General features: G+C 45.3%; 2 protein-coding genes across 3 annotated transcripts in view; one reads left to right on the top strand and one right to left on the bottom strand.

Annotated features, from left to right (window-relative positions):
• Positions 1–48088: 48088 nt before the first annotated feature.
• On the bottom strand, positions 48089–112200 carry BCL2L13 (BCL2 like 13). 2 transcript variants are annotated; one of them, XM_040345337.1, is made up of 8 exons: positions 112093–112200; positions 97322–97450; positions 90550–90707; positions 81934–82038; positions 80426–80582; positions 78742–78811; positions 76737–76880; positions 48089–50871 (listed from the first exon to the last, which is right to left on the bottom strand). In XM_040345337.1, the coding sequence occupies exons 3-8, from the start codon at positions 90668–90670 to the stop codon at positions 50134–50136; spliced, it is 1335 nt and encodes a 444-aa protein (XP_040201271.1). In that variant the 5' UTR covers positions 90671–90707; positions 97322–97450; positions 112093–112200; the 3' UTR covers positions 48089–50133. The 2 variants fall into 2 exon arrangements, with proteins under 2 accessions (XP_040201271.1, XP_040201270.1); XM_040345336.1 differs by lacking the exon at positions 97322–97450.
• A 17814-nt stretch (positions 112201–130014) lies between these two features.
• The window catches only part of ATP6V1E1 (ATPase H+ transporting V1 subunit E1), an 18280-nt gene continuing 12896 nt past the window's right edge, over positions 130015–135398 (top strand). The window contains exon 1 of the mRNA XM_040345335.1: positions 130015–130160. Coding sequence (XP_040201269.1) covers positions 130128–130160 — 33 coding nt within the window. The 5' untranslated portion in view covers positions 130015–130127. The remainder of the gene's footprint in view (positions 130161–135398) is intronic.

Below are 135398 nucleotides of genomic sequence, written 5' to 3'. Positions count from 1 at the left end.
CCGATATATCGGCCAACCGATATATCGGTCGACCTCTAGTGTGGGGGCCATTCAATGTATCAATTTCTTCATCCTCCAGGAACTGGCTGCATGCTCTCACCACATGAGGCCGGGCATTGCCGTGCACCAGGAGGAACCCAGGATCCACTGCACCAGCGTAGGGTCTCACAATGGGTCCAAGGATTTCATTCCGATACCTAATGGCAGTCAGGGTGCCATTGTGTAGCCTGTAGAGGTCTGTGCGTCCCTCCATGGATATGCCTCCCAAGACCATCACTGACCCACCACCAAACCGGTCATGCTGAATGATGTTACAGGCAGCATAAAGTTCTCCGCGGCTTCTCCAGACCCTTTCATGTCTGTCACATATGCTCAGGGTGATCCTGCTCTCATCTGTGAAAAGCAGGGGGCACCAGTGGCAGACCTGCCAATTCTGGTGTTCAATGGAAAATTCCAATCGAGCTCCACAGTGTCCAGCACGTTGGGCCCTCGGGCCACTCTCTCATGAAGTCTGTTTCTGATTGTTTGGTCAGAGACATTCACACCAGTGGTCTGCTGGAGGTCATTTTGTAGGGCTCTGGCAGTGCCCATCCTGTTCCTCCTTGCACAAAGGAGCAGATACCGGTCCTGCTGATTGGTTAAGGAGCTTCTACGGCTTTGTCTAGCTCTCCTAGAGTAAATGCCTGTCTCCTGGAATCTCCTCCATGCTCTTGAGACTGTGCTGGGAGACACAGCAAACCTTCTGGCAATGACACGTATTGATGTGCCATCCTGGAGGAGTTGGACTGCCTGTGCAAACTTTATAGGGTCCAAGTATCGCCTCATGCTACCAGTAGTGACACTGACCCTAGCCAAATGCAAAACTAGTGAAAAACGGTCAGAAAAGATGAGTAGGGGGGAAAAAAAAGCGTCAGACACCTCCACCTGAAAAAACATTCATGTTTTGGAGGTCGTCTCATTGATGCCCATCTAGTGCACCTGTTGTTTATTTTCATTAACAGCAAAGCAGCTGAAACTGAATAACAACCACCTCTGTATACACCCCTCCCCCTCTAATACTTAGCTGACCAGAGCAATATCCCATCAGTTCTGATTCAATAGTGTTTCTTTAATTTTTTTGAGCAGAGTGTGTATATAATGTGTGTGTGTGTGTGTGTGTGTGTGTGTGTGTGTGTGTACACCCCTCCCATTTTTGCAAATATTTTATTCTATCTTTTCATGTGACAACACTGAAGAAATTACACTTTGCTACAATGTAAAGTAGTACAGCTTGTATAACTGTGTACATTTTGCTGTCCTCTAAAAATAACAAAAGTAAGTACACCTCTAAGTGAAAATGTCCAAATTGGGCCCAAAGTGTCAATATTTTGTGTGGCCACCATTATTTTCCAACACTGCCTTAACTCTCTTGGGCATGGAGTTCCCCAGAGCTTCACATGCTGCCACTGGAGTCCTCTTCCACTCCTCCATGATGACATCACAGAGCTGGTAGATGTTAGAGACTTTGCGCTCCTCCACCTTTCATTTGAAGATGCCCCACAGATGCTCAATAGGGTTTGGGTCTGGAGACATGCTTGGCCAGTCCATCACCTTTACCCTCGACTTCTTTAGCAAGACAGTGGTCGTCTTGGAGCTGTGTTTTGGGTTGTTATGTTGGAATACTGCCCTGTTGCCCAGTCTCTGAAGGGAGAGGATCATGCTCTGCTTCAGTATGTCACAGTACATGTTGGCATTCATGGTTCTCTCATTGATCTGTAGCTCCCAAGTATCGGGAGAACTCTTGCAGCCCCAGACCATGACACTCCCACCACCGTGCTTGACTGTAGGCAAGACACACTTGTCTTTTTTCCTCCTCACCTGGTCATCGCCACACACGTTTGACACCATCTGAACCAAATACGTTTATCTTGGTCTCATCAGACCACAGGACGTGTTTCCAGTAATCCATGTCCTTAGCCTCTTGTCTTCAGCAAACTGTTTGCAGGCTTTCTTGTGCATCATCTTTAGAAGAGGCTTCCTTCTGGGACGACAGCCATGCAGACCAATTTAATGCAGTGTGCGGCGTATGGTCTGAGCACCGACAAGCTGACCCCCACCCCTTCAATCTCTGCAGCAATGCTGACAGCACTTATACATCTATTTCCCAAAGACAACCTCTGGATATGACTCTGAGCACATGCACTCAACTTCTTTGGTCGACCATGGCGAGGCCTGTTCTGAGTGGGACATGTCCTGTTAAACCGCTGTATGGTCTTGGCCACCATGCCGCAGCTCAGTTTCAGGGTCTTGACAATCTTCTTACAGCCTAGGCCATCTTTATGTAGAGCAACAATTATTTTTTTCAGATCCTCAAAGTTTTTTGCCATGTTGAACCTCCAGCGACCAGTATGAGAGAGTGAGAGCGATAACACCAAATTTAACACACCTGATCCCCATTCATACCCGAGACCTCGTAACACTAACGAGTCACATGACAACTGGGAGAGAAAATGGCTAATTGGGCCCAATTTGGATACACTTCTGTTACCAGCGGTTTAGACATTAATGGCTGTGTGTTGAGTTATTTTGCATTGCATTCTGATGCTGTTGACTCCCTTGGAACTGCCAGTGCACTAACACGCTGAAACATGTCATATTTTTTAAAAACCACTGTATTGCAGCACTGAGACTGGAACATATACAATTTTTTTTTTATAAGGGGAACTTGGACACGTGCATATTGGCCTGTTACAACACGTGCATCAAAGTAAAACCGTATAAACGGGCCCTTGCTGTTTCGGTTTCTTTTCTGTTATTTATAGTCACCGGCCTCCTTGCTTTCCTAAATATCACCTTAGGTAAAATCATTTTTTGAACTTGTTTCCTTTTTTGTCTGTGTAATAGAAGCGCCAGCTCCTGGGCCCACAGCAGCAGCTGGGCAGGAAGTGTGTTTGGGGTTTCTGCTAGTCGAAGTGTTTTTCACGGTGGGGGGAAGGAGGGGGGTTTACAGACCTCTAGAGACTTCTTCATGTAGTAACAAGCGTTGGGGTATTTCCTCATTTCCCCCCCCTTGCTGATGTCATCCTGACAGTGCGGAGTGTATATATAGACTGACACTTGGACTGTGCGGAGTCTACATAGACAGACATACTGACTGGCTGCAGGTGAGCTGTGTATAGCGTAGCATCACTGTCATCAATACATTTTAGATTGTCTTCATATTTTATGGATTTAATTTTTATGTTTATAATGATTTCTGTTATAAAATGTTTACCTGGAAATGGATATCCATGGTAGATGTGTTTGTAGTCTAATCACTGGGGAGACTGAGGAAATGCCTCCTCCTGCCTGCAGCAGACTAATGACATTTCTGCCTAGACAGTCACCGACTGGACAGCTTTTTACTGATATAAGGTGGATCCTTTTTGGAACATTAAGTTACTGTATATTGTGACATGTCAGGCGTTTATTCATGATCGTGACAGGTTCACTTTAGGTGCATTTACATCACTCAATGCGTTTTAGAAAAGTGACCAAAACAAATGTAATAGGCCCAATATCAAAAATTGCCCATTGATGCACAAAAACGCAATGCATGGAGATGTGTGAATATTAATTGCCCTTGGCTGTATGTATCTGAGCCGCGAGTCCAATCTTTTCCTGCAGCACAGAGCTTATTCCTAGTATGTGTTGGGTGGGGAAGCGGAGGGTTCTATGCTGATCTATTATTGCCTGCTGTCCAAACCTGGACGGATACGGTTCTCTAACTACATGAGATCACACAGAGATTTTTCCAGCACCTATAGAAATCTAAAAAAAAAAAAAAAAACCCACCGGGGATCCAATGCTCCCCCATTCCATCCAAAACCAGGTAAACAAAATATTGGTATTTAGCTAATTTTATTTCAGAATGAAAAAGTCCACTAAAAAAATTGCTGAAGGTTTCATTTATAGAAAATAGGGGAGATGCTGTTTATTGCCAGTTTTGTAAAAGTTCCCGTTTTTGTACAAATCCACTAAACACAGATGTTAAAGAATAAGCAGCTGATCTCCTTTTTATTATGGGTGTCATGCGGTGGGATGATGGAACTGGGAGATTCCAAATTAAAGCAAAGAATTAAAAAATAAAACAGTAAAGTTAGCCCAATTTTTTTTTTTTTATATATGTATTGTTAAAGATGATGTTACGTGAAGTGATACCCAACATGTCACGCTTCAAAAATGCGCCGCTCGTGGAATGGCACAAATGTTTAAAAAAATTAGGGCTGTTACTGATCAAAATTTTTGTGTTCGATTTAATCCGATTTTTTTTTTTTTTTTTTTTTTTTTTAATCGATTAATTATGATGCACATACAGATCCAACTACTTTTAGCGGATCTTCTTGCAGGCCGATTCCCAGTGCAGCTACCAACCACTGGAAAAATGGATGGCAGGATACAAAAAAACACACAAAGGCAGCGCTCGATGGGAATAGCATTAAAACTTATAGTCTTCAAGTAGGTAACAAAATAAATATTGCACTGGAGATAAAATCGATGTAGTTACATAAACTGTAAAAATGGTGCGAGTAATACCAAACGTAGCAAAAGCAGTCATAAAAACATGTAGCTAAGTATGATACTGGTATAAAAATGTGTACAATGATACCACTTCTGAATCCAGATGAGGAGAAGTCAACATCAGTCCGTCGGCATGTAGATGTCCCATGAAGGGAACTATCACAACTCCCAGTGGATGGCTGTAGAATCCCAGGTTGATAGAGGGAAGTGTAACAGCCCCTTGCGTGTGGCAGATAGTAAGGTCCCGCCGGCATGCAGATATGAAGGCACAGCAAAGGAGCCCTTGCAGTGTCATATTCTGCTCCCTATCGCAGAATGCTGCGGAAGTCACGTGGCGGCCAAATGCGCATGCGCAATGCGTTCCAACGGCAAATGCGATGCGTTCCAGGGGATTTACGACACTACCCTTCAGTGAACCATCACAATTTGTCAGGGAAGTGACGAGGAACCATACACAGAGCGGCGGGAGAGAAAGACATACAGATGTAACGAGAACTATACACAGAGCGGGGGGACGGGAGAGAAACAGACATGCAGATGTAATGAGAACCATACTGTATCTGCATGTCTCTTTATCTCTCCCCCCGCTCCGTTTATTGTTCTCATTATATCTGCATGTCTCTTTTTTCCCCGCCCCCACGCTCTTTGTATGGTTCTCATTACATCTGTATGTCTTTCTCTCCGCCCCCCCCCCCCCCCCCCCCGCTCTGTGTATGCTTCCTCGTCACTTCCGTCACAAATTGTGATGGGTTCACCGAACGGTAGTGTCGTGAATCCCCTGGAACGCATCGCATTTGGCGTTGGAACGCATTGCGCATGCGCAGTTTGACGCCACGTGACTTAGGCTGCATTCTGCGATAGGGAGCAAACGGTGACACTACACCCTTCAGATGGACACGGCAAGCCCCGCTGGGGTCCGTGATGTCACCGGATCTCCGACGGAACTCCCTTAAGGCCCAGAAGCCGGCGGAGAGCCGAGTACCAATCAAAATCATTTTGATCGATCAAAAAAATTAAAGATTAATCGATGAATTAATAGTTAATTTCCACAGCCCTAAAAAAAATATATAATTTTTTTTCACTGTCACTTTTATTCCTATTACAAGGAATGTAAACATCCCTTTTAAATAGAAAAGAAAAGCATGACAGGACCTCTTAAATATGAGACTTGGGGTCAAAAAGACCTCAGAGCTCATATTTATACTAAAATGCAATTAAAAAATTTGGCATTTGAAAAAAAAATGTATTTTTGAGGTCCCGTTTTGACGTCGCTTCTGCCCTGCAATAGTATGGAGACGGGGGGGGGGGCGCTGACACCCGCAATCACATAGGGACCAATGTATGTCCCTTTTTCATCCGCAACGGATGGATGAAAATGCGGACATACGGTCCGCACATGTGAAAGGGGCCTAACACATCATGAATTTATAAAAAATATAATATAGCAAAGGGACAGAGAGATGAGCTCATCACTGTGCTCCTTCTCCTTTCACTGTCCAATCACAGGCTAGGGACTGATCCAGAGAAGACCTCTGCTCAAAGGCAGGTGGTTGCCTATTTCTAATGATCAGTTTTGAGGACATCTAGTGGCAGAAAAAATAAATGTTTGCTGCAGAAATCTCTGGATTGAAGGTGAATATTGCAGCAAAACCTGTTTTTGTTATGTTATCTTTACTGGGCTGTTCATTTTTATGTGTTTTTTTTTTTTTTTTTTGGTTGGAGTTCTGCTTTAATCTATTTACCTGTAAAGATATTTGTGTTGCTTTCACCCAGAATTCCCCCGATAGGAAGATGTTTTGTGATCTTCAGCCAGGCAGTTGTGGCCCTGGGGTGGGGAGACCTGGGACACTGCCAGGGAATTTCATCTGCTCCGCATCTTGAAACCAACACTTTCACTTCTGTTGTGTTTTTTTTTTTTTTTTTTTGTTCTCAATGTGAAAAAAAAATGTATAACCAGAACTCCGATCAGCGAGAGATCAGTATATGGATTCAGATGTTGTACCACGGAAATCCGATTTTTCTAATTTCTCTTGTTTTCAGACTTGAAAGTGTAATGTGTGGCCTATTGGTATAGGGCTATAGCCCCAGTGCCAAGCGAATGTTGTTTACCCCGACCATGAAAATGTGTGATCCAGAATAACAGCAATGAGCAAAGGTCCTACTGGGATGATATATGCAAAACATCTCCATGAATCATAAAATAAGGGCAGCCATGTTCATTGTTTGTTTGGATCATTTAGAGAGAACTTTGCAGGAAATATGACTCATTCCCCTACCAGATCTATATTTATCTTCTGTCTGCTGAATGTGCAAAGACACGTCAGAAAGATTCTTTCACTATAAGAAAACAGGCTGTAATACGCAGGTGACACCGCAATGTGCTTGTGTCACTGCTGAAATACTCTGCACTGCTGGAGGACTCTGCTCCTTCCTCCATCTAACCCTCCTCTCCTGAAATACTCTGCTCCTTCCTCCATCTAAGGCCTCGTACAGACGAGAGGATATCCGCTGGAAACGGTCCGCCGGACCGTTTCCAGCGGATAAATCCTCTCGCGGATTTGGATCTGATGGCTATACACACCATCAGATCGAAATCCCCGCGGAATACATCCGCAGTGATGTGGCCGCGACGATGACGCGGTGACGTGCGCGACCCTGGAAGGTAAATACTTCCACGCATGCGTCGAATCATTGCGAGGGATGGGAGCGGACGGACTGATCCGGTCGTCTGTACAGACTCACCGGATCAGTCCGCTGGACTGGATTCCAGCGGATAGATTTCTTAGCATGATAAGAAATTTTTATCCACTGGGAATCCGTCGGCTGGATTTTAATCCGCTGGGAAATGTCCGCTCGGACGTACACACGACCGCATCTATCTGCTGGAACTGATCCGCGGATAAATCCCAGCAGATAGATCCGGTCGTGTGTACGGGGCCTGACCCTCCTCTCCTGAAATATTCTGCTCCTTCTTCCATCTAACTCTCCTCTCCTGACATACTCTGCTCCTTCCTCCATCTAACTCTCCTCTCCCGACATACTCTGCACTGCTGCAGGACTCTGCTTCTTCCTCCATCTAACCCTCCTCTCCTGACATACTCTGCTCCTTCCTCCATCTAACTCTCCTCTCCTAACATACTCTGCTCCTTCCTCCATCTAGCCCTTCTCTCCTGACATACTCTTCTCCTTGATCCATCTAACTCTCCTCTCCTGACATACTCTGCACTGCTGCAGGACTCTGCTCCTTCCTCCTCTCCTGACATACTCTGCTCCTTCCTCCATCTAACCCTCCTCTCCTGACATACTCTGCTCCTTCCTCCATCTAACTCTCCTTTCCTGACATACTCTGCTCATTCCTCCTCTCCAACTCTCCTCTTCTGAAATACTCTGCACTGCTGGAGGACTCTGCTCCTTCCTCCTGTCTTTTTGACCCCAGATGTCTCAATAAGAGGACCTGTCATGCCTATTTATATTACAGGGGATGTTTGTATTCCTTGTAATAGGAATAAGTTATTATTAAAAAAAATATATATATATATAATAAAATTAACCGTTAAAAAAAATAAATTGTAAGAGCTCCGTGCCCGCGTGCAGAAACAAACGCATACGTAAGTCGAGCCCACATATGTAAACGGTATTCAAACCACACATGTGAGGTATCGCCACGATTGTTGGAGCAATAATTCTAGCACTAGAACTCCTCTGTAACTCCAAACCGGTAAACTTCAAATGTTTAAAGTGTTGCCTGTGGAGGTTTTAAAGTACCGTCGTTTGTTGCCATTCCATGAGTGGGAGCAATTTTAAAGCATGACATGTTGGGTATCTATTTACTCTGTGTGAAACTTCAATCAATTTTTACATTTTACTGAATAATTGGGCTAACTTTAGTGTTTGTGTTTTTCTTCTTTTTATTTTTGCGTTTTTAAAAGACCTTTGCGCAAATGCAGCGTGACTTAAAATATTGCAATGATTACCATTTTATTCTCTAGGGTCTCTGCTATATATATATATATATATATATATATATATATATATATATATATATATATATATATATATATATAATATATATATAAAATGTTTGGGGGTTCCAAGTACTTTTTCTAGCAAAAACTACAAATTTTAAACAACATTTTAAAGTTCCAGAAAAGACCTGGTTCGCAAGTGGATACTCATGTATGACCTTATAAGTCATACTTTCTTCCTGGAATAGTCTGCTGTTCCTTGGCCACATGGACATCATGGAACAATAAAAAACATTAAGTTGCAACATAAGAAGGGCAGTGGTGATGAGTATTGTTCATGGAATCCACGATCCCTAATTATATTTCAGCTTATTTCTAACTTTGTCTGTAGAAAAAGGAATCTGGCGTGCACCCGTGTGTTTTTTGGAAGGGACTGAGGGCTCTGAGTCAGGAGGAATCGTTCTTGGTGACCTGTTCGGATTTTACTTTTACCATCTTCCATTATTGTATCTGTTTCCTGCTGTGACCCATTTTTGGAGAGCTCTTCGAGGCACAAAGTCAGATTATTTTTACTTCTTTTTTGATGTCACAAAACCTGAGTGTTTGTTTTTGAGGAAAACTGTAATGTTTTGCAGATTGCAGTGCAGTCTATACAATACTGTATTTTTGTGTTCGGAGTATCAGCTCTGTACTTTGCTCTGTCCCTGCACAGCCCCCCGTAGTCAGGATGACGGTGGAGCGGATTCTCCTCGCCTTTCTAGAGCATCAGAAGGATAAAAACCATGACTACGAGGAAGCGGTGAAGTCTCTGGCGCAAATTGTCGACCATGATGGCTACTTGGAGACAGACGGGGGTTCGACTTTCAAAGACTCTGTAAGGCCGGACAGCGGTAAGTCACATGGAAGGCAGATGAGTCTTTATTTTAGCATGGGTTGGGTGGCACTTTATATATCTTGAAGACTTCAGACGGCCACCATCCATCATTTCCCATGTGATTCATGATGATCTAGCAGGAAGAGTATGTCAAAACAAAGCCTGTGAGGTCCAATCTTATGGAACTTTGAGACTCCACTTTGTTCTTTTTGGTTCTTCACTTTTCACTGAAGCTTTGATTTCATATCTGATTTGTCCACTCAAATCTAAAAACAAAAATGAGAATTGTAACTGGAGTTGCATGTTAAAGCGGAGGTTCACCCTAAAAAACATCTATATACCATTACATCCAGCATACTTCCGACATGTACAGTATGCTGGTATTTTTATTTATTTTTTCGCTGTGCATACATATCTTATAGTTCTTTTTCACCCGGCTTTCGGGTTCTCACTCCCGCGGGGAATAGGCGTTCCTATGAAGAGGCGTAGATGATTGACGTGCGGATAAGGCGCGCTACGCGTTCCAAAAATAGCCGAACTGGGACTCGGCTCTATGCGGCGCCTGCGCACAGACTAGGAGCCGTGTAGAGCTGACTGCACAGGCGCCGTATAGACCCAAGTCCCAGTTCGGCTATTTTTGGAACGCGTGACTCGCCTTATCCGCACGTCAATCATCTACGCCTCTTCATAGGAACGCCTACCCCCGGCGAGAGTGAGAACCCGGAAGCCGGGTGAAAAAGAACTATTAAGACGGTATGTACAGCGGAAAAAAAAAAATACCAGCATACTGTACATGTCGGAAGTATGCTGGATGTAATGGTATATAATTATTTTAGGGGGAACCTCTGCTTTAACTAACATTGAATTTTTGTTCAACTATGTCCTATGCACTTTTAAGTTTGGTCAATAAGGCTTTTTTCACATGGGCGTCTGATTTACTTACAGCATCAATTCCAGTTCACCCCCCCCCCACCAGATAGCATAGATATGAATGGTTGTGTGCCAATCTAATGGGGTATATGTGGGTGCTGACATGGAGAATTTATTTTTTATTTTTTGCATATGCTATACTCATTGTTATCCCAGTACAGGAATGCACAGCCATTCATGTCTATGGGCAGTTGAATTTACACCCATGTTCAAGATTACTTATAATCAATATTTGCTTGAAAGTTTTTTTGATTACTAAAGTTCTGTCTATGGGTCATCTGTGTTTGAAATAATACTATTAGTGTTGCCGCTTCAAGTGTATTCAGTGCCAGGACAAGTTCATCTAGAGCCCTGGGAAAATGTACCAAAATGCGCCCCCTCAAGATGTATGAGCATTATGTGCCAGCAAAAAAAATATATAACTCGAGGACTAATCTGCATGCTTACCCCAAAGCATATAAAAAAATCACTTCTCCTAGCACAAATGCTTTAACCTCTCAAATTTTCCCTCCAAGACAAATCCTCACCTCACATGATACCACAGTGCTCCTGCCCACCCTTGTCTCAGGCCTAAATATTTATACCCAAAAAACATTTTTGTTTGTTTCACATGGGGTTAGGAATAATTGGAACCCCTGTCAGTTTTTTTTAATGTTGTCTGTGTCTCCATGAGGTATAATTCCCTTAATTTCCTATCTAAGAGACAACCGCAGGAAGTGGGAAGAAATCTCCCTTTAGACGGCTGTCACCGGAACAGGTGTCCATGTTAGGGTTGCCACCTCATCCCTTTAAAACAGAACACATATGAATTACACAGGTTCTGTGGCGGATTTAATGCAGGTAAGGCACCAAATGAGTCTAATTACCACCTTAAAGCGGGGGTTCACCCTATCGACGGGAAAAAAAAAAAAATTTTTTCTTTTACCTTTAAATCAGGCATTGTAGCGCGAGCTACAGTATGCCTGTCCCGAATTTTTTCCCCCCATACTCACCTTGTAGTCGTCCATCGAAGATACCGGGGAATGGGCGTGCCTCTGGAGACGGAGGATGATTGACGGCCGGCTCTGGCGCGTCACGCTTCTCCGGAAATAGCCGAAATAGGCTTGGTCTTCACGACGCGTGCGCATAGCCTGTGCGCAGGCGCCGTGAAGAGCCGAGACCTACTCCGGCTGTCTTCGGGGAGAGTGACGTGCCAGGGCCGGCCGTCAATCATCCTCCCTCTCCATAGGCACGCCCATTCCCCGCGGGAGCCGGAATCTACGATGGACGACTACAAGGTGAGTACAGGGTTAAAAAAATCGGGACAGGCATACTGTAGCTCGCGCTACAATGCCTGTCTCGATGGTAAAATCAAGTACGAGAGGGTGAACTACCGCTTTAATTAGCCACATAACCTGTGTAATTCATATGTGTTCTGTTTTAAAGGGATGAGGTGGCAACCCTAGTCCATGTTGTAAGATTTCCCCTCCGTTACAGTTTTGGTGACACCTATTGAGAGGGTGATCAACTGGCAACTTTTGTGACTACCTATAGTGCTCAGAAATGGTCATCACTTCTAAGTTCCCCGAATAAAAGGAATAATGGGCTGACGTGGCTGAATTTTCTTAAAAAAAGCGAGTTGCTTGGCTGTTAAACCAATTCTCTTTAGGGACCACTGACCGAGACCAAGTAAACAGATCCTGTGTGGATTATTCACTCAGCCTTGCTCTTTGTCTGCTTGGTATGACTTGGTGATTTCCCCCCCCCCCCTTTTTATTTTATTTTTTTTTATTTTTTACGGAGGTCAGTAGTGTCTCCATATTTCTTTCAGTTCAGGTTTCCTATGAGTGTGTCTGTCATTGTAGTAATTTTTGCAGTTACATTATGATGCCTCAGAAATTTGCTTGTCTCCCTTACTTCGTGGCGACAAAGATTTAAAAAATATTAAATTATGGGGTAATTTTTTTTTCAGGTCAGCCATTTTACTGTTCTTCTCCCCCCCCCCCTTTTTTTTTTTTTTTTCAGGATCTCATCCAGGTGTGGATGAGGAACTCTGTCGTAGGATTGGTGCTCAGCTGGCAGAACTGGGAGACATTTTTGAGAAGGAAGAGCTGATCAAGCAGGAGTTGGTGGAGAGTCTTGTTAATCAGATCCTGGACAACTCTCTGACAGAAGATGTAAGTATTGACACATGATGCTGCTTGTGTCCCAGAATTCCTTGTTCCTTCCCATACAGAGGGCCAATGTTGGATTTCTCTAGGACAGCCATACCGCCAGCCAGCCTTCTCCCTTAACACCACATTCATTATATAAATTCATTATTTTTTTTCTTGAGAAGGAATTTTGGTTGTAATAGTGTTTCTCAATATCTAATGTCCATGTCTCTAGCTAACGTGGGGCCGATTTAGACTCCGATTCCATATTCCCCGCAGAGCCATTCATAGCCCATTGCAACCTCCATAAACTACCTTAATTTTAACAATGACTTCCATTGCACCCTTCAAAATCTCCGTAAACCATCTATGTGACCATGGAGTACCATCGCACCCTAGAAAACCTCTGTAACGGTAACCACCGTTTACGACCTTCCATCACATCCAAGACAGCTTATCGACACTCCAACCGACAGGACCCGATCCCATTTCATTTGCCCAGAATCAAGACGAGACACAGCTCTGTGCTTGTTCCAAATGTAATAATACTTTAATGGTTTCTTCTCAGCTTTTTATACAGTACAAGGCATTAAAGCAACAATGAGATCTCCACCCCCCTAATCGCACACTAAGGCTAATTACTAAACATTCCTTAATTAACAGCATAACAAAAAAACACCTTCACCCACTGAGTTCCCTAGGCAGACGTTTCGTCTCCGCATACAGCTTGACACCTATTCACACTTCTGAGCATCAACAGGCTGTAGACAGTGTTATCACACATAAACAGTATTTAGCATGCATAATTAGAGTTCTGGGAGCAGACCTGGGTTAACACCTTTACACAAGGACAATGGAATGTCTTCCAGGAGCCCTGACTCAATTAGCATGTCACTAGTCAGGGCTAAGCAAAAATAAAGTCACTATTGACTGGTTGGGCCAACATCTTGCAGTATCTCAAAATCCTGCAATACGAACTATCAGTGATGTCCTATCTCATGTAATACATGAATTATGATTCACTTGCCACCCCATGCCCAAAGGGCACAGAGTGAACTCAGACCCAAGAGTTATCAGTGACGCTGACACAGGAGTATCCTCCATCCTCACAAAGTCTTTAGGTGTCACGGGTCATTCCGTTACAACCTCCATTTGAACATTGATTTCAATCTCGCCCTTCAATCCCTCCTTAAAACCACTTTAATTTCAAAGAGTCCAAAGTTTTTTTTTTTTTTTTTGTGGCAAAGCGAAATTTTGCTTATCTTTACTTATGTAAAAAAAGGATAAAAACTGCCCTTGCTATATCAATAATATAATGGTATAAATGGACTCCTCTAAAGCAGCAATAAATGTGGGATAACAAAGTAAAGTATAAAAAGAAAAGAAAAAATTACGCTAATAAGTCCAAAATAGACTAAATTGATAAGTCCAAAGGGGTTGGGCTAATGTGAAGAACCAATTAAATTCTCTTTAATCCTGTGTCAAATCTTTTATTACAAGACATGCTTACCAGAAAGCAAGATAGTTATGCAAGTGGCTATAGCCCAGCCCAGGCCTTTGGTCAATGCAATAGCACGAACTCCTCCAATGATGGCAAACTCCAGCAGATGGAAAATAGCCTCCACACCATAGGCAGATGGTTAAGGTTAACCCAAAAAAAAGAAAAATATAATATAGCGTGATCCTGCCAAAAATGTTACATGTGCCTCTCCCGAACAGGGCCCTCCTAACTCCTGTCTTGCATTGTATTGTAACTGAACTGTCTCCATTTTATGTCTATATAAATTCTACATAATAGAACTTCCTACGATCGTCTGCTCTCCAGAAAAATCTGACTGACACTGTGAGCCGATCAGGCTGTACTGCACTGAAAAATGCTGACCTGTTTCAGGCACCAGGAGGTAGTAGACAGAAGGGGGCAATTTATAAACTATGGAGCAGCATGACAAAGGACGTGGCGATAGTGAACAGTGGTGGGACCTTCCTGGGTTTTCCCTTTTGTGAGGGGTGTGTGATACACCACAGTGGACAGGGGGGGACTACGATTTTGCTAGTTATACAGCTCACACCTGTGGGTCTCCAGTGTGTATTAAGTGGTGTGGTCTGGAGTTTTGCTTTAAGATGTAGCTTGATTCTTTAGGTTGAATTAATGGTCCCTTACTATTGTGTCACTTCCAGCGGTTTAAGATGGCAGTGGAATCCTCACTGAGTATAATACCAGCCGGAATTGAACATGAAAAGGCTTCGCTGGTGATCGCCATGTTGCTGACCAGCAAGATCGGAAAGAGCATTCCTTCACTGCTGCAGAGTTGCTTTACTACTGCTGTAAGCTTCATTCAGGACAACTACAACGCCTATGTAGAAGGCCTGGCCGAAGAGGTAAGAAACTGCCGCAAATCCTTATTAGTTGCTGTATATTCAAACCATTCCCAGTGGAGTCTTGGCTACAAAGCATGCTGCTACAAGTTACCAAAACCTTCCCTTTTTTTTTTTTTTTTTTTTTTTTTTTCATCTGGTGGTCATTCCTGTCTCATGGTGACATTGTTTTCTCACTGTACTATATCTAATACGAAACTGTTGTCACCCTAGGACAGGCATGTCCAAAGTCCGGCCCGCGGGCCAAATGCCCTGTTGATTTAATATGGCCCCCCTGGGGATTTGGGGGGATATATATATATATATATATATATATAGTATTTCAGTGGGCTTTTACAGAACTGCACCACAGTACTTTCAAATTGGACTTGATTCAAGCACAGCTGTTATCCTATTGATATATAAATCAGCTGAAAGTATTTTGGACAACACTGCTGCTAATGAGAAATGTACTTGGTACAACCAATCCAAACAGTGCAATATAGCCACATAAACGTGTCAATCATATAAAACCTATATTGATTCTAATAAACATCTATCGTAGTGCAATATGTCCACAAAAATATATAACCTATATCAAAGTGTCACATGCATTTTGAATTCCTCATATAATATAAATAGTTTGTGCAACATATAACAAAAATGTAAAAATTGTATCCAAAATGTCCATGAAATTGAAATGTGTTCAAAGTGTCCCAGAATACCATATATACTAAAAAAAAAAACTCACCAGAGGTAATGCGTCAACCAACTAACAGCACATTTACCTCTGGGAGTAACGCTAGGTAAACACAATCAGTGGTGTGTTTTTTTTTTTTTTTTTTTTTACCCAGTGGGATGAACGAGGAAAAAAACAGAGGTGCTTGAGAAGAGTTCACTCATACCCCCTTCAAGCTATTGTGTTCTGACAGGGGGACTGCACCCCTGCCAGAATACATCAGTCACCACTCGCAGCCACTGGACGAGCGTGCTGATTGTCATCCAATCAGCAGATCCTTTTTTTTTTTTTTTTTTTCGGTCATGCCCCTTCGATAGAAGCCGGACGTTTGGCCGGCTTCTGTGGGATATGCTGTCGTACACATGTGCCGAATGTCGGACGGTTTCTGTTGAATCGGCCTAATGCAGCCTATGTTCAGCCCTTGTACAGGGCTATAATTTCTCTTTAAGGCCACCAATCCATACATTCCATTACATTAGGGAAGAAGAGAAAGGGCTCATATAGTTTAAAATCATTAAAACACTTTATTTTTTAAACCAATCACATTTGTATGCGTCTCCACTAACACACAAGTATGAATTATGTAGTCCTAAAACCGCGCTGACTCCGGCCACAATCCCTAGCTGCAGGCACAAACCCAGGGTGTGTGGTGAAGTCACGTCTAAGCCCCACCCTACGTATTTTGTGACTGGCCCTGGAGGACGTTGGGTGACAACACACGTAGCATGGGGCTTGGACATGACGTTACCGCGCAGCCTGGTTTATGCTCGCGGACTCAGCCCAGTTTTACGATTGCATAAATCATACTTGTGTCAGTGGAGATGCTTACTAGTGTGAGTGCTTTGGATTGGTTTAAAAAAAAAACAATTTAATGATTTTACACTATACAAGCTTCTTCCCTTCTTCCTCCATTTAATGGAATGTATGGATTGGCAGCCTTGAGAGTCTCTTAAAGAGGAATTTACTGACGCTGCAGATCGTTACTCCCAGAGGGAAATGCGTTTTTGTTGGGTGGTTTATAACATTCTCAACATTTTACCTCTGGTGAGTTTATTTAGAGAGAGAGAGAGAGAGAGAGAGAGAGAGAGAGTGTGTGTGTGTGTGTGTGTGTGTGTGTGTGTGTGTGTGTGTGTGTGTGTGTGTGTGTGTGTGTGTGTGTGTGTGTGTGTGTGTGTGTGTGTGTGTGTGTGTGTGTGTGTGTGTGTGTGTGTGTGTATAGTGGTGGAAGACACTGCGGTGTGGTGGAAGAAGGGAGATTTTGAAAATAACTTTACGATGATTTATTATATTGGGACACTTTGGACACATTTTAATTGCATGGACATATATTTTTTTTTTTTATATAAATGTTTTATTTTATTTTTTAGATTTGTGATATGTTGTACAAACTATTTATATGAGGAATTCATATGCACATAACAGGTATATTTATGTGGACATATTGCACTATGATATACAGTATGTTTATTAGGATTGATATACAGTATGTTTAGAAGATTGACACATTTCCACTGTGGTTACAATTGATTGTACTAAGTACATTTCTCATTAGCAGCAGTGCTGTCCTTTTTTAGCACCCTTAATGAGGTCAAACCTTAAGAGTTTCAATTTGTATGCAATCTGCAGAAAATCTAAGTGTGTATGGGGCTTAAAGCCTTGTACACACGGTCAGTTTATTGGACGAATTATCATCATTTTTTTTGTTTGATAGTCTGAAATCAAATGTGAAGAGGGTACTAACCATCAGAAATTTTTCGGACAACAGAATTCAACGTCAGAAGTGACGTAATGTGTTGAATTGTTTTTTTGTTTTTTTTTTGTGTGCTTTCATTTCTGAGCATGCCTAGTCTTGCTTTTCAGATGTATTTATTTATTTATTTTTTTGGTCAGAAAACCATACTAATAGTCAGAAAATCGGACGCTGTGGTCACATTAGACAAAAAATTGCAAGCCTGCAAATCAAGTTTTCGTCTGCCAAAAATTCGTAATCGGCTGTCAAAAGCAGCATACTAACGATCGGAAAATCTGCAGATCATTCATCGGACAACATTTATCTTCAGACTTTCTGACTGTGTGTACGGACGGGCCTTTAGGCAGGCCATAGATGATGCAATTTATTTTCTTTCCTGTAATCCCAGGTTTCAGGAAAGAAAATCGCACGATTCCCCCATCAACACAGTCAGTGTTGATGGAAATCCCTCATTGTGTTCTCTCGGTAGGGGGGCGCGGGGAGCTGTCCCTGCCTGGAAAACACAGTAATTGATAGTGCCTATAATCACATGTAACAATCGGACATGCTGGTTGCACCGAAGTCAGTCGATGGATCGACTTGGGTACAATCAGCCTGCCCATAGATGATTCAAATCTCAACCGGTTCAGCAGGATTTAAACCATCTATGGCCGGCTTAAGGCATCACCAGCAGGAGGAATGTGGTCCTGATTCTCCTATAAAGATCTAGTTTTTGTTACCATGAAAGGGATCACCAACAGGAGAAATGAGGCCCTGATTCATTTCCTTTAATTTCTGTTGATATCAATAGAGGTATCCCAAGTAGGAGGAAGGTTATCCTGATTCCGCTACATTAGGTACTTAGACCTTTTTGTGTCTAATTCTGGAGAGATTGCTTACTAAAGAATATATAAAAAATAGAACAAGTCCAGAGACGAGCACCAAAATGGTGAAAGGTCTGGGGGATAAAACATATGAGAGACTTCAAGAACTTAAAGTGGTTGTGAGTATAAAATGTGTATTATTTTAATAATATAAAAAGAAAAACACACCTTGACCATCATTTTAACTAGGGTTGTCCCGATACCAGTATCGGGACCGATACCGAGTATTTGCGGGAGTACTTGTACTCCCGCAAATACCCCCAATGCCTAAATAGGATACTTGCCCCCCCCCCCGCCGCCGCCGCGTTAATCACCACGCGGGGAACATTAGAGTCAGCTTTTGTTTTGAATAGCGGTTTTCCCCGCCGTGCATAGACACTCCCCCTTGCTTGGGATTGGACGGATCTGTCCAATCGTGAGCAAGGGGGAGTGTCTCTATACACAGCGCGGCAGGGAAAACGGCTTATTCAAACAAAAGCTGACTGTAATGTTCCCCGCGCGGTGATTAACGCGGCGGCATGATTTATGTTTGGGGGACATGGCTGCAATATGTTTGGGGGACATGGCTGCAATATGTTTGGGGGACATGGCTGCAATATGTTTGGGGACATGGCTGCATATGTAGGGGGACATGGCTGCATTTGGGGACACATTTAAAAAAAAGTATCGGTATTCGGTATCGGCGAGTACATAAAAAAATGTATCGGTACTTGTACTCCGTCCTAAAAAAGTGGTATCTGGACAACCCTAATTAACCATCTCAATACTGGTCATTTTTACCCTTATCCTGCCCAAGCTGATTTTCAGCGCTGTCAGATTTTGAATGACAAACTACATTTTTTATCATCACACCAATAGAGCTTTCTTTTATTTTTATTTTTTTTTTTTTTTTTCAATTTTCCTTTTTATTTCGTTTCTTTTCCAAGAAAAAAAAGCAAGAAAGTGATACAGGAAACATAAGAAGAGGACTAAGCATAGTCCTATACATCAACATATGTATGGAAATTATATTTATTCTCTCTCTTCAACTCTATTTACTATTCATAATATCTGTATCACTACTAGTTTCAATCCATTCCTCTATAATAGACCAAATACTTTCTACTTCTAAACTAAATTTCAGACTACCCGAGTATTCCATCTCCCACTAAATATCCATTTATTCTTTATCTAAAGTACTAATTCCCTCCTTATTCCCGCAGCACTTCCTTCCTCATTTTATCCCCCCTTTCCTTCCCCCCTTATCCCTACCTCTAGACCCCCTTCTTCCCCCATTCCCCTCCTCCAGCCGTCTATCCTCAGGCCGGAGAGAAGAATTAGGAGAAGAGAAGAGAAAAAAAAAAAAAATTCTTAATAAGACAATACAATACACCCCTCCTCCGCTGTCCTTTTATCCATCTAACACACCACTTTTAGCAGACAGCGGAGAAGGAGAGGACAAAAATAAATAAAATAAAATAAATTAAAATAAATAAATAAAAAAATTATATAAAATAAAAACAAATTTATAAAAAAAAAAAAAAAAAAAAAAAAAGGGCTCCTCCTATAGGGGTCTTAGGAGGTACGGATTTTATGTTACGGCTTCTACGTGGGACTTCTGTTATCCCGTAGTTACCGAAAATAGGAGGAATAAGCCTGCAAAAGCAGGAGTGGCTGAGCTCCTACTACCTCTCCTCACTTTATTTAATTCCTCTTTAAACCCTTTTAAACGTATTTACCCTGTAGCTCCCCCCTTTTCCCTCTTTCTCTCTCCATCCTTCTCTCCTCCTCCCCCCTCTTTCCTCTTCCCCCTCCCCTTCCCTCCCCTTCACTTTCTAATCTCTATTCTAGTATCCCTCCCCCACCTCTAAATTCCTTCACCATCCCCTCTCCCCATCACCCCTTCCTCATAATTATTTCCTTTATATGCACACATCATTAACATATTTAATTTCACTTCATATCCTATATATTTTAACAAATTATATTTGCATTAATAGGAAATCAGACATTTAGAACATAATTGTTATTCATATTCCTCTTATATTCATATGTCAATATTAACTCCTTTATTTATGAATATACCCCTTATTTGTTCAATCTAGTAAAAATCTTCTCCTCTTCCACCTCCCCCTCCCTCCTTCCTATTACATATTCACCTTCCCTTTCTATTCCTTTTATCATTCTTTTAATACAGCTTCTACATATTTCCAGTCCTGAACACCCTAAACCTCCTTATGTGATTTACCTATTCCCCTATATGTGAACTTAATAAGTCGTCCCCTATACTAAAAAAAAAAAAAAAAAAAAAAAAAGGGGCTCGCTTCACCCTTTATTCCTATTGGTTCTCTCATTAAGTGCAAGATCTCATTTTAAACTCTGAATTATGTGACGTGTTATTTACCTATCTGTGTCTATTTTGTTTCCTCCCCCCCCACCCCACCCCCTCCCATTATCTTTATGTCTAATCTTAATCCCCCTTTCTACCCTCCCTCATACCCTTCCTTCCCCAATAAAGAAAACAAGTCTCCCAAGATGTTTTTACGTGTGCACAATGGTGCATATGATCTCCCTTTCTACCCTCCCCCCCCTTCCCTCCTTCCCCCCAAAAAAAAAAAAAAAAAAAAAAAAAAAAATTATCCCCAAAAGTATTCTTACATGTGCACAATGGTACTAGTGATCAGGTGTTTCCCTCAGGTGCAAAAAAAAAAAAAAAAAAAAAAAAAATATTTTTTAAAATCCCTAACGTTTAGGGTGGACTATCCTAATCTATTTATTAATGTATAATGCTGTATAATTTATATTCTATTATATATCCCAATTGACAATTAGTATTTTATCAACATATATTTCAATCATAACTAAAACATTCCGGTGATGGTTCATTACCAGTTTATAAGTATAAATATAAATAAAATTATGGGGGGGGGGGGGAAGAGGGAAAGAAAAAAAAAAAAAAAAGAAGAACCACAATGAAGGTGCATACAGTTCATACAGTCAGTCCATATTTCCCTTTCTCCTCGTATCCCCCTATATAAATTGCTTCTGGGGAATGTTTAAAGTGTGGTGGTGGAGGGGGGACTTCCACATTAAAGGGAAACAACAAAAGAAAAGGGGGCAGGGGGATGGCCTAGAAGATAGGCATATAAAAGAAAAAAAAAAGAAGAAAGGCCAACCATCTAGTCAATTTAGTACCGGGGGGAGCCATAATAGTCCTGTATATTCATCTATTTTGTCTTGGAGAAGGAAAAAAGAGAAAAGAAAGGAAAAAAAAAAAAAAAAAAAAAGATTCACAGTTTTCAGTATCCCCTGCCCAGTCCCTATGATTTATTCCGATTTTCTTCTGTTCCTCTGCGTTGTGATTCTCGATCCTTTGTTGTTTGTAGGCCACCTTTCCGACGTGGTCTGTCCATTGGCCGTAGCCAATCTGGGACCTCCAACTTTTCTATTCCCAAAAATTTGAACATCTCTGGAAGCTCTAACGGTTCAGATAGTAAAAATGAAAGTGGCCCTTTCTTAACAAATAATGCGATCGGGTATCCCCAGCTATAGGTCCCACCTACTGATTTAATTTTTTCCAGGAGTGGGCGTAATTGTGCTCGCCGTTGTAACGTGGCCCATGAAAGGTCTGGAAGAATCTTTATTGCCATTTCTTCAAACTTTATTATCTTTGCCTCCCATGCCTTGCGACTAATTATTTCTTTATGTGCATAATGATGGAAACGACCTATCACATCTCTGGGTCTTGCCGGATCGCTGGGCCGTGGCCCCAGGGCCCTATGTAGTCGATCAAATTCAATCTGTTTCTGTTCCTTTATTAATTCAGCCCCTAGCTGCTGGCATATTGTTTGAACAACTCTATGTAGAGATTCTCCCTCAATTTCTTCCGGTATCCCTCTAAACCGAAGATTTAATCTCCGACTTCTGTCTTCGATCTCTTCGAATTTCAAATGTATAGCCGAGCTCTGTGGTCTATAAGGGGGTTCTTTTTTCCTTATCTCCTCTAGCTCAGTTACCCGATCTTCCAACTTCACCACCCGTATCCCTTCTTCTGAAATTTTATCTGAGAGTGCTTGCATCTCAGATCTAATTAATTGCAATTCTTTCCGATGTCCCTCCTCAAGTCGGGTCACCAATGTTTCCATCTCATCCCTTGTCGGGAGGGCCTGAAGGATCGCCATCTCATCCCTGGTTGGTAATGCCTGTAAAATCGCCATTAAATCTATTCCACCTATACTATTTTCCGCCATGTTCTTATGTTCCCAGCTATTTATCTCCTCCTGCTCTTGCCCCCCTTCCGTGGCCTGTGGTGTAGTAAGGCTCATCCGGGGTGCTGCTCTCGAGATCTCCGGATATTCTGTCCCCCTTGTCTCTAGCACTGAGGCTCTTGCTGTGGCAGTTGCTGCTCTTGTACGTAAGAAATAGTCTTTGATCTCTGGCTGTGTCAAAGGGGTCAGTATTGTTTTTGTTGAATTTTGTTGCTGCTTTTGCTGTGGGATTGCTTCCTTTTTTTTCTTTGCTACATTCATCCCGCTGCTGCCAGCAAGATAAATACTGCTTAGTCCCACCGGTTTTTAAGTCTCTTTTTTAAACTTTATTTAGTCAGTAAAAAAAAAAGTCCTGATGTGATCACCCGTATATTCCAGAACATATACCAGCCCGTATACCAGCCTCTTACTGGCAGCTTAGGAATGTACAGCTTAGGAATGAATTCCCACCTCCAGCCCTTTCAAGCCCGTCTTCTTTTACTTAGATTTATAAGTTCAAAAGTTCAAAGGTTCATAGACTCCTCTACTCCTCTTCACATTTCACATTTCCTTGTAACTTCTTTTTTTTTTTTTTTACCTGGCCTCTTACTGGCAGCTTAGGAATGTACAGCCACTTTGTACTCACCGCACTCTTCCCGTCTCTCTCCCAAGCCTCGAGGTCCCTTGTTCAACCCTGTGGTGCTAACTCACAGCCACAGTCACATCAATAGTCTTGGGGGGGTCCGCTTCCCCCCCCCCCGCTTCTCACACGCAGCACACAGCTGACTTCTCCCTCTCCTCACAGCGCAGCGGTGTGTGTGTATCGGCTCCCTGTCTTCTGTTCTCAGGTTCACTCCCACCTTCTCACACACATCACACGCTGGACGCCGCACGCTCAGCTGTTGAACTGTCTCTACTCACCGGTTGTGAGGAACCAACCAAAACGAGTCAGAAAAAAAAATGATAACCAGGTAAAATTATCTCAGGGCTTCTCAGGACTTTTCAGGGCTTTCAGGCTGCCAGAGATTTCCAATAGTTTTCCGGGCTTCCAGGGCTAAGAAAAGCCTACGAATTTCACTGCTTCAGGTTCAAGTTCTCATTACAGCTCTGCATTAGATCAAGTAAAAAACTTCCAGGTTTGTATAACATTCAATCTATTTAGTATTTAGTGAGGAGAGGTGAGGTATAGCTCAGCTCAGCGTGTGTCTCCTCACTCCACCATTGTTAGGCCACTCCTCCCAGAGCTTTCTTTTAATCACCGCTGTTTGGTCTTTTTTTCGTTTTTTATTTAGCAAAAAAAAAAAACATTTATTTTGTTAAATGAAGGGTGTTGAAGCTCAGGAAGTCCGAATTTTCAGTATGAAGTTAAGATCAAGTAAAGACCACACATTAGCAAGAGAAAAGTTCGAAATTAACCTCCAGAGTATTATTTTACAGAAAGAATAGTGGATGCTTTGAATGCCCTTCAGCAGAGGCTGTAATAACTGTTTTTGCCCCAAAGTCAAACCATATTTTTGCTTCCACAGAGGTGAAGAATTTCGCCATCCAAAGTCGGAGAACTTGAAGATGTGTTGATGACTTGTGCCAACAGATGTGGAGTTCGTTGGAGAAGATCCAAGTTCTATGAAGAGAATTTTCCATTTCAATACTTGACTCTGTGTTGTTTGTTTGTAGCTAGCTGTGTAGATTGTAGAAATATGCTTAAAAAATATAATAATGTGCGTTCTTTGTTTTGTACGTATCACATTGCAAACTGAAACTTATTGTGAAAAGCACAGGGTGGGTCAGCCAGGTTGTGGGACACCAGCAACACTCAGGTGCTTTTTTTTTGTATAGATAAATTATTTAGGGTCCACATTACATTTTGTAGAGCTTTTAATAACAGATGTGTAAATCTATACAAGATTCCCCAACTGTCATGGCAAGAATTTTTTGATTGCCAATTGCTGAATCCCCTCTGAAAATGCCAATCCCCAAGGCTTGAGTCATTCAGTTTAGTAGTCGGAGAATTCACATTTTCAAAGTGAGGTCAGCAACATTTTCATTGTGACTGGTTTCCTTTTAAAAAAGGTGTTCCAATAGGGGAAGGGATTTTTCCAACGCACAGATGACTTCCTGTCCAGAAAATAGACTCCGGGCACCTGGGAGCCCCCTTTAGCCTAAGATGATAAATGGGGCTCTCAAGGGAACATCACAAGTCCGCTATCTCATCTTCTGTTGTGTAACGGGGATTGTCTGTAGCTTTAGTTCACATCAATGAATATTCTTGGTTAAGGTTGGCACTTTTGAATAGCTGGCAGTGTTTTTTGCTTGGTTACAATTCACATTTCATGTATTAGATGTGCTTTTGTATTCACAACATTTTGTTTTTAATCATTCAACTGTTAATAAAAAATGGGGGGAAAAAATGAACTTGAGTTTTCTGAAATGTTTAGCACTTTAAATATTTGAGGAATGTACTTGCCTTCTAGGCCAACCACATCACAGATTTAAATAATCCTCTATCTTCTCTATGATGTTTTTGTTTCTTAAGTAACCTCTTCCCACTGGCTGAACAATAGTGTAGTAGTAGTAAAAACCCTCCATTTTTTTTTTTATCTACCCTGTTTCCCCGAAAATAAGACCGGGTCTTATATTGATTTTGGTCACAAAAAACACACTAGGGCTTATTTTCAGGGTAGGGCTTATTTATTTACGATATGTACATTAGGTTGTTGTTTTAAAAAGAAAATCATGTTTCTTTAAAGCATGATAGACAACACAGTGTTTGTGCGGTGGTCATCTATCCCTCTCTATTTTCCTGTTAAAATCAAAAAATTCTGTGTCCTCCGTCTTCCCCCCTCAGCCCCACCACAACATTTTCAGATCAGGGGTCCTTTTTTAGATCATTCTGAATTGATTGTAAAGTAATCAGTTTTACTACAGTTCAGTCAGTCCCGTTTTTATACCACATAAAATTAAATTTTTAACAACTTTTATGGTACCGTATGCTTCTCTGATATGAGGAAAGAGAATGTGACGTCAGCGCGCTCCGTGCACTACGGTAAAGAGGGAGAGGGCGCAGACGTCAGCGGGAGGACAGGAGGAAAAAGAAGAGCCGCGATTGCCGCTGACGTCAGTGCACTGAAGACAGAGTGGCCTCCGACAAGTGGAGGAAAGAGAACAGCAGCCCGCTCCATGCGCAGAAGAGGAAGGGGCAGCAGACATCATACGGGAGGAGAGGAGGACCTCCGGCGGGTCAGCAGTGGGTGTAAACATGTTTTTTTTTTTTAATACAGCTGCAAACGGAGACACTGGCCAATATTTACAAAAGCATTACAGGGTTTTAATGAGATTTACTAGGGCTTATTTTCGGGGTAGGGCTTATATTGCAGCCCACCCTGATAATCCAGATTTGTCTTATTTTTGGGGTAGGGCTTACTTTCGGGGAAACACAGTATGTAGAGTCATGTGAAAAGGTGGGCAAACATTAGCTCTCTATTTAAACTGTACCTATGGATAAAGGTGATATACTTCAATGAGAACACAAAAAAAATTTGCCTTTTCAATCATGTATTCAACAAAATTATCAATAGATGTAATAGGGTGCTGTGGAAAAAGTAAGTACACCCATGCCCCCTGTAGCAGAAATTACTTCTTGAAGACCTTTTGTATAACTGCCCACCAGTCGCTGACATCAAACTCAGTGAATACTTTGACCACTTCTCCATGTAAAATTATTGAAATTGCAAGATGTTTGTGTGGTTCCTTGCATGAACTGCCTATTTCAAAATATATTGTTGCAGCATATAAATCATACATTTTATATAAGTGCTGTGACTGATTTTTCCCTTGAGGGGATTGTGAGTACACACTAATAATATTGACACACAAGAAAACAAACCTCTTGCAAATTATTGTGTTGTCTTTAGTTTCACCTCTGACCCCTGCAAGTTTAGGTTTCCACAAACTCATTGAACTGTAGTTAACCTAGTAGGTGCCGCAGACCTGAGTCTGTGCCTAATGTGCAACTCCAGGCTATTTTTTTTTCTTAAATGTGCCCCAAGCAGTGTTAAAAAAAAAAAAATAGCTTAAGGTGCAATATTTATTGCCAAAATGATGCCATCCCCTGCAATACCTCTTTTCCGCCACAAGATGTCCTCAGTCTTCCAGCTTAAATGATGCCCAGTGTTGTTTATTCTTGAAGGTGGAGGACGTACTGTAAGTGCAGGCTGTCATAGACTAGTGATGGCGAACCTTGGCACCCCAGATGTTTTGGAACTACATTTCCCATGATGCTCAACTACACTACAGAGTGCATGAACATCATGGGAAATGTAGTTCCAAAACATCTGGGGTGCCAAGGTTCGCCATCATTGTCATAGACCCATCCCTGAAGGGTGCACCAAGAGAAGAGGGCAAGGTGGAAGAGGACCCAAGAGCTAGAAAATGTAAGTGTAAGAAAGGTGATTCTAAATTAAAATAAAAATGATTATACAAGGGGGTTTTGATTTGGGTTGGTGATTGAGGGAGGGAGAGAATGGGTGACCAGAGTTAAGCTTTATGTCAAGGGCTATATGGGACTAGGGAGTATATGCTACAGGTGCAGTATATAGGACACTTGCAGGTACCTCATGATGTCGACCTTTTGAACCATGTTTTTAAACCTTATTCGCGTGACAGTTTCCCATAAAAAAAAACAAAAAAAAAACTTCTCAGTGCCCACTGCACTGAGAAGTTTTTTTTCCCTTTAGCTGACACAATTTCTCAAAGTTGAGCAAAGTACAGCTTTCATCTCTGATTCCAAAACAATTTATTAGTCTGTACGAAGGAGTATTTGCATTATCTGTAACACGAGCAGATGGAAAACTGAAACGTTTTCTAGATTTTTCTTTTAACCACTTGAGATCCGCGCTATAGACGAAATACGTCCGCAGCGCGGCTCTCAAGTGCCAAGTGGCCGTTTAAAAACGGCCTTTTATGTGCATTACCCGCGCGCGCCACTGGGTGGCGCGCAGCGGGTAAAAACTGTCCCGGCGCATCGCCGAAGACCCGATGCGTGTACCTGGCAGCCGCGATGTCCGCCGGGTACAAGCGATCGTCGGTGACACGGCAGGTGACAGCAGGGACGTGGAGCTCTGTGTGTAAACACAGAGCTCCACGTGCTGTCAGAGGAGAGGAGACCGATCTGTGTCTCTTGTACATAGAGACACAGCATCGGTCCCCTCCCCCAGTCACCCCCCTCCCCCCACACAGTTATAACACACCCAGGCTACACAGTTAACCCCTTCCTCACCCCCTAGTGTTAACCCCTTCACTGCCAGTCACATTTATACAGTAATTCGTGCATTTTTATAGCACTGATCGCTGTATAAATGTGAATGGCGCCAAATTTGTGTCAAAAGTGTCCGATACGTCCGCCGCAATATCCCAGTCCCAATAAAAATCGCAGATCGCCGCCATTACTAGTAAAAAAAAAAAATAATAAAAAAAATCATAATTCTGTTCCCCATTTTGTAGGCGCTATAACTTTTGCGCAAACCAGTCGCTTATTGCGATTTTTTTTTACAAAAATACGTCGAAAAATACGTATCGGCCTTAACTGAGAAAAAAAATAGTTTTTTAAAAAAAAATTGGGATATTTATTATAGCAACAAGTAAAAAAAATATATATATTTTTTAAATTGTTGCTCTTTTTTTGTTTATAGCGCAAAAAATAAAAACCGCAGAGGTGATCAAATACCACCAAAAGAAAGCTCTATTTGTGGGGAAAAAAGGACGCCAATTTTGTTTGGGAGCCACGTCGCACGACCGCGCAATTGTCAGTTAAAGCGACGCAGTGCCAGACGCTGAGATTTCGCCTGGGAACGAAGGGGGTTTATGTGCCCAGTAAGCAAGTGGTTAATAGATGCAGTAGTGTAATGGCCTTTTCGGATTATCACTTTTATTACTGCACAGCTAGAACGCTATTAAAATATTTCAGGAACTCTGCTGCCATCTTGTGACAGTTTTGAGAAGCTGCAGGCCTGTCTGTGATGCTCACCTTCTTTTACCATTTTCAGCCAGACCAGCTCTCTAAGGAGAAGGAGATGTATGTGTGTGTGTATGTATATATATATATATATATATATATATATATATATATATATATACACACATACACACACACACACACATATGAAGTGAACTGAGTCTTCCCCTCAGTCTTGCACAGGCTCCTCTCAAAAACTGAAATTGTTTACTCTGATTTCACTGCACAACTGTGAGTTTCTCACAATGTGCATCAGAAAATGCAGCAAGTCAAATACAGCCCACCTAATTTCCTAACGGAGGACACCCAGCACCATCCTACCCTTTCCTCCCCAGTCTGACTGTCCCTGGCTTGTTTCTTTCATTCATTCATTGGAGTCCAGTCCTTTCAATCATGGAGGACCAGTGTCATATGTGGGCATTACCTAGTAAATGCAGCCGGTCTAGGAATGCCCACTCCTCCAGGCTGACATCCACCCATCAAGGCATTTTGATATTTGCATAACTCCTCCCAAAAAACAGCCCACTGCTTGATGTTTTTTTAGAAAGTTATTGTACAGCACCCTGCTGGCCCCTCCCAGCAGCCATGATTTGCCTGCACTGCATGACAATGACATTACTGGATCTAAATAAGATGTCATGAAAAATAGGATTTTTTGTACTCACCGTAAAATCATTTTCTCTGAGTCCATGGACGGACACAGCTCCTTAAATCTTGACAAGTGGGTTATGTTCCTCGTTTACAGGAGAGGACTAGGCAGAAACATGTTAGATAATTAAATACATGTTACATTAACAGAGTTGAACAGCCCCGCCCAGGGGGGGGGCGGTCCCTCCAGACATAACCCTCCTCACTACAGCATGCAGCCTCAGTTCGTAACAAGCAGTACAAACCTAAAAAGGAGGGGTGGGTGCTGTGTCTGGCCATGGAATCAGAGAAAAGGATTTTACAGTGAGTACAAAAAATCCTATTTTCTCTTATTGTCCATGGACGGACACAGCTCCTTAAATCTTGACAAGTGGGACGTCCTCAAGCAGTGTCAAAAACGAGGGTGGGAAATATATCAGTAAAACCAATTTTAACTTCACCCCAAAACAAGCAGAGCTCCTTAACGGAGGAGGTGCAGCTTTTAACAGCCGCCTGCAAAAACTAGCGGCCGAAAGAAGCATCAGAAGATGCACTCACAGCAACCATGTAAATTCCGGAAAAAGCGTGAACGGACGAGCAAGTCGCCGCCTCGCACACCTGTGAGACCGACGCATGATGTCGGAAAAAAAACAGGAAGCACCAATTGCCCTGGTCGAAAGTGCCATGAACAGAAAGGGGGACCCGCCCCTTAAGAACATTGGCATGTATGACAGCCTGCCTGATCCACCGAGAAATGGTGGTCGACGAGACCGCCAGGCCCTTTTGTGGACCAGACACCGACACAAAAGAGAGTCAGATCTCCGAAACGGAGCCGTAGCAGGCTGGTGCACTCACAAAGCGCGTACCACGCCTAAAGTATGAAAGGCAACCTCCGTAGGATGCGCCGGTCAAGGATGGAAGAACAATGTCCTTATTCCGGCGAAAGGCCGAAACCATCTTCGGAAGAAGGAAAGGTCGCGGGCGCACCGCCACCTAATCCTTATGGAGGATCAAGCATGGCAGCTTGCAAGACAAGACCACCAACTCAGAAACCCCTCTAACAGAGGTAAAGGCCACTAAAGGGTCCACCTTCTGAGATAGTGTCAAGAGAAAAATCTCTGATGTTTCCAAAAGGAAGGTTCCTGGGGGGAAGAGATGGGCCAAGAGGGGAAAGTATATGACAAACCCCCTGCACAAAAAAGGGACCCACCAGGGAACGGGCCGCAAAAAGGCCACTGAAAGAGCACAGCCCAGGCTGAAATCTGCCCCCAAATGGTGCTTTAAGCTAATTTTTAGATCCACTCCAAGCTGTAAAAACAGCAGGACCCTGGACACCGAGTACATCCGTGGACGTCACTCCATCTCTTCGCACCAAGAGATGTAGGCCTGCCAGGTGCGACGGTAGATCCTCTGGAAGAAGACTACCGTGCCCTCAGCATTGTTGAGATGACCGAGTCAGACAGACCCCGGTCTCTTAAAGTCTGGCTTTCAATAGCCATGTTGAGCAAGTCAGTGACTTTAGAACAGGAGGAAGTATGGGACCTCGAGACAGAGGGACCTCCCGCCCTGGCAACTGCCAGGGTACCTCTGCTACCAGGCACCCGATATCGGCGTACCAAGGACGCAGAGGCCAATCTGAAGCGATTAGAATCATCGGAATCTCCTTAGCCTCCACTCTGTGGAGCAGCTGACGAAGCAACTACAATGGAGGAACGGCAAAAAGTCGCCGATACAGACCCCACAGGGCCACCAGCGCGACTGACGCGCCTGTACCAGATCACTAGACCTGGCCACTAACTTCGACACCCTTGCGGTGGAGACGAGCGGCCAGGAGATCCAAGCCCTGTAAGGCTCACCTCCTGCAAGCACAAAGACCAGTCACCCTGGTCCAGCATCTGGCGACTCCAGTAGTCCGCCTGATGGTATACCGAAGCCACGGCTGTAGCTTTGTCCTGCTGAAACCAGATCAGACGACCTTACAACCTCCACGAGGAGAAGCATAGCCTGATCGCCTAAAATAGTAGGACAATGAACGGTAGACAGGGTCCACAGCACCTGGCATTCCCAGGCGGTCTCACACCCAGGCACTAGCCAGGCCCGGCCCTGGGTAGCTACCAAGACCAGAGGTGTGGCTGTAGGTCCACGCAAGTCCAGCAACTCAGGGCCGACTGGACCCCCCCCCCCCAGGTGCCCCCACAACCCGTGAGGCTGGCATCCTCGTAAACACTGACCACTGGAAGGAAGAAACAACTTCCCGGACCGAAGAGTCGGGGATCACCATCACCAACTCAGAGAGACTCTGACTAGGTGGCACACTGGAATCTGATGATTTCAGAGACAAGAGATATTTTTACCACATGGACAGTATTTCCCCTGGAAAACCCGAGTGTGGAACTGGGCATAGAGTACCGCCTCAAAGGAGGCTACCCACAGGCCCCGGACCAGCAGGTCCCGGAGAGAAGACCGATTGCGTGATGCCAATACCTTCACCGCAGACTGAAGAGTCTGCAATTTCTCCAGGGGAAGAAGGACCTTCGCCACAGAGGAGTCTGGATCAACCCTAGATACTCAAACGCTGAGTCGGAACCTAGTATGCCCAGGATTTGAACCCTGGGTCGCACACATGGAAGGCGGGCTTGCTGCCAATGAGCTACACCTTCTGGCCTAAATGTTTAACACCCACCCGAATCTTCGGAGGGTCTGAATGGCAATAACACATCCACTAGGTCTGAGACACAAGCTGCTCTCAGAAGAAAGTCGTCCAAGTAGGCAACGAGGCAAAGCCTTGCTGTCCCAACAAAGTTAGGATAAGTGCGAGCTCCTAGCTGAAAACCCATGGTGCTGACGCCAGATCAAAAGAGAGGGCCACAGGCTGACAGAGACCCTCTCTCATCACGAAGCACAGAAAAAACACTGACATGCGCAAAACGGGACATGCATATATGCATCCCTGATGTCCGAGGACGCCAGGACGACCCCCGGATGGAGCGCAGCTACCACCGAACAAATGGATTCCATGCGGAACTACACGATGTTCACAGAGGTATTCAGGGCCTGAGGCCCATAGAAAACCCCAAACCTCTCGTCTTGCAGGAAAGGTAAAATTATCCCGCAGCTTAGCAAGATGGCCCGGGAGAGGAAGACACGAGGAAAGAACTTTGTTCTGTGGATAGGAGGAAACCCTATCTAGTACTCCGAAGAGACCACCTCGCATACCCACTGGTCGGAGAGCAGGGAGATTTCACCGAATTGTGAACCTGCAAGCTGCCCCCCACCTAGACACAGGCAGGAAAGGCTACATACATTGGCAGGATTTGGGTGCCGGCGTGATCGGCTTATGCACCCAGGGACGGATTAGTCCCCCAGCTGGGCCTTCGTCAGCCTGGGAGGGTTGCCCATAAATAATACACACACATAGGGGCTTATTTACTAAAGCTGGAGAGTGCAAAATCAGTCTCACTTCTGCAAAGAAACCAATCGGCTTCTAACCTCAGCTTCTTCAATTAAGCTTTGGCAATAAAACCTGGAAGCTGATTGGTTTCTATGCAGAAGTAAGAGTGATTTTGGTCTTTCCAGCTTTAGTAAATAAACCCCATTGTGTGTATGTATATTATGTAGGTGTATGCACACATGCCATTGTAGGAACACTGAGAAAACCCACACAGACACAGGGAGCGACAATGCAAGCTCCAGGCAGATTGGTGTCAGTGTCCGGATTCAAACCAATGACTCTTTTGCTGCCAAGTAATGGAGTTAACCACTACACCACCGTGTGCATAATAAAACCATTCTGAAACAGAAGCCCTGGATAACAAGGGCGCAGCATTCAATGAAGCATCACAGACCTATATGAGGCCCTGGACCAGCTGGTTCGCTAGCCTAACAACATTGACGAGAGAGTCGGTGCTCCTTCACTGTCTGGTGCAAAATGCTCACTCCGTGAGTGACTGAGACCCCAAAGTAGTGGCCACAATAGGCCGCAAGACAGACCCCAGCATGGTAAACATGGAAAGGGTCAGTACTTCGGATCTTCTATCAGTCAGATCCATACAAGCGGGACCTCCCGCAATAGGGAGAATGGTCACCTATACATGACACCCGTAGGGTCCACCACCGGAGAAGCCCACCTCTTGAAAGGGCTCTCCTCAAAGGGGCACTGAACTGCCTGGCGGTGAGGGACTACAAAAGCCCTCAGCGGCTTTTCTCATTATGCATCTAAGAAATTAAAGCAGGGCACAGAAGGAAAAAACCTACACAGAGCGGTATTTGTGTGATCCAAAAAAGACAGAGCCCTCAGCGGAAACTCAGCTGCACTATCCAGCTTAAGAGAGTCCCTTACAGCAGTAAGAAGCGCACCCATGACAGGGGACATGTGGGAGGAAGCGTTGCTGGCAGTCAACAGCTGTTCGCTCAATGTAGCACAGAAAGTATCTCAGCTATACATTCTGCTGAGGGTTCATTACACCCCAGTAAAACTCTTTAAAATGGGCGGGGTCACAGACCCGATGTGCAACAGGTGCAAGGTTATATCCGGTGATCTGATTCACTTGCTCTGGCGCTGCCCCAAACTCCACAGGTTCTGGAAGGGAGTTGTGGACACACTTAACTCTGTGTTCCAGGTAGCCGTACCCCTGGAGCCGATATACTGCCTGCTTGGAGTATTGGAGGGAGTGGTAACAGAGGAGTTGACTCGAATGGCACTAAATAGGTCACTGTTCCAGGCCAGGAGGGCCATTCTCCTGAATTGGAAGCTGGAGGATTCTCCCACGCTTAAATCATGGGTGATGCATATGGGCAGGATGCTCGTCATGGAGAAGTACATATATCAGCATAGGGGAAATGCAGGCAAATTCGACAGGCTTTGGGATGCTTGGCTGGCCACACCTGGCTTGAGCCATATGGAACTTGTTCAGGGGAGGTTGCTGGGTGGTAATTAGACTTGCTAGTCAAGGGGCGGTGGGATCAGAGGGCATGTTGATGGATGTTACTAGGATGTGCTAGAGGCTGGATGGAGAGACAAATGTGAAGTGTACTATATATGATGAGGCTGTTATGTCATATTGGTTTTCTTTTCCTGTATGTTATGTGAGCAATAAAAACTTTTCTGATTTAAAAAAAAAAAAAAAAAAAAAAAAAAGAAGCGCACCCATAAATGCCTTATCCTGCACCGACCCAGGTACCTGGTCCACGGCTCCATAACAGAGCATTCCCCAGGGGATAACGGGGGGAGGGGGCACTCTTTAAACCCCCAACGTCCGCAGGCCACCCCCACCCTGGCACAAATGTGTCCAAGGCTAACAATAAAGCCTCTGTGGGAATCCCAGGTGCTAACACCTGCTGCTACCACCAGCATGTTGGGGAAGGACCCAGATACTGACTCCAAATATTAAAACATTTACATAGTGTGTATGTATGACATGTAGGGGCAATAAACTGAAGCTCCTAGGGCCCTATTCAGGGCCTCTCACCCACTTGCTGCGCTAACCAGGGGTACCCAGGAGACTCACCTCAGGAGGAGGAGACTGCCCAGCGCTGCCGACCGCTCTCAGCACACGGCGTGTGGAGAGGAAAAGAACAGTGAAGGACTGTGCGGCGTCTGAAGGGACCTGTGTGCGCCGTAGGATACAGCACTATGGGGTCAGGACTGCACAAAGATGGCCGCCGAGCGTTCAGAACGCGGCCACAGGAAAATGTCCGACCGCAATGTAAGATGTGCAATAGCGCGGCTACGACAAAATGGCCGCCAATGGGAGTTTTCAATGTAATTAAAAACCTCCCAAAAAATTGCGCCAGCCAAATTGCGGCAAAACGCTGCATTTAAACAGAAAAAGCCTCCTAGGGCTTTTACAGTGAAAACCCCTCACAGGAAAGTACCCAGTACAACAAGAAAAAACGCCAGATAACACAGCCCCCTCAGGAAGGCTCCCCCCCCCCCCCGGACAGCGGCTTTAGCAATGCAGCAGAGGGAAAGGAGCAGGGAAGAGAAAAAGACCCCCGAACCCCAGCCGTACCAACCCAATGAAGCGGGAGGGACTGTACTTACCCATCCGAGCGAGGACTCACTGATGCATTCCTGACAGAACTACAACCGCAATGGAGGTAGTTGTCGGCCCGGTCCACTGTGAGTGAAACAACACCACAGCCCAGTCATATGTGGACCTCGGAGCAAAGCTCGCTGGCCAACCCAGGAGCCATGGGGTATAGCGTAGCAGACCCAGCCTCTTTGCAAAGGTGTGCCCACGCTCGCTGGTCGGACTGAGTAGACTACAAGGATCATGTAACAAAATGACCCGGGACAAACAGAGACTTTGTAAGGATGAGGGGTACTCCTGTGCCAGCGTCATTAATAACTCTTATGTCTAGGGTCACCTTATGTCCGATAGGGCCATAGGGTGACTGAGAAATTATATCCTAAATTACAGGACAGGTGACATTACTGATAGCTCATATTGCAATTGGAGATATTACAAGTTGTTGGTTAATGTTGACCCAAACCAGGTCAATAGACTCCTAAGATATTCCATTGTGTAAGGCTGTAGAGGTGTTAATTCAGGTCTGCTCCTAAGACCTTTCCAGGTGTGAATACCTTTTGTCGGAGACAGAAAGTCTGTGTAAGATATGGTTTGAGGGGAATGCATTGTGTGATGGTGTTTTGTTTGTTATGCTGTTAATGAAGGAATGTGCAGTGATTAGATCATGATAATTATAGGCCGGCGCCGACATGTCTAGAATGTTTAGTAATTAGCTCAAAGAATGTGATTGAAGCCCCCCACGGTGTGATGTGTGGGTGGGGAGTTGATTGTTCCTTTAATGCCTTGTACTGTATATAAGACTGAAAGAAAACATTAAAGTTGTCTTCATTTTGGAACAAGTACAGAGCTGCGTGTCTCGTCTTGATTCTGGGGAAATGGGATGGATCGGGTCCTGTTGGTTGGAGTGTCGATAAGCTGTCTTGGATGGGAAGGAAGGTCGTAAACGGTGGTGACCGTTACAGTGGTGGCAGCAGTGGGATAATTCCATTGCTTAAAGGACGGCTACAAGGACACAGGACAATGGAGACGCTGTATGAACGGCTGAAGCTCTCTTCCCTCAAAGACTTACTGGAGAGCCGGGGCAGATCGGCCTGCAATCGTAAGAGAATGGACATTATTCCAGAGCTTGTCCAAATGGATAGAGCTGAAAGGCCCAGCATAACAGACAGGAATAAAGTGACAAGTGCTTTTGCGCTAAAATGGATCCTAAATGAGTGAATCCACCAAAAATATATAGTGCAGCAAAACCTAATTATGTTTACATGACATAAAACAGGAATATAAATAAATGGTGATTCTGCGCAACATATCACACTAATGGAATAGTGATATCACATAAGCAAGATAAATGTAAGAGCTGACAAATAATCAGCATATAGTATTAAATGCAAAGAGAATAGTGAGTCCAAATATAAATATATATATACTCAAATAGTGAATAGTGAGTCCAAAATATATAATACTCATAGGGCGAATGTGCAAAAATATATAAAGAATATTGTGCAAAAAAAACGGAATGGAAGTTCAATCCCAATAATAAACACAAATCAGCTGTCAGGGCAGATATTCTGAATGCACTGGATGAAGGTGAGCACCAGCTCTATGGTGTGAGTGCACGGCCATGCGATAGAAGATAAACCAGATCCCTGGCTGAGCTCCCGGGACTCTTACCTCTCAGCCCTCCTAAATGGGCATTGATGTACAGGTCACTCGCAGCCTTCTATGGGTGGTCCCTGATGTTTCCTCTCTTGATCTGATGGATCCTTCCTTAATTGGGACAGATGCTCCTCGAAACCAGATGGATGATGTGGGTTATAAGAGAGAGAGAGAGAGGGGACTCCCATAGTGAGGTAACGTTTGGTGCAGGTAAAATATGTTTATTGAGGAAAAACCTGCACTTACATTAAAAGAAAAATAAAAGTGCAACGAGGAAACAAACAAGCAGCGTTTGAATCGCCAGCTTACGTCACTCCGGGTGTACGTCCTCCAATTCCTAAGCGTTACGACACCACGTGTCTTCGTCTGGGGAGTCCCGGGAGCTCAGCCAGGGATCTGGTTTATCTTCTATCGCATGGCCGTGCACTCACACCATAGTAACTGGTATACCCCAGGGATAGGGGCCAGTTGGCCCAGATCCCCAACAACATGATGGACTGAGCCCAATCACCCTGCCTTCTCTCCAGCGGCTGAAAGGACTCCAGGGAGAAGGGCCAGTCCAGGCCTCTCCCCAGCGGCAGGCAGGTTCTCTGAGAGAGGCAGAGGTTGGCGGGGTGAGTAATGCTCTGTTTGGAGCAATTTATTTGGGTTACGGTATGGATACCAGCATTGAAGGACTGGTACTACTGACTAACCTCGGAGTCAACCCATTTGGGGTCTCCTCCTGTGTCAGTCTCCCACCGAAAGGGGAGAGATGTAACGAAATGACCCGGATCTATATTATCCAGCCTGTCTCTCAGCTGACAGTTAAAAGAAGATTCTTCAAGAAAAGGTAAAATAACATTTCTCCTCATGGTGCTAGGTCCAAAGGGAGCCATACGTCCATCTCCTTTGCTAGGCAGAAGGAAACTGAGTGCTGCATGCTGCAGTGAGGAGGGTTATGTCTGAAGGGACCGCCCCCTGGGTGGGGCTGTACAACTCTGTTAATGTAACATGTACCGTATTTAATTATCTAACATGTTTCTGCCTAGTCCTCTCCTGTAAACAGGGAACATAACCCACTTGTAAAGATTTAAGGAGCTGTGTCCATCCATGGACGATAAGAGAAATAGGTTTTATTTAAACATTCCATTATGTAAATCACTAGTTGCCAGTGAACTGATAATTTGCTGAATACTAAAGTCCCACACCCAGGCCGAATGTTGGTTGAAAAAAAAAAAACGTCTGACATTCAGCCCGTGTGTTTGCTGATCTGTCGTGCATGCTGGAAAACCAGCTGCCAACCGACTCCCGATTAGCACTCTCAGCCAAATGGCAGAGAGCGCTGATCGGAGTGTTCTGGTGGCGGGGGGCATCCCCCTGTAAGAACACAATAGCTCAGAGGGGGAGATGTTTAGTACAGCAGCTCCAACCATAGCTGTCATCCTCAGCGGGTTGCACAAAAAATACGGTAGTGTGTACCCGGCTTAAGATAGTATACAACGTGGTTGCCCCTGGTCTCCTTGTTTGCTAGAAGTCATTAAATGGAGACCCAACATTGGGGGGGGGGACGGGGAGTCAGCAGCTACAAATCCTGTAGACTTAATAACATGACACTTGCCTGTCCAGGGATCCAGCGCCAACATCATCCAGGCTAGTTCTTCACTAGTCTTTGGGTTCCAGGCACCAGCATGTTAAGTGTCGGCTGTGCTGCTGCTTTGTGAATGGTCCCGCGGTCTTTTGGGACCTGAGACGATCAAGCCTGGATTGCATTCATGGCCTGGGACCAATATAGGAGATACGTGTATGTGCTATTATTTAAAAAATAAACAAAAAATCTTTAGAATAGTATTTCATTTTTATGCTATGTTCATGACATTGTGTTGTTTATTTTCAGTTATGGCATATGGTACTCATCATGTCTTATGTAAGCCAACATTAAAGTGCATGATCTTCAGTCAGTTTTTGTCAACTTTCCATCTATTAAATTTTCTGCCCTTGTTGTGTTAACTTTGGACAGTAAAAAATGTTTTTGTTCGGACAGTAAATACCTTATACAGCCCACTTCCTGTTACTTGTCTGGTCATTAGCCTAGGCTTATGACATCATGCACAGCTGTTTCTTTCACTCTCGTGAAAGTTTGCCAGCAAAGGAGAGGTGCAGAGCTGGAGGTGTGCCTCTGTGTAAATCCAGGAAGTGAACAGGCAGCTGCCCACAGTTAAAATGGTTGCAACCAGACTCAGTGGAGGGAGATTTCTGCAGCATATTTGGCAAGTACAGCATTACAGTATATATAAAATAATATGCAAAGCGATTGGAGGGAAGCTTCAGAATGGCAAAGATGTTTTTATTACAAATTATGTGAGTAGACTTCAGTTCCTCTTTAAGTGGTGGTCTCAACAAGTCCTGAAGAAGTGGGTCCCTTCCCCTGAAATGCATTGACCGAGACCTATGTTTCAACTTACCTTGTATGGTTCTATTTGAAAGGATTCCAAGTACTAATTGTATACGATTATATGTATTGGTTTTGTTGTATGTGTGCCATACAATTTTATATTTAATGATTTAACATGTTTCAATGACACCTTTTGAGTAATAAGTAATGAAATTAGACATTTTTAATTATATAAAAACAAACTTTAAATTTTTTTTTGATTACTGTGGGCCTATATAATGTCCCATTAATGTGTATATTATAAATATCTTTATATTCCTGTAGTACATTGAATCATTGTTGTACTTTATCACCATGCTTTCAATGGACTACTAGAACGTGTCGATTTGATACATTACTGAGCAGAAGGCAAAATGCATTTCTAACCTATGAAAACCAGAGTCCATCACACTGATCCGGGTTATTGTACATCATTCCTGCTCTTTGCACAGCCTTGTTAAAAGGCCCCGTGGTGTGAATTGCCTGTAAAAAGCTGACAATGGCCCTGCTATGCCGGCAATAAAGGTCAGCCCCGTGTAAAACTCCAATAGCTGAGCCTGGAACTGGATTGTAAAGACAACAGAAGAGACACTAAGGCTAGGTTCACATGTAGGCATTTCCTGCGGGACGCCTTTACATGGGCACAGCAGCCCATTCATTTGAATCCATAGGAAACACAACAAAAGGGTGGCACCTTCAAAACCACAGCCATACTGAATTCGCATTGGATTTTTGCACTAAGCGGTTCCATGCACACGAAAACCCACTACATTTTCAGATGCATAGGAGTGCCCATTAACCACTTAAGGACCGCCTAACGCCGATATACGTCGGCAGAATGGCACGGCTGGGCACATCAACGTATATGTACGTTGATCTTTAAGCCCAGCCGCGGGCGCGCTCCCGCGCCCCAGTCCGAAGCTCCGGGACCCGATCGCCGCTGGAGTCCCACGATCGGTCCCCGGAGCTGAAGAACGGGGAGAGCCGTGTATAAACACGGCTTCCCCGTTCTTCACTGTGGCGGTGTCATCGATCGTGTGATCTCTTTTGTAGGGATCCACAATCGATGACGTCACACCTACAGCCACACCCCCTACAGTTGTAAACACACATTAGGTGACACATAACCCCTTCAGCGCCTCCTGTGGTCAACTCTCAAACTGCAACTGTCATTTCCACAGTAAACAATGCATTTTTTGGTGTGAAAATGACAATGGTCCCAAAAATGTGTCAAAATTGTCCAAAGTGTCCGCCATAATGTCGCAGTCACGAAAAAAAATCGCTGATTGCCGCCATTAGTAGTAAAAAAAATTAATAAAAATGCAATAAAACTATCCCCTATTTTGTAAATGCTATAAATTTTGCGCAAACCAACCGATAAACGATTATTGCGATTTTTGATTTACCAAAAATAGGAAGAATACGTATCGGCCTAAACTGAGGAAAATTTTTTTTTTATATATATATTTTTGGGGGATATTTATTATCGCAACAAGTAAAAAATATAGAATTTTTCTCAAAATTGTTGCTCTATTTTTGTTTATAGTGCAAAAAATAAAAAACGCAGAGGTGATCAAATACCACCAAAAGAAAGCTCTATTTGTTTGGAAGCCACGTTGCACGACCGCGCAATTGTCTGTTAAAGCGACGCAGTGCCGAATCGCAAAACCTGGCCTTGTCCTTTAGCTGCATTTTGGTCTGGGTCTTAAGTGGTTAAGAATGAATAGTGCATTTTGCCTGCGGGTGCGGGAACGTATGCGGTATAAACGCATTCCCACACCCACTGAACCTAACCTAAACACACAAGCCAGCCTGAACCAGCTAGTATTGGATAGAGCAGGAAACTGTTAACACCTTTTTGGGACAATTACCTGCACCCGTTTTGTAGACGCAACATGAAATTACAGGAAATCTCTTTAATGTGAAGAAATCCTATCTACAGTAGGACAGTTGTCACCAGAACAGGTGTCCTTATTGGAAGATTTTCCCTCTTTTCCTGTTACGGTGACAATTCAACATTCTGAATTTCCCATCACTTACACAGACAGCAATAAAAACCTGACAGAGGGGCTAACCCTCCCCCTACCAGATCCTCCTATTTCTCTAAGCTGATAGAAGAGGGCAGGCACAGACACCAAATTACAAGCAGATTGGTCCTACTGGATTCTGGGATGGATACTGTATCTTGTAACAACCAATCAGCATTCTGCTACTCCCGGTCTGACTATGCAAAGTTAATGTGGATTGGCTGCTCTGTGTCACTGCAGGAATCAGACAGAATAAGAACACTTTGGGCTGGATTCAGATACAATGGTGTATCTATCCGCCCGGCGTAACGTATCTGCCGTAATTTAGGGCGCAAGTTCTCTATTCAGAAACAACTTGCGCCCTTAGTTACGGCGGCGTAACGTATCTGTGTCGGCATAAGCCCACATCATCCAAATGTGGATGATGTGGGCGTGTATTATGCATATTAACTGTGACCCCGCGCATGCGCCGTTCGTGAAAAAATCCCAGTGCGCATGCTCGAAATTCCGCGGCAAATCGTCATTGCTTTCGACGTGAACGTAAATTACGTCCAGCCCTATTCGCGAACGACTTACGCAAACGACGTAAAATTTTCAAAAAACTCGACGTGGGAACGACGGCCATACTTAACATAGGATACGCCTCATATAGCAGAGGTAACTATACGCAGAAAAAAGGCTAATGCAAACGACGTAAAAAATGCGCCGGCCGGACGTACGTTTCTAAATCGGCGTATCTAGCACATTTGCATATTCCTCACGTAAATAAAGGGAAGCGTCACCTAGCGGCCAGCGTAAATATGCAGCCTAAGATACGACGGTGTAAGACACTTACGCTGGTCGGATCTTAGGGAAATCTATGCGTAACTGATTCTATGAATCAGGCGCAGATACGACCGAGCGCACTCAGAGATACGCCGTCGTATCTTCTCTGTGAATCTACCCCTTTTTTTAAAAAACAAGACTGGATTGTCACAGCCTTTATTTTTACATACACTCTTGAAAAAGCTTTATTAGGGACAAAGTACAGTATACTAAAGTGTGGCCATGGAGGACGCACAATAATATGTTCAATAATAATAATAATACTGATTGGCTGTGGCGTTCACCTGATAGGCAATTGGTATTAAAGAGGAACTAAAGGCATTTTCAGAACACTTGTGAACAGGCAGGCTCATTATCATAGAAGAGTCATGTGAAGTCTCTTCTGCAATAAAATACACCTACGTGCCTGTTTGCAGCATTCTGTAGCATGTGAACTGAATCGGCTTCGATTCCTGGCACAGTCCCCGTGTCCTCGGATAATGGACTCCTGCTCCTGTGCAGCTACGTCATCCCACTCCGGTCAATGAAGAGGCCCGAAGATTGGCACTTGGGGAAAAAGATGCTTATGTCAGTGAGATACTTCATGGACGTCACATGTTAGGGAGGAGGTAAGTATACTGACTTAAACAGCTTCTTTAGTCATATTCTGGTAAATTACGGTAAGGGCTCTTTCACACGTCCGTTCCGTTCGTCCGTTTTTTGGACGTCCGTTAACGGACCGCAATGCTTCCCTATGGGTTAACGTCCGTTAGCGGATGAGCATCCGCTAACATCCGTTAGCATCCGTCTGCGTTAAGTTCCGTTTTTTTGGACGGAAGAAAACCCTATTTTTCTTCCGTCAAAAAAACGGAACGGACGAAAAAAAAAAAAAAAAAAAACGGATGAAAAAACAGATGAAAAACTGACGGAAAACGGACGAAAAACTGATGGAAAAACGGATCAACTGATGAAAAAAAAACTGATCTAAAAAACTGAGCTGACGTGTGAAAGAGCCCTAAGTCAACAGCTGCAAAAACTGTAGTTGCTGACTTTTGATAAACAGATCGCCTGTCCCATGATCCAACGCCATCCTCACCTGGTTGCTTTCTTCACCAGCTGTTGGGCGCCACCACCGGAATACTAACTGTTGGCAGCCAACTGATTGCTTGCGGCTTAACAGGTGGGTGCTCACTGCGCCATCTGATTGGTCCTGCAGTTTTCTGGGACCTATGCTATGTCTTAGAAGGCTGCGAGTGGAGGAAGGGGAGCATAGCAGAAGTGGGGTTGCAAGTACCTGTTAAAACCAGGTACCGTATTTATCTGGGTATAGCGCACACCAGCGTATAGCGCGCACCCAGCTCTAGGTGGGAAATTTCCTGGGGAAAAAAAAAAATTACTTACAGTTTAAATGTCCCTCTTCGGTGTCTTGCCCGGGCGTCCATCGGCGGCCTTGTCCGGTCCGTCTTCATGGTGTCCTCCCCGCTTCTCCCGCGCTGTTGCCGGCATATACCGAGCTCAGTACGCTTAGCTCCTCCCGCAGGGCGTGACCGCGAGCGGAAACGAGCGTGGCCGAGCCTAGCCGAGTGTACTGCGCTCGGTATAGGTCGGTGGCGGCGCTCAGAGACGGGGGATCGCCGTATAACACACACCCACGATTTCCCCGTTTTTAAGGGGAAAAAAGTGCGCGTTATACGCCGATAAATACGGTACTTGTTCCCCTCGTTTCCCCCCAAAAAAATGTGGATTAGGAGGAAGAGCAAAACTTCCCCTATTGGGTGAAGTTTCGTTTTAATAAAACCGAAGTGAGGCACAGAAACATTCCACACACCATAAGACAAGGCAGGTTAGGTCCACTAAATTCTGGTGTGTGTGTGTGGTCTTCAGCCATCCAATTTAGGTGACTCCCATAGCCCCTGTAACCTCAGGTTTCTGCTTTAGCCGACTAGAGTGGAACCCAATGAATTTTGCGCAAAGGGCATTGACCGTGAACTACCATAACGCTAGGTCTTATTTTCAGGGTAGGTCTTATTTTTGGGGAAACAGGGTAGATACAGACCGCAGAACTTTTTCAGCCAACATACACAAAAGACTTTTCCATGTAAAAGATCAGCAGCTACAGAAATGCTCCAACCAGCCCTTCTGGAACCATAAGACCCCATTCACACTGGAGGCATCTTTCAGGCGCTTTCCTGCTAAAAATATCGCCTGTAAAGCACCTGAAAAATGCCTTATCTGGTTCCCAGCTATTAGGAACTCCCGATCTGTCTTTCTTCAGCTCACAGAACAGGGATGTTTGTTTACACACACACACACACATCCCTGTTCTGCCTCTCGTGCCCAGAGATTGTTCACGACCACCAGTCACGAGCATCGGCACCCCCGCGAAGCAGCAGCTCGTGTGCCTGCTAGCCCACTTAAGGCAACTGACATACAGCTATGACGGTTCGCGCAGTGGAGGCAACCTGCCACAGTATAACTGCAGTGGCTGGTCAGCAAGCGGTTACAGAGGGGGCGATTCTTTTTTTAATACCTACTGTATGTGCATGCAATACTGTACCTACAACTTCTACAATGTGCTTATTATCTGCCAAACTTTAGTTGGCACAACTCATGTCTGTCTCTAAATATATGCAATCATTTATGGTGGAGAAAATTAAGTGTTTTTTTCCCCCCTTTAGTGAGAAACTGTGCAAAAGGCAATAGGGTGACATCACTTGGGTAAGTAGTTGACAACAGTGGGCTAGATTCACATACCTTTAGGCGGGCGTAGCATATCTCCTATACGCTACGCCGCCGTAACTTTGAGAGGCGAGTATGGTAGTCTCAAAGATTTTGCGGCCGAAGTTACGGCGGCGTAGCGTATTAAGCCTGCCTAATTCAAATGTTGAAGCGGTGGGCGTGTTTTATGTATATTAAGTGTGACCCCACGTAAATGACGTTTCGATCGAACGGCGCATGCGCCGTCCGTGGACGTATCCCAGTGCGCATGCTCCAAATGACGTCGGCAAATCGTAAATGCTTTCGACGTGGACATAAATTACGGCCAGCCCCATTCACGGACGAGTTACGCAAACGACTTAAAACTTGAAAAATTTGACGCGGTTCCGACGTCCATACTTAACATTGGCTGCGCCATCTTTTTGGTGGTTTAGCTTTACGCCTGAAAACCCCGTACGTAAACGGCGTATCTTTACTGCGACGGCCGGACGTACGTGAATAGGCGTATCTAGCGGATTTACATATTCTAGGCGTAAATCAGCGTACACGCCCCTAGCGGCCAGCGTAAATATGCAGTTAAGATACGACGGCGTAGGAGACTTACGCCGGTCGTATCTTAGCAATATTTAAGCGTATCTCAGTTTGAGAATACGCTTAAATATACGACGGCGGGGATTCGGACTTACGACGGCGTATCTACTGATACGCCCGTCGTAAATCTACCTGAATCTGGCCCAGTATGTTTGTTTTTAGTTTTGTATGAAGTCAGGAAAGGTTGAGCCCCCCCAGCTTATTTTCTTTTATTGCTGCGTCTAGGCCAGGTCCTGTTTTCAGGCTTTCCATTATTTTGCACAAGTGGTTTGATCAGTTTCACTGCCTTAGTAATTACCACAGCCGTGTCATCTGAGGGAAATCCCGAAAACATGACCTGTTGGGGCGCCTTGAGGACTGGAGTTGAGAAACACTGGTCTAGGCAGGTTTTTCCATTTCTATCCAAACAGAAGGCAAGAGATCTTCTCACTGTGACTGAATTCCCCTTTAGACAGTTTGCACTGGAATATTTCCCCTCTATTCTTGTTCTGATAATAACTCAATAATTTCTTATTACTTCATGTCTCGGTGACAATGATCATCAGGACAAATGGAGAGGAAGAGACACAGACAGCAATGAAAACCTAGCTAAGAAAAACATCCACAAAAAAAAAAACCTTTACATACACTTGAAAGCAGAGGTTTAAAGCGATTGTAAACCCCCCAAAAAGTCAAAGGCATAAAGAGCTAGTATGACCAGCATACTAGCTCATTATGCATTTACTTACCTTAAATCGAAGCCGTCCTCGTATTCCCCTCCAACCGCAGACATATCTCCCGGAGGTTACATCCGGGTATCGCCGCTTCAACGCTGTGATTGGCCGGAGCGGCAATGACGTCACTCCGCGCGGGAGCCGTCAAAGCCGGCATTACTCATTCTGAAAACCGGCATTCTCAGTGCGCATGCGCCGTAGACAACGATGCATTCTTTTTGACAAATATCTCCTAAACCGTGTAGGTTTAGGAGATATTGCAAACGCCTACAGGTAAGCCCTAATCTAGGCTTACCTGTAGGTGAAAGTTGTAATGGAGGGTTTACTTCCATTTTAATCTGCTTATTCTTTGCCGATTCCCCTTTTACAACCGAATGAAAAAATCATTTTCATTACACACCTTGAGAGCCAGTGGTGTCATCAAGGGGGCTCCGTGCTTCGCTATGCAATATAGGCAGATCATGGCTGGGGGGGGAGGGGGCAGGGTGCTGTACATAACTTCTTAAAAACATTACAGCACCTTATCTCAGTACTCCTCCCAAAAGAGTGGGGAGAGCTCTAAGTGCAGAGAGAGAAGGCATGGCCAGCTGCACACCTACCTTCCTGTCTCGCTGATCCTCCTCTTCTTCCATTGTCTCCAAAAAATAACCTGATATTTACAGAGCTAGGGGACAGGCTGCACATGCTCAGTTTGGTGTCTACTGCTAGAGAGTATTTAATTTTTTTTTTCTTGGGAGAATGCATGTGATCAGTACAGGGCCAATCAGCACTGTCCGGAGACAGGGTAAGGGGAAAATTGGAGTAAGCCATTTCAGTACAGGAGGAGCCTGTACATCTGTGCAAGACAGCAAAGAAACCTGGAGCTCAGCTATAATGCAGTATTTGAGGGACCCATAATCGATAAGCTTGACTGAGTAATCAGGGCCCATTTGTGGTATATAACAAGAGGGACCCGTCTAGGATATGTTTTTGTAGCACCCTTAGGGCTTATGTTGATAGGCATTTAAATGGCAAACATGTTTGGCATAATAAGCTGCATTTGACCTGCCTGTACCAAAGACATGTTACCCCCCCCCCCCAAAGTAGCACAACCGCAGGTCAAGTGTATCCTCCATATTGTCATGTGTACCGCTTAAATAAAGTCTATGTAAATGTTTGCCATGCTTTCCAAATGCATTCCAAACGCAAGGAAACAATGCCCATTGACAAGAGCCCTTAACGTGAGCAACAGACTTCTCACTGATCAATATTTCTATCCTCGTCACAGACTGAATTTTTACTGGGGCCTATGTGCAGCAACTCATATAGCTACATTCACAAAGAGTTAGGCCGGCGTATCAGTAGATACGCCGACCTAACTCGGAATCTGCGCCGTCCTACGTTTAAGTGTATTCTCAAACAGAGATACACTTAAACCTAAGATACGACGGCTTGCGCCGTTGTATATTAGGGTGCAATATTTAGGCTGGCCGCTAGGTGGCGCTTCCGTTGAGTTCGGCGTAGAATCTGAAAATGCATAGATACGCCTATTCACGAACGTACGTGCGCCTGTCGCAGTAAAGATACGCCGTTTACGTAAGGCATTTTCAGGCGTAAAGTTATTCCATCAAATTAAGTATGGCCGTCGTTCCCGCGTCGAAATTTGAAAATTTTACGTTGTTTGCGTAAGTCGTCCGTGAATAGGGCTGGACGTAATTTACGTCCACGTCGAAAAACCAATACGTCCTTGCAGCGTACTTTGCCGCAATGCACACTGGGATATGTACACGGACGGCGCATGTGCCGTTCGTAAAAAACGTCAAGTCACAGTTAATATACATAAAACACGCTCCCCACATCCTCATTTGAATTAGGCGCGCTTACGCCAGCCACATTTACGCTACGCCGCCATAAGTTAGGAGGCAAGTACTTCGTGAATACAGTACTTGCCTATCTAACTTAAGGCGGTGTAGCGTAAATACGGTACGCTACGCCGCCGCAAAGATGCGGCGGTATACTTGAATCTAGCTAATAGAAAGCAGTCAGAAGTGTGCGACACACAAAGCCACCCGCTAGAATCCCAGAGAAAACCTAAAGCAAGAACCAAACCAAAGCGAAAGAAAGGAGAGTCTCCTGAGACCAGAAAGGATTTCTTCTCTTTGTTTTAATTCTCTACAATTTACAATGTGGTACTCCATAAAATAAGTGTTTTCTCTTGTTAAAAACAAAATAGAGATCTTTGCAGCAAACTTTTCCAGAACATTGGCAACTCTCATCTCTCCCAAGGTGTGCAAGACATTTCATCAAGAGGATTGGGGGGGGGGGGGGGGGGGAAGTCTATAAAGATTGTCAGCATGTCTTGTGATTGACAAGGAAAAAAAAAAATAACATTAGAGGCTTGCTTGTCCTCTCCACCATAAAACCCAAAACTCTGGGCTTTCTAAGCTAAACTAAGGCCTGTGGTAAGGTTGGCTTGATTTGCAGCTCTGTGTGTTGGGGAACTACAACTCCCAGTGTGCCCTTAGTATCTAGTGAGCTGCAGGAATAAAAAAAATTGGGGCTGCAGCGACCTGCAGGAAAACATAGAGGAAAATGAATCATAGAAATATAACTCTTTACTAGCATTTATATTGTGGTGTTAAATTATGTAGCACTGTACATACTGCACATTCACATCAGTCCCTGCACCCTCAAGGAGCTTAAAATCTAAAGTCCCTTTCTTGCATACTAGGGCCAATTTAGACAGGAACCAAACATGCCAGTACGTCTTTGGAGTGTGGGAAGAAACCCAAACACAGGGAGACTCCAAGCAGACACTACCCTGCTTGGTATTTGAACCAAAGACCACAGTGCTGGTAACCACTAATCCACTGAGCTGCCCTTTATCAGGACAGACCAATAAAAAAAACACCCATCACCTACGTGTCTATATCACCACTGAAACTATATACTAACCCAGATATTGGTCAATAAGTGGAACATTTTACCCACAGGGACATATTTTCCTCTTCGTGATTTTACGTGCGTTGCAGTAGCCCCAAATTGTGCGTTTTTGTTTTTTTTGCTGTTTGCATAATTGTATACCCAGGGTCTCGGACCTGGTCCAAGGTCAAAATTAATTTGCCGTTTTTATAATCATCTCAGGCATTCAGGAATTTTAAAGTGGAACTTTTAATTTCATGAGCCACCCCTGCCATGGAAAAAAAAAAGCCTGTCAAGCTTTACTTATACAGTATGTCATTCGGTCCATCTCCTGCGAGCTCAGCCTGTCATTTACACACCCACTAGGGGCATGTCATCACACAGGCTAGGCTTCCAGTACCCCAGAACTTAGTGGCACCCACATGTCCCAACATGGGCACCGTTTAGTTTTGAAAGAAAGCCCACCACAGCTGGCTGATGGGGAACCCTCATGAGACCTCACCAGGCCGGCCTAAATAACGCTAGAAAAGGGTATGAAAATGTGTTTGTTTCTTATATATAAAAAATAAATAAAAAAAAATCTGGGGGTGGCTGGAGAGGGGGGGTCGACATTGCCTGGAGTTCCGCTTCAAAAGTTGGATGACTTCCACCTCAAATTTAATGCATTGTTGCAACAAGGATGACTACCTCTAGTGACAATCTGCCACTATATATTTTTTGGTGTTCAAACACCACCTGCTTTTTGGCATGGAATAAAATTCCTGCCAAGTCTTGTAAAGACAGAATAACAATATTTTTTTATTCAGAATAAGTGGGCATTGTACAAAAATAGTATTATATCTGTCCCCCTTCCCGCCCATGTAGCTCTGGCTATAACTTTCTGTACCTAAAAATCAGACCTAAGCCACAGGCCATCCAAGACTTTCCCTCTATTTTTTTCTTCCAACTTTTTGGTATTTAAAGATGGCCGCTAGCAATATAGTACTGAGCCACTGTGCATCCATGTTTTTGTGCCACAGTGCTGAAATTATACAAAAGAGGCCTGGCAGTGATGGTCGCAGCCATAGGCAAGCCTGTGCAGTGAACAGAGGGATTATTGCCGATAGCAGGGAGGTCTTGTGTAATTCGGAGGAGCCCCTTGCTGTATAAGAAATTCGCTTTTTATCTTTGTACTGGCAGGGGAACGAGCATTGTAGGCATACAAGAAGGGATACTGGTCACAGACTTTTATTAGAGGGAGAAGCAAAACTTCTGTTAACCTGGCCAGGCTACTTCTTTCTCAGCGCCACCACCATACCCACGGCCACTGCCAAAATGGCCACAGCTGCTGCTCCCCCATACAGCAGAATGGATTTTCCTTCAGGAAGGAAAACGGGTTTCTCCTCTTCTATCTTGGGTGGAGGCAGAAGTGGGGAAATGGCAGCTTCGATTTTTTCTGCTTCTGATGGAGGGGTGACCTGGATCTCCTCTTTGGATTCCTCCAGGGTGGCCGGGGGCTCCTTTTCTGAAACTCCCTTTATGGTTATGTCCACTTTTGGGGGCTCTGGTTGTGTTACAGGAGGAGGGGGAATTTCTTCTTCAGTTGGAGGGGTTGCAGCATGAGCTATTGCCACTGCTGCAGGGGCATCCAGTATTTCCCTCGCCTCAGCTTCTTGTTGCTCCAGTCTCTGTTCCACCACAGCAGCCTCCTCGATGACTTCCGCAATCTCCTCCTTCTCCACATGGACAATGTCAGAGTTTGACGAGTTGTTCTCGCTGCGCTCCTCGGCCCCGCCATTGCTGTCCAGGCTCTTCAGCTCCTCAGGATCCATCGCCACCTGCTGCCAGGACTCAGGCCCCAGGGAGGTGGGAAGGCTCTCTGTGTGCCAGGAGGAGGAGACGGCCAGGCTCTCAGGGGGGCTGACCTGCTCAGAGTGGTCACTGGTAAGAATGTAGATGTCGTTGCTGTCCTCGACTATTAGCCCCGGAACATCGTCTTCCTCAGTGTCCAGGCTGAAGACTGTGCCCTAAAAACATGCAGAAAAAAATAAAAATTGTTCATTAGAAGAATGCTTGTTGAATAAATAAAATGCAACCAAAACATCCTAGGCACTTAACTACAATTCACAAATGTATGTTACAGGCCAACTCAAGTCCTTAAAGGATCTACCAATATCGCCCAACTGATACAAAACCAAACAATGGCGTCATCCTCGTCTAGATGGAGATATAAAATAAACAATTTTATGAGACCGACACCTTTGTTAAGGGTTTTTGGGAGGGGCAAAAACACAAACAACTGCCAGGAAATCTCACCACTGGACGCCCCCAGCAATTTAAGGAACCCGATTAAATTGTAAACTTTGCAATTGTGGCTGGAGATGGCACTTTAACCCAACAGTTTCCACTAAAAACTGAATTGTCAAGTTTGTAAAGGTCAACGTATTCCTCACTCCTGGATTATTAGCATTTAAATTCCTTTTAAGATTCTGAATCAAGACTTTTTTCTGGTTTTGGGGCTTTTTTTGTGGGTTAAGTGTAATATAAAAACTCTTTGGATTCTCTCAATACGCATTGATACTTCTACTGCCTCTGAACCAGCCTGCGGCCCCAGAGAATGGCAGGGGCTTCCAAGACAGACATTAAACTCCATGAGTAGCTTTACTCTACACTCTTAGTGCCAGAATTGCAGGTTGTGAAATGAGACCAATTTTGGAAACCATCAGATGCGGCATTATCCCAGGCAGAGATGACACATTAATAATGATGAGATGGCCTCTTCTCTCCCTGGACTCAGCTGAAGAAGCGATTATGTGTTTTTTGGTGCCTCTTGGGACTGTTTGGAGTTTCGGCACCAGTAATTGTTTACTGGTTTTGTTCATCAGCCTGCCGCAGGGTCCAAGGAGCATTAGAAGCCTAAAAAACCTACCAGGAACTCAGCAATATTGCTAAGAGGGAAAAAGTAATAGGCAAACTGCTGACTAATGATAACAACTAAGTGTATTCAGACAGCTTCAAAATATATTTTTTGAAAAATTGCACTTCTTTGCACTGCAAAGAAATACACCATGTGTGTGAGAGCCTGATCATTACAGCTACACTATATGGCCAAACATAAGTGGATCCCTCCCTCCAAATGACTGAGTTCAGGCGTTTCCAGCGTAGGGGACTATTAATGCTTCAGCAAAGGCATTCTAGACAACTGTGCTCCTCCAACCTGTGGTAAGAATTTGAGGAAGGACCTTTTCTGTTTCAGCATGACTGTCCTCCCGTTTACGAAACCAGCTCCATAAAGAAATGGCTTAACTAATTTGGTGTAGAGAACTCAAAGTGGCCTGCACAGAGCCCTGACCTCAGCCCTACTGAACACCTTTAGGGTGAACTGACACACCGACTGAGTCAGAACTTCTCATCCATCATCATCTGTACTTGACCCCATCAATGGGCACAAACATGCTCCAAAGTTGTGTGGAAAATCTTCCCTCAAGTGTGGATATCGCAAAAGGAGTGGGCTTCAAAAGTCATATTAATGGCCATGGTTGTGGAGTGGGATATCCAACAAGCTCATATAGGTTTGACAGTCAGGTGTTCACAACCCTTTAGCCATAAAGTATACTTTCTAATGTTGCCTGCATGTCTAAAGCCCCGTACACATGCTTGGGATTTCCGACGGGAAAAAGTCAGTCGGGAATTCCGACGGGGGTAAAAAAAAAAAAAAAAGAGCTGGTTCTTTTTTTTGCCGGCGAGTTTGGCAGTTTTCCAGTCGGAAAAACTGTGAGGGAGCATACAAATGGCTCCCCTCACAGTTTTCCCGTCGGAAAACCCGGTCCTGTGTACGAGCATAAGAGAAGAAACATAAACTTAGAAAAAGGATGAGTGGCCATTTTCAGAGGCTAACAGTGGAACCTAACTGCCATTGTTTTAGACTCCGTGGCTACTCACCTGGAAGTTTTGGCTGTTCCTATCCACATGTGTTCTAACTCCTCATTTTACAGTCTCCATATTATGAAATAAATACAAACCTAAAAAAGGGACAGTGGAAAACCCTCATAATGGGCCCAGCAGTAGTGCAGACCAAGGAACTCCACACAGAAATGGTGGGAGCTTATCATAAGGTTGGTAGAGCCCGTGTGCAGACTCAGGAACTCAGCAGAAGGATAGTACCAACCCTCATAATGGGCACCCAGAAATGGAATAATCTTTTTGAGTGGACTGACCCTTTAAACATGTCAAATGTGTTTGAGCCGACACCACAGAGTAAATTAGGTCACAATTAAACACTGGGTGGGCTCCTGACATGCTCGCCTGAATGCTGCTGTACATGGCGGTGTCACCATTAGCAGTCGGGTAGAGCGTTGCATTTTCCACTATACCCCACCCCTCCCCAGGACTAAACACTCAACTAAGCTACCACCTGACAATAGGTGAAGGATGGAGAAACTTCTACACCGTCACCAACGGAAAGCTCAATTTATACTAAATAGCTTTTTATTTAGTTCTGTGTTCTTTTAAAAAGAGGCAGTGACAGAAATCCATACTCAAGCTGGTTTGGACATAAGAACGTTGGCAGCCATTGCTGTTCTAGCCTGTGCTGGGCTTCTGGATACTGTCAGATGGTTATATAACAGTATGTCTGAGTGGTTTTGCGGGAGGCGGGGGGGGGGGGGGGGGGGGGACGACTGTGTAAAGCATGGCTGGATAATAAATGCCATCATCCTTCTGTGCCACAAGTCCTACATTCTGCAGAAGGGAATACTCAGAATTTTCCAGTGCAGAAACCCAGAGCAGCAAATCAGAACTCATGTTTTCCTGGTGCGATCTCAGCAACGTGAATTGATTGATTGGTTGCTTCATATTATTGCAATTAGCCCCGATTATTGAATAAGACCACAAAACAGAACATGATACGTACGGCCTAAGAGAACAATGAAATATTTGCAGTATAACTACAGAGAACTGTGTCCTGAGGAGAAATGCAGATGTGCTCCGTCAGGGGAGCGATTAAATCTACCTGGAAGGGTATTACAGACGTATTACTAAAATTTACATATATGATGTTAGCTCCATTTTGAAGTAAACCTACCAGAATGAAAACTACTGCAGAGAGGGAAATAATTGCCCCATTAGTAGTGTGGGGTTGTGACATCAGTGGTAGGTGGATGGAACCCCAAGGAAGGAGCTCAATGTAAAGGTATGTCCACAATACAACCTTCCCAAATTCCAGATCTGGATACAGCCTCTGTATCCGGGGATCCCGTGTCTGTATATAATCTCCCTGGGATTAAACACTGTACAGATAACCGAAATGGCACACAACAGTTAACAGCACATTGCTTCTGGAAATTCGGACATATTGGCCTATTAAAAAGTGGAAATTCAGCTCCAATTAAATAAAATGATAAGCAAGCTTAAGAGAAAGCACCATAACAAAAATAAGGCCAACAGCTGATTTCATTCAAGTGTATGGCTAAAAAATAAAAAAACCCTCAGCCTGTACATTTCAAGGGGTTAAAGCACAAGCAGTATGTGACCACCTTGGGGACGGGCGTGTGAAAGCACAGGGTCACTGATGCGGAAGACATGGAGCCGGCATAAGCCAGCCCCAAGCAGCCATCACCAGGAAGGCCCAACCCCATTCCACACTTTTTAGAACAAAGCGTCAATTTCTCTTCATGTTATTGAAGGCCAGCTTCTGACTAACATGAGAATAATGCACAAATAACAGACTGACGGGTCATGACCTACATTGCTGTGGGTCTCCAATTATCATCCTGGTATGCATCGTCTGCACCAAGGCTGCCCTCTTATCTAAACTGTCCCAATACAGAGCAAGGTTGTTCTCAGATTTCTGCACCGCCACCTCTCTGCATTCACTGCAGCTTTCTATACACACACACTGAAGCATGAGAGGGTGGTTGCACAGTACAATGTCCTTCCTCCCCAAATACGTAAATTCTATAAATGAATTGTATTATCATAAATGTAGGCAGTGGCGGCTAAGACTCCCTGGCCAATCGGGTCTCAGGACCCACTTCCTGACTGTCCGGGAGGAGAAGCATGAAGACATTAGCAAATATTTATTTGCTAATGTCACACAAGTGGCTGCGAGGCGCTGAAGAAATTCACAGCAAAAGCATTGAAATTGCTCCCAGCAGCTCAGCTATTCCTGTACCCTTTCCTAGCAGTGACTCAGCAGCTCAGCTATTCCTGCACCCTTTCCTAGCAGTGACTCAGCAGCTCAGTTATTCCTGCACCCTTTCCTAGCAGTGACTCAGCTTCCATCTCCTACATGTGAAGATGTAGCTTTCCCTGCCCTGACACCCAATAGTCTAGGTCCTTGGACCGCAAAACTTCGTTCTCCTTTGGATTTGTATCTGGTTTTGGGTATCTGGAGTAGATTTTGGTTGGTGGATCGCAGAATGCGATTGGTGTTGTGAGCCTTTAGTTTCTCGCATAGATATTGGGGGGCAAGTCCACTTATGCGTTAGACAGAGTGCCTTGAAAGTGATTCTGTCTTTTACTGATAACCAATGAAGGGATCTCAGTGAAGGCGAGATTGATTCCCATGTTTTTTTCCCAGTCACAAGTCGAGCGGCCGTATTTTGAACGACTTGCAGACGAGTGATTTGGTACTTTGGGAGTCCAAGATAGAGGGCATTAGCATAGTCGAGTCTGGAGTAATTGTTCCCACCACGACTGCTATGTCTTCTTTTGGAATAAAGGGGGTGAGTCTGCGTAGTAGGCGCAACAGATGGTGCGATCCGTTCACTACTGACCCTATTTGTGCATCCATTGTCATGTTGGTGTCGAAGATGACTCCGAGACTTTTGTGCAAGGGGCGATAGTTTGACCCAGAATGGGCGGGGGCGTCCATGTTTTTATAGATGGATATGAATATGCTGGAAGCGCAGTCTCAGGCCAGATCCCAGGCACTGCTCAATCAAAGTGACACAAACCCGGCCTGCAAGAGCACTGAATGGATCATAACGGATAATGGCAATAAACTCCTGAAAATCTTCACACAATTCATTATTGCGAACGTCATTGTTTTTGAATACCGTTTGATTTACTTTTTTCTCGTGATGAGAAACAAAACTCCTGTTAAACAGAACAGCGCTTGCAAAAAACACACACAAAAACAGCGCACTCTGTAAAAAAAAATTTAAATCGCACATCTTTTTGCAGGAAAACATTTTTTTTACTTGGAGCATGAAAAGAATTGCAGACTTGTCAGTGTATCTGTCTGCCCACACCTCATATGTGCAGGCAGATACACACCGACAGGAAGAGACATCGAACTACCAGAGCGCTATGATAGTTCAATGAGAACTACAAGCTGACAGCCGAAGGCGGTCGGTACTTGTAGATTCCCATTCACAGAACTCTTTGATTGAATGACATAGCCGGGGAGGGGAGCCTTGCACTGCCAAGGTTTTTCTTTTTTATTATCGTGACAGCAAATAGGGGAGAAGATCCTCTGCTTGCTGTCACTAGAGCCAGCGAAGGGGGGAGGTTATAAGTTCCTAAAAACAGGTACAACATGTAACATGTTCCCCCAAAGGTGAACTTATCCTTTAAGGGTGTGTCTAGTTCACCTCCCAGAGGAGGACTTTGCCTGACCCCTTGGGACGCAAGGCTCCTGACAGGGGCAAGACACACTTGTGGTCCATCTAGCTAAAAGGCCTGGCAGACCCCTCCCCTCATTGTCAGCCAAAGCCAACTACCGAGTTCTAGGTTAGGGGCTCTCCCGAAGAGAGACCCCCCCCAGATCAGGGGAGAATAGAACCTGATGGCCACACACCTTCTCCCTAGATTACAGGGTAGGCCTGAAGACCAACACCATCCATCCAAGTGAAAAGAAACATGTAAAAAAGTGCACGTCAAAACACATGGAAAGAAAAAAATTATTAAAATAAATAATTGTTAGTGCAAGTGCATTGGCTAGGCCTTGTGGCCTGGTAACAAAAATTGCCCCAGTCTCAGCCAAAAGCCCTAGCCCAAGAGGTGCAGTGCATAAATAGCAACAGGTAATTTGGTCATATGCTTGATCTCAACGTGGGTTTCCCAGGCTCAAGTTATACTAAAAGTACCCATGAGGCAACCAACTACCAGGGGCACCGACACCGCGGCTTCTCTGCCTCCCCAGCCCATGACCTGACCAGGCAGCACCATCCAAAATAGGAGGCACTGGTTCCCTCAAGTACATGACAGTGGAATTACTTCCTTGCCCCATCTTACCCAGTGCCCGAGTTTCTGTTCCTACAGGACAAATCTTCAGAACCCCATCATACCAGCAGGGATACCATACAGCCAGCCATTCCTACCAAAAGGCCACGGCGGAGCACCCCTACTGGACACTGTTAGAAACTGATACTACACTTGATCTTCGCCAAAAGGCCAAAGGTGAATATTGAATGGAATTGTTAGAAGTTCTGTTCCGTTGCGGTCTGCATCCCCATTGGGAAACTTTCCCCTTACTTTCTCAAAATGTTCCCCCAATGGGGACGCAGACAGCAATAAAAACAAAGTGGTTCTAACCCTCATCACTTTATCCAAAACTTAAAGTGCTTGTAAAGTCACTAATCAAATCCTTAAATCCCCTCGGTTACAGAAAGATATACTGCGTAGTATCTGTTTTTATTATTTTATTTTTTTATTATGAGAAATACCTTATTCCAGAGCGCCGCTGTGCACTCACGTGAACGTCAAAAACAAACCAGCCAAGGCCCGCTTGAGAGCCCAGCTTCACCCACACCCAGGAATTTTGAGAAAAGCTCAGGCTCATCTCCATTTAATTCTCAAAGAATGCAACAGGAGGAGTGAGACCTCTGAGGGGCAGAATCACGCTCACTACTGAGGCCTATCGAAGGAGTTTTAGACAGTTTGACCCTTTAACTCCGTTCTGCCCTAGAGATAAAATATGTAAATAATTCCAGACCCCGTCAATTGCTGTCAGGAATACGAGCCTCTGCTTGTGTAATGCAGAATTACCGTAATCCCTTGAAAACAGGAGCAGCCCTGCAGGTTAACCCTTTAACTAGCCTGCACGGCAATGGAGAAAAAAAAAAGGAAATGCGCAGGCATGAAAATCAATGAAAAAAGTAAACATTGAAATATCAAAATTCCTAATATACACACACACACACACTATATATATTATATCACACACTATATATATTATATCACAGTGTTAATGGTTTGGAACATGAAATCCCCACTGTCCTTAAATGATAACCCAATATATATTTTAATTGCATCCCCACAAGAAAGATGCATTTGTTAAAAAATAAATAAGCCGATGACGTGTAAAAAAAAAAAAAAAAAAAATCACAATCTACAGTATTTCTGGTCCGAAATACAATATATATATATATATATATATATATATATATATATATATATATATATATATATATACACACACATACACACACATATATATATATATATATATATTTTATACACACACACACACACACACACACACACACACCTATCCATGCACAAAACCGTGCTTTTTTAGGCACTACGCATTAAAGAATGTTTTTGGGTAAAAGATTCAAAACATATTCCAGTTTATAAGCAGGCAAATCATTATCTATGCCAGCCTCTCTGAATATTTTTAACATGAAGGAACCCTTGACATAACTTCCCAGGCTCAGGGAACCCCTAATGATTACTACATCTACAGCTCACAGTACATTAGTACGATGGTCACTGGGAAGGATGCTCCTTATACATTTGTGAATAATCCCCCCTTACAGATGGCTAAACAGATCACTGGTGTCAGTGGTAACTTAAATGAGAGGCGGGACTTGCTTATTGTTTAAGGAACCCCTGGAAACCTCTGGAGGAACCCTGATCTATACTATGCACTATACTATGCACAGGTGATGACAGCCATTGGCTATTACTTTAGGATCACCAGGATAATAAGTTGGCTTTCTTGATTAACATTTTTCTATTGGGATTTAAAGCCCTCAAATATTGCCCTCATGCTGCCTATATCAATTAATAAACATCTCAATACAGGGTTCTAAGGGGTTAAACGCTGCAGGTAACAAGGACACCGCTAGCAGAGACCCCTGGACTCCCCCCTACTAGTCAGCTGTACATTCCCTATAATGAGAGAGACCCTTACCCAGTGAGACAGCTGCAATCTTGCAGTTCCCAGTGTTGAGAAGATCGTCACATCTGCTCTGGACTAGAGACTAGTGGAGTGCACAGGACGGGAGGCGCGTGCATGGCACACACAACATGCAGGGGGCGCGCAGAGCGACCCAGTTTTGTTTAGGCTCTGCCTCGCTGCAGGGCAAACAGCAAACTCATGCCAAAACAAAGGAGAGAGAGAGAGAGAGAGAGAGAGAGAGAGAGAGAGAGAGAGAGAGAGAGAGAGAGAGAGAGAGAGAGAGAGAGAGAGAGAGAGAGAGAGAGAGAGAGAGAGAGAGAGAGAGAGAGAGAGAGAGAGAGAGAGAGAGAGAGAGAGAGAGAGAGAGAGAGAGAGAGAGAGAGAGAGAGAGAGAGAGAGAGAGAGAGAGAGAGAATCAGAGAAAGCGAGAGCACGAGAGAGAGCGCGAGCCAGACAGAATGGCGGATATCACCTGATGACCCTGCCCCCTTATGTCGTCACCACCCAGAGCATGATGGGACTGTGACGTCATAAGAGGCCTATATAAACCGGTGCGCACCGCGTGCCCAGCATTACAGCGGGAGGAAGCGACGTGTCAACATCGAACAAGAGAAGAGGGGAGAAGGTGACAGAAGTCCGCCCCCCCTCGGTAAAAGAGCTGCAAGAAGAGAGCGGAGAAGCCCGGCAGAAGGACACCGGAGAAAAGGGGAGAAGACCAGGCCCCCCCCCCCACTGGTAAAAGAGATGGAAGACGACAGCGGAGAAGCCTGGCAGAAGGAAGAAGGCACCTGAGAGCAGAAGAAAAGACCCCCCTGAGATGCCCAATAAATGACTTAAAACCTGTGTAGTGTGTTTTTTTGCCATTTTTTCCCTCCGATGTACCCCATACTCATTCACCTAGGTTGGGGGGGCCGGGATATGGGAGCTCCCTTATTAAAGGGGGCTCACGGAGTCCGATAAGCTCCCCACCCGCAGACCCCGACAACCAACGGCCAGGGTTGTCGAAAATACGCCCTTGTCCCCATCAACATGGGGACACGGTGCTTTGGGTGGGGGGGCACAGGGCGCCCCCTACCCCAAAGCACCTACCCCCCCCCCCATGTTGAAGGCATGTGGCCTGGTACGGTTCAGGAGAGGGGGCGCTCGCTCTTTCTTACCCCTTATCCGAGCACGCAGCCCGGTCGGTCAGGAAAAGGGTCTGGTATGGATTTTGGGGGGGACCCCCACTCCGTTTTTCGGCATACGGGGGTTCCCCTTAAAATCCATAAGGGACCTAAGGGCCTGGTATGCTCCTGGAGGGTGAACCCATGCCGTTTTTTTATTAAAACTTTGCCGTGGAGTTCCCCCTCAAGATTCATACCAGACGCAGCTGACACAGTGCACTGCGATTACCTGCGGTTATGTGCCGATAGCTGCGCCAGATCGCACCTGGATGCATTCAATTCCATTTTTTCTATTCGCACAAAACCGCAGCTAAAAACGCAGTGTGTGAAGGGTGTCATAGGAAAGCATTGTGTGCTTCTAGCTGCGGTAGAATCCGCAGCTAAAAGCACCATTCTATCCGTTTATGTGAAAGGGGCCTTAAATGCTCCCTTTACCCCACCTACCTAAAGGCTTAAAAGGGAAACTGCAGTCTGCTCACATAATTTGTAATAAAACATCTTTGCCATTCTGAAGCTTCCCTTCAACCACTTTGCATATTTTTTATTGAGCAAACGAACCCCTTTCAGCGAGAAGAGGTAAAAGCAGGCTTAGGTTGCTTAGCTGGTGATGTGGTGGTGACACAACAAGGTGAGGGATGTGGCGGCAGCAGGTGAGTTGATGCCTGCTAATAGGTGTGGCCACGATGGATCTGAAATGACAGAGGCTCTTTAAATGTAAGGACTTATTCTTGCTGGTATTTAGAATCTTTAATATTTGCAAACAAAAAGGTTTCCCATTTAGAATAATAAGTGGTCAGGTTAGTAAAACGGAGATATCAGAACCGATCCAATCATACAGTTTGTAGTGGACATAGATTTGCAAAACAATGGGATAAAGGAATATTCCTGAACTTTGTTTTAGCTCATGTATACTGTGAAATTGTGTGAATTCATCATCAATACAGTGCAGGTTAGCTCAGCTTGGATTCATTGAATGAGTTTACCAAAAAATTTAAAATTCTCTTCCATTCATGGAAGGACACAGCAGCAATCTTGACTTGTGGGTATTAGCCTTCAATCAGGAGAAGACTAGGCAGAAAACATGTTAAAGTGTTAATCACATCAAAAAATGTACAGTACCGCCCAGGGGCGGTCCCTCTGGGTACAACCCCTCTCCATGCATCCGGCAGCTCAGTTTTTTTCTGCCTAGCATAGAAGGACATGGCTCCCTTCGGGCCCATGGGTCCTGGAGTTTTTTTTACTTTTCTTTTTCTTTCCTGAGATCTGCTATCAACTGCCGACTGGGCAACAGGCTGGACATCAGATCCTTGTAGTCTCCCCAGTTTCGGCCATCGAGCGTGTGCCAGTCTTTAGCTACGCGCTGGGCCATCCACAACTTGCCCCAGCGCTCCAGGGTTGGCCAGTGAGCTACATGCTCCGGGACACATATGACCGGGCTATAAGTCACAGCGTGCCGGGCCGACAGTCACCTCCGTAACCGTACGGTAGAGGATCTGTCTGGGATTCTTCCAGCGAGTCCATGCAGGAAGAGTAAGTAGCAGTAGCAGTACCCCTGCTTCAGCAAGGGGGCATAGCTGGACATTCCTGGGGAGGACGGTTAAGGGGTTCCCACCCTTCCTCCCCTCCTTCCCTATGCTCTGGGTAGCTAGGCTGGCTGTGTCCGACGAGGGTCCGCCTGGGGGGGCTCCATACGCTGGCGGGGGCTGCGCTGTGTGGGTCCACTCTCCTGGGGGTGCTATTCACTGCCTATGTGGGGGCTCTGGGTGTTCTCTGCTGCGATGTGTGTTTTGTTTTATTTGCATGCGGCCGGCGGACATTTTGGCGGCGCCGGGCGCTGTGTTCTCTCTCTCTCTCATCGGCGCCCATTTTCTTGTAGCCGCGCACCTTTTTCTACAGGGCGGCCCTTTTGAGAGGGATTTTGACCTCTAGTGCTGGTCAGTACGGCGCGATCACCCGGGACACGCGGCAGAGCAGCAGAGTGACACGGGCGGCTGTACTGAGAGTACCTCAAGCGGGAGATGGACGGCAGCTGTTTGCAGTGACCTCTGGGGGGCCCCTCATTCTCTGCGGCAGCTAGGAGGGTAGGCTGTGTGCTTGCCTTACGCCCCTGCTGGTGTCAGACACGTAAATCAGCATGGCATCGGAAGCAGACGCCTCTTCCCCTGAAATTCCTTAGTTAGCAACTGGTGCCCCTGCACCTGTGGTATCTGTGGATGCTATGTCAGCGGTTCTGGAGGCCTTTGTTGCCAGGGTGGAAGTGGCGCGTGGGAACATGGGGGGGGGGTAAAAAGCGCCCCATCTTCCGGGGACAACTCTGATATGGAGTCGGGCCCTGTTACAGCTCCTGGCCCTGGTTCTGATGTGTCAGTGGATGCGGACCGTGACCGTTCGGACAGTGAGGATGACTCCGGGTCCAGGTTGGCTGAGGGACAAAAGCGTCCCTGGTTTCGCCAAACCCAACTAGCCTGCGGAAAAATCTGCGTACGCATGAAGGTATGCCCCCGCCCGACACTCGGGTGGGGGGCCATCTTCGCAGATTCGCTGCTTAGTGGATATCTCTGCTTTTCGACCGGTGGGTTTGCAAAGTCGTTTCCTCAGCGTACAAGATAGAGTTTCTCTCTTGCCCCCCAACCTCCAGCTTCCCCCGACCCATCGGGAAACACTGTTTGGGGCAGTTCGGGATCTGCTGGTACGCGGGGTGATCATACCTGTTTCATTGCAGGAGCGGTTTCAGGGTTTTTACTCGAATCTGTTTGTAGTACCAAAGAAGGATGGGGTGCATCCAATCCTGGAACTCAAGACCCTCAATTGCTTTGTGAAAGTACGAAGGTTCCAGATGGAATCAGTTCGCTCTGTTGTAGCTGCACTCCATCCAGGGGATTTTCTGGCATCCTTGGACATCAAGGACGCATACTTGCATGTCCCCATATGCACCAGCCATCAGAGATTCCTACTCTGCGGTCGGGGAGGATCACTATCAATTTGTGGCCCTCCCTTTTGGCCTGGCATTGGCGTCGAGGGTGTTCACCAAGGTGCTCACCCCGATTCTGGCCCTGCTGAGACAGCGAGGCATCGCTATCGTGGGCTACTTGGACAATCTTTTTCTGAGAGCCACTTCAAGCTCAGACTTAGAGCAGGGCATGTCTATAACCTGTCAGGGCCTCCTAGACTTTGGGTGGGTACTGAACATTCAGAAGTCAGTATTGGTACCGACTTAACGCCTGGAACATAGTTAGTCAGGTTGAAAAAAGACACAAGTCCATCCAGTTCAACCACAAAAAACAAAATAAAAAAACACAGTAAAATCCTATACACCCAACTCCATACCCACAGTTGATCCAGAGGAAGGCAAAAAACCCCAGCGGAGCATGATCCAATTTGCTACAGCAGGGGAAAAAATTCCTTCCTGATCCCCCGAGAGGCAATCGGATTTACCCTGGATCAACTATACCTACAAATCTTAGTACTCAGTTATATTCTGTACATTTAGGAAAGAATCCAGACCTTTCTTAAAGCAATCTACTGAGCTGGCCAGAACCACCTCTGGAGGGAGTCTGTTCCACATTTTCACAGCTCTTACTGTGAAAAAACCTTTCCGTATTTGGAGGTGAAATCTCTTTTCCTCTAGACGTAAAGAGTGCCCCCTTGTCCTCAGTGATGACCGTAAAGTGAATAACTCAACACCAAGTTCACTGTATGGACCTCTTATATATTTGTACATGTTGATCATATCCCCCCTTATTCTCCTCTTCTCAAGAGTGAATAAATTTAGTTCCTCTAATCTTTCCTCATAGCTGAGCTCCTCCATGCCTCTTATCAGTTTGGTTGCTCTTCTCTGCACTTTCTCCAGTTCCCCGCTTATCCTTTTTGAGAACTGGTGCCCAAAACTGAACTGCATATTCCAGATGAGGTCTTACTAATGATTTGTACAGGGGCAAAATGATATCTCTGTCTCTGGAGTCCATACCTCTCTTAATACAAGAAAGGACTTTGCTCGCTTTGGAAACCGCAGCTTGGCATTGCATGCCATTATTGAGCTTATGATCAACTAAAACCCCCAGATCCTTCTCCACTACAGATCCCCCCAGTTGTACTCCCCCTAGTATGTATGATGCATGCATATTCTTAGCCCCCAAGTGCATAACTTTACATTTATCTACATTAAACCTCATCTGCCACTTAGTCGCCCAATTAGACAGAGCATTGAGGTCGGCTTGTAAATTGGAGACATCCTGTAAGGACGTTATTCCACTGCATAGCTTGGTGTCATCTGCAAAGACAGAAATGTTACTTTTGATCTCAGACCCAATATCATTTATAAATATATTGAAAAGTAAGGGTCCCAGCACTGAACCTTGGGGTACACCACTGATAACCTTGGACCATTCAGAGTAAGAATCATTAACCACGACTCTCTGGGGTTGGTTCTGGACTCCTCAGAAGTGTCGTATACCACTTCTCCAGATCAAGGGTTTCCTGCAGATCCTCTTCCCATTTAATTGATGAACTCATCAACATCGCATATATCTCAGAAATATGACCTCTAAGGCCATCATATCGAGTGCAAAAGTGTTCCATGGGAGTAAAAACCGCTAAGTCGCTCTGACGAGCCAGAGTTTGTACAAAATGACATAGTTGGGCAGATTGGTAACATTCCACTAATGGCATTTGGTACTTGTGATTAACACTTTAACATGTATTCTGCCTAGTCCTCTCCCGATTAACCACTTCAGATCCGTAGGACGTCCTCCACTTTGAGCGGTTATATCTGAATGATGCCTGCAGCTGCAGGCATCATTCAGATATCGCCGTCTTCAGCTGGCGATTCTGTGCACCAGAAGAACGATCAAAGCGGCGGTTCCGCCGCTCGATCGTTCTTCTAGTCAGCGGGAGGGGACGTCCCCCACCTCCCGCCGCCATCCGGTGCTTCGCCGGGCTCTCCCGTGCCATCGGGGGCCCGGAGAGCGAATCGGCCGGCGCTCGTTGGTGAACCATAGAGATGACTGGTGACCAGACGGTCACAATCATCTCTATGACCGTCGGAGGGCCGGGCGCGACGTTATGACGTCACGCCCGGTACCCGGAAGTAAACAAAGCCGCTATCGCGGCTGTCGGCTTGTAATCAGTGAAATATTTTTCACCGATTTCATGCTTGTAAGCCTGTAGGAGAGATGTGGGGTCTTATTGACCCCACATCTCTCCATAAAGAGGACCTGTCACACTGATTCCTATTACAAGGGATGTTTACATTCCTTGTAATAGGAATAAAAGTGATCAAAAAAAAAAAAAGTCAAAAAAAGTGTAAAAATAAAAAAATGAAGTAAAAAAAATAAATAAATAAATAAAAATTTAAAAACGCCCCTGTCCCGGTCGTTTGCATGCAGAAGCGCATGCAAGTCCCGCCCACATATGTAAACACCGTTCAAACCCCACATGTGAGGTATCATCGCGTGCGTTAGAGCGTGTGCAACAATTCTAGCACTAGACCTACTCTGTAACTCAAAAATAGTAACCTGTAAAAAAAATTAAAGCGTTGCCTATGGAGATTTTTAAGTACCGAAGTTTGGCGCCATTCCATGAGTGTGCGCAATTTTAAAGCATGACATGTTAGGTATCTATTTACTCGGCGTAACATCGTCTTTCACATTATACAAAAAAATTGGGCTAACTTTACTGTTTTGTTATTTTTTAATTCATGAAACTGTTTTTTTCCCTAAAAAAAGGCATTTGAAAAATTATTGCGCAAATACCATGCGAGAAAAAAAGTTGCAATGACCGCCATTTTATTCCCTAGGGTGTCTGCTAAAAAAAATATATATAATGTTTGGTTGGTTCTGATTAATTTTCTAGCAAAAAAAAATTTTGATTTTTACATAAAAGGAGAAAAGTGCCAAAATAGGCCCGGTAACGAAGTGGTTAAAGGCGAATACCCACAAGTCAAGATTGCTGCTGTGTCCGTCCATGAACTCAGAGAAAAGGATTTTACGGTGAGTACAAAAATAGGATTTTTGTACTCGCCTTAAAATCCTTTTCTCTGAGTTCATGAACGGACACAGCACCCACCCCTCCTTTTTTTTGTTTGTACTGCTTTTTGACGAACTGAGCTGCGAGATGCAGGGAGAGGGGTTGTACCCAGAGGGACCACCCCTGGGCGATACTGTACAGTTTTTAATGTTATTAACACTTTGCGTTCCAATTATGTTTATTGAAAAGATATATATGACAAAACAAAAGCATCCCAACAGATTAGTGAGCGTTAGCAAACGCATTCAAGGTCCACATATCAAATATAAAGTGCAACACAGTATTAAACAGAAATATCGGAATAAGAAAATTAAAGAAGACTCTAGGGTACAGCACAAAGTGTAACCAAATATAAACAACATAAATAATTAGCGCTTTCCCTAGGAACCCCAAGACCCACAGGCCAAGAGTCCCCGAGCATAAAATCCTAACCCCATTTTACGGTCAATGCTATAACCTAGACGGGAGGACTCGTGTTTGAGAGCTCCTGAAAGGTAGAAATGAAAAGGAAAAAAGAGAAATAAGGAAGAAAAAAAAGGGAGCGAGATAAGATAGAACCATATCTACATCGCCAGCGATCTTAGATCGTTAGTTAAATATGCAAGCCATGGGACCCAAACCTTATGGAACATCTTCATTTTGTCCTGAACCAGTGCCATCAGTCTCTCGTTGAACATCAACCATGACAATTTCCTTTTAAGCTGATCGAATGGCAAAGAGGCGGACCGCCAATTCCTAGCTATCGTGATCTTCGCTGATATAAAAATAAAAGTAAGCAGCCGCCTTTGGGCTCTAGAGGCCTCCGCCACCCTGTCACCCAAAATACCCTGTTTTGCAGATTTAACCATATTCAACTGCATCAATGAATAAATAAAATTATAAACCCTAATCCAGAATCTCCTGACCTTTGGGCATGTCCACCAAATATGGTAGGTAGTTCCAATCTGGTCACAACCCCTAAAACATTTAGGCGTAGCCCCATGTGCAAAGGTGGCGAGCCTAGCCGGCACCATATACCATCTAAGCAACACTTTATAATTAGCTTCTATTATAGGACGTATTTATAAGTGATTTAGACGCTGTCGTATACCACTTCTCCAGATCAAGGGTTTCCTGCAGATCCTCTTCCCATTGAGCATATAGTTCAATTTAATTGATGAACTCATCAACATCGCATATATCTCAGAAATATGACCTCTAAGGCCATCATATCGAGTGCAAAAGTGTTCCATGGGAGTAAAAACCGCCAAGTCGCTCTGACGAGCCAGAGTTTGTACAAAATGACATAGTTGGGCATATTGGTAACATTCCACTAATGGCATTTGGTACTTGTGATTAACACTTTAACATGTATTCTGCCTAGTCCTCTCCTGATTAACCACTTCAGATCCGTAGGACGTCCTCCACTTTGAGCGGTTATATCTGAATGATGCCTGCAGCTGCTGTTCCGCCGCTCGATCGTTCTTCTAGGCAGCGGGAGGGGACGTCCCCCACCTCCCGCCGCCATCCGGTGCTTCTCCGGGCTCTCCCGTGCCATCGGGGGCCCGGAGAGCGAATCGGCCGGCGCTCGTTGGTGAACCATAGAGATGACTGGTGACCAGACGGTCACAGTCATCTCTATGACCGTCGGAGGGCCGGGCGCAACGTTATGACGTCACGCCCGGTACCCGGAAGTAAACAAAGCCGCTATCGCGGCTGTCGGCATGTAATCAGTGAAATATTTTTCACCGATTTCATGCTTGTAAGCCTGTAGGAGAGATGTGGGGTCTTATTGACCCCACATCTCTCCATAAAGAGGACCTGTCACACTGATTCCTATTACAAGGGTTGTTTACATTCCTTGTAATAGGAATAAAAGTGATCAAAAAAAAAAAAGTCCAAAAAAGTGTAAAAATAAAAAAATTAAGTAAAAAAAAAAAATTTTAAACGCCCCTGTCGCGGTCGCTCGCGTGCAGAAGCGAACGCGCATGCAAGTCCCGCCCACATATGTAAACACAGTTCAAACCCCACATGTGAGGTATCATCGCGTGCGTTAGAGCGTGTGAAACAATTCTAGCACTAGACCTACTCTAACTCAAAAATAGTAACCTGTAAACAAAATTAAAGCGTTGCCTATGGTGATTTTTAAGTACCGAAGTTTGGCGCCATTCCATGTGTGTGCGCAATTTTAAAGCATGACATGTTAGGTATCTATTTACTCGGCGTAACATCGTCTTTCACATTATACAAAAAAATTGGGCTAACTTTACTGTTTTGTTATTTTTTAATTCATGAAACTGTTTTTTTTCCCTAAAAAAAGGCGTTTGAAAAATTATTGCGCAAATACCATGCGAGAAAAAAAGTTACAATGACCGCCATTTTATTCCCTAGGGTGTCTGCTAAAAAAAATATATATAATGTTTGGGGGTTCTGATTAATTTTCTAGCAAAAAAAATTGGATTTTTACATAAAGGAGAAAAGTGCCGAAATAGGCCCGAAATGGTTAAAGGCGAATACCCACAAGTCAAGATTGCTGCTGTGTCCGTCCATGAACTCAGAGAAAAGGATTTTACGGTGAGTACAAAAATCCTATTATTGCACAATATAAAGCCTTATGCCGCGTACACACCATCACTTTATGTGATGAAAAAAAACAACGTTTTAAATCCTGAAATAAAACAACGTTTTTGAAACTTCATTTTAAAAATACGACGTTGCTTACACACCATCGTTTTTTCAAAATGCTCTAGCAAAGCGCGGTTACGTTCAGCACTCTTTTCCATTGAAGCTAGCTTCATAACTTGTTTCTGAGCATGCGCGGGTTTAAAAACGTCGTTTTGCCCACACACTATCATTTTAATTGACACAAAAAACGACACAAAAAATTGAAGCATGCTTCAATTTTTTTTTGTCATTTTTCACAAGACATAAAACAACGTTTTCCCCCACACACGGTCATTTTAATTGACGTTTTTCAAAACGTCATTTTTTTTCATCACATAAAGTGATCGTGTGTACGCGGCATTAGGCTACATAACCAAGCTCCATTTCATGCGGAATAAACTAAATTATTATTGCATCTTAAAAAAAAATAAAAATAAACTATCTTAGATACATTTTTACTCCTAAATAATTTTATTAAAAATAAATTTGATAAAAAAAAAACACAAACAAAAAAAAAAAAAACATCAATTTGTATCCACCCTGCTGCTACTAAATACAACCAACACTTCACCTATCTATATTATGGCAGAAGAGCCAACAAGGTGTTTGGAATCTGACACCTTGACATTTTTTACGTCTCTTCCACTTACTCGCATTATACTGAGAGCACAACCTGCAAGCAGCAGTGTAAATAAGAATAATGATGATGTAAATAACATTATCATAGGCCGATTTTTTTTTCTGGTTTAATTCTACAGTGCTACAGCTCCTATAGAAATATACAACTGCCCACACACAGGTCCAAAGCATTTACAAACTCCCCCAAAGTGTCAGTCTGTTAGAGCTGCAGGGTTCATATATCCTATAAGTTGATTTTCACTGAAAGGATTTTTGTGCTTTAGCATTATGGAAGGCAGGGGTATTTAAATATCTCCTACGATTAAATCACAGGGTTTTATAACCTGAAGCAGGCAGCTGCTTTTTACAATCCGATTTAAATCCACATGAACAAAAAACATGGCATATGTCAGCATTATCATAACACATATTAACCACTTCAGTACCGGCCCATAGTCATGACGTCCACAGAGGGGGATCTCCCATCCCGGGTGGACGTCATATGACATCCTGGGCTTTGTGAGGGGATATCTGAATGATGCCTGCAGCTAGAGGCATCATTCAGATATTATTTGCCGGCTGCGATTCTGCGCATCATAAGAACGATCATAGCGTTCATGATCGTTCTTATAGGCGGCAGGAGGGGACTCCCCGCCATCCGCTGCTTTTCCGGGCTTTCCCGTGCCATCAGGGGCCCCAGAAAAAGAATCGTCCAGCGACGAATGGGAAGCATAGAGATGACTGGTGACCAGATGGTCACCAGTCATCTCTATGACCGCCGGAGTCCCGGGCGCGATGTGATGTACCCGGAAGTAAACAAAGCCGCGATTGCTGCTGGTAAGCATTAGATCGGTGACATTTTTTTTTCCCACAATCTCATGCTTTTCAGCCTGGAGGAGAGATGTGGGGTCCTTTTGACCCCACATCTCTCCATAAAGAGGACCTGTCACACACTATTATTATTATTACAAGGGATGTTAACATTCCTTATAATAGGAATAGAAGTGATCAAAAAATAAATAAAAAAAAATAAAGTGTAAAATAAAATATATATATATTTTTTTATTTAAAACGCCCCTGTCCCCAGTAGCTAGCGCTCAGAAGTGAACGCATATGCAAGTTCCGCCCACGTATGTAAACGCTGTTCAAACCGCATATGTGAGGTATCGCCGCGTGCGTTAGAGCGTGTGCAACAATTCTAGCACTTGACCTCCTTTTTTTCAAAGCGTCGCCTATAGAGATTTTTAAGTAACGAACTTTGGCAATTTTAAAGCGTGACATGTTAGGTATCTATTTACTCGGCATATTTTACAAAAACAATTGGGCTAACTTTACTGTTTTGTTATTTTTTAAGTCATGAAACATTTTTTTCCCCAAAAAAAGGTGTTTAAAAAAATTATTGCGCAAATACCGTGCAAGATAAAAAGTTGCAATGACCGCCATTTATTATTCCCTAGGGTGTCTGCTAAGAAAAACATATATAATGTTTGGGGGTTCTGAGAAATTTTCTAGCAAAAGAATGATTTGTACATGTAGGAGAGAAGTACCAGAATAGGCCCGGTATTGAGGTGGGTATAAAAGCCCTATATTGAAGTGATTAAGTGGTAAACCAATTCTTACAAAAAAAAATATTAATTTTAAATAAACCACACACAAATGTGAACTATAGTTAAAATTACGTCAAACCTAAAACTTCAAATTTGAAATAAATATCTAATCATGTTCATGTTCCCTATTAAAAGTGGCAACACTATTGTGTGCAATCTGCTTGCTTCTGTGTTGCCACTGGTTCTGTCCTCTAAAAGCGGATGTCCGGTGACTTGTCCTCAATGTTCCCCTATCAGGGAAGTTCCTTCAATGACTGCGCAGGCGCAAACTTCCGGACGGAAATCTCCGAACCTCGCCCGGCATCCAGGCTCATTCTTTAACATCCCCGTGGATTGGAGGATGTTAAAAAAAGAGCCAGGAGGCCGAGCGAGCGAAGCGAGGACGTGAGGCCGACTGGCCACTTACCTCGAAATCCACGTCGCCCTGGATGCCGGCCACAATTCGGAGATTTCCGTCAGCAAGTTTGCGCCTGCGCAGTCATTGAAGGAACTTTCCCGATAGCTGGAATCATCTCAGCACATCAGCTTGCGCATGCGCTGGAACTTCCACGATAGCTGGAACCAGCACAGCAGATCACCAGCCAAAAAATAAATATTAAAAGCCAGCAGCTACAAATACTGCAGCTGCTGACTTTTAATATTAGGACACTTGCCTGTCCTGGAGTCCAGCACCGTCCGCAGCAGAGGACGAGCGATCGCTCGTCACTCTGCTGCCACCCCCCCATTCACTGTGAGGGAACCAGGAAGTGAAGAGCTCCAGCTTCACTGCCTGGTTCCCTACGGCGCATGCGTGAGTGGCGCTGCGCCCGCCGATTGGCTCCCGCTGTGTGCTGGGAGCCGAGTGTTCCCAGCACACAACGGGGGGGGGGGGGGGGGGTGGGGTGGGGAACGACGACGACGACGGGATGTGATGCATTGCCTGTGAATGCTGGGCCGGAAGTGGGTGCAAATACCTGACAATCGTAGTAAAATTGTGCAAATAGATTCACGGGACGCCCGGTCGCCCAAAAGAAGCTTAAGTACTTCTTTTGGACGACAGGCGTCCTGCGATTCTGTTCACGCGATTTTTCCGCAGGAACAATCGCACCACATTTGGAGTGCTATTGAAATTGATGGGCAATGCAGCGAAAACGCCTGGGCATCCAGCGCGATTTGCCGCCATTGTGAATCAAGGGCAGGATTGCAGCGATTTGGAACGTGGAGATGTGAACGAGCCTTAAAGATTGTATATCGATCTTAAAACTGTCTGGCAGAATTGCAGCAGAATGAGAAGTTTAGCAAGCACAGTCACTGTGCTGCTGTACTAAGCAGGAACCTGACAGAAGTTTTTAGCACTACAAAAAATATTTTCTATCTTTAAAGGGGTGTTCCAGGCTTTTTTTTTTAGGTTTATTAAAAGTCAGCAGCTACAAAACGTGTAGCTGCTGGCTTTTAATAAACAGACACTTACCTGTTCCTGTTCCATGCTGCTGGGAGCTTTGTTCCGGTCCCCCCCTTCACCGCCGGCGCCTCCACTGCAACTGTGGGCACCCGGCCGTGACAGCTTTCGGCTTCACGGCCGGGCACCCACTGCGCATGCGCGAACGGCGAAGCACTCCCTGATTGGACAGGCGATTACCTAGGACCTATCACGTGTCCCAGGTGATCGCCTACAGGGAGGGGCCACTAAAAGGCGATATGACGTATCGCCTTAGTGGTCCCTGGGCGGAAGGAGGAAGTGGGACAGGAAGTCCCACTCCTCCTGAAGCCCCCACCCCCCCCCCCAAGAAAATTACATGCCAAATGTGGCATGCAAGGGGGCGAGGAGTGGATTAAGCAGAAGTTCCACTTTTGGGTGGAACTCTGCTTTAACATATATGGTCTTTCTGCTGTCTAAGCAGCAGCACACTGATTCAACTGAATACAGCCTTTTCAAGGATCAGGCTCGCCAATATCCTATATGCAAGACTGGGGGCCACCATGCCCGCTTCTTTCCTGGGCACAGGTCACATATAATCTCCCCAATTTAGTTTTTTTTCTAATGGCTGGTACACACGATCAGAAAAATCGGATGAAAAATACAAATTTCGAAACGATCATATGATAATGTGATCGTTAGTACACAGCTTTCGAGAGCCAATCGCGTCGGTTGATGCAAAATTATCCTAAAGGGACAAACATGAAAATTTCTCGTATGACAACAGAATGAACAATTTTATCTTGTGACCAAGACCACACATGTGCAGAAATTACAGACTATATTAAAATAGAATACAACACATTACACACTTCCAAAGTTGTATTTGATTGTACGAGAATTTAGAACTTTAGTAACCTTTTCTTTTTCGATATGAGACAAGGATACAAAAAAACACGACGATGATCATTTGTCCAATATTCTTATTGTGTATACGAGGCGTCATAATAGTGGTGGCCCCATTATTTTGCCGCTTGCTGTAGTGCGAGAATCTCAGACACACACAGTCTGCCTACTCTCACTGCCTAACTTGGATAGGCCAGGAGACTCCTGATCTGTCCTGCCCATTCATACCCAGGAGACTTGTAAAAGTGTTCAACTGCAGCAGAGGGAAATCAGCTCTTTTGCCCTGCCAGGCAGTAAGGCAGTTCCCATATACTGTATATATGTCATCTGTGTATTCAGCGGTTTTCCTGGAGTCCCGATTTAAAAAACACTACCTGAAATTGATTCCTACTTGCAATCCCTTGTACAGCAGATAGAATGGGAGGCTCTGCTATCCAATCAGAATTGTTTTCATTGCACAACACTTTCAGGTTAATTTGTTTTCAGGCACAGGAAGCTGGAAGTGTTCAGAACCTGTAGAAGGGCAGGAGTGCACTCTTCCTAATAGCCCATGTGCACGCTGCAGAACACTGGTGTCATATAGGAGCATTTTAGCTATAAAATATAGCCGTGTGCCTGGAGTTCTGCTATAAAATTACAAATTGAATGCTAAAAAACAATTCAAAAGAAATTTAGAACACATTTTTGTCCGATTAAGAAATCAATGTCTAGTGACAGGTTATGGATCGTGCATTGTAATGATAGCCGACCTTTAATCGCTTCCCACCCGCCATATAGTCATATGACGGCCGCAGGAACCCTTCGTCCCTCCAGCCGGCTGTCATATGACGTCCTGGGATTACCGCAGTGTGGAGCGCACAAGCGCTTGCTCGGAGTCCGCCGGCACCCGCAATTGCTTGTCACAGAGCCAGGGACATGGATCTCTGTGTGTAAACACAGTGGAAAGAAAATGAAAAATGGTTTTCAATTTTTTTTACAAATAAATATGTGAAAAGTGTGGCGTGCATTTGTATGCCACTCAATACTTTGTAGAACCACCTTTCGCTGCAATTACAGCTGCAAGTCTTTTTGGGGATATCTCAACCAGCTTTGCACATCTAGAGAGTGACATTTTTGCTCATTCTTTGAGAAATACAGATTCTCAATTGGATTTAGGTCTGGACTTTGACTGGGCTATTCTAACACATGAATATGTTTCGGTGTAAACCATTCCATTGTAGCTCTGGCTGTATGTTTAGGGTCGTTGTGCTGCTGGAAGGTGAACCTCCACCCCAGTCTCAAGTCTTTTGCAGACTCTAACAGGTTTTCTTCTAAGATTGCCCTGTATTTGGCTCCATCCATCTTGCCATTAGATTCCCCGTCCCTGCTGAAGAAAAGCATCCCCACAATATAATGCTGCCACCACCATGGTTCACGGTGGGGATGGTGTGCAGTGTTAGTTTTCTGCCACACATAGCGTGTTGCTTTTAGGCCAAAAAAAAGGATTTTTGTACTCACCGTAAAATCCATTTCTCTGAGTTCATAGACGGACACAGCCTTCATTGACCTTAGGGTTATGCTTTTTCCTACCAGGAGAGTAGGAAGAAGCATAACCCTAAGGTCAATGAAGGCTGTGTCCGTCTATGAACGAAAGAGAAAGTTCAATTTTGGTCTCATCTGACCAGAGCACCTTCTTCCACATATTTGCTGTGTCCCCCCACATGGCTTTTTGCAAACTGCAAATGGGACTTTGTATGGCTTCTCCCCCCCCCACCCCAACAATGGCTTTCTTCTTGCCACTCTTCCATAAAGGTCAGATTTGTGGCGTGGACGACTAATAGTTGTCCTGTTGACAGATTCTCCTAACTGAGCTGTGGATCTCTGCAGCTCCTCCAGAGTTACCATGGGCCTCTTGGCTGCTTCTCTGAATAATTGCTCTCCTTGCCCGGCCTGTCAGTTTAGGTGGACGGCCATGTCTTGATAGGTTTGCAGTTGTGCCATACTCTTTCCATTTTTGGATTATGGATTGAACAGTGCTCTGTGAGATGTTCAAAGCTTGGGATATTTTTTTTTTTTTATAACCTATCCCTGCTTTAAACGTCTCCACAACTTTATCCCTGACCTGTATAGTGTGTTTCTTGGCCTTCATGATGGGGTTTGTTCACTAAGGTTTTGTAACAAACCTCTGAGGGCTTCACAGAACGGCTGTATTTATACTGAGATTAAATTACACACAGGTGGACTCTATTTACTAATGAGGTGACTTCTGAAGTCAATTGTTCCACTAGATTTTAGTTAGGGCCCTTTCACACGGAGCGGATCAGTCATCCGCAAATGGACAGATGAAAATGCGGACATACGGTCCGTACGTGTGAAAGGGCCCTTAGGGGTATTAGAGTAATTGGGGTCTGAATGCAAATGCACGCCACACTTTTATTTGTAAAATTGAAAAACCATTTATAAATTTTCCTTCCACTTCACAATTATGTGCCACTTTGTGTTGGTCCATAACATAAAATCCTGATAAAAAATAAAAATTTACTGTTGCAACATGACAAAACGTGAAAAAAATTCAAGGGGTGTCAATACAATTTTCAAGGCACTGTATGTATATTCTGATGGGGGGAAAAGTCTCCCCACTGTCAGAATACAAAGGCTCAGTGGAAGGGGTACCCCACATCCACATCAATTGTGTGGCTGGGAAGAAAATCAAGTAATCTTCTTTCGTTCAACCAGCAGGCTGAACGAAAGACAAATGACTTGGTGTATGGCCAGCCTAATGTAATAAACTGACAGTGTGCAGTGAAATCAGAGTAAGCAGTTTCAGTACAAGAGAGATGAGCCTGTGCAACTGTGCGAGACTGCAGGGAAGGCTGGAGTTGAGCTTTAGGTAATAGCGATGTCACACCAGGACTAGGGCTTGGGCACATCACGACATCTGCACAGACCGGGGAAATGAAACGCACTTAAACTCTCCATTTCCTGAAGGATTACCTTCCATGCAGTGAAAGCAGATGGATGGGGACGCCTGTAATCCTGCCATCTAATCTGCGGGGGAGACAGAGGACAATCTGCCAGCGAGTACAAAGGCAGAGTTCAAAGTGCAGCAGACACAACAGCGTGTCCAAGAACTGAGAAAAGGGCGACACGTGACACATTCAAAGACAAAGTCAGCCAAGACAAATTTGAGCCAAAATGTATTCTGCTACACGTCTTTGGTTAAAAAAAAAAAATCAAAAAATCCCAATAAGTGTATATTGACTGTTTTGTGTGAAAATTAAAGTGTCTACAAACATTATAGAAAATAGTGACGCTGGGGGGGGACTGACTTCACCAGTGACATCAATACAGTGATCAGTGCTAATATACGTTACTGGCTGGGAAGGGGTTAACATAAATTAAAAAAAACTGAACCAAATTTACTTACCCATCCTCCCTGCTGAATGATGTAGTCAGAACACATTTCCTCAATAAACGATACTCCAAGTTGTACAAGATTGTTTAGCTGACGATCCCCGCGCCTTGTGAGCTCCAGCAGGAGGCGCTGTAAGAGGACCAGAGGGACCAAGACCTACAATACAACAGGTGACATCTGATTAGACTTTCTATAATCATTTGCAAATCAAAATATCCAATTACATTTTACACTGAATTATAACAAAATGTACCTGTTCCGACTTACAGATTCAACTTAAGAACAAACCTACAGACCCTGTCTTGTTTGTAACACGGAGACTGTGTGTGTGTGTGTGTGCTGCCTTTCCATAATTTTTATTGGCTCTCGGTCAGTCAAGGGTGTCCTGCGACTGCATGCAGCATACTTTCCTTGCAGAGCAACTGCAAAGATAAAACTATTTGCAGGATAAGTCACCTAGAAAGCATTTTTTATTCATTCTTAGCAAACTAAAAAAGCTGCACTCAGAGAAACAGGAAAGTACAATCACTGTACAGAAGGTGGGAAGAGAATGTATTTTTTTAATAAGGTATTTCAACAGCTTGCCATAAGAGCGTTATCCAATGTGTCCATGTAATAACCAACCATGGCTCACTCCCCTGCAAGCAGGGGCGCTGATAGAAATCATGGGGCCCCGTACAGCCTATCTGACGGGGCCCCCTACAGCTCCACCCCTGGTCCCGTCCCCTGACCCCTCCCCATACCCCACCTTGAAACAAAGAGCAGGTTTGTCTACAAGTGATAATTATTTTTCTCATCCATGCCGCCAATGCCATAATGTGCTGCAGACCGTGCCAGCCATGACACTAATGCCAAAACGCATGTGTTGCCTGCAGAGACAGTGCCACCCACGCTGCCAATGGCATTATGCCATTGGCGGCATGGGTGGCACTGTCTGCAGCACAGTATGGCATTGGTGGCATGAATGGCACTGTCACTGCAGGCAGCACATGTGTTATGGGCAGTAACCCATGTGCTATCTGCAGACAGTGCCACCTATGCCTCCAATACAAAATTGTGCTGCAGACAGTGCCACCCATGCCATGCCGCCAATGCCATATTGTGCAGGCAGCACATGCGTTACGGGCAGTAGCATGTGCTACCTGCAGACAGTGCCACCCATGCCATATTGTGCTGCAGACAGTGCCACCCATGCCATATTGTGCTGCAGACCGTGCCACCCATGCCGCCAAGTGGATAACGATGTTCGGTCAGGGCTGTGGAGAATTTTTTTTTTTCCTACATTAATTTAGTTCTCTGTGGAGGTTGCCCTGGCCCCCCTGCTGGCCGGGCCCAGTACAACAGGGCCAGTTGTACTGGCCTATCAGCGGCCCTGCTTGCAAGTAAATATTTACAAAATCATTATTATTAATAATAATAATAATAATAATAATAATAAAGATATCTAACCACTTGTGGACAAACTGAATGTACTACACACCCTCGCAAAAATCATTAAAGCAGACAGGACGTGCGTAGAATGACCTGTCCTTCCAACTAGCTGCAGCCCCCTCCCCCCTCCTGCCAGTAATTCACAACTGTCAAAATTACAGCCAGGAGTTGCTGTGTAAAATGCATACACTGCAATAGCTGCTGCTATGAAAAAACTTTAAAAAAAAAAAAAAAATGTCACAAACATATGCATTTATGCTTTTTTTTTAATCTTTGGTAATGAAATGGCCCATAGCAGAAATGTAAAATCTGCATTGGTGTTTAGTGGGTATACAGGTGTGAAAGTGGAGGTGCCCAAGACATGAATCAGAACAGTTGTTTAAAGATTATGATATTCTTCCAGGCCAGTCCCCTGCCTGAAGCTTGGGTGGATTCCTACAGAAGAGATTGGGACAGGTGAACGGAATATGTTTCCACCAGAAGGGCAGATAATTTGCAAGACAAAACAAGTGAAAATCAGTCTTTTATTGCCACGTTAACCACATAATTCTCTTAACGCACAACCAACTGCATCCCGGTGCCTTACCTTGTTCCATCCAGTGGCGTGCAGAGCTGTGGCTTCTGCTTCCGTCCTGAACAGGTCAGAAGTTAAGTTCCTGGAGGGATGAAGAAAAGAGATCACCAATCTAATCTTCTATATTCTCTGGCTGTACATTCATTAATGATTTTTTTTCCCTGAATGCTTTAGTGGGCTGGCAAATTAAATCTGACAACATCAATCCAAAAGCAATGGAGTTGCCTTTAAACATACACTCTGCTCAACCTGACTTTTTCCCAGGTCATTTAAAGCTTAAAATTTGGGCCCCCAATTCCAATTTGCCCAACTTCCTAGTATGAATAGAATGGTGACGAGGTAAAAACTCTCTTGGGTTTTAAAATCTTGTGACCGCATTTGGGAGTCGCATTACTTCCTGTCCCTGTGACACCTATACAAAATATGGGTGGTATGCAGTTGTTACTGGGACAGAAAGAAACAATTAAAGCGGGGGTTCACCCTTAGAGGGCACTTTTCCCCCTTAGATTCCTGCTCGTTTTTACTAGGGGAATCGGCTATTTATTTAAAAATATGTGCAGTACTTACCCGTTTACGAGATGCATCCTCTCCGTCGCTTCCGGGTATGGGCTGCGGGAATGGGCGTTCCTTCTTGATTGACAGTCTTCCGAGAGGCTTCCGACGGTCGCATCCATCGCGTCACGATTTTCCGAAAGAAGCCGAACGTCGGTGCGCAGGCGCAGTATAGAGCCGCACCGACGTTCGGCTTCTTTCGGCTACGAGTGACGCGACGGATGCGACCGTCGGAAGCCTCTCGGAAGGCTGTCACTCAAGAAGGAACGCCCGCTCCCGAAGACCCATACCCAGAAGCGACGGAAGAAGATGCAGCTCGAAAACGGGTAAGTACAGCTCATATTTTAATACAAATAGCCGATTCCCCTAGACCGAACGAGCAGGAAGCTAAGGGGATAAAAAATTTTTTTTTACAAATGGGTGAACTCCCGCTTTAAACTCAAGAACAAAAAGTAATGTAAAGCAACATACAAATCCCTACAAGTGATGTCTACATTGTTTTTTTCCAGGCCGAGGACATTTTAAGCAAGTAAAGGAAACACCTGTTGATCCTGCCAGAAATGCAATGTACTCTAAGCCTTCTGTAAACTATTAACCTGTAAACTATTAGCTTTTTTATTCTGGACAAGCAAAATTATTTATTTTGGATCTACTGGTTGTTTGGGGCATAAAACGAGCCCCTGCTTGGCTACAGGCACCCGGTCAGCCAAGGGGTAACTCAATATGATGGGAGTAGGAGTGGCGAATACATATAACCACTTAAGAAGTCTGGCCTGGGTGACAGCCATGGCTCTTCTCTTGACAGATACAATACAGTGATGGAAGTGTTACTGGCAGGATCACCAGGCAAAAATACAAGGAAACGTAAGCTGCATTATATTAAATGTTTTTGTTTTGGGTTCATATATTATGCATCATATTTAAATGAGCGGAACAGCCAGTGCTACTAAATAAGCCAAATTGGTTTGTTTTTATATAGTATGAAAAAGAGGTAGAGCCATTTATTTTATGTTTAGTGTCCTTTACGAGTTTTTCCACTCATGTCATGTTCCGGTGACAAAAGTGAAGGACACAAACACATAACAAAACTACTATTTGTTTGTATGTTTAGATTCAAAGATGCAAGTAGTGCAGCTATATTCACCCGCTTAGGAGGTTCTGGTAGGCTTGGGCCAATTGCTCCGGGATCTCACGACACATCCTCTCTGCTAGCTGTGCTAGACAGTCTTCAATGGCGCTCTCAGGGCTAGCTGGACTGAACACCGGGGAAGTGTGCATGTCAAAGCCAGTGCTGGGGAAGGCTGAAAAAAAATATATTTATTTTTTTTTATATACAATACATACACATAATTATATATATATATATATATATATAAATAATTGAGGGCAAAACCTTTACCTTACAAAAAAGAAAAAAAAAAATTTGATACTGCTCTAGAGATTACCCCCAATGGTCGCTACTGGTTTACTGGATTTGGTAAAGGGTAAAGCTCCAACCACTGCGTCCAGGACTTTACGCATTACTTTTCCATAAAAAAAGTAGGCCACAAGTCCGATTTGGAAAAACTGGACCCTCCGCCATCTTTCCTTGGAAAGGACTGATCAACTCTTCAGTGCATTTTTCTAAAGCAACTTATGAGCATTGAGCTTGCCCGACTAAATTCGACAAAGTTGAGCAGAGAGTCGCTGACTATCAGTCATGCTGAAGACCGAGAGCTGGGGGATCAGCTGTGTTTGAATGCTCAGTTCTCGGTCTTAGAGGCGTTGGGGGAACAGCTGCAATTGGGATCAATGCTGCAGCCATCTAGGTAAATGTAGCTGTTATTTTTATATTCCCTTACTTCTTGTACTAATATTGATAAAGAATATGTAAACCCAATATTTCATATTCCTGATATGTGCCTGCTGTACCATGTACTCGTATGAAAAAGTAGCATATTCTTTGTATTGCTTCCCTTGTGTGAAATCCCTAGTCTCCCCGCCAGTCCCTCTGCTTTCCTATGAAAAACTGATCACACTAGGCATGAGAGCACAGTTTAGTAAAGTTTTCTGCCTGTGCTGGGAACTCGGCCTGCTCGCCTCCAACGATTAGACGTGCTGGGAAGACCAGTGTGTTGTCGTTATTCCTCCCCTAGCTGTCCAAGCTCCTTATGCAGCTGAAAAGAGAATAAGGGCCCTTTCACATGGGACAAATCCGTGATGATCCGCCCCGTGAACCTCCGCTGATCCCCGCTGAGCCAGCAGATGACAGGGCGGTCCCTGCACACTGTGCAGGGACCACCCTGTCAGATCTCTGCACATATAAAAATTGGTAAAATAATGAAATCCTCTTGATAGACATGGGTCGAAAAAAAAAATTTTTTTTAGATGGTGCATGTCTCCTAGCTGTCATTTTATTTGTGGTTACACTACCTAGCGAGCCCCAGACCTGAACATCTTCATTGGAAGTAACCTTCATACTATATTAAAAAAATCTTTCAGAGCACTGCTGCTCTACTATGTGGAAAGGTCAGAGGAAAGCCTTAACAGACAGAAAATTAGTAGATTCTAGACACTGCATCACAATTATTACAGATTGGCACTAAATCTGAACTTCAGGCAAACTGATAAATACATTGATAATCAATATATTTCCCCCCCAAGAAAACAAACCTGCAGATATCTCCTCCTCCAATCTTTTCAGCTCCTCTTCTATCTCCATCTTAACTTTGTCCAGATCATCTCTGGCAGATAGTGGGGGCGCATGCTGCTGGATGTCTGCAATGGAGACCAAGGCAATAAGTCAAGACAGGAGGAGTGTTCGTAGTAAAAGGACTGAAAAACCAGCAGTTAAAGCGATTGTAGTGTTTTTTTTTTTAAATAACAAAAATGTTATACTTACCTGCTCTATTGCAGTGGATTTGCACAGAGCAACCTGGATCCTACTCTTTGGTGATGCCGTCTCCTCCCTCCTGTTGCGTGCCCCCACAGCAAGCAGCTTGCTATGGGGGCACCTGAGCCGAGCCACAGCTCCTTGTGTCTATTCCGACACAGGGCTGCCGTTTGGCCCCCGCCCCGCTATCTCCTGATTGGCTGACTTGACAGCCCAGGGGGCCAATCATGCCGCTGCGGTGTCTCAGCCAATTAGGAGGGAGAGTCTCCGACGGCGAGGGACTCGTGGACATTGCTGTACAGAGATGGGTTTACGGCAAGAATTAGGGGCGCTGCTGCACACAAAAGGTTTTTTATCCTAACTTTAAGTTTCAGCCTTTACAACTCTTAAAGGAACACTAAAGGTTCGGTTTTTACTAGATCAATTGATTGCTGTAAGCTAGAGCATTTAAATATCACTTACCTCGTTTTTCCTTTTGACCTCTAAAATACAGTAATCCAGGTTTGAAAATGCCATTTCCTGTCTCTCCTCTTCTTGCTTTCCACCAGCATCTGAGCCGTTTTGCATGGTGGAAAGCAGAATGTGCCCACCCCCTCCCTATGACTACAGCCCTGCGTGAAGATGCTCTCTTATCCCTCACAGGCATGGAGGCTAAGCCTAATGGGAACTGTAGTTCCCATTAGGCCGTGATGTAGCAAGAATGAATGCGCACCGCAAACCAGGAAGTCAGTGAGAATAATGATTCAGGAGTGACGGAGGTGAATAAAACAGCTCGATTTCAACAGGTATCAAACTAGTTATAATGCAAAACTTTACTTTTTACTTTATCAGCTACTGTCAGACTTTAATTGAAGAGGAAAATATTTTTGTCTTTACAACCCCTTTAACAAGAATTAAAATACGAGTAGAACTAGCCAATGCAAACTAAAAGCAGTAAGCCTTTTTGGGTTAACCTGTGCAATTCCTATGTTATTGTTTTTTTTTTCTTTTAACCTTAATGCCAGTTCAATCTTGCTGAAGGACCGATTATCTAAGAATCTACCAGATTGTTTTTAACTATTCATACCAACCCAACAGTAAGTGACAGCTGAAGCTTTACTCCAGCCTTCCCTTCAGTCTTACATAGTTGTACACGCTCCTCTCCTGTGCCGAAATCACACGGGCCGAATGTTGGGCAGGATCATCTGCCGACATTCAGCAGATGTGTATGGCAGCCGGTCCAACAAAACCCATCCATTTGGCCGTTTTCTGTCAGAGGGGCATGCCTGAAAAAGGTCTGCTGATCAGCTTCCGTTTAGTGCGCTCATCCAATGGCTGAGAACGCTGACCAGAGTGTTCTGGCAAGGGTGCTGACCCCCTATCAGAACACAATAGCACAGCAGGGGAGATCGCTGTATGCACATCGGATGTTAGTACAGCGGCTCTGACCTGAACTGTCAGTTCCCCCCCCCCCCCCATTTAGCCAGCTGGGTTGAACCAAAAAAAAAAAACTAGCTGTGTGTACGAGTCTTTACTCTGAGGAGCTCACAGCATGCACTGATTGGACTTTAGTTCTTTTAATCACAGAGGCTCAGCTTCACATGTGGCATTATCTAGGGCAGTGGTCATCAACCCTGCCCTACAGGGCCCATTAACAGGCCAGGTTTGCAAGATAAACTGAAATACATCACAGGTGATATCATTTGCTGCTCAGTGATTGCAGTATTCTAGACTGCATCTCCCCATGGTAATACATAAAACCTGGCCTGTTAGTGGGCCCTGTAGGGCAGGGTTGATGATCATTGATCTAGGGCAGTGTTTCTCAATTCCAGTCCTCAGGCCCCCCCAACAGGTCAGGTTTTCAGGATTTCCCTCAGATGAAAAGGCTGTGGTGATTACTAAGGCAGTGAAACTGATCAAATCACCTGTGCAAAATAATGGAAATCCTGAAAACCTGACCTGTTGGGGGGGCCTGAGGACTGGAATTGAGAAACACTGATCTAGGGTGATCTGCATGCATATGCGGTCTGCTTATAAATATCTATTCTTCTAGACCAGTGTTTCTCAACTCCAGTCCTCAAGGCGCCCCAACAGGTCATGTTTTCAGGCTTTCCATTATTTTGCACAGGTGATTTGATCAGTTTCACTGCCTTGGTAATTACCACATCCATTTCATCTGAGGGAAATCCTGAAAACATGACCTGTTGGTGCGCCTCGAGGACTGGAGTTGAGAAACACTGTTCTAGACGGATACCAACCAAGACATTTGGAAATCTGCATCTCCAAAGAGACAGCCCACTGCTTGCATCCTGAGAGAAGCACTGAAGCAGTGCTATGATATTTTCAGGAAGCCATGTACAGTGTCCTTCCAGCCCCTTCCACTAGCCTGCATTCCACTGAGAAGCACAGAGACCCAGCAATGATGTCACCAAGTGAAGGTGAGCACCCATCCAGGATCCAGAGCCCAAAGCAACATTACAGACCATCCCCACAGTTCACGGGCAGGATAAGGTTATATTGAGGTTGCACTGATCCAGATGCACTGCTTCTGATTTAGTATTAGGATGACAGTGAAGAGTTGATTAAGGAATACGGAGAGAATTTAATAAACTAAGCCAAGAGTGATTTCTCTGTAAGGGTTGAGGGGACAACCAAGCGGGCATGTCTTCAAAGGCTTGCCAGTATCCAATCATGTGAAGGTACCAGCCTACAACCATACTCAAAGTCTGTGTCCTATATTAAATGATTAAGATTAGATGAAGCCTGTTTGGTACCTGTCCTGACAAAGATGCAGCGAGCTCAGAAGAACCGTTGGCTCCCGCACTTCATATGACTCTCTGGAATTTCTCTCTACTGCATTGTACTTTTTGGTGTTTTGTAGGCCCAAATCTGATACCCAAAGTACCAATCATCATCCATGTTCTATTCCCTAGCAGAGCTAAAATAAGAGAACGACACTCTCAGAAGACTGGGCAGGTCTTGTGCTCAGTTCCAGCTTTTCGTGAGAGCTTGATTTTACCCGACAACCTGTCAGACAGAATTAGAAGCCAAGCGGAAAACGCGGGAGAGAGCAAAAGCCGCTGCCGTGCCATGCACAGTGACGCTCACTAGTTACTGGGCAGACCTAAATATCCGTAGAACCAGCCAGAGATGCTGGGCGGAGCGCCAGCTGTGCACGCGTCGCTTACACAACCCAACATTTTACAGTAACGCCTTGTCAGCGTGGGGCCACAAGAGACCGTAATAGAAATTAAAAACGAGTGGATGGACCATGGCTGAAACCGATCCAATGTGGTATAAAATGAGGCGTAAAGTGGAAGTAAAGGAATGCACATACTGTATGTAAATTAAATATTCTGTGCAGGAACCAAAGGTTCCTCTTCCAAAAGAAAATGAATTGTTCTGTGCAACCTGTTCTTGCTCCTAATTGTGCCCCCTAAGCCATATGGCAGCTTTATGCTAAAGAGCATGCAGAGACAAAATAGGGTTGGAGTGGCACTGGATCTTCATGTCATTTAGATTCTGAAAACACTAGCAGCCATTATGGGTCTCAGACAAACCAGCACAGACCAAGGCCCAGATTCACGTAGGAGATACGACAGCGTATCTCCAGATACACCGTTGTATCTCCGAGTCTGAGGCGTCGTATCTTGGCGCCCGATTCAAAGAATCAGATACGCCAAAACTTCTCTAAGATACGACCAGCGTAAGTCTCCTACGCCGTGGTATCTTAACTGCATATTTACGCTGGCCGCTAGGGGCGTGTACGCCGATTTATGCCTAGAAATATGTAAATCAGCTAGATACGCCTATTCACGAACGTACACCCGGCCGACGCAGTACAGATACGCCGTTTACGTTAGGCTTTTTCTGGCGTAAAGTTACCCCTGCTCTATGAGGCGTACCAATGTTAGGTATGGACGTCAGAACAACGTAAAAATTTTCACGTTTTACGTTGTTTGCGTAAGTCGTTCACGAATAGGGCTGGGCGTCATTTACATTCACGTCGAAAGCATTGGCTTTTTGCGGGTTAATTTGAAGCATGCGCACTGGGATACTTTCACGAACGGCGCATGCGCCGTTTGTAAAAAGCGACATTTACGTGGGGTCACAATAAATTTACATAACACACGCCCACATCTTCCACATTTGAATTAGGCGGGCTTACGCCGGCCTATTTACGCTACGCCGCCGCAACTTTGCTTTGAGAATACTGCACTTGCCTGTCAAAGTTGCAGAGGCGTAACATAAATAGGATACGTTACGCCCGCACAAAGATGTGCTCTCCTACGTGAATCTGGCCCCAAGTCTTCTTAAACTCGTGTCCTACTAGAGAGCCTTGGCTTAAACTGGAACTGTAAAAAAAGAAAAACAAGTGGGGTGGGGTGGAGCAGAAGAAGAATGAATTGGCAAAGTTGGTAGCCAATGTGTTTGAAGGGTTTCCAAAGCACTCTTCTTCAAGGCTTCGGTGCATCAGTGTGAATCCAGTCTAAGCCTATTGGCTTGGTGAAACATGTTACAGAGAACCAAGCTGGAGTTTATATGGTCTGTCTAGAACTCTAGATCAATACTCTGTGGGGTGCCAAGTTGTTTTATAATTAAGAGCCTGCCAATGTGCAGAGGTAGTTTGGCTCACATGCCGGATCACCCCAAGCCCATAGCTGCCGATAGTCCAGGACTGGCATCTTGGGTGGCTACGTTTACTGTGCACGTAAAAGACCGCGAGTTGAACTTTTTTCCATTCAGAGGTGTGACTTGTCATGCGACTTTGGGCATCAAAGTTGCATAACAAGTCGCAGCTCATTCTTTTCAATGGCCCCTGTTCAAAAATCGGTGGACTTAAAGTCGCAGAAACTTTGAAAAGATGCTGCACTACTTTGCTGCGACTTTTGATGCAAGAGTGGAAGGTCAGATCAAAGTCCCTCTAGTGTGAATAGAGGCTAAAGCCTCGTACACACGACCGGTTTTCCCGGCAGGAAAACTGCCAGGAGAGCATTTGGCTGGGAATCCCGGCCATGTGTATGCTCCATAGCAGTTTCTCCATCAGAAAAACAGCGGGGAATCCCGACGGGAAAATAGAGAACCTGCTCTCTATTTTCCCTTCGGGATTCCCGGCAGAGTGTTTCTTGTCGAGAAAACCGGTCATCTGTATACCCGAGTGTAGAAACACTGTGCATGCTCGACGCATACACGGTAGTATACAAAGTTAGTGTGGGGTGTAGCAAGATGGAGGCGACGGAATCGAATGTGACAAGACGCCGGCTCGTCGTAGTCAATGACATCACCGCGTTCTTGCCATTTAAAAGAACGTTGGTTCTTTTGAGTGGCCGTCTGCATGCACGGCCTGGCAAGGCATGTTTGCCAGGAATCCCGTCAGAAAAACAGACTTTTGTCCTGGCGGGATTCCCGGCCATGTATACAGGGCTTAAAACAAAAGTAGATAAAAAGTACCAATGTTACTTTGTATTTCTATTTTCTGTAGAATGTTTATTAACACTGTGCGAGATGGTCAATTTTTTTGACAGTAGAAGTTTCTACAGCTGCTGTATACAGCAACTCCCAGCTGACATTTTGACAGCTTGAAATTGGCAGCAAGTGCAGGCAGGAGGGGACGGGGCTGAAGAATAGGGCTTACTACACACGTCTTGTGTACTTTGATGATTTTTTTTCGGCATTTGCAGAACATTCGTTGATCACAACTGGTTAAGCCCCCATACGAGCAAAACCTGTTAGAGGGAGGAGACCTAGCGGGCCATGGAAGGCTGCGAAGAGTTAAACTTTTTACAGCCTTTCAGTGCGTGGTCTCTTGTTTTTTGGATATATGCCAAATACTGTAACTGGGTTGGAGAGCGCAAAGGGGTTTACCTGCACCTGTGCTGGGAGTGACCTAGGGCAGATTAGTGAATTTTTGTGCATGTTAATATATGTAAGGGCAGCATATTTATTTGAATAGGCTGCTTATGCCAGGCCAAGCTTGTGACTGCCATAATTGGCTGTCACGGCGATCACATGATCAGAAAAATCTTTCCGTTAACCGTCGGTCACTGTGCTGGGAGCGCGCCCTATGGACGCTATTGCACGCAAATGTGCGGAGGCTCAGAGCCAATGCCCGTCTGCCGAGAGGCCGCATATTCACGTGCGATGTTAAACTCAGAACCCAAAAAAATTACCATATTGCAGCTTACCAATCATTGGATGTGGTGCCTACATTAGTTTTCTAATTTGGATACACTAAACACATTGAAGCCAAACTTCAGCCAACAATTTTTAAGCAGTTACAGCAACAGTGTTTTTATCTTTTGGGATAAAGGTTCTACATAAATAAATAAAAGCTGATCATTGTAAGCACCCGTCAGTGGTAAATGTTTTGACTCAGCCTTATGCCGCGTACACACGATAATTTTTCGGCATGAAAAAAATGTTTTTAAAAAACGTAATTTAAAATGATCGTGTGTGGGCTTGCACATCGTTTTTCAGTTTCTGAAAAACGACAATTTATTTTTTCAAACATGCTGCATTTTTTAACGTCGTTTTAAAAAAAAAATCGTTTTTCGGGTTGTAAAAAATGATCGTGTGTGGGCTAAAACGACGTTAAAAACCCGCGCATGCTCAGAAGCAAGTTATGAGATGGGAGCGCTCGTTCTGGTAAAACTACTGTTCATAATGGAGTAAGCACAATCATCACGCTGTAATAGACAGAAAAGCGCGAATCGTCTTTTACTAACAAGTAACCAGCTAAAGCAGCCCCAAGGTGAATATAACTTCCCCTTAAAGTGGAGTTACACCCATAAATATAACATTACATCAGTAGTTTTAAAAAAAATGTCATTAGTCCTTTAAGAATTTTTTTTTTTTTTTTAGATGCCTTCAAAGTGTTGTTGCTAGGCAGAATAGTTAATCTTCCCACTTCCTGCACCTAGGTGCTTAATGCTTCCTAACCTACACCGCACAGACTCCTGGGAATGTAGTGGGTGTAACTTTCCAGGAGTCTGTGCACTCCCCAGTCTTGAAGAATTATGTGACTTGGACAGTACAGGTGCTGAAACCAGATCTGAAACCTATTACACTGCTTGTGCAGCACTGAGCATGTGCAAGATCTGCAAGGCTGAAATCCAGGAAGTCATACAGTCTGGCTTCATGATGCCCACACTTAAGATGGCCCCAGTCAATTTCTATTTTATAAAGTGTCTAAATGCTGTAACAACCTAACAAAACGGACCTTAGTTTACAGGCCAACTTTACTAGAATACATTAAGCTTGTGTATTACAGGGGTATTTATATTTAAAAAGTGAAATTGTAGCCGGAACTCCGCTTTAAGAGTGCCGTTGTACGTCACCGCGCTTTGTTCATAATTTTTTTAAAACGATGGTGTATGAGCAATGTCGTTTTTAATGATGAAGTTGGAAAAACTTTGTTTTTTGGACATGCTGAAAAACAACGTTTTCTTTCATGCTGAAAAATGATCGTGTGTACTGGTCAGATGACAGAAAATAAAGGAAAGGAAGTCCAAAAACGAAAACTAATTCAGACATCACATCCAAGAATAGGTAAGCTGCAATACAAGTGTATGTTAAAGCAGAACTTCACCCAAAAAGGGAAGTTCTGCTTTAAGGCCTCCTCCTCCAATCTTGTATCACATTTGGCAATTTTTTTGGCAGGATGGGGGTACATGGTTTTGACAGGTACCTGCTCCCACTTCAGTTCTCCTTTCCCCCTCCATCCCCACAGTCTTCTGGGACACATCACAGGTCCCAGACGACTATGGGACCATTCACAATGCGCAGAGTGCCTTGCACATGCGCAGTGGGCACCCAGCTGTGAAGCCGCAAGCTGTCACAGCCCGGCCCCCGCGGTTAAGATGCCAGTGCCGGGGACTGAAGAGGATCCAAGGCGCTCCCTTGGGTGAGCACAGCGAGGGTTCCTGGGAAAGGTAAGTGTCTGCTTATTAAAAGTCAGATTGACCATGCCAAGCATGGAAGCAGATCCATGCTGGTATGATCATTTTGGACATCTGTTTTTCCTGGTTGCAAGACTGAGGTCACAAGACCACACAAAACATCATAAAAAGTTACAAAGCATTTGATTATTAGGAAAATGCAGTTATGGCAAACAATTCATATTTCTTGTATCACAAAGTGCTATTGGGCAATCACATTAAATGGACCTGCATGGTAGTGTGCTACAACACAGGCATGTGCTGGCTTAGCGGGTTGAGGTGCCCCTAAAAAGGCACCACGCTAGAGTAGGTGTGTTGCAGTGCTTTTTACTGTGGTTCAGATGTCTTACCAGTCTATACCAATTTTCAGAACAAATACAGACAGCATGTTGTAAGATTTTTGTCCTCCATGTAGCGCATGCTGGGACTGGCAGTTCTACAGACCCCAATGAATCACCACTTACAGTGTCATCTACTTACCAGATCTAGTTGTGGGGGGCACTTCCCTCGTACCCTCTTGTGAGGTGAACCCCAGGTAGCTGAGCACAACGTACTTAGTTTCATAATGGAATCCAACAGGCACTGAGGATGCTGACGCCATGGGCTTGGAGAGAGTGGAATGCGGGAAAGCAGAGGTCCTGCATGGGAACACAAAGGGAATGTTCAAAGAGCTGTTATGGTCACATTTGCCTGAAAGTAAAAAGTTTAAAGCAAGTTTTACATTTTACAACGGTCAAGTTATTGAACATCGACCTGAAAGGGCTCATGGCAAGTTTCAGCATGAAGTGTAAATTTTTACAGCAGTTACCCCTGCAGCAAAAAAAGACGCATGCCAGCTGAAACCAAAAAACGCATACGGGAGCTTCACAATAAACCGATAATTTTTTATATTTATTCAGACAATGGTGGTTAAAGAATATACATTCATATATTATATGCATACAAAAGGAAATATTCCATACAATAACACTTCTTCAAGAAATGCGTGGTCATGGACCAGAAGACTGTAAAGAGGTATAGATCACGGTCACATGAGTAGTACACACAGTCATGGGCATCCGCTCCATAGGGCAAGGGGGGCAAATAGTAATAGAAGACACTTGACTTGCCCCGTGTTGCAATGGCCGCCTCCGCGGCAGCCGTGGATTTTTTTTTCTAAGTCTGCTGCTGGCCTGGGGACTGGGGCAGCTCTCAGTCTGTTCCGACTTCACCGCGAGAGACATACAGACACATCCGTCCCTCCCTCCTCACCGCCGGCCCGAGCATCGGATTTGCTATGCTGCTCGGTCCTTGGCTCAACATCCTGGCTATTCTGTTCCGTGTTTGGCTGCCTCAGCCTGCCTGCGGGAATGTATGTTGCACTTGCTATGCCTATGCCAATCCGGCCGGCGCCAGCTCCTCCCACAGGTGCGTGGCGTGGCCGAAACGAAAGAGGATACGCTGCCAGTGCCTGCCCTGGGCCTATAATCAATCGCTGAAGAACCACAGGTAACAGCAGCAGTGCCACATACACTGTTAGGCCCCGTACTCACGACCAAACATGTCTGCTGAAACTGGTCGGCAGACCAATTTCAGCAGACATGTTCCCTCGTGTGTACAGCCGCGCGGACAGGATTCCAGCAAACAATTGTCTGACAGACCGTTTCTGAGCAGACAACTGTTTCCCGGACTTGCTTTAAAACAGTCCGCTGGAAACCTGTCCGCCCGGACATGTACGGTCGTCTGTACAGACCTACCGTACATGTCCTGCCGCCCGCCATCCCTCGCATGCGTCGAATGACTTCGACGCATGCGTGGAAGCATTTTCAAGGCAGGCCGCCCACGCCGGCGCGTCATTGTCGCGGCAACACCGCATCATCGACGCGTCGACACCGCGGACACGCCCCGCGTATTGTTTACGCGCGGTCTTCTGTTCGATGGTGTGTATAGCCATCGAACAGAAGTCCCCGGGCAGTCCCCGGCCAGACATGTCCGATGGAAACGGTCTGCAGACCGTTTTCATCGGACATGTCCTGCCGTGAGTACAAGGCCTAAGACACACACACACACACATATATATATCTTTCCAGCAATAGCTCAGCTCAACTGTCCAACTTTACAAGCAGAAAATTGCAATATATTATATTCTCCTCCTAACTGGCACAGTGTCCCCGAGTCAAAAAGGGACAAAGCATGGATAACCTTAAAATGATGCCCCCCCCCCCCCGAAAAAAGTTCAGCGGACGCCCATGCACACGGTAGCAGGGAACTGTATTGATTAATGCAGAAAGTTTGGCATTTAAGTGATCCTCTTAAAGCGGAGTTGCACCCAAAAATAGATTTTCCATTTTAAGTGCAGGTGACCCCCTGACATGCCACATTTTGAATATTTTTTGGGGGGAGGAGCGGGTACCCTGTTTTTACGGGCACCCAGTTGCCACTTTCTCCCTGGCACCGGAAGGAAGATCACCTCTTCACCATCCCCCCCCTACAATCGTGCAAACACGTCACAGGTCCCAGAAGATTGCCCGGCCAATCACAGCGTGGCTCGCATGTTCGCCCACATCGCTGGACCGCAGGACAGGCGAGTGTCTGATTATTAAAAGTCAGCAGCTACACTTTATGTAGCTGCTGACTTTTAAATGGGTGGAACTCCGCTTTAAGTTGGAGGGGGACAGGGCCATGGATTGATTCTGGTCTGATAAACACATGCTGACCCCCAGGGATGCATGTATATATTAGACCAAACCCAATCTGGAGACCCGGCCGCTTTGCACATCTTTAATAAATTAGGATAGCCAATAAAGTAGATCACTTAACCACTTGAGACCCACGCTATAGACGAAAGACGTCCACAGCGCGGCTCTCAAGTGCCGGGTAGACGTCCTGCTATTTACATTCCCCGCTCGCGCCGTGGGAAAACACTGTGCACTGCCCGGCGCATCGCTGAGAAGCCGATGCGCGTGCCTGGCGGCCGCGATGTCCGCCAGGTTCCCGCGATCGGCGGTGACAGCAGGGACGTGGAGCTCTGTGTGTAAACACAGAGCTCCACGTCCTGTCAGGGAGAGAGGAGACCGATGCTGTGTCCCTTGTACATAGGGACACAGCATCAGTCACCTCCCCCAGTCAGTCCCCCTCCACACACAGTTAGAATCACTCCCAGTTTACACATTTAGCCCCTTCCTCACCCCCTAGAGTTAACCCCATCACTGCCAGTCACATTTATACAGTAATCAATGCATTTTTTAGCACCGGTCGCTGTGTAAATGTGAATGGTCCCAAAATAGTGTCAAAAGTGTCCGATATGTCCACCGCAATATCGCAGGTCTGACAAAAAAAAAAAAAAAATAAATAAATGCAGATCGCTGCCATTACTAGTAAAAAAAAAAAAAAAAAAAAAAAAAAAAAAAAATCTATCCCCTATTTTGTAGGCGCTATAACTTTTGCGCAAACCAATCAATATATGCTTATTGCGAATTTTTTTTTACAAAAAAAATATGTAGAAGAATACGCATTGGGATATTATTATAACAAAAAGTAAAACATTTTTTTATTTTCTGTCTTTTTTTGTATATAGCGCAAAAAATAAAAACCGCAGAGGTGATCAAATACCACCAAAAGAAAGCTCTATTTGTGCGAAAAAAAAATGATAAAAATATATTTTTGGTACAGCATTGGACGAACGCGCAATTGTCATTCAAAATGCGTCAGCGCTGAAAGCTGGTCTGGGTAGGAAGGGGGTTTTAAGTGCCCAGTAATGAAGTGGTTAAACTCCTACACCTAAACACTTTCCAAAACTAAACAACAAGAAAAAAAAAATCTTCTCAGGACAATGAACCATCAGCAAGACTAGGTAATACAGTTGCTTTTATTATTCAGAAATATTTTCCATTATCATCTAAAGACGGTTGAGTTGGCAGTGTTCCTCTATAATTACTGGACAGCAAGTCACATGTGTGCTGGAAAACATTAACTTCATTTACTCTGATGCTCTAGTCATTTAAACACGGTTCACATTCTTTTATCTTGTGCTGGGAAATTGCCTCATTCTTCTTTACAATAAAGTCTTGCTTTCTCCTACCAGGCCTAGGCTAAAGTGGCACCTGCCTTGGGCACAGTGCAGAGGGGGTGCAGCTGATGCGGGTGCTTTTTTTGCCTCTGCTTTGCCCAGCCGAGTCCTGCACAGTACACATTACAAAGTGGGATTTACATTCTCCTGATTAAAGCGGGGGTTTTGCCCCCCCCAAAAATTCTAAGATTACATCCAGCATACTAACGACATGTAAAGTATGCTGGTTTTTTTTTCTCCGTACATACCGTGTAATTGTTATTTTCGCCGGGCTTCCGGGTTCCGATTACTGCGGGACTGGGCGTTCCTGATGAAAGCTTAGCTGATTGACGTCTGGTGAAAATCTTCCCATGTCGCATACACCACGCGTCACCAGTTTTCCGTAAATAGCCAACCTGCTAGTCGGCGCTATATGGCGCCTGCGCAGTCAGCTCTACGTGGCGGGCGCAGTCTCGCATGTCGGCTATTTATGGAAAACTGGTGACGCGCATGGGAAGATTTTCACCAGACGTCAATTAGCTAAGCTTTCAATAGGAATGCCCAGTCCCGCAGTAATCAGAACCCGGAAGCCCGGCAAAAACAATTACACGGTATGTACGGAGAAAAAAATAAATAAAAAATACCAGCATACTTTAATGTCGTTAGTATGCTGGATGTAATCTTAGAAAAAATTTTTTGGGTGAACCCCCGAATTAAGTTGTGCACCAAAATGAAAATTCAGGATGAACTTGGCTGAAAACAAAATGGACTGTTATAGTATGTGTATATATATATATATATATATATATATATATATATATATATACATACACACACACACACACACACACATACACACACACACACATACACACACACACACACACACTATATATATATATATATATATATATATATATACATCATTTTTTTTTTTAAATAATCGTATTATATTCGATTTTGTAATTAATATCATGAATTTAAATGAATATATTGACGGCCATTAATTGGCACCTTTTTGAAGCTTGCTGCTCTTCTGGTGTTTATTTAAATCAGTAAAAAAATAAAATAATAAAAATAAAAAAAAGGCACTAAAAACGCACCTTTCCTTTGAAATAGCAGCAAGAACGCATCAAAAATGCATCACATGACCGACCCATGAAAAACACACCATAAGAAAGGTAAAATTGTGGGTGTTTGGCGGCCATTATCGTCACTATTTTTTCTTTAAAGGGGTTGTAAAGGTAAATGTTTTTTCACCTTAATGCATCCTATTTTGCGAACACAGCGCCTGGTCGTCACAGAGCCCTAAGAATTACACAGGGAGAACAGCATTCTCCTGATAAACAGAGCACAGTGCCCAGCTGTCATGGAACGCCGATCATTACACAGGGAGTAGTTAGAAAAAGCTGCACACATATTACACATAGTTAGGTACACTTCTAATCCCTTGATCACCCCAGATGTTAACCCTTTCACAGCCAGTTAGTACAGCGACAGTGCACTGATTACCAAATTAAAGTAACTGGTGATGTCATTGGCAGTCGGTTCCCACCCAGCATCATAGTCCCTTTATTGGGCCCGGTTGTCCCCACCCCCTTTCCTGACTGGCTGGGCTGCATGCTCTGATACAGGTCTGGTATGGATTTTGGGGGACCCCCACGCCGTTTTTCCGGCGTAGGGGGTTCCCCTTGAAATCCATACCAGACCTAAGGGCCTGGTATGCTCTTGGAGGGGGAACCCAATACTGTTTTTTTATTTCAAACTTGGCGTGGAGTTTCCCCTCATGATTCATACTAAATACCAGCTCTGTGGGAGGGAGGGGTTTGCGGTTCATACTGGGGCAACTTCCTGTAAAGTCGTCTCGCTATGAATGGGGATCAGACTTAGAGGCGACTTCCATTGAAATCAATGGGTACAAGTCGGATTGAAGTAGTACAGGAACCTTTTTTGAAGTCGGAGCGACTGCAGTAGTGTGCATTAAGACGGCTCCATTCACTTACATTGATTTCTTCATGCAGTGCGACTTGAGGAAACTAGGGGCGACTTGAAGTCGGACCTGTGTGAATGAGCTCTTACACAAACATAACAAAAAGTGCCACCAGGAGGCCCGTCCAAAGCAGTTCAAATAGACATAAGGTGTCTAAAAAAAGATAGAATATTCATAGCACTGAGACGGCAAAAAAATAAAAATAAATGAAGACACAGAATATTGCAATGGTTTATTATGACACAGAAAAAACCAAACACCTTCCCGTTCGGGTTTACATCAGCTTTTAGTTTCCCGCCCAGTGACGGCGCTTCACAGAATTTCCAGGGTGACCTGTTGCACCACCCAGATGAGAAGCTGAGACATGACACCGTCACTCCCCTCTCAATGGCAGAAGGGAAATCGTTCACCTTCCTCCGTCTGCAAACCCCACAGAGGACACGACCTTCAGTGACTAGCTGAGCCGGTCTCAGGTTTAATTACGGCCCAAAACATTTATAGACCGACGTGCTGAGCCACTGGAGACACTGCCACATTGTGCACACATGGGGCTAATAAAAATCTGAAACAGAACATAAAAGTCTCAGCTATTATTTCCCAAGTGTAGGCTAATTCATAAACGAAAAGATCTGATTGGTTGCTGAGAGCAACAGGGACGCATTTCTTTCTGCTTCTGTGCGTTGGTCTCGTTCACCTCAAGTGATGCACTTTTTTCTCTCTTAAAGGGGTTGTAAAGACAAAAATATTTTCCTCTTAATTTAAAATCTGACAGTAGCTGATAAAGTAAAAAGTAATGTTTTGCATTATAACTAGTTTGATACCTGTTGAAATCGAGCTGTTTTATTCACCTCCGTCACTCCTGAATAGTTATTCTCACTGACTTCCTGGTTTGCGGTGCGCATTCTTTCTTGCTACATCATGGCCTAATGGGAACTACAGTTCCCATTAGGCTTAGCTTCCATGCCTGTGAGGGATAAGACAGCATCTTCACGCAGGGCTGTAGTCATAGGGAGGGGGTGAGCACATTCTGCTTTCCACCATGCAAAACGACTCAGATGCTGGTGGAAAGCAAGAAGAGGAGAGACAGGAAATGGCATTTTTAAACCTGGTTGATCTAATAAAAAACGAACCTTTAGTGTTCCTTTAAGCCATCAGAGCTAAAGCAGCATGCCAGCAAAAACCAGCAAGATATAAATAAATAGCCAATTTAAAGATGTTTTTGCAGTAATACTCACCTTCAAAACGTAGAAATTCCCCTTGCAGTGCCTTATTTTAGCCACTAGATGTCCTCAGCTTGATGGCCAGCATCATTCAACCCACTTCTTCTGAACCCAGGTTGATCTGGATCTGCCACCTGCCTGTGACTGGACAGTAAAAGGAGAAGTAGCACAGCGATGAGTTCATTTCTGTCACTCTGCTCTCACCTATCAACATGCTTCTTGTCAGCACATGAACCGATTGGCTTGTTGTGTTGCTTCTTTCTCTACCTGTCCAGTTCTGCTGTACAAGGACTGCAAAAGGCAGAGCAATACTCAAAAACACACATAAACAGGTGTTTTTAATGCTGCCTTTTCCTTACAGCAGCCCTGGTGTTTTTTTTTTGTTTTTTTTTAAACGTACTGTGTGCATGAGCCCTTACACTGCTTGTATTCAATGACATTAAAATTAAAGGCATATTTTCTTTTTTAAATAACAAACATGTTATACTTACCAGCTCTATGCAGTGGTTTTGCACAGAGCAGCCCCAAAACCTCCTCTTCTTGGGTCCACCAATGGCACTCCTGGCCCCTCCCTCCTGCCAAGTGCCCCCAGAACAAGCAGCTCGCTCTGGGGGCACCCAAGCAGCTCGCTCTGGGGGCACCCAAGCAGGCTTGCTCCTGGGCCGCTGCTCTGTGTGTCCATTCACACACAGAGCACAGCTCGGCTTCACCCTCTCCTGATTGGCTTACTGGCTGTAAATTGACATTGGCTCCTGCTGTTGTCTCAGCCAATGAAGAGGAAGAGATCCAGGAGAGATGCTGTTCTTGTGCACATCGCTGGGTCAAGACAGGGCGCATGTAAATATATGCTTGGAATGCATTAAGGTAAGAAATCTTGTGACTTTACAACTACTTTAATGGTTTATTAATGATTACAGAACTGTGCTCTTTTGTATCTTTTATATCTGCCTGGAGTTCAGTTATAACAAACTTTGATTATTTGTTCCATTTTGGTCTATTAAATAAACAGCTGAAAATATTTTTTATATCTGTTCCATAATTGCAAAATAATACCTGTTGATCCTGCCAGGAATATTGCAAGCTGAGGACTTCCTGTGCTGCATTCTTATTAGTTACATTATTCCTATCTCTGTGGACTACAAACGCTCCCCTTCTGTTATGTCACTTAGACTCGGAGCCACGGCTCGCCCCCACCCGCCATCTTTCTCTCCTCATTGGCCAACTGACTGAATGAAAGCAGCGGATGGCAATGGCACCACGCTGTCGTCTCAGCCAATAAGGGGGAGAGTCCCAGCCAGCCGAGTGTCTTGTGCAGCATTGATGGGGCTCAGGTAAGAATTAGGGGGGCTGCTGCACACAGAAAGCTTTTTATCTTAATGCATAGGATGCATTAAAACAGTGGTCTCCAAACTGCGGCCCGAGGGCTGGATGCGGCCCTTTGCTTGCCTTTATCCGGCCCTTGGGGCAGTATCCCTCCCACTGATCCGAGACTAGGGCCGAAACAACTAATCTATTAATCGACAACTAATCGATTATGAAATTAATCGATTACAATTTTCATAATCGATTAATCGGCCAGTAACATAATGGCGTTAACAAAAAAAACTAAAATTAGCCCTTTTATAGTACAAAAAAGCAAATTGCTACTGTAAATATTACTTTCACTGTCCCCAAGTAAAAAAATGAACCCCTTACAGTAGCGATTATTTGCTCTTTTTGTACTCATTTTTTTTAACCCCCATTACGTCTCAGGCCTGGGTTCACACCTTTTTTGCAGAAACACACTACAGTTCATTTACATGTTTTCCAATGGGACACGTTCACATCCATGATTTTTTTTCAGCTGCTGCGTATTTGGAAAGGGCAAGGACTTTTTAACGCAAAACAGTGCTATTTTGTTTTTTTTGGTTCAATATACTTCAATGGAGAAGCTGCAGAAAAGCATGTAATGTGTTTTTGCAGCAATTTGTGTTTTGTAATCTGCCCAACAACAAATTGGGCCAAAAAAATGTAAATATATATATATATATATATATATATATATATATATATATATTTTTTTTTAAGGCTATTATCCGATTAATCGATTAACCACTTCCCTACCGGGCACTTATACACCTTCCTGCCCAGACCAATTTTCAGCTTTCAGCGCTTTTGCACTTTGAATGACAATTACGCGGTCCTGCTACACTGTACCCAAAGTAATTTTTTTAAGCATTTTGTTCCCACAAATAGAGCTTTCTTTTGGTGGTATTTGATCACCTCTGGGATTTTTTTTTTCTGCAAAAAAACAAAAAGAAAAACTAAAGTTTTGAAAAACAAATGCTTTTTTTTTTTGTTTCCGTTACAAAACCTTGTAAATAAGTACATTTTAACCTTCACGGTTGGGCACAGATGGGGCGGCACGGATGGGCACAGATGGGGCGGCACAGATGGGAGGCACGGATAGGCAGCACGGATGGGCACAGATGTACTGTAATATTTTGTACTGATGGATGCCAATCAGTGCCAAACAATGCCTGCCAATAAGTGATGCCGCCTTTTTGCAATAGAGCGGGCGGCAAGTGGTTAATCAAAACAATAATCGGCCAACTAATCGATTATGAAAATAATCGTTAGTTGTAGCCCTATACGAGACACTATTCTGACATCTGACACCAACAGTGGAGAACTATTTCTCCCACTGACACCACTAATGGGCCACTATTCCTCCCTATGATACCAATGATGGGGCACTATTTCTCCCCCTAATTCCATATGTCTAGTCCCACTGATGCTAGGAAAATTTCCACCCCCGCTGGCCAAAGTTCGGCCCTCCAAGAGTCTAAAGGACAATAAACCGGCCCTTTGTTTAGAATGTCTGGAGACCCCTGCATTAAGATAAAAGACCTTCTGCCTTTACAACCCCTTTAAACTTCAGATTTAACCTCTTAAAAGCGGAGTTCCGCCAAAAAATAAATATATATAAATATATATATATATAAATATATATATATATATATATATATATATATATATATATATATATATATATATATAAATAAATAAATAAATAAATAAATATATATATATATATATATATATATATATATATATATATATATTTTTTTTTTAAGTCATCAGCTACAAAATGCTGCAGCTGCTGACTTTTAATATATGGACACTTACCTTTCCTGGGTGCCCGCGATGTCGGTACCCAAAGCTGATCTGTCCCTCAGCTCTCGGGCGGAGGCGCTGCCATCTTCGGTAAGGTAATCACTTCCTGGTTCCCTACTGCGTTAGAACTAGTGTTGTACTTGCCTGTGTCCTCGCTGGGCAGATTTTTCCCTCACTTCCTGCCCCAGTGACCACAGAGGAAGGGAGCAGAACCTCAACCAAAATAAATAAAATTAACCTTCCTCACTAATCAGAGGTGGTTTTACGTCTATGTGACCTCGTGGAGAGTATCGCCTCTCATTTTCCCATCTCTGAATGGCTCCAGACAATTACATGAAAGAAAACACCACTTTGCTCGATAATGAACTCTTTATTAAGTTGTGAAATATTTATACTGGCTGAACTGAAAATGCATGTGAAAGGTCTCCTTATTCTGTGATATTGCAGCCCGGATGGAAAGTTAAATCAGCTTTTTTGTGGGAGTGGCTATGTAAGCTCATGGGTGGGAGTGAGAAGTACCTAGGAGGAGCTCTGTGTGGTTAGAATCACTAGCGCTCCACTGAGTGAGACCACAGAGCTCAGGGTGAACGCCACTTGTGTGATCATGAGCCGCACCATATTCCTGTTCCATTCACATGCGATCCAGTGCGGTGCCAATTGAGCCCATGTGAATGGCCACCAAATCGCACGGCATTGCACCAAAGTTGTGCATGCAACAGTTTTTGGACCGCATTGCACAGGATCATATGATACTTTTGTACCATGCAATCTGGTGCTGGCAAACTGCATTGCTGTTAAGATTACACTGACAGCCTCTAAAGATCGCAACAACAGTTCGATTTAAATGCGGTGGGGGAAAGCGCGGGATTCCCAGACCGCATTAGTGTGAACCCAGGCTAAAGGTGGCCATACACTATACAATCTAAAGCCTCGTACACACAATCCAATTGTTGGCAGGGGATTGTCTGTTGACAGGACTGTTGTCCTAAAATATTACCGTTAGTATGCACCTTTTGACAATTGTGGTCCAATTGTCGGCCAACAAATGTTGGATAACAGGCTAGTAAATTATTAGCGGACAGTGGCTCAATGTCTGATTTTCGTATGGTCAGTACACAAATCCGTCACACAAAAAGTTGAAAGTACAAACACGCATGCTCGGAATCCATGCTCACCAAACAAGAAATTAGCAGAAGGGGCCCAAAGGGTAGGGCTCAAGAGCTGAAATTCCTTGTAGTACGTCACTACGTTCGTGTCTGTGGCACAATTGTGTACCGCTAGTATGCAAGACAAGATCCTGGCACACGCCCTTTTGACAAAAATCAGATGCTCAGCTGGCCAACAATCATACCGTGTGTACGAGGCTTTACTGTACAATCACCTTTACATTTGCCAAAATGTATTTAATAGAAGAACACATCGAGTTGCTTTACTAAAACTGGCGAGTGCAAAATCTGGTGCAGCTTTGCATAGGAAACAATCAGTTTCCAGATTTTTCTTTGGTCAAAGCTTAACCACTTGCCACCCGCCCTATTACAAAATGATGGCGGCAAAGTGGTTTCAATATCCTGATCAGACGTCTTCAGGATATTGAGCCGCTGTGCGCCCACGTGGCGATCGTTGATCAGCCTGACACCCCGCAACACCGATCTAGGTAAAGAGTCTCTGTTGGAGACTCTTTACCACGTGATCAGCCATGTCCAATCACGGCTGATCACGATGTAAACACAAAGAGCTGTGATCGGCTTTTCCTCACTCGCGTCTGTCAGATGCGAGATGAGGAGAGCCGATCGGCTGCTCCTGACAGGGGGGGTTTGTGCTGATCGATTATCAGCGCAACCCCCCCCCCCCCCCCCGAGGATGCCCACACTAGACCACCAGGGATGCCACCAGACCACCAGGGATGCCAGTGCCCACAATGGATGCCAATCAGTGCCCACAATGGATGCCAATCAGTGCCCACAATGGGCATCATTGATTGGGAGGCATCGTTTGGTATCCATCAATACAATATATATTACAGTACATCAATGCCACCCATCAGTGCCCATCCATGTCACCTATCTGCGCCCATCCGTGCCACCTATCCACGCCACCTATCAGCGCCCATCCGTGCCACCTATCAGCGCCAATCCATGCCACCTATAGCTCGTCACTCTGCTGCCCCCACCGCTATCATCAGTGAGGGAAGCAGGAAGTGAATCATTGCGGCTTCACTGCCCGGTTCCCTACGGCGCAAGCGCGAGTCGCGCTGCGCCGTGTTCACTGGTCCCCACTGTGTTCTGGGAGCTGAGGGGGGAAATGACGTTCTGCCCGCAGTCCCGGAAGTGGGTGCAAATACCTGTCTTAGACAGGTATCTGCACCTCCCTACCCCCTGAAAGGTGCCAAATGTCACACCGGGGGGGGGGGGGGGGGGGGGGGAATGAGCGGAAGTTCCACTTTAGGGAGGAGCTTCGCTTTAATTTCATCACGGGCCGCATCGGCATTATGGTTGTCCTCAAAGGACTGGTTGTATCTGTAAGGCTAGATGTCCAGAGCACCCCATCCCTCTTACATCAGATGTTAGGAGCAGGGCCAGGACAAGGGGTGGGCAGGAGGCACGGCTGCCCTGAGCACTGTGGTATTGTCTGAAGTGGGCGGATGCCACAAGGAGCATCAGGGGAAGGGATTTGTGTTAGAAGGGGAAATTTGGGGGGGTAGCAGGGGGTAAGAATCGTTCTGGTGGGGGGGGGGGTTCTAAGAGATGTGATTTAGAGGATTTGTGCCAGGAGGTGCGGGGGGAGGGGGGATTTGTACTAGTACTTAGTGTTTCTGTAGGGTGATTTTTGCTGACACCCAAGAAGCTGATTGACTACCATGCACAGCTACACCAGATTTTACACTCTCCAGTTTTAGTAAATCAACCCCACCTAGTCTATCCAATCAATCTGTATGCAGTCTAGCAGGCCCTTTCTCTACATAAGGATAGATCCAAATCAGATTGTATGGTGGGCCTAAAGGGCAATGGGAGTTGCAGCGACACATACTACAGACTTGCAGGCCAAAAAGTGCTGCACCTTCCATATGCTATGGTTACATACAGCTCACCAGAGCATGTACATTGCTTCACCATCCCGTCCATACATTTACAAGGTTTTCTGTCGTCAGAATAAACATTCATTTTTTTCCCCCCCCTTACAGCAGCCAATAGCAAAAAAGCAGCACAAAAGAAAGAAAATACAGTGCGACCACAAATTGCCTGTACTAGGCAACGATCAATACGATTATTTTATTATGCGCCATAAATATTGAACTGATCTCCCGTCACTCATGATGCGGTGTTGAATTGCAGTGCCATGGATAAGTGGTGATAGAGAGAATACGCTGTGTAATGCTGTATATTATTCTCAGCTTTATTCAATTCTGAAACTCCTTTGCCTGGACTGAGTCATGAGCAAGTTCAAAGGGACAATGACTGGCTCTGGAACAAGCTCAGAGTAGTGGATTCCTATGAAGAGGTACAATAAGTAGTTAAGCCACTCTTTTACCATTTATTTCCATATCTGAAAGGTCAGGAGGGAGCGAACAGCCCCCCCCCCCCTACAGGACAGGAGTGAGTGAACTGCCCCCCCCCCCACAGGACAGGAGTGAACAGGCCCCCCCCTACAGGACAGGAGTGAGTGAACAGGCCCCCCCCTACAGGACAGGAGTGAGTGAACAGGCCCCCCCCTACAGGACAGGAGTGAGTGAACAGGCCCCCCCCTACAGGACAGGAGTGAGTGAACAGGCCCCCCCCTACAGGACAGGAGTGAGTGAACAGGCCCCCCCCTACAGGACAGGAGTGAGTGAACAGGCCCCCCCCTACAGGACAGGAGTGAGTGAACAGGCCCCCCCCTACAGGACAGGAGTGAGTGAACAGGCCCCCCCCTACAGGACAGGAGTGAGTGAACAGGCCCCCCCCTACAGGACAGGAGTGAGTGAACAGGCCCCCCCCTACAGGACAGGAGTGAGTGAACAGGCCCCCCCCTACAGGACAGGAGGGAGCGAACGGCCCCCCCCACAGGACAGGAGGGAGCGAACGGCCCCCCCCTACAGGACAGGAGGGAGCGAGCGAACGGTCCCCCCTACAGGACAGGAGGGAGCGAGCGAACGGTTCCCCTACAGGACAGGAGGGAGCGAACGGTCCCCCTACAGGACAGGAGGGAGCGAACGGTCCCCCTACAGGACAGGAGGGAGCGAACGGTCCCCCTACAGGACAGGAGGGAGCGAACGGTCCCCCTACAGGACAGGAGGGAGCGAACGGTCCCCCTACAGGACAGGAGGGAGCGAACGGTCCCCCTACAGGACAGGAGGGAGCGAACGGTCCCCCTACAGGACAGGAGGGAGCGAACGGTCCCCCTACAGGACAGGAGGGAGCGAACGGTCCCCCTACAGGACAGGAGGGAGCGAACGGTCCCCCTACAGGACAGGAGGGAGCGAACGGTCCCCCTACAGGACAGGTCACCTTAAAACTGAACTCCTGGATAAGAAAAATGTTTTTACTGAAATCTTGGAGTGCTTTGTATATTTTTTCTACATCTGCAAAACAAAAAAACTTCCTTTAATAAAGACCGGTCACTACTGCTCTCTCTCCTTGTGCAGGGTGACTTGTCCTGTCTCCGCCCCCTCCTGTCGTTTCTGCAGGCTGCCTGTAGTGGGTGGAGCCTGCTGGGCCCCTCCTACAGCTCTGCTGTCTGCACAGACTATGCACAGCACTGTAATGATGTCACTTTAGCTTTCACAAGGCAATATCTGGTTTCACAAAGGCATAAAAATGAACACAAAGTAAATATATGGCTATTGAGGATTTATTTTAATTACATTTTTCTTTTGTGGCTGGAATTCACCTTAAAAGCCTTATACACACGATCGGGTTTCCCGGCTGACTTTTTACCACCGGGAAACCCGAAAACCTGCTTGGCAGCTTCTTCCACCTACACACGGACGATTTTCCTGGCAGGAAAACTGCCAGGAGAGCTTTGGCCGGGAATCCCGGCCGTGTGTTTGCTCCCCCGCAGGCTTTCCCTATAGGAATACTGCCGGGTTAAAAACCACGGGAATCCCGTCGGGAAAAAAAGGAAACATGTTCTCATTTTTCCCGTCGGGAAAACTGCCATGGAGCATACACACAGCCAGTTTTCCCAGCCAAAAGCTGTCCCGGCAGTTTTCCAGACGGGAAAAACTGGTCGTGCATACGAGGCTTTACAGTCCCTTCTTGCAGTAACCGTCAACCGTGCAAGCTCAGCGACAGTTACTACAATGCACCCCTGTCCATACAATGGAAGGGAAAGCAATCTGTAGTCCTATGGTTCCCGGCTACCAAGAAACATGATTGGTGGAAGTTACCCTTTGTGCCTGGAATGGGAGCAGTTCTACAGAAGTAACACAGCACTGGGTATAGAAAGCAAACAGGCCGAGCAGAAAATGTTTTAAATCAAACTGGACCGTGAATTTAGCTTCTGTCTGCAGAAAAAGAGCAGCAGGGGATTAGCTTAGAATAATAGGGCCCCATTTCACCCGCCACGCCTGCCTATTACACTGAGCATCTGAGACATGGCAGACTGCGCAGAAAGAAAACCAATTTAAATACGGTTGTATTGCTGGGTTTGCTACGTAACGAGGCAGCACAATGAAAAAGAACGCTTGTTAGTTACAAAATCCTTTCACTGAAAATAAAGACGAATTCTGAAGGAACTACAGAGAACTGTAGACACATGAAACACTGTGACAAGAAACTTATATAGCAAAACACCCCTGTGAAATCCAACCAGACAGGCTCTTAAAATATAGCTGGCCATAATTTTTGTAGTAATTTTCTTACAAACGTTCATATAAAAAAACCTCATCAGTACGTTCAATAATGCCAACAGATGAATGTCATTCAAAACTAGATAAATTTCGCTTTTCATTTAACATTTGATTTTGAGAAGTATGGAATTTCCTGAATGAAAACAACATGTGCTGCCAGAAATTTGTTAAAGAAGAATTTTCCATTCTGTCCCTTTGAATTTTCCTCTTCACTACAGTCTAATATGAATGTCAGTTTTACCCCCATTAGACCCCTTTCACACTGAGGGTGTATTGCAGGCGCTATAGCGTTAATAATAGCGCCTGCAATCCGCCCTTAAAATGCTCCTCTGTCTCCAGTGTGAAAGCTCGAGGGGCTTTCACACTGCTGCGTTGCACTAGCAGGACGGTAAAAAAAAAAAAGCACTGCTAGCCGCATCTTTGGAGCGGAGAAGGAGCGGTGTGTATACCGCTGCTGCCCATTGAAATCAATGGAAAAGAGCAGCTATACTGCCCGCAATGCGCTGCTTCAGCAGCAGGGGTTAAATGCGCCACAATAGCGGCCGAAATGCGCCGCAAATCCACCCATGATGGTAAAAATAGCAGCATTTTAACGCCGACACTATAGGTGGCTCAGTGTGAAAGGGGTCTTAGACCTCTTTCACATTGAGGCGTGAAGCCGCGGTGACGGTATAGCCGCGCTATTTGTAGCGCGGCTATACCGTCGTATTTACCGCGATATTCAGGCACTAGCGGTGAGGTTTTAACCCCTGCTAGCGGCCGAAAAAGGGTTAATACAGCGGTATTACCGCGCTTTCCCATTGATTTCAATGGGAAGGCGCGGTATAGGAGCGGTGAACACACCGCTCCTATACCGCGCTAAAGATGCGGCTAGCAGGACTTTTGGAGCGCTCCTGCTAGCGCACCGCTTCAATGTGAAAGCCTTCGGGCTTTCACACTGAACACTGCAGGGCATGATTTTTCATGCGGTATAGCAGCGCTGTTTTTAGCGCTGTACCGCATGAAAAACGCCTCAATGTGAAAGGGGCCTTAACTATACCATGGAAAGGTAAACAAAGCTTCAAAAATGTAACTTTTTGGAGAAAATTCTACTGGTGTATGGACAGCTTACAGTATAACAAGGCAAACATTATTATTTTTTGGGATATAGCGGAGAGGGATTAGAACCTCTGCCAGGTTTTTAGTGCTGTCTGTGCCCCTGTTAAGGAGAATCTCCCTCTCCATTTGTCCTGTTTACCGTCATAAAAAAATTTAAGAAAATCCCAAATTTTTGGTTCTCCACAGAATAAAAAAAATAGAAGGTGAAATCTTCCAATTGGGACACTAGTTCAGGTGACAACCAGGGATTCTCTCACTTTGGATGAATTTCCTCTCACTTCCTGTTTTAGCTAGAATATAGGAATTGAAGGGAATCCCCCCCCCAATGGGACAACAAAATCTTGACAGGGTATTATCCTCCGCTATGCTATCCAAAATGAATACAAGTTTTCCCTTTAGTTCCACTTCAAAGTGGGTGTAAAGTCACTGTCTACCAATTAGAATCCCCTCTGTTAAATCAGGTTAAAAATCACTGCCTGCCTTTGTTTGTTTTTTAAATTATGCGGCTCAATACCTTATTTTGATGTCCCGGCGCTCTCCTGCCCCACTCCGAGGGAGGGGCTGAGGTTCCCTCTGACGTCACCGGGAGGAGTCATGTGACCGCTCACCGGTGGTCTTCCATAAGGTATTACGCCACATCATTTTTAAAAAACGAAGGCAGTGAGCGATTTAACCTGATATAACAGAGGGGATTCTAGTTGGTAGAGAAAGTTCGTGTACATAGTATGGCCGCAGAAGGGGGGGGGGGGCTCACACACACAGAACTGACAGGCAGAGAGGGGAAGAGGGAGAGGACAGGAGGGCTGTGGATGACGGAGGCACAATAAGCGCTACACTTTTTTTCATAGTCACTCGTTTTTGCTTTGTTGGCCGCTAATTTTTGTGTTCACTTATTGCACAGCATATCCTATATATGATGACAGAGGCACAAACTGACCACGGTGTTGGGGCACAGCAGCCATGATACACCGTGGTCAGTTTAGAGGGGGGGGGCAGAACCAGCCATGAATTTTAGGTGACAGAAAGTGCCAAATGACACTGCACAGGCGCACTGAGTGTCCCGCCATTCTGAATGGGATATTGCCGGTGACTTGTCCTCAATGTCCTTCACTGACTGCGCAGGCGCAAACCTCCCGACGGAAATCTCCGAACCTCGCCCGGCATCCAGGCTCATTCTTTAACATCCCCGTGGATTGGAGGATGTTAAAAAAAAAGAGCGCAGCGAGGACGTGAGGCCGACTGGCCACTTACCTCCAAATCCACGTCGCCCTGGATGCCGGCCGCGGGTCGGGGATTTCCGTCAGCAAGTTTCCTGCGCAGTCCTTGAAGGAACTTTCCCGATAGCTGGAACCGTCTCAGCACATCAGTTTGCACATCAGTCTCAGCACATCAGTTTCAGCACATCAGTTTGCACATGCGCTGGAACTTCCACGATAGCTGGAACCAGCACGGCAGATAACCGGTCCCGCGCGCATGACGTCATCGCCGCTCCGGCCAATCACAGCGCTGGAGCGGCGATACCAGGAAGAAGCTCCGAGGGGACATGGCGGCGATGGGGAACAAGGAGCACTGCGGGAGCTTTGATTTCAGGTAAGTGCCACATAATGAGCTAGTATGCTATGCATACTAGCTCATTATGCCTTCCTCTTGCAGGTGTTTTTTTTTTTTTTTCAGGATTCGTTTAAGAGGGTTTACTTCCTCTTTAATGGCATACTGATCTAAAGTACAGGGTTGTTCAGTTGTAAAGCAGAAATTAATCACATCTTGTTTATTAGGTGCATAACAACGGCCATGTTTATATTGCTGCTAATCTCCTCCAGTGATTCACAGCCACTTCCTGTATACATGAGCTCCTTTCAGTATCAGCAGCACATCCTTGCTACCAACTTCTAATGTGTGTCTGCACAGCCACTTGTCTCCACCAGGGCGGCGCTTGTGACACAATTGGTCACCCTAGAACAGGAAGTGCCTGAACTAAGGCATTCATGGCAGGATCTCCAGGGATTAGTTGAATGAAAAGTGCAGATGACTTCTGACATGAAGCTGTAAGGGATTATATGAGATTTCAGGGATTGGATTTACACCTACTTTACCATCTCCCCACTCTGTAGCCTGGCTCAGACACTGATCTGTCCATGTCCCCATGATTATTGGCCATTTTCTTGTGTAGCAGAAGCTCTGTTTTTGCCAATGTTGTAACAAGTCAAAGAAATAAAGTTTCTATAAAAGCACAGCGTATGTATACAGTCTATAGAAAACACACAATTGGGGAGTGGATGGAGCGTGACTAAGCAGGATCTCCCTTTAATTACCCTTCGCTCCTTCTGACAGGCCAGGCTGATAACATGGAGCAATGGCTGCTCTGCTATAGAACACAAGGCAGATCACTGTGCAGGAGAGATATTTATTATCAGCTCAAGGAGTGACAGCAATGTATATGGCGGGGGAGGGGACGTGGCATGTACAGACTGGCAGGTTTAAAAGGGCCAGTACACCTCAAAGTAACACTTCAGTGTCTGGTGGAATCTGGAGGGTTTGATCCCTTGCAAGTCTCATCTGTCAGATCAGGGGTCTTCAAACGACGGCCCTCTAGTTGTTCAGGAACTACAATTCCCATCATGCCTAGTCACGTCTGTCAGAGTTGTACAATGCCTCATGGGATGTGTTCCGCAACAGCTGGAGGGCCGTAGTTTGAGGATCCCTGTGTCAGATTCTATTGGCGAGATCTCTGCACTGAGCTCCCTGGTCTGCCCATTGTGAGGGTTCCCACCATCTCTATGCCGTGTTCCCAGCTCTGCACACCTGCCGTGCCCACTGAGGGGTCCCCACTATCCCCGCTGGATGAAATGGAGCAGAAACGCAATTATAGAAATGATGGTGTTCACCATCAGGCCGTGCTGGAAATGTGCTTTCCCGCCAGTAGGGGGCAGATTTTACATTGAAGCCTGCTATGGCAGGAGAGATGGGCGTAGACGGAGGACGATTGTCCTGACCTTCTGCCCGAGGGCAATGCTGGGGGTAGATCACGACTGCAGATCAAAGTGTCCATCCTGTAAGGGGAGAGCAGTCTCCAGTCATGTAGGGCAGTCTTCGTTAGAGGGGGTAGGATGACACTGTTACCCCAATCTGTCCACTAGGGGGCAGACACTACTAGAGCACTATAGATATGGGAAGTTTTATATATGGGAAGAGGGGAAAGTGGTTTGTACCTCCACTAGGGGGCAGATACTACAGATCAGGTACGTTTTATTATTTGGGAAGAGGGGTAAGTGGTTTGTACCTCCACTAGGGGGCAGATACTACAGATCAGGCAAGTTTTATTATTTGGGAAGAGGGGTAAGTGGTTTGTACCCCCACTAGGGGGCAGAGACTACAGATCAGGTAAGTTTTATTATTTGGGAAGAGGGGTAAGTGGTTTGTACCTCCACTAGGGGGCAGATACTACAGATCAGGTAAGTTTTATTATTTGGGAAGAGGGGTAAGTGGTTTGTACCTCCACTAGGGGGCAGATACTACAGATCAGGCAAGTTTTATTATTTGGGAAGAGGGGTAAGTGGTTTGTACCCCCACTAGGGGGCAGAGACTACAGATCAGGTAAGTTTTATTATTTGGGAAGAGGGGTAAGTGGTTTGTACCTCCACTAGGGGGCAGATACTACAGATCAGGTAAGTTTTATTATTTGGGAAGAGGGGTAAGTGGTTTGTACCCCCACTAGGGGGCAGAGACTACAGATCAGGTAAGTTTTATTATTTGGGAAGAGGGGTAAGTGGTTTGTACCTCCACTAGGGGGCAGATACTACAGATCAGGTAAGTTTTATTATTTGGGAAGAGGGGTAAGTGGTTTGTACCCCCACTAGGGGTCAGAGACTACAGATCAGGTAAGTTTTATTATTTGGGAAGAGGGGTAAGTGGTTTGTACCTCCACTAGGGGGCAGACACTACCAGAGTACTATAAATCTAGTCAGTTTTATTATATGGGAAGAAGGGCAAGTAGTTTGTACCTGCACTAGGTAGTTCCCTGTAAAGGAGTATCTGGGGGGGGGGGGGTTAGGTTTCCCCCCTTTTTGGAGATGTACTCTAGTGGGTAGGAGTAGGTAGCCCCTGGAATAGAAAAGGTTAGTATTTGGAGGTGGGAGGGTAGGTAGTCCCCTGTATAGGAGTAGTAAGCACAATGTAGGGGTTGTGGGGTAAAGTGGCCCTATGCATAGGAGAGGGGGGGGGTTAGGTAGTCTGCTATGTAGGAGGGGAGTACTCTGGGGGTGAAGGGGTAGGTACTTCCAGTCCCCTGAACAAGGAGAGTACTCTGGTGGGGGTAGGTGACCGAAAGTAAAAGGAGAATTGAGTACCCTGGGGGTGAGGGGTAGGTGCATGGAGGAGGTAGGCAACTGGTCATCTCTATAGGACAGATAATTACTCTTGCAGTGATAAGGATAGGTGATCAATGCTATAGGAGAGGTAAGTGCTCTCTGGGGAAGGTGGGGATTGGACTCCTTGCAATGTCCTTTATCTCCTCCAGGGGGCAGATTTTCCAGTGTGCAGCAATATTTTAATGAGGTGGGTGTGTCCTCCCCCGGGGCAGTTGTTCTACAGAGGGGCAACTGTCACTTTGGAAGCGGGGTGACAGAACACAGACGGCTCCCATGGAGGAATACCATACCCCATCTCCTCCACCCAGGGACAGACCCCGGGCCCCCGCCCCGCTCACCTGTGGCCGCAGCTCGGGCTGAGCGGTCCCTCCTGTCCCGGCTCCGCTCTACACAGGAGCCGCAGCCATGATGGGGGGCGGAGCTGTCAGCAGCGACGTGCGAGGGCGACCGCTGGAGCTCAAAAACCACGCCCATTACCACCCGATGAGTTAAGGAGCAGGCCAATCAGACAAGGCATCACACGACATAGGCGGTGCCAATAGAGGGCAAGTTCAAAAACATGTAAGCGGCGCCTGAGATCAGAACGAGGCTTGGAACGCAAAGCTGACCGCCGTGGGTTGGTCTGTTTTCCAGTGGGAGGGATCCTGCCGGTTAAGGGGGCGCGTCCTGTTAAAGGGACACAACGTCCTCTGACACTGAGTCACCTTTGAGTAAACTAATGTATATAGAGAATATACCATTATACAGAATATCCCTCTTTATAGAAAATATATATCATTATAGAGAATATCTCTCTTTTTATAGAGAACATTCATCATTTTACAGTAGATCTCCCTGTACAGTATAGAGAATATATATCATTATATAGAATATAATCTTTTAATAGAGAATATTCATCATTTTACAGTAGAGCTCCCTGTGTACAGAATAGAGACTATCTATAATTTTACAGAATATCTCTCTTTTTATATTATATTAATCATACTTTTACAGTAGATATCCCTGTGTACAGTATAGAGAATGTATATCATTATACAGAATATCTCCCTGTGTACGGTATAGAGAATGTATATCATTATACAGAATACCTCCCTGTGTATAGAGAATACACAGTGGATATAAAAAGTCTGTTAAAATATCATGTGTTTGTGATGTAAAAAATTAAGACAAAGAGAAATCATTTCAGAACATTTTCCACCTTTAATGTAATCTATAAACTGTACAACTCAACTGAAAAACAAACTGAAATCATTTAGGGGGGGGGGGGGGTAAAAATAAAATAATGTTGTTGCATAAGTGTGCACTCTCCTATACATGGGGATGTAGCTGTGTTCAGAATTAGGCAATCGCATTTAAACTCTTGTCAAATAGGAGTCAGTACACACCTGTCAATATTTAACCCCTTAACGCCCGCCGCACGACTATTTACGTCCGCACAATGGCACGGACAGGCAGGACGTATATATACGTCCTTGCCTTTCCGCGGGTCGGGGGTCCGATCGGGACCCCCCCCCGCTGCGTGCCGCGGGCGGATTCCCTCGGGGAGCGATCCAGGACGACGGCGCGGCTATTCGTTTATAGCCGATTAGTCGCGATCACTCCCCGGAGCTGAAGAACGGGGAGAGCCGTATGTAAACACGGCTTCCCCGTGCTCCACTGTGGCGGCGCATCGATCGTGTCATCCCCTTTATAGGGGAGACACAATCGATGACGTCAGACCTACAGCCACACCCCCTACAGTTGTAAACACACACTAGGTGAAGCCTAACACGTTCAGCGCCCCCTGTGGTTAACTCCCAAACTGCAACTGTCATTTCCACAATAAACAATGCAATTTAAATGCATTTTTTGCTGTGAAAATGACAATGGTCCCAAAAATTTGTCAAAATTGTCCGAAGTGTCCGCCATAATGTCGCAGTCAAGAAAAAAAATCGCTGATCGCCGCCATTAGTAGTAAAAAATTTTTTTTTTATAAAAATGCAATAAAAATATCCCCTATTTTGTAAACGCTATAAATTTTGCGCAAACCAATCGATAAACGCTTATTGCGATTTTTTTTACCAACAATAGGTAGAAGAATGCGTATTGGCCTAAACTGAGGGGAAAAAAATGTTATATATGTTTTTGGGGGATATTTATTACAGCAAAAAGTAAAAAATATTGAATTTTTTTCAAAATTGTCGCTCTATTTTTGTTTATAGCGCAAAAAATAAAAACCGCAGAGGTGATCAAATACCACCAAAAGAAAGCTCTATTTGTGGGGAAAAAAGGACGTCAATTTTGTTTGGGAGCCATGTCGCACGAGCGCGCAATTGTCTGTTAAAGCGACGCAGTGGCGAATTGTAAAAACGCCTTTGGGCATTTAGCAGCATATTGGCCCGGGGCTTAAGTGGTTAAAGTGCCTCTGATTAACCCCCAAAAAAGTTCAGCTGTTCTAGTAGGTCATTCCTGACAATTTCTTAGTCACATCCTGCAGCAAAAGCCAAAGTCTGCAGAGAGCTTCCAAAGCTTAAGGCCCCTTTCACATGGGGCGGATCAGTAATGATCCGCCTCTGTATGTCCGTAAGCTCAGCGGTAATCGCTCCATATATCCCTGCTGAGCCGGCGGATGACAGGGCGGTCCCCGCACACTGTGCAGGGACCGCCCTGACTTTTCTCCGCTCTCCCCTATGGGGGGAGCGGATGAACACAGACCGTGTGTCCGTGTTCATCCGATCCGCTCTGCAGACGGAAGAAAAAATAGGATTTTCTTCCATCTGCAAAATCGGATGTTTGCGGAGGCGGACGATTACGAGTGTCAGCGGATGTTCGGCCGCTGACACCCGCAATCACATAGGGACCAATGTATGTCCCTTTTTCATCCGCAAAACGGACATACGGTCCGCACGTGTGAAATGGGGCATTAGAGGGATCTCATTGTTAAAAGACATCAGTCAGGAGAAGGGTACATAAGAATTGGGGCGGCGTGGCGGGCAGCGTGGTGGGTGAACCGCTGAGCCGCCTGTCCTCTCGCACAGTCACACTTACTGTGCGAGTGAACAGGCAGCTGAGCGTCTCAGCAGGTAAGAGAGCGGATGCAGCTGGGCAGGCAGGTGAGAGAGTGGACGGGCAGCTGGGAGGCTCGGTGAGTGCCCACCCTGCATCCCTGCAGTTCCGCCCTCACTCACTGTGCAGGCAGCCGTGGGCAGCAGAGAGATTACATCATCTCTCTGCTGCCTGGGACACAGGAAGCGACAATCCCCACCTTAGCAGGAAAGTGACAATCCTCAACTTGTGGCAGGTCACGTGGCAAGTGGACAATCCGCAACATGTGGCAGGTGATGTGGCAAGTGGACAATCCGCAACATGTGGCAGGTGATGTGGCAAGTGGACAATCCGCAGCTTGTGGCAGGTAACGTGGCAAATGACACTCCGCAACTTGTGGCAGGTGACATGGCAAATGACAATCCACAACTTGTGGCAGGTGATGTGGCAAATGACAACCCGCAACTTGTGGCAGGTGACGTGGCAAATGACAACCCGCAACTTGTGGCAGGTGATGTGGCAAGTGGACAATCCGCAACGTGTGGCAGGCGACATGGCAAGTGACACGCTCTGGGCTCCCACTGATTCTGCATTATGGTGAGTTGAACCATTTAATTTTATATAACAATGTAATAATATAAATAATGCACTTCAATCATCCTGATATCATAACAACCATGGTTCCGTGAAAAAAAAATCGTATTTACTGGCAGTGCCCCTCCCGAGACTAGACTCTGGATATGCCGGCCAGGTCTCATGCCGGCCGCCGGGCTCTGTCATGCTGCCAGCCCAGGTGTCTCATGCCGGCTGCCCGAACCCACGGCCCAGCTGCAGAAAGGCCACGGCCCAGTAGTGGGCCGTGGCCCAGGGGTTCTTATTATTTCATTTTTTTACAGTTTAGGTGACATTAAAGGTGGAAAAAGTTCTGTTAAAAGTTATTTTATACAGAATATCTCCCTCTTCGTAGAAGAATATACAGTTTATCATTGTACAGATTATCTCCCTGTTTATAGAGAATATTCATCATTATACAGAATATCCTGTGTATAGAGAATATATATCACTATACAGAATATCTTCCTGTTTGTTTATAGGGAATGTATATCATTATACAGAAGATCTCCCTCTGTATAGAAAATATATCATTATACAGTATAACTCCCTGTGTATACAGAATGTCCATTATAATACAGAAGCTCACTCTGTGTATACAGAATGTCCATTATTATACAAAAGATCTCATATAGCAGGAGTAACTATACGCCGGAAAAAGCCGAACGCAAACAACGTAAAAAAAAGCGACGGGCGGTCGTTCGTTTCTGAATCGGCGTAACTCCTCATTTGCATATTCCTCGCATAATAATACGGAAGCACCACCTAGCGGCCGGCCTGGAATTGCAGCCTAAGATCCGACGGTGTAAGTCACTTACACCTGTCGGATCTTAGGGATATCTATGCGTAACCTGATTCTATGAATCAGGCGCATAGATACGACCATCGGAACTCAGAGATACGACGGCGTATCAGGAGATACGCCGTCGTATCTCTTTCTGAATCCGGCCCCCTGTGTATAGGGAATATATAGAATATCTCTCTGTATACAGGGAATATTCATCATTATAAAGAATAGCTCCATGTGTATAACCAATATAGGAAGTACAGTATATCATTATCTGGTAGATCTGATATTCTACGCAATGGCCAATAGAGGGAGCTCACATGACAGGCTGACAGTGCTGCTTCTAATTGTGAATCAGTATGCTTAGCATTGTCAGCCTGCAACAAGAAGTGCTGTTACTGGCAGGATCTCCAGGTCAGACACTTTACAACACAGTCACAAAACTGCTTTTGTTGAAGACAACTGTATACAGTCAGACCCGATGCCAGACATGCTGAAAAAAATGATTTTGGGTTTACATATACTATACAGATTAATGTAAATGATACAGGAATTGCTGTATACAGAGATGACATAAATCTCCCAACATTTGAACTTCAGAATGAGGGACACTGGAGGAAGGAAAAGACCTGCTCTGCGATAAACGCTTTTGCAATAAAATATGGGCGTGGTCAAACTATTAACAGTGGTAGGGGCTTAAGGGATGTGGTTAAAACAAAAAACAGGCATCCTTGTAACCACTTAAGACCCGGACCAAAATGCAGCTAAAGGACCAGGCCAGGTTTTGCGATTCGGCACTGCGTCACTTTAACAGACAATTGCACGGTCATGCAACGTGGCTCCCAAACAAAATTGGCGTCCTTTTTTTCCCACAAATAGAGCTTTCTTTTGGTGGTATTTGGTCACCTTTGCGTTTTGTTTTTTTTGCGCTATAAACAAAAATAGAGCGACAATTTTGAAAAAAATGCAATATTTTTTACTTTTTGCTATAATAAATATCCCCCAAAAATATATAAAAAAACGTTTTTTCCCTCAGTTTAGGCCGATACGTAATCTTCTACCTATTTTTGGTGGAAAAAAAACGCAATGAGCGTTTATCGGTTGGTTTGCGCAAAATTTATAGCGTTTACAAAATAGGAGATAGTTTTATTGCATTTTTATTAATTATTATTTTTTTACTACTAATGGCAGCGATCAGCGATTTTTTTTGTGACTGCGACATTATGGTGGACATTATTGCGTCGAGCAATTAGACATCGTGTACCCCAAGTTACACAATTATCCACTAATATGTGTTGATTCTATGTTTACCATGATAGGGAACAGAAAGACTATGGACTGTGCAGATGTTATCTTTGTTACAATTATATCTAACCATGAATCCTGGTGGATCCCCTGAAATTTACCAATTTTTAATGTGCATAAACATGTTAGTACTCGTTTTGCTAGCTTGGAAATCAATACCCTTTTTAGGGGCTTTCCTCTGTATATGCATTTCAATGTATGTTAAACTTGTTTGATATGTGACATAATTAAATATTTTATATTCCACCACTGTATTCATTTTTGCCATCATGAGCCTCATTTAAAGTCCCACCTCTTTTTTGTTTTGCAATTTTGATGTTTTTTGGCTGCGATTTTGCTTCCTTCGTCAATTGACAGGGATGGAGGCACTCGCCCCTAACCGGGCTTGGCCTCATTTAAAGTCCTAAATTCCTTCCCCCCGCATTATATGATTATGGTGGACACTTCGGACAATTTTGACACATTTTTGGGACCATTGTAATTTTCACAGCAAAAAATGCATTTAAAATGCATTGTTTACTGTGGAAATGACAGTTGCAGTTTGGGAGTTAACCACAGGGGGGCGCTGAAGGGGTTATGTGTCACCTAATGTGTGTTTACAACTGTAGGGGGGTGTGGCTGTAGGTGTGATGTCATCAATTTTGTATCCCTATAAAAGAGATCACACGATCGATGACACCGCCACAGTGAAGAACGAGGAAGCCGTGTTTACACACGGCTCTCCCCGTTCTTCAGCTCCGGGGACCGATCATGGGACTCCAGCGGCGATCGGGTCCACTGGTCCCGCGGTACTGGTCACGGAGCTTCGGACTGGGTCGCGGGAAACCGGGTCCACGGCTGGGCTTAAAGATCAACGTACATATACGTTGATGTGCCCAGCCGTGCCATTCTGCCGACGTATATGTGCAGAAGGCGGTCCTTAACTACTTGCCGACCGCCCACCGTCGTTATACGTCCTCACTTTAGAGATGAATATCTCGGTAACGGCAGCAGCTGCTGCCACAATCGAGATATTCATCTCTTCTGTGGGCGGCCGTGTTAACGATAATGGCGGTCTCCGCGGCGGATTCGCCGCGAGATCGCTGTTATCGGTGGCGGGAGAAGGCCCCCCCCCTCCCGCCGCTCTCCCGCGCCCTCCGCCGCTTACCGTAGCCGTCGGTAGCGGCGGAGGAGATCGCGACCATCCGGCAGCTGAGCGGGGACGAGACTGAAGGAAAAATCTCCTTCACCCGTCCCCATAGCTCTGCTGGGCGGAAGTGACGTCAAAACGTCAGTCCCGCCCAGCGTCTTAAAGAGACATTTTTTTTTTTTGTCATTTGAAAAAATTACATTTCCAAATTTTTTATTTTTTTTTTGCATTTAAGCCCAAATATGAGATCTGAGGTCTTTTTGACCCCAGATCTCATATTTAAGAGGACCTGTCATGCTTTTTTCTATTACAAGGGATGTTTACATTCCTTGTAATAGGAATAAAAGTGATAATTTTTTTTTTTTTTCAGTGTTAAAAATTCTAAAATAAAAATAAATGCGAAAAGCAAAAAAATTTTTTTTTAAAGCGCCCTGTCCCGACGAGCTCGCGCGTAGAAGCGAACGTATACGCGAGTAGCGCCGACATATGAAAACGGTATTCAAACCACACAAGTGAGGTATCGCCGCGATCGTTAGAGCGAGAGCAATAATTTTAGCCTTAGGCCTATTCTGTAACTCAAAAAATGCAACCTGTAGAATTTTTTAAACGTCGCCTATCAAGATTTTTAAGGGTAAAAGTTTGACGCCATGCCACGAGCGGGCGCAATTTTTAAGCGTGACATGTTGGGTATCATTTTACTCGGCGTAACATTATCTTTCACAATATATAAAAAAATTGGGCCAAATTTATTGTTGTCTTATTTTTTAATTTAAAAAAGTGAATTTTTTCCAAAAAAAGTGCGCTTGTAAGACCGCTGCGCAAATACGGTGTGACAAAAAGTATTGCAATGACTGCCATTTTATTCTCTAGGGTGTTAGAAAAAAAATATATATAATGTTTGGGGGTTTTAAGTAATTTTCTAGCAAAAAAATGGTTTTGTCTCGTAAACAGGGTGACCAGACATCCCCGGTTTCAGGGGACAGTCCCTGGATTGAGGACACTGTCCCCGGATCAAGTCTGTCCCCGGTTTTGTCCCCAGATTGGATTTGAACAGGGGCTGGGGCAGTCACAGTGCAGAATTAAAAAAATATATATTCTGAATTGCACACCCCTACTCCACCGCACCTACTAGCTGATGGGGGGTGTGTTTTTTCCATTATCTATGCCCTCTTCTGATGATCATGTGCTGGTCAGAGTGGAGGGATGATTTCTTCAGTTTCGGGTGTATGCCCATTCAGCTCCAGTCGCATGTTATTCTGCCTTGGCTCAAGTCCTGGCATAGCCGCCTGCCTGTTTTTATCTCATTGCCTTTTCTGGTGGAGTGATCTTCCTTTGCTTTCCCACCCAGTAGTAGCCAGAGCCCTCAGAGTGAGACTTAAAAAGGCTGTGAGGCGGGCAGGGGGTGGCAGCAGTGACGGGCAGAGAGGCAGCTGGGCTCAGCTGATGGTGTCCAGGATCAGGAACAGAGGGGAAGCGGCTTCGATCATGGGGCTGCCAGCGCCTTCAAGGCTTCAACACAGAAGTGCTTTGGGGGTGTCTGTGAATAGATGACATTACACTTTGTCTGTTTCTCTGGAATAATGGATGGTATCATAACTCACAGGCAGCAGGCACTCTGTCACAGTGTGTCACATAACATGTCTGCTGGGTGCTGATTTTGGTAACTTATTGGCAGTGTTGTCAGTAACTGCGTTAAAGTAAACACCGTTACTTAACGCAGTTACTTTTGAGGGTAACAAGTAATCTAACTGATTACTCTTCCCCTCATGGTAACGCCATTCCCATTACTTGGGCGGCGTTACTGCAATTACATCTACTGCCACTAGATGGCAGCAGAGTAATTGCCGGTGTGTTGTCATATTCTGCCCCCTATCGTAGAATGCTACGGAGGTGACGTTGCGGCCAACTGCGCATGCGCGATGCGTTCCAACCGCAAGTGCTATGCGTTCCAGAGGATTTACGACACTACACACAGGGGAAACCATCAGAATATGTCATGGAAGCGGGGGGGGGGGGAGAGAGAGACATAATGATACAGAGAGCGTTTACCGGGGCTCAGGGAGGGGATTACCTCCCCTATGTGCATTACTTGCCCTATATACATACATATATATATACACAAAATAAAAAATGTGCCGATAATTAAAATACTTTAGAAAGTCTTAAGCTGTCACAATTCACAGTAACCTACCCACATTCTCAAAAACACAATAAAAGTATCCTGGAACAACCATACTGTCAGAGTGCATTAACCTGTGGTGCAATGCTGGGACTTGTAGTGCCTATCAAGAGCAACCTGTGGTGCAATGCTGGGACTTGTCGTGCCTATCCAGACTAACCTGCTGTGCAATGCTGGGACTTGTAGTTCCTATCCAGAGCAACCTGTGGTGCAATGCTGGGACTTGTAGTGCCCATCAAGAGCAACCTGTGGTGCAATGCTGGGACTTGTAGTGCCCATCCAGAGCAACCTGTGGTGCAATGCTGGAACTTGTAGTGCCTATCCAGAGCAACCTGTGGTGCAATGCTGGGACTCAGGGCCGTCTTTACCACAGGGCAAATGGGGAAGCTGCCCAGGACCCTGTCACTGTTGGGGGCCCAAAGCAACCCCCTTTTTTTTTTAGGAGTCCGGAGGTCCCCAGGGCCCCAGATGGCAACCCCCTTTTTTTTATTTATTTTGAAATTAAAAAAAAATATTTTTTTAATATATTTTTATTTTATTTTTTATTAAAGGGACAATTTTTTTTAGAGGTTTTTTTATTAAAGGGACAATTTTTTTAGGGGTCCCCAGGGGCCCGGAGGCCCCCAGGGCCCCAGATGGCAACCCCCCTTTTTTTTATTTATTTTTAAATAAAAAAATTTTTTAATATATATTTATTTTATTTTTTATTAAAGGGACAATTTTTTTTTTTAGAGGTCTGGGGGTCCCCAGGGGCCCGTAGTTCCCCAGGGCCCCGGATGACAACCCCCCTTTTTTATAAAAAAAATATGTTTTTATATATTTATTTTATTTTTTATATATATATATATATATATATATATATATTATTATTATTATTATTATTATTTTTATTATTATTATTAAAGGACCCCGAGGTCCCCAGGTCCCCGGATGGCAACCCCCCTTTTTTTTATAAACATTATTTTTTTCATATTTTATTTCTTTTTTTTTTTTTTATTTCTTTTATATATATATATATATATATATATATATATATATATATATATATATATATATATATATATATATATATATATATTTTATTAAAGGGCTCAGAGGTCCCCAGGGCCCCATGTGGCAAACACCCTTTTTTTTTTTTTTATAAATGTTTTTTTTTTTTTTGTTTATATATTTATTTTATTTTTATTTTATTAAAGGGCCCAGAGGTCCCCAGGGCCCTGGATGGCAACCCCCCCTTTTTTTTTATAAATGTTTCTTTTTTATATATATTTTTTTTATTTTGTATTAAAGGGCCCAGAGGTCCCGGATGGCAACCCCCTTTTTTTTGTAATTTATTTTTATAAAAAAAAAATTATTAAAGGGCCCAGAGGTCCCCAGGGCCCCAGATGGCAACCCCCTTTTTAAAAAAATAAATATATTTTTTATATATTTTTTGTATTTCTTTTTTCTATTTATTAAAGGGCCCAGAGGTCCCCAGGGCCCCGGATGGCTACACCCCTTTTTTTATATATATATTTTTCTTTATTTCTTTCTTTATTTCTTTTTTTGTAAAAGGGCCCTCCTGCTTCTCAATTTCAGGCGGCAGCACCCCCCCCCCCCCGGTTCTCTGCTCCAGGGGGCCCATGCCTGAAGCTGTGTATGTGTAAGTGGCCCCATAATTCCTGATGGCGGCCCTGCCGCCCGTTAAGCCCCTGTGCTGCCCACAAATCAGGCTGAAAATCATCAGCGGCACGCAGCCAGTGACAGTACTGCTTCCCTTCCCAGTGTTTTAAAATGTACAGCACCCCCTTTAGACGTGCACTTCTCCCTTCCTGCCACTGGGTGCTGCTTGTATATAAAAGTGAATTAGAATGTGATTTTATAACATCCCCAGTTTGCTCTTCCCGAGGCTGACTTCTTCATGTCCTGCTCCTCAAGGTCACTGTTTGCTAATCTATATTGTAAATAGAAGTTTTCTGTAGAGTGTGCCCAAAGTCTTTATAATATTTGATGATTCACTGCAGGTCTGGTCAGTGTTTTAAAAAGTTCCTCTATTTTACACATGGCATGGCATGGGGGGTCACAGCACCTTCTGTCCATTCTGCTTTAGCACCATGGGACCCCATGCCATGCCATGTGTAAAATAGAGGAACTCTTTAAATCACAGACCAGACCTGCAGTCCAGGCTGAGTAAGACCTCAGAGCACATGGCATTACTGTCTGTATTTAACTGCTTGATGGGCTTATTTTGGGCCTGGCTGGTTCACATGTATGTGTTTTGGCGGCCCACATTTGCGCAGGCACAGCAGCCCATTCATTTGAATGGGCCGCCATGCCTGCGTTTACTGCAAAGAAAAGCGCATGCCTCATGTAATAGGCTGCGCACACGGCACACCTCTGCCCATCAAGCACTGAAATACAGCACTGTCTGTCCATTCTGCTGTCTGCTGTGACTTATCTGCAGTTCCTGCACTGTCAAACTTGCTGCATTTTTAGACGTTTAGGTCACGCTTTTAAAAACACAGTGTGTTTGTGTGTGCAAGAACTGCAGGTAAGTAGCATGGTGCAAAAGCAGAATGGATTTCAAGGCAACTGTATTTTTAAAATGCTGAATGCACCTTTTTTCTGCAGGAAACAAAGGCATGGCAGCCCATTCAAATCAATGGGCTGCTGTGCCTGCACCAATGAGGACCGCCAAAACATACATGTGAACCAGCCAGGCCCAAAATAAGCTGGAGGGGGGCCCAAAAAAAATGTTTGCCCAGGGCCCAAACCATATTAAAGACAGCCCTGCTGGGACTTGTAGTTTCTATCCAGAGCAACCTGTGGTGCAATGCTGGGACTTGTAGTGCCCATCCAGAGCAACCTGTGGTGCAATGCTGGGACTTGTAGTGCCTATCCAGAGCAACCTGTGGTGCAATGCTGGGACTTGTAGTGCCTATCCAGAGCAACCTGTGGTGCAATGCTGGGACTTGTAGTGCCTATCCAGAGCAACCTGTGGTGCAATGCTGGGACTTGTAGTGCCCATCCAGAGCAACCTGTGGTGCAATGCTGGGACTTGTAGTGCCTATCCAGACATGGGTGTAGGAACCCTTACAAATCTGGGGGGGACAGCAATTTGGCTGCGTTTGATGGGCACAGTGGCTGCGTTTTATGGGCACAGTGGCGACAATTGATGGCACAGTGGCTGTGTTTGATGGCACAGTGGCTGTGTTTGATGGCACAGTGGCTGCATGTGATGGCACAGTGGCTGCGTGTGATGGGCACAGTGGCTGCGTGTGATGGGCACAGTGGCTGCGTGTGATGGGCACAGTGGCTGCGTGTGATGGGCACAGTGGCGACAATTGATGGCACAGTGGCTGCGTGTGTTGGCACAGTGGCTGCATGTGATGGCACAGTGGCTGCGTTTGGTGGCATAGTGGCTGCATGTGATGGGCACAGTGGCTGCGTGTAATGGGAACAGTGGCTGCGTGTGATGGGCACAGTGGCTGCGTGTAATGGGAACAGTGGCTGCGTGTGATGGGCACAGTGGCTGCGTGTAATGGGAACAGTGGCTGCGTGTGATGGCCAGAGTGGCTGTGTGTGATGGGCACAGTCCCTGCGTGTGATGGGCACAGTGGCGACAATTGATGGCACAGTGGCTGCGTGTGTTGGCATAGTGGCTGCATGTGATGGCACAGTGGCTGCGTTTGGTGGCATAGTGAGGCTGCAATTGATGTTTTTTTTTTCTCGCTAATCAGAGAAGGCAACTAGGCAAGCATGGCTCAAAAACATTTTTTTGTGCTGGTCACCTCAGTCAGCCACAATTTCCCCCCACCCCCCCCAATACAGCCATAATTATTTTCTCTCACATGTTCTGTTCTGCTTACTTTTTAGTACAGACTCAGTAGTCTTCTTCTTTGCAGTAGCACACTGCTGGTTCCTAGGCACTGTGACTGTAGGCAGGCAGGCTCCTTCTGGCTCCTCGTGTCTAGTCCTTGCAGTTACAAGCTCAGCAGCGCCGACACAGCTCCCTGCGCCCCCGGCCGTGACGTCACACGGCTCACGCTGATGGAATGGACCAACTTACTTACTCCATAGGGGGAGTAAACAAACAGAAAAGCCAGGAGGGGACGGTCCCAGTTGCAGGAGGCACACAATTTGTACAGTGCACTGCCACCACTGCCGCTGCCGCCGCCCGCGCTGACTAGTCTATGACACACAGACACAAGTGTACCTTGGCTGCCTGTGTGTCAGAACTGCGCCCCCTCCTATACAAAATGGTAGCGCCCAGGTCACTCTCCTTCTCCGCCCCTGCCTTCAATGTACCGGCCCTGGCTCCAAGTCCTCCTAACCCGGGGGGGATTTTACCATACCTGTCCCCCCCGCATTATTTCCTGGGGGGGATGCGTCCCCCCCGTCCCCTCCGGTTCCTACGCCCATGTATCCAGAGCAACCTGTGGTGCAATGCTGGGACTTGTAGTGCCCATCAAGAGCAACCTGTGGTGCAATGATGTTCTAAAATACTGTATATAGTGTTTTTATTCTTCAATCAGTTAATATAAACATCTTTGATATTAAAGATGTTATAGAACGTAATTGCATTGTAGAATATTAAAAAAAAAGTCACAGTTACTTTGCTGAGTAACTAATTACTTTTTCAATGTAGTAACTGAGTCACTAACGCAATTACCTTTTCGGAGAAGTAATTTGTAACTGTAACTAATTACTTTTTTAAAGTAAGATGAGCAACACTGCTTATTGGTCATATGTATCAGCACCCAGCAGCCCTGTTAAGTGACAGCCAGCCAGAGCCATGATAGAGTGCCTGCTGCCTGTGAGTTATCATAATGCTGATGATGTTAACCAGTTGCTGATTGCCTGATAGCAGATTTACTACTAAAAGACGGCTGCGCTGCGCAGGATCACTTATATACGTAATCCTGCATTTCTGGGTATGGGAGCCAATCAGCGGCTCGGGCGGACTCGATGTCCCCCGGTACCCGCTGATTGTTATGTAAACAAGGCAGATTGCCAGTCTGTCAGTATGGAAGACATTGATCCTGTGTTCCTGCAAAGCAGGTACAGGGATTCATGTCTTCCCTTAGTAAAAACACCTCCCCACAGTGAAAAAAACACTTATTAGGCACACATTTAACCCTTTGATTGCCCTAGATGTTATCCCCTTCCCAGCCAGTGTCATTATTACAGTGACAGTGCATATTTTTAGCACTGATCACTGTCAGCCTATATCATTAGGGTGTGCACCTCAAAGCTCCAACACATATGTGTGACATATGTACTGGCCTCTTCCCCACTATCCATCCTGAAACAATGGTAGAGAGCAAGGGGGACCCAGGCAGCAGAAAGGAGATAAACAGGGACAGGAGGGGTGGCATATATTGGTACCGATCCCCCTGTATTTTGCTCCTGTAGCAGTTGAATTTTCGGGGAGAGGGGGGAGAAGCCTGCTTTCAGCTGCTGCAGGAGGAAAATACAGACCGATTCCACTTTATCCCAGCCCCGCTGCCCTTCCTGTCCAGATTCTGAGGCTCGGCAAGGAAGGATCGCAGTTTACTTGTCGCCTACCCATGATCGGCAGGTAGATCACGATTGACGGGTTGCCAACCTCAGGATTAGGGTGTGACCAGGCACACCCCCTGTGCACGCCTATGATCACTGTATTAGTGTCACTGGTTCCCACAAAGTGTCATTAGTGTCCGTTTTGTCCACCGCAATATCGCCATTCCTTCCACTGGCACCAATGTTGGGACACTTTTCTTCCCACTGACACCAATGATGGAGAACCATTCCTTCAACTGGCACCAATGATGGGGCACTATTCTTGATTGATTGGCAGATAAGGTTGGAGGAAACTGAGCAATAGCCAGTTGAGGGATTGGCAGAGAAGGTTGGAGGACACTGAGCAATTGCCAGCAGAGGGATTGGCAGAGAAGGAGGACACAGAGCAATGGCCAGTGGACGGATTGGCAGAGAGGGGTGGAGGGCACTGAGCAATGGCCAGTGGAGGGATTGGCAGAGAGGGGTGGAGGGCACTGAGCAATGGCCAGTGGAGGGATTGGCAAAGAGGGGTGGAGGGCACTTAGCAATGGCCAGTGGAGGGATTGGCAGAGAGGGGCGGAGGGCACTGAACAATGGCCAGTGGAGAGATTGGCAGAGAGGGGTGGAGGGCACTGAGCAATGGCCAGTGGAGGGATTGGCAGAGAGGGGTGGAGGGCACTGAGCAATGGCCAGTGGAGGGATTGACAGAGAGGGGTGGAGGGCACTGAGCAATGGCCAGTGGAGGGATTGGAAGAGAGGGGTGGAGGACACTGAGCAATGGTCGTGTGGAGCGATTGGCTGAGTGGGGTGGAGGACACTGGGCAATGGCCAGTGGAGGGACTGGAAGAGAGGGGTGGAGGACACTGAGCAATGGCCAGTGGAGGGATTGGAAGAGAGGGGCGGAGGGCACTGAGCAATGGCCAGTGGAGGGACTGGAAGAGAGGGGTGGAGGACACTGAGCAATGGCCAGTGGAGGGATTGGAAGAGAGGGGCGGAGGGCACTGAGCAATGGCCAGTGGAGGGACTGGAAGAGAGGGGTGGAGGACACTGAGCAATGGCCAGTGGAGGGATTGGAAGAGAAGGTTGAAGAACACTGAGCAATGGCCAGTGGAGCGATTGGCTGAGTGGGGTGGAGGACACTGAGCAATGGCCAGTGGAGGGATTGGAAGAGAAGGTTGAAGGACACTGAGCACTGGCCAGTGGAGGGATTGGCAGCAGCGACGGTGCGTTTATAGTGGGCGCAGGAGCGCCGCCCCTTCTCTCCCCTGTGCTGTCACTCAAGTCTACAATACATAGATTCATGCATTCATGCATTGCATGAATCTATGTATTGTCGCCGGAGCTGCTGCCGCCCACTATTCAGATGGCCGCCCCCCTGGTGAGCACCAGCACCTGAATAACAGCAGTTTGTTGGTTTTTGGAAGTGTCTATCAGAGCCAGCGGCTCTGATAGGCTTTCCGATTACAGCCTGTTGGCTCTAATCGGCTTCCAAATAGTTAACCAGGGGATGCACATGCTGTGCGTTCCCTGGTTAACACTGACACGCATCTCAGCCAATCAGGTTCAGCGGGTCTGGTTACCGATAACCTGATTGGCTGAAGCGATATCGAGGGCGGGACTTGGGAGAAGACATCGAGGGAGCGTGGAGGGAGGATGGCTGACCCGAGAAAGGTAAGTGCTTGGGGGCAATCTGGCAGTTTTTGAGGGGGAAAACTGGTGGCAATTGATGGGTACAGTGTCGACAATTGATGGGCACAGTGGCGACAATTGATGGCATGGGACAGTGGCTGCGTTTGATGGCATGGCACAGTGCCTGTGTTTGATGGCATAGCATTATGGCTGCGTTTGATGGCACAGTAGGGACAATCGATGGCATGGCACAGTGGCGACAATTGCTGGCACAGTGGCGACAATTTATAGCACAGTGGCGACAATTGATGGCATGGCACAGTGCTGACAATTGATGGCATGACACAGAGGCGACAATTACTGGCACAATCGCGACAATTGATGGGCATAGTGACTGCGTTTGATGGCACAGTGGTGACAATTGATGGGCACAGTGGCTGCGTTTGATGGGAACAGTGGCTGCGTTTGATGGGCACAGTGGCTGCGTTTGATGGGCACAGTAAGGCTGCAATTGATGTGTTTTTTTTTAGTTTGTTCCCCCCCCCCCCAAAAAAAATATTTGAGTACCAGCCACCACTGACTGGCAGAGAAGGTTGAAGGACACTGAGCAATGGCCAGTGGAGGGATTGGCAGAGAAGGGTGGAGGACACCGAGCAATGGCCAGTGGAGGGATTGGCTGAGTGGGGTGAAGGACACTGAGCAATGACCAGTGGAGGGATTGGCAGAGAGGGGCGGAGAAGGACACTGGGCAATGGCCAGTGGAGGGATTGGCAGAGAGGGGCGGAGGAGGACACTGGGCAATGGCCAGTGGAGGGATTGGCAGAGAGGGGCGGAGAAGGACACTGGGCAATGGCCAGTGGAGGGATTGGCAGAGAGGGGCGGAGGAGGACACTGAGCAATGGCCAGTGGAGGGATTGGCAGAGAGGGGCAGAGGAGGACACTGGGCAATGGCCAGTGGAGGGATTGGTAGATTACGTTACACAAACACATGTCACTACACTTCCCCACATCATCCCACCCCCCCCCCCCCCCATAATAAACTCACTCCCAAACTCCTTCAATATACATTTGTAGATGCTTCTGGGCGCATTCGGCATAATAATAAATACGGAATAGCGCTGCATTGCCGGCGCATTCCTTTAGTTAATAGCTAAACGGCTGTTGCGCACGCCGAAGCGCCATGTTTCATGGCGCAATCGGTTAGTAAATCAGCCCCTGTGTCTATATTTTATACAATAAAAACAATATAGACATTTAGCATGTTCTTCTTCATCACAGGTTTCCTTTATGTAGAGGTAGGTATGTGGGTGGTATACAGAGGTATATGGGGTTTATAGAAGTAAGTGGGATGATATACAGAGGTAGGATTGGGTGGCAGTGGTAGGAAGGGGTATATACAGGGAGGTGTTGGTATATAGAGGTATGGGGGTATATACAGGGAGGTGTTGGTATATACAGAGAGGTGTTGGTATACAGAGGTATGGGGGTATATACAGGGAAGTGTTGGTTTATAAAGGTAGGAGGGGGTATATACAGGGAGATGTTGGTTTATAAAGGTAGGAGGGGGTATATACAGGGAGGTGTTGGTATACAGAGGTATGGGGGTATATACCGGGAGGTGTTGGTAGGAGGGGGTATATACAGGGAGGTGTTGGTATACAGAGGTATGGGGGTATATACCGGGAGGTGTTGGTAGGAGGGGGTATATACAGGGAGGTGTTGGTCTATAGAGGTAGGAGGGGGTATATACAGGGAGGTGTTGGTATACAGAGGTATAGGGGTATATACAGGGAGGTGTTGGTAGGAGGGGGTATATACAGGGAGGTGTTGGTCTATAGAGGTAGGAGGGGGTATATACAGGGAGGTGTTGGTATACAGAGGTATGGGGGTATATACAGAGAGGTGTTGGTATATACAGAGAGGTGTTGGTATACAGAGGTAGGAGGGGGTGTCAGTGGTGACCTTGCTGCTTCAGATAGAGGAGATCCAACGTATGGGCGGGGCCATGGTGACAGATAGGCGGGGAATCCCAGATTGGGGCGCGCCTCCTTTCCCCGGTGATGGTCACCTGACCCGGAAGTAGGTGTTTCTTCAGTCAGCTGATCTCGGTATAAGACGAGTGCCCGGTTCTCTGTATCCTTGTACATCTCTGTATCCTCGTACATCTCTGATCCTTCATCTGTTCACCATGGCGCTCAGCGATGCCGACGTCCAGAAGCAGGTGAGCGGGGCCCGGGGTGGATGATGGAGAAGCGCTCCTTGGTGGGTCAGGTGATGTTATGAATGGGGGATGCAGTGAGGCCCGCAGGTGGGCGAGTCACGAAACAATTTTTTCTGATCCTCCACATTATCAGATGGATTTAAACAAAAATGGCCGATATTTCACACCACCCCCAATTGTAGTTGGATGGTGATGTCTATCCTAGGAGGGAGGTATACATGCAGTCTGCCCGGGGAGGGGGGATGGGCAGACAGGATATTTCTGAGAATGGTGGGGGTTGTCCCCTGAGAAGGGTGGATGGGATGGGGGTCTCCTATGGGATGGGGGTGTCCCTTTTATCTGGGTGGGGTTCTCCTCTGTATGATAGTGATGTCAGAGTGAGGATTAATAGTGGTCCTGTCTGGGGGTCCCCCCCCCCACCCTCTGTAATTCCAGATCATGAACATTGTACATTTATAATGCCCCCCCCCCCAATCACAGTGCAGCTCTGTGTGAGTCGGTGTCATGTGATCGCAGTAAGAATTGGTGACGGTCACATGATGGTACATTCAGGTTCCCCATTGTGGTCATACAACGTATCATTATTCTTGGTGCGCCCCCTCCCCCTCCTCCTGGAGGTATTTTTGTCATCTCAGCCGTGGGCTGCTTATGTCTTCTGAAGGACTACAGCTCCCAGCATGCTGACACATCCTACACCTGATCAGTAAATGCACGGGCAGCCTTTGTAGGGCTCTTTAGTGTTTGCCTTTTAGAAAATGCTAACTTACTGGCTGTGTCTGAATCCAAATAAGTGTGCTGTAAACCACACCTAGAAAAGACAAAATTGAATCTCTTGTTGCTGATTCCTGATCAGAAACGAAATCGGCTTTAAAGGTAAAGGATCAGCATGAAAACCACTGAAGGGATCTTCTGGGAAGTAGATCTGATCAGTGGCAGGATCCATAACGCTCATATGACAGTTTCATGTTGGATGACATTGGAAGCTTCTGATTGGAATGTGGGAAGGGTAGCCTCAGCTCCCCGATAGATTGGTGTCAGTAGGTTGCTAAGCTGGCATTCTGGGCTGCACTTCCAGGTGAGCAGCTCACCTCTTGTTGACTGTAAACAGTGATGTCGGCTCACTCTGCTCCTGGCTGGATCCGCCGCGAGCATAGAGGACATCTGGCTGGAGCAGGAATCGCATGTAGGATCAGGCCGACTCTTTGTTTACAGGAGGGACAGACTCTGTTATTACCTAAACACTGCGCCGTGGTGGGGATCTCAGGTGTACAGACTGGTCCTCTTTATGACACTGATATTGGTAGGCTTCTAGCAGCCTGCAATTTCCTGGCTCCTCCCACAGCGCCATCAAAGAAGATTCTCATCACTGGCAGTATTTGGTGTATTAAAGAGAATCTACTGTGCAGCATGAACCCCCCCCCCCCCCCCAGCTGTGTAATGTCTGCAGCAGCGGGACAGAACTTGGAATACTGTACACAACATGAGATCCCAATTATTACAGAAAGTTTATAGTAAATATTCTATACATTTCCCTGTTGCAAATTTGTCATCGCTTCCTATTCTGTTAAACTGTTGTCAGTGAGGCAGGAAGTGCGTGGAAATCGCTAAAATGGAGCCCCAAAGAGAAGTAATACTGACCGGGGGTTCTCGTTTCCTCACCATCCAAAACCTTAAAGTGATACTAAAGGATCGTGTGTGACTATTTAATAGATGGAGATAGATATCTATCTATCTGAGAGAGGAAGAGAATTTTCTTTTTTTTTTTTTTTTTTTTTTTTTTTTTTATATATCATACTTTCTTCCACTGTGCAGCTCGTTTTGCACAGAGGGGCCTTAATCATTGTCTTCTGGGGTCTCTCATGGCTCCTCCTCTCTCTCTCTCTCCCCCCCCCCCCCCCCCCCCCGCATCAGCTAACCTTGCGGGGGGTCCTCTCGAGTCATTCATTCGGCGTTCATAGCCGCCGACTGTATGACTCAGCCCCGGCACCCGCGTCATTGGATGTGATTGACAGCAGCGGGGGCAAATGGCTGCACTGTCATCCATCAAGAGCCGGCCACCAGTGGAGAGAGGGACGGTGCATCCCTGCCAGGGAAATTTGGGGCTCAGGTAAGTAAAACAGGGGGGCTAGAGGGCCAGTCACTGTAAGGTGTTTTTTCACCTTCATGCATAGGCTTCATTAAAGCGGTGGTTCACCCTTAATAACAACAATCTACCATTAAATCAAGCATAGTAGCGCGAGCTACAGTATGCCTTTTATTTTTTGGCGCCGTACTCACAGTTTAATGCCATAGTGAAGTTTCAGACTCCCCGCGGGGAATGGGCGTTCCTATGGAGAGGGAAGATGATTGCCGGCTATGGCGCGTCACGCTTCCCGAAAATAGCCGGAGTAGGTCTCGGCTCTTCACGGCGCTATACGGCGCCTGCGCACAGACTAGGCGCAGGCGCCGTGAAGAGCCAAGTCCTATTTCAGCTATTTCCGGAGAAGCGTGAAGCGCCAGAGCCAGCCGTCAATCATCTTCCCTCTCCATAGGAACGCCCATTCCCTGTGGGGAGTCTGAAATTTCACTACGGGATTAAACAGTGAGTACGGGGCCAAAAAATAAAAGGCATACTGTAGCTCGCGCTACTATGCTTGATTTAATGCTAGAAAAAATAAAAAAAAATTTTTTAGGGTGAACCCGCTCTTCAATGTGAGAAAAACATGAAGGTTTACAACCCCTTTAAAGATTGGCTGGATGTACACTTTAAACCTAAAAATGAGGATGGAAATGCACAAAATTGCTCCAAATATTGTCTGTATCTGCTCAGATGTGTATGGGTGAGCAATAGAAAAGTAAATGTCTGCACACTGCTGACTCCATTCAATTAAAGTCCTTTTATCCCTCGGAGATGGGACAAACTGCTCAGGGACTTGGCCAAAACAGTTAACGCGTTTCACACTAAGTGCTTAATCCTAATTATGATTAAGCATTTTTTTTTTTTTGTGTGTTAACTATCTGCCAAGTACCCTGAGCGGTTTGTCATGTCAGAGGAATTATGGGCTTTTATTGAATGGAGTCATCAGTGTGCAGCTAATGCTTTTCTTTTGGTCTTGCACTGTGGCGAGCCAGGGCCTGTACCTGTCTGATTTCTTATAAGTACATACACCTGAGCGGTATATTGCCTTCTATTGGATATGGGTGAGCAATGCTGGAGAAATATTCTTACGGTTCCGTCATTGTGCCTTGGAAGGGGTCTCTTGGTCTTCATGTTGTTGAGGATTGTCTCTGACCACAGACCAGGGATTGTGAGGCCCGGTTTGTACCGTGAATGACCTTCGTTGTTTTCTGTTTCCTAAATATCTGGTGTTTTGGGTGACTACAAGGAGGCGTTGTCACTGACCTATCTGCCAGCCTTGTCTTCTGCTGAGCGTACACTTGCTGTGGGTTCCACCTCCTACTATCTTCATATTTACTTTTTGACACCTTTAACCATTTTTCACTTCAATGTTCTCCTCTGATCCTTGGTAGATCTGTGACCTGACTCTAAGTTCCAGTCCTATATGGTGCAGGTCAATTAAACCTCAGGAGGTAGGCAATGTGTTCATTACAGGATGTCGGATCATCTAATGATATTGAAGGCAGTCAGAGCAAACTTTGGCCTGTTGGACACACAGATTTAGGGCTCATTCACTCACGGTGCGTCGAATGCCGGTCTCTTCTAGGCTACATAGAAAGCAATGGCTTTTGATAGGCTTCATTCACATAGCCTTGCTTCATCTTTCCACAATGCGCTGGAGGTCGCTGTGGCGCAGGGCACTGCACCTCTGTTCAAAGGCCTGAATGGCGTTTTTAAACTTCAAGGCATCACTGCCGCTACACAGTGGACATGGAAATGGATCATTTTAGGCTAGGTTCACAACTGTACTTTAATAGGACATTATGACAGTTCTGTTCATGTTGTGTAACGTTACACTCTGGCACTCAAGTAGTATCAAAGTGGTGCCAGTACCTTTTTGTGTTCAAAGTTGCATATTTGGGTTTAAGGCAGGGGTGCCCAATCTTTTTGAAGAGCAAGGGCCATTTAAACGACTTGCGGGCCACAGTGAGGGAAGCTAGCAGATGACGGGACACTCTGGACATGGACACAGCCCATTCTACTCTATGGGCCCTCTGATCTGCCCAGACGAAAGGAGACTGATTTGCCTTGTGGGGGTGTTCTAGGTAGGCGGGTGTAAACAGACACAGGTCTGTTTACTTCTGACACTTCATAGAGGTGAATGGATGGTCTGATTTGAGTCAGACCGATCGTGTGAAAGGGGCCTAAGGCTACTTTCATACTGATGTGCTGCAGTTTACCCGCACCGTGCAGCTGCTCTCTGCTATATACTTCTATTACATCCTGCGGGTGAGATTCACTTTCTGCAAATGAGTTTGAAAGCAGCCCTGCTGCCACTACACTACAGATGTTCCCATATATACACTGGTTGCGGTAATAAACTTGCCTTTTTAAATGGTTTTCCATTCAGGTATTGCTGGCTGTTGCTGTCCCAGGCAGAGTGCATTTGATGGGAGCCGGCACTATACAAGCTTATGCAGCGCTGCTCCACAGCCATGTGCTTCCTCTACCGCCGGTGACTTGCCCTTAGGGGAACCTTAACGGCAAAGTTCCTTCAAGGACTGCGCAGGCGCAAACTTGCCGACGGAAATCTCCGAACCTCGCCCGGCATCCAGGCTCATTCTTTAACATCCCCGTGGATTGGAGGATGTTAAAAAAAGAGCCAGGAGGCAGAGCGAGCCGTCTGAGCGAAGTAAGGCCGACTGGCCACTTTCCTCGAAATCCACGTCGCCCTGGATGCCGGCCGAGGTTTGGAGATTTCCGTCAGCAAGTTTGCGCCTGCGCAGTCCTTAAAGGAACTTTCTCGATAGCCGAAACCATAACGGTAGATCAGATTGCGCCTGCGCAGGAACTTTCACGATAGCCGGAACCATATCTGCAGACCACCGGCTTCATTCACAACACTGCTCTGGGATGGTGGGTCAGCAATCCGTGATCTGGGCTTGCCATCCCATCCCAATGGGAGGCGTGGAACAGACCCCAGTCCTGTCATTGGCTGGCGTCACTGTGCTGTATGTGGCTGGGAGGGGCAGGGCTTTGGGCGGGTTAAGGGTGATGCAGGGTAGTAGGAAAAAGTGGGTATGGGGAGGTGCGGAGTCAAACCCCCTGGAAGGAAGTGTTACTTCTGTGGCTCTCGGTGA

Source organism: Rana temporaria, chromosome 3 (genome assembly GCF_905171775.1).
Source record: "Rana temporaria chromosome 3, aRanTem1.1, whole genome shotgun sequence".
In the NCBI taxonomy this organism is placed as follows: Eukaryota; Metazoa; Chordata; class Amphibia; order Anura; family Ranidae; genus Rana; species Rana temporaria.
The sequence above is the reverse complement of the archived record's forward strand: the minus strand, read 5'-3'. Positions and strand labels throughout refer to the sequence as shown.

What these genes read in the sequence shown, in the direction of transcription:
- BCL2L13 (XM_040345337.1), bottom strand. Translation starts at nt 90,670, where the DNA reads ATGGCGTCAGCATCCTCAGTGCCTGTTGGATTCCATTATGAAACTAAG. An exon ending in TACCAGAACCTCCTAAGCGG is followed by an intron (nt 78,812 to 80,425) that starts GTGAATATAGCT and finishes TCATCCCTCCAG; the next exon opens with GAACTTAACTTCTGACCTGT. An exon ending in TCATTCAGCAGGGAGGATGG is followed by an intron (nt 50,872 to 76,736) that starts GTAAGTAAATTT and finishes GCATGTTTTTAG; the next exon opens with GGCACAGTCTTCAGCCTGGA.